The sequence below is a fragment of the Entelurus aequoreus genome, linkage group LG13 (assembly GCF_033978785.1).
Source record: "Entelurus aequoreus isolate RoL-2023_Sb linkage group LG13, RoL_Eaeq_v1.1, whole genome shotgun sequence".
NCBI lineage: Eukaryota > Metazoa > Chordata > Actinopteri > Syngnathiformes > Syngnathidae > Entelurus > Entelurus aequoreus.
Window position 1 is genome coordinate 51,642,668 of NC_084743.1, and position 120,319 is coordinate 51,762,986.

The 120,319-nt window shown below is 37.5% G+C and overlaps 1 protein-coding gene across 3 annotated transcripts; it reads left to right on the plus strand.

The window, feature by feature from the left end:
- Positions 1-13,242: 13,242 nt before the first annotated feature.
- meis3 (myeloid ecotropic viral integration site 3) lies at positions 13,243-105,004 on the plus strand. Of its 3 annotated transcripts, none has more exons than XM_062068622.1 (14): positions 13,243-13,318; positions 53,704-53,908; positions 54,039-54,128; positions 79,738-79,877; positions 80,125-80,302; positions 80,380-80,430; positions 82,451-82,501; positions 84,268-84,417; positions 84,493-84,601; positions 89,088-89,233; positions 93,445-93,521; positions 98,933-98,991; positions 99,153-99,239; positions 103,001-105,004. In XM_062068622.1, the coding sequence occupies exons 3-14, from the start codon at positions 54,117-54,119 to the stop codon at positions 103,198-103,200; spliced, it is 1,260 nt and encodes a 419-aa protein (XP_061924606.1). In that variant the 5' UTR covers positions 13,243-13,318; positions 53,704-53,908; positions 54,039-54,116; the 3' UTR covers positions 103,201-105,004. The 3 variants fall into 3 exon arrangements, with proteins under 3 accessions (XP_061924606.1, XP_061924607.1, XP_061924605.1); XM_062068623.1 differs by lacking the exon at positions 53,704-53,908 and adding an exon at positions 41,653-41,862 and having other exon boundaries at positions 13,256-13,318; XM_062068621.1 differs by lacking the exon at positions 13,243-13,318 and having other exon boundaries at positions 53,623-53,908.
- The last annotated feature ends 15,315 nt before the right edge of the window (positions 105,005-120,319 follow it).

A 120,319-nucleotide genomic window follows, 5' to 3' on the forward strand; every position in this document is an offset into this window, starting at 1 on the left:
TTTTTGCTGAAAGGATTTAGTAGAGAACATCGACGATAAAGTTTGCAACTTTTGGTCGCTGATAAAAAAAAGCCTTGCCTGTACCGGAAGTAGCGTGACGTCGCAGGTTGAAGGGCTCCTCACATTTCCCCATTGTTTACACCAGCAACCAGATTCGGACCGAGAAAGCGACGATTACCCATTAATTTAAGCGAGGATGAAAGATTTGTGGATGAGGAACATGAGAGTGAAGGACTAGAGTGCAGTGCAGGACTTTCTTTTTTCGCTCTGACCGTAACTTATAGGTACAAGGGCTCATTGGATTCTCCTTTTTCTATTGTGGATCACGGATTTGTATTTTAAACCACCTCGGATACTATATCCTCTGGAAAATGAGAGTTGAGAACGCGAAATGGACATTCACAGTGACTTTTATCTCCACGACAATACATCGGTGAAGCACTTTAGCTACGAAGCTAACGTGATAGCATTGGGCTTAATTGCAGATAGAAACAAAAGAAATAAGCCCCTGACTGGAAGGATAGACAGAAGATCAACAATACTATTAAACCATGGACCTGTAACTACACGGTTAATGCTGTACCGCCTGGCGAAGCTTAACAATGCTGTTGCTAACGACGCCATTGAAGCTAACTTAGCTACGGGACCTCACAGAGCTATGCTAAAAACATTAGCTATCCACCTACGCCAGCCCTCATCTGCTCAACACCCGTGCTCACCTGCGTTCCAGCGATCGACGACGCGACGAAGGACTTCACCCGATCATCGATGCGGTCGGCGGCTAGCGTCGGATAGCGCGTCTGCTATCCAACTCAAAGTCCTCCTGGTTGTGTTGCTGCAGCCAGCCGCTTATACACCGATCCCACCTACAGCTTTCTTCTTTGCAGTCTCCATTGTTCATTAAACAAATTGCAAAAGATTCACCAACACAGACGTCCAGAATACTGTAGAATTTTGCGATGAAAACAGAGCTGTTTGTATTGGTACTGGTTTCCCAGGACATTTTAAATTGCACTTTATAAGTTAACCAGGCCGTATTGGCATGTGTTGCAATGTTAAGATTTCATCATTGATATATAAACTATCAGACTGCGTGGTCGGTAGTAGTGGGTTTCAGTAGGCCTTTAAGTGGTCCGCAATTTTATTTGTAATGGTCCCCAACATCAATTTATGTGGCCTAACATATAACCACGTCTTTTAATTGACACGCCACATCCTTTTATGTGGTCCGCCACATCATGATGTGGCCTCTTACAGCATTTTATGTGGCCTGCCACATCATTGCGTATGGTCCGCCACTTTATTTTTAGTAGTCTGCCATTTTACTTTTAATGATCCGCTACCTCATTTATGTGGTCCGCCACCTCATTTAAGTGGCCCATCATGCCATTTATTGCGGTCCACTTCATCATTTTATGTGGCCCACCATGCCATTTAACATGTTGGCATTATTTTATGTGTTCCGCAACATCATTTCAGAGACGCGTCATGCTGTTTTATGTGGTCTGCCACGTCATTATATGTGGTGGACCGTATTATTTTATGTGGTCCGCCACATCATTTAAGTAGTCTACCATGCCTTTTTATGTGTCCTCCACATCATTTCATATGGTCCACCACATCATGGTATGTGACGCCGCATCATTTGAAGTGGTCCGCCACTTTATTTGAAGTGGTCCTCCACAGCATTTTAATTGGCCCACCGCATCATTTCAACTGGTACTTTACATAATTTTTTGTGGTTCGCCACATTATTCATGTGGCCTGCCATATAATTAATAGTGGCTCGCAAAAGGCTGTAAATGATAAAGCACTTTCTGATTGTGGAAGTCGCTTCCTTGCAGTCCCACTGTCAGACACGGCACAGGAGTCCAGCGTGCAGGGTTAACAAGCTATTTTGTATCTTTTTATGCAAAGTTTTCTCCAAACTTTTCAGTCTCACCAATCCTCCTCCTCCTTCTGTTCCCGACCGCTACTGTTAAAGACAACAGGTGATTAGACAACTCGTACCACCTGGGAAATCGAATCACCTGCCAGCTGTGTCTCGCCGTCAGCACAGCCACGCCCCGTCTGATGGCGCTCTGTCTTCAGCACCATGGACAGAGGCGGTGACCTTTGTTCCCGCAGGCGCGCTGATCACACTCTCCCCCCACAGTATTTGTTCATTAAAGTTTGACAAGAAAATGTATTCCAAAAGTTCTATACTTAGATATTATCTGATCATGCAACAACATGTTCCAAGCCTATTATTCCGGTGATCAAAATAAATACTTAAACATCTGCTCGTCACCTTGATTTACAATTTTAAAGCAAGTTCCCCATCAATCTGTTATTAAAACATATAATAATTGAAAACCGTTGCCTATCCATATTGTGTAGCAAAGCTATGATACATTTCTATTCATATACTGTACATATTGTTGCGTCTGACCAGATGTTCCTCCAAGGGGAATTTAAAACGCTGGTCACTCCCAAGTTCTTTTGATGACATAAACTGAGCTCAAACTTACCACCAGGACAGAATAGGTATTTTGTAATTTGTTTTCAAATATTTGAGAATAGAGACCAGCCTCGAACAACACATACAAATGCGTAGCCAAAGTTGATCTGAAAAACATCACGGAAAACACTCTCTTCTTCAATATCTCCCCCCGCCCTCCTCTCTCTCACCCCAAACACATGCTCATTGTGTCTCTTATCTAGAGTCGGCCCGGGAAAGGGAAACAAGGAGGATTCCTCCTCTCTGCCTTCTACCTCAAGGCCGGCCCCAGTGCAAGCACTTTGTCACTAGATGATTAGAAAAGCAAAAGAGTACAATATGGAACATTAGCTATTTGTAATATGACTATGAAAATAAAGAGGTAACACAAAAATATGGATATATGAAAATATATATATATCTCCGTCAATATTCACTGTTAAAAGTGGCTCTCTGAGGGCAGCCATCATTGTGACATGGCCCTCCTATAAAAATGAGGTCGACACCCCTGATTCAAATCATTTAAAAAAATGTTTTTTTGTTTTAACTCCTTAATTACCTGTACTTTTTTCCCCCCTCTGAATTTTGGTTTTCCGAAGAACTGTTGAAATTTTCCAAAAGGCACATGTTTCATAGGAAGTTGCATCATTCAGATCTTCTGCAGGGAATAGGAAAGCCAAAAGTAAGTTCACGTTTTTCTTCTGTACAGTATGTTTGATATTTCAAGTGTCATCATTAAATCAGTGTTTTGTGCAAAGTGTCAACATTAGCATACTTGCCATGTGACTATATTTGATGTATTCAGCAACAGTAAAACTATGTAGAATGTACTAATATTGGCATACATTCCATTATGACAAACCCTAATATTGCATGCATGTGTTCATTTTATTGCTTATCCAAACCAGGCCTTTACTAATATTTTTGATGTCATCACTCTTACCCAGGTCTTGCATCACATACTGTTCCATTCGCCTGTTTTCACATCTGTGTGTGTTTGTGTAAGTGGGGTTGGAAATGACAAGTGATGACACAAGTGCACATTGTTCCATGCACCTGTCTCACCCAAAAATAGGACTGCCTTTCACCAAATGTGTATGTGTACTAGTGTTGTCCCGATACCAATATTTTGGTACCGGTACCCAAATTATTTTGATACTTTTCTAAATAAAGGGGACCATTATTGGCTTTATTTTAACAAAAAATCTTAGGATACATTAAACATATGTTTCTTATTGCAAGTTTGTTCTTAAATAAAATAGTGAACATACTAGACAACTTGTCTTTTATTAGTAAGTAAGCGAACAAAGACTCTTAATTTAGTCTGCTGACATATGCAGTAACATATTGTGTCATTTATCATTCTGTTATTTTGTCAAAATTATTAAGGACAAGTGGTAGAAAATGAATTATTAATATACTTGTTCATTTACTGTTAATATCTGCTTACTTTCTCTTTTAACATGTTCTATCTACACTTCTGTTAAAATGTAATAATCACTTATTCTTCTGTTGTTTGGATACTTTACATTAGTTTTGGATGACACCACAAATTTGGGTATCAATCCGATACCAAGTCGTTACAGGATCATACATTGGTCATATTCAAAGTCCTCATGTGTCCAGGGACATATTTTCTGAGTTTATAAACATAATATAAATAAATAAAAAACAAAAGATGATGAAATGATTGAATGCACCACTCTACATAGCAACTGACGCTGTGGTCAAAGTTGGAATTTCCACAATACACATTTTAAGATATTCAACACCCTGCTGCTATCTGGCGGCTAAAGTGGATAGTGCACAGCCTGGCCAAGTGGTACTCCCCCCAAAATTCGTCCCGTTTCATGTGTCAGGTAAAACTTGACAAATGGGTCCATATGGATACCCTTCCTATAAAAAGTATATGAGGCAGTACAAGAAGTAACACCATTTTAAAATATGCATAATGAACCTGCGTGAAGTTGGCTCTCCACCCCTCGCAAAACTCTGTAAAAATAGTCTCATTGTTGAAATGGTTGTTTGTGCTCTTTTCGTTTCTGAGTTATTAAAGATTTTTCAATCAATCAATCAAACGTAATTTGTTTAGCACTTTTCATACATATAAAATTTAGCACAAAGTGCTTTACATTTAAAACTAGAGATGTCCGATAATGGCTTTTTTGCCGATATTCCGATATTGTCCAACTCTTAATTACCGATTCCGATATCAACCGATACCGATATATACAGTCGTGGAATTAACACATCATTATGCCTAATTTTGTTGTGATGCCCCGCTGGATGCCTTAAACAATGTAACAAGGTTTTCCAAAATAAATCAACTCAAGTTATGGAAAAAAATGCCAACATGGCACTGCCATATTTATTATTGAAGTCACAAAGTGCATTATTTTATTTAACATGCCTCAAAACAGCAGCTTGGAATTTGGGACATGCTCTCCCTGAGAGAGCATGAGAAGGTTGAGGTGGGCGGGTTTGGGTGGGTAGCGGGGGGTGTATATTGTAGCGTCCCGGAAGAGTTAGTGCTGCAAGGGGTTCTGGGTGTTTGTTCTGTTGTGTTTATGTTGTGTTACGGTGCGGATGTTCTCCCGAAATGTGTTTGTCATTCTTGTTTGGTGTGGGTTCACAGTGTGGCGCATATTTGTAACAGTGTTAAAGTTGTTTATACGGCCACCCTCAGTGTGACCTGTATGGCTGTTGACCAAGTATGCCTTGCATTCACTTGTGTGTGTGTGTGTGAAAAGCCGTAGATATCATGTGATTGGGCCGGCACGCAAAGGCAGTGCCTTTAAGGTTTATTGGCGCTCTGTACTTCTCCCTACGTCCGTGTACCACTCCGTACAGCGGCGTTTTAAAAAGTCATTTATTTTACTTTTTGAAACCGATACCGATAATTTCCGATATTACATTTTAAAGCATTTATCGGCTGATAATATTGGCAGTCCGATATTATCGGACATCTCTATTTAAAACCATTAAAAAAGTACTGTACCTTCCATTTTTATTGCATCATCGCAAGTAAAAACAGTCAATCCCCCCACCACCACCACCCTAGATCCTCCTCCCTTTTTCCCTCTCTCTCTCTCTCTCTCTCTCTCTCTACCACACACATTATAAAAGTCATGTAAAAACATATGTGGCTGAGCACGGAAGAACCATGTGATATAACACTATCTTAGGGAGCCAGGTGCCCCAGAGGCTGCATGATTAGGGGCCACGACCGGAGCGACCCTCCCCCAGGACACACACAGAGGGACCAGGGAGCCCTCTTGCCGAGGAACCCATGAGCCAGAGCCACAGCAGCCGCGGCACATCAGAGCCCACAGTGCAGACGCTGGAAATAGCTATACAAAATCTAAACTCTATTAAGAGGATAAAATAAATGAATAAAATATATTAATAAGACACAATATAGAAATGCATAAGAATTACATAAAAATGTAGTTAATAACAAAGATAAGATTACTTAAATTGGTATTTGGCAATTAAAAGCTAACAAATACTAGATAAACACAGAGCCAAAAAAGATAATACAAATCATAAGATGAATTAGAGCAGGGGTGTCAAACGTATGGCCCGAGGGCCGGATCAGGCCCGTGTACAGGTTTTATCTGTCCCGCGGGATGAGTTTGCTAAGTGTAAAAATGAACCTGAAATTTTTGAATAAAAGAAACCGCTGTTCTTAATCACATTAATGCCTTCAAAATACAGGGGAGTCTCAGACTTGTTTTGTTTAGTGGCCATGTTGGCAGGGCAGTCACGTGACAAGTTGTTTTTGGTGGCCGTGTTGGCAGGGAATCCACGTGACAGGGGAGTCACCTGAATACTGCACCTGCCATGGCTTTTACATCTATAGAGTGAGACGTAAGAATGTACAAAGTTTCCGATTTTCAGTATTTGGAAAGACCTCTTTAGCTTTCTGTCGTCCTACAGTCTTTAGTGGATCAGATATTGCTCATTTCTTGGTGGTGAGACAGCTGACATCAGATGTGTAAGTGGGACAGTATTGACAGTCAAAGTTGCATCAGATGTGAGAGATGACATCAGATGTGTAAGTGGGACAGTCAGAGTTGCTAAGAATTAAAGGTTCATAGAAGATTGCATCGGAACTGCTTGGGGTCAAAAATGACCCCAAAACTATAATTCCTCCAGACTGTAATTGATAGCTGTGATCTTATACAAATGATAAATGAACCCACACATCACAACGGTAATGAGATAGACCTAGTCCTTGTCCAGGATGTCAGCACCTCCAAAGTTATGGTACTCCTGTACACTAAAGTAATGTCAGATATTATAAAATTTGAAGTTCTGACTCATTGTCGACAAGCTAAGATTAACCACTGCTTTAGCAGCCGCAACATTATTGCTGCCACAACTACGACTCTTGCTGGCCCACTGTGCCATTCACCAACAACTTTAACGATGCCCTGCGCAACGCCATTGATAGTATAGCACCATTAAAGCTAAAAAAGGCCCCTAAAAGGCGTACCCTCTGGTTCAAAGAAGAAACCAGAGTTCTTAAACTAACATGTAGGAAGCTGGGACGCAAATGGCGTGCGACTGAACTTGAGGTTTTCCATCAAGCATTGAGTGATTGTTTGATAACTTATAAACACACCCTTACCTTAGCTAAAACGAATGACTTTAAATCTCATCCACCTCAATAAAAACGATCCTAAATATTTGTTCAATACAGTAGCATCACTAACCCAACAGGGGTTTTCTCCCAGGGAAATTGATCAAGGAGCTGTTTGTAATATTAGGACCCATGCATCCATCCTCTCGGTGCTGGGTCGGAAGGCGGGGTACACCCTGGGCAAGTCGCCACCTCGTCGCAGGGCCAACACAGATAAACAGACAACATTAACACTCACATTAGTGCTAAATATGATTATGTTATCACTTTCCTCTGGTTCTGTTCCCCTAGCATTCAAAAAAGCGGTTATTCATCCTCTGCTCAAAAGACCTAACCTCGATCCTGACCTCATAGTAAACTACCGGCCGGTGTCCCACTTTCCCTTTACCTTTAAAATCCTCCAAAAAATTGTTGCACAGCAGCTAAATGAAAACTAGGAGTCTAACAATCTCTGTGACCTTTTTCAGTCTGGTTTCAGGGCAAATCACTCTATGGAGACAGCCTTCGAAAAATTGACTAAGGATCTATTGGTAACTATCGATGCTGATGCGTCATCCATGTTGCTGCTACTTGATCTTTTTTGATATCGTCGATCATAACATTCTATTAGCATGTATCAAAATATGTATTGGTTTATCAGACTTAGCCTTTTCTTGGTTTAACTCCTATCTTAATTACAGGATGCAGTGCGTCTTCCACAACAATGTGACCTCGGAGTATGTTAAAGTAACATGCGGAGTTCCACAGGGTTCGGTTCTTGGCCCTGCACTCTTCGGCATCAACATGCTGCCCCTAGGTGACATCATATGCAAATACGGTGTTAGCTTTCACTGTTCTGCTGATGACACACAACTCTACATGCCCCTAAAGCTGACCAACACGCCGGATTGTAATAATCTGAAGGCGTGTATAAATTAAACTAAATAATGGATTTCCAGCAACTTTTTGCATCTCAACGCTAAGAAAACGGAAATGCTGATTATCGGTCCTGCTAGACACTGGCACTATTTTAATAATACCACCTTAACAACTGACACAAAACAATTACACAAAGCAACTCGGTGAAGAATCTGGGTTTTATTTTCGACCCAACTCTCTTGTGTGAGTCACACATTAAGAGTGTTACTAAAACGGCCTTCTTTCATCTCCGTAATATCGCTAAAATTTGTCCCATGTTGTCCACCAGCGACGCTGAGATCAATGTTCATGTGTTCATTACGTCTCGTCTCGATTACTGTGACGTATTATTTTCGGGTCTCCCTATGTCTCGCATTAAAAGATTACAGTTGCTACAAAATGCGACTGCCAGACTTTTGACAAGAACAGGAAAGTTTGATCCTATTACGCCTATACTGGCTCACCTGCACTGGCTTCCTGTGCACTTAAGATGTGACTTTAAGGTTTTACTACTTACGTATAAAATACTAAACGGTCTGGCTCCATCCTATCTTGCTGATTGTATTGTACCATATGTCCCGGCAAGAAATCTGTGTTCAAAGAACTCCGGCTTATTAGTGATTCCCAGAGCCCCCAAAAAATCTGCGGGATTTAGAGCGTTTTATATCTAGGCTCCTACCGTTAATAGTTAGAGATGCTACCTCCGTAGAAGTATTTAAGTTCCATCATAAAACTCATTTATACACCCTAGCCTATAAATAGACCCCTTTTTAGACCAGTTGATCTGCCGTCTCTCTTTTTTTGCTCTGCCCCCCTCTCCTGCGTAGAGAGTTAATCAGGTGGCCACAGATCAGTTTCCACGGAAGAACCGCTAGCTGTTCCAAGTCAGATGACCACTCCTCTGTGCATCAATTGGTGACGTCTCTGCGCTGTTGACTTGTCTCCATTCAAGATGATCCGCTGCTGGCCTCACTATGAACTGGACTCTCACATTCATAACTGTATCCACTCGGCATCCAAGGGGAGTGTCCCCACATCTGCGGTCCCTTCCAAGGTTTCTCGTTCCCATTGTGTTGAGTTTTTTCCTGCCCTGATGTGGGTTCTGAGCCGAGGATGTCGTTGTGGCTTGTGCAGCCCTTTGAGACATTTGTGATTAAGGGCTATATAAGTAATCTTTGATTGATTGATTGATTGATTGATTGATTGAAAGTTTTTGAATAATAACATCCCAGTTTATTGCAAAAACTAATTGATTTTAATTGGGGGTCATTCTTGACTCTGGGAAGAGTGTTAGTATTGGTAGACTGTGCATCCAAGGGTTAACAGAGTTTTGCGAGGGATAGGCGGTCAACTTCATTTAGGTGCATAACAGAAATCATGTCATGAAAAGACACAATTTGAAACAATGCATGCTAAACATAGTTTTTGTATAAATGATGATCCAAACTCAAGGCTATTTTTCTAACCACCGCTGGTAAAAAAAATACACTAATTCCCACCGTGGCGCAAACGTGTTATATCACCGATGGTGCTTTTATTTTGAAGGCCGTGTTGTGCGCGATACTGTGTTATGCCGATGTTTACGAAAAAATGCCGAGGGTACCGGAAATTGATTTTCTTCAGTGAAGTTCAAAGACAGCTATACATTATGTTTTAAAAGACAATTTAAAACCAACTTCCTTCATGAATGGAATAATGTTAATGGAGTTTCTTGAATCAACATTGCTCCTGACTTACTACTTTTTACTAATTGCTTCCGTATTTCCTCTTCCTGGGCGCGAAAGGCTAATCGAACGTTCTCGAAGTTATCCAGGAAAAATCTTCTGGGGTCAATTTGAGCGCAGACAATCTTCATAGGTTCAAGAGTGGGCTTTCCTTGTAGATAAAGCTTAAATTTATGGCTACCTCAGCCTTGTGTGGAACGGCACTGACATACTGACGCTGGTCGAGTTTAGAAGAGGTCCCCCATGATGATATGGCAACACCACTGTCTGTAACCACTAGATGTCACTGTTGAGCCATCCATCCTATATAAGTGAGAGGTACACTCAAACGGTGTGACATCCAATTTTTTATTTTTATTTATTTTTATAGTTTTTCTCGATTCAGGGTTAAGGTTAAGAACCCTAAGAAAAAACAATAATTGGGTGCACAAGTTAGAATTTTCCCTCTGTATGGCGTTTGTATGTTCATTTAGTATGTTCTGGGCCAGGGGGTCTTCAATTACATTTGTCCAAGAGCCAATATCGTTGGGGGAAAAAAGAAAATAGAATACATATATATATATATATATATATATATATATATATATATATATATATATATATATATATATATATATATATATATATATATATATATATATATATATATATATATATATATATATATATATTTATATATATATATATATATATATATATATATATCTCGATTCAAAAGCATTTTTTTCTCGATTCAAAAGCGATTTTTTTCCCGATTCAAAACGATTCTTTCAATACATAGGATTTCAGCAGGATCTACTCCAGTCTGCTGACATGCAAGCAGAGTAGTAGATTTTTGTAAAAAGCTTTTATAATTGTAAAGGACAATGTTTTATCAACTGATTGCAATAATGTCAATTTGTTTGAACTATTAAATGAACCAAAAATATGACTTATTTTATCTTTGTGAAAATATTGGACACAGTGTGTTGTCAAGCGTATGAGATGCGATGCAAGTGTAAGCCACTGTGACACTATTGTTCTTTTTTAATTTTTTTAAATAAATGTCTAATGATAATGTCAATGAGGGATTTTTAATCACTGCTATGTTGAAATTGTAACTAATATTGATACTGTTGTTGATAATATTAATTTTTGTTTCACTACTTTTGGTTTGTTCTGTGTCGTGTTTGTGTCTCCTCTCAATTGCTCTGTTTATTGCAGTTCTGAGTGTTGCTGGGTCGGGTTTGGTTTTGGAATTGGATTGCATTGTTATGGTATTGCTGTGTATTGTTTTGTTAGATTGATTAATTGAAAAAATAAATAATAATTTTTTTTTTAAATACATTTTTTTTTTAAATGGATTTTTTTTTAAATGAAAAACGATTCTGAATCGCACAACGTGAGAATCGCGATTCGAATTCGAATCGATTTTTTCCCCACACCCATATATATATATATTTTTTTAATTCTTTTTTTTTAAAGTTATCTGGGTTTATATTTTAACAAAAAAATGCATGCAACAGAAACATATTAGTTAACACCATCGATCTCATTCAACATTTGCCCTGTTAAATACCAAAAATAAGAACTTCAATGTCCCAGTAAAACTTAAATTAAACCTAAACTAAACGTTGAATTATCACACAGGTAGGTTGTCTTGCCATCAGAGGGCGCTGTCTTTCAAATTACATCTGATCTTAAGGTGAGAAGATTTTTTTTCACTTGTCATGTCAAATTCTGAATATTCAGCTTGTCAGTATTTGTTTTTTGCACTATGGGTAAATTAAGAAAACAAGTGTTACTCTTAAAACGTGTAAAGCGAAATTTGCTTAGATTGTCATTTGTTATAGCCAACTAATTTGACACAATTGGTAGCGTTGATGCTATCAATAAATTCCATTTGGAGTAGGTGGGGTTGTCACATTTACTTATATATTGATACATAGCACATATACAGTAGTTGAAAATTATAACAGAAGAAAAAAATAAATTGATGAAGTGTAAAATACCATTTGTAAATGTATCAGTGAGAGTGTATTTATAATTTGGAGGGAAACCATGTGGGGATGGACAGTTTGTAGGAAAAGGTGACGGTGTGCCTGTTGTCCTGAGGCCATCTGTTTTTTTTTTTGGTGTGTGTGTGTGTGTGTGTGTGTGTGTGCGTGTTTGTGTGTGTGTGTGTGTGTGTGTGTGTCTAACAGAGAAAGAGCCCATCTCAGTAGGGGGGTCAAAAGTGGTAGGTCGTGACCCCTCTGACCCTGTGGGAGTGCAGATCATCAATCAACTGGAGGCTGGACAGAGCAGTAGGAGGGGTTCAAACACATACACAAACACACACTGAGATACAGTAACGCACAATTGAAAAAATATACAATAACCCTACAATGTTAAGTCACAGTAACGTATACCTGTATATATTGTATGTTTGTTTAGGCTTTTGTACGGTTTGATATTTCCTATTTGTGGACACCTGACCAGCACCCGCCAGATACATCTGCAACACATTTTCATTGCACTGCTGTACATGCGTGTGCTTGTAAATAAGCACACACACACACACACACACACACACACACACACACACACACACACACACACACACGCTATCAGGGTTATCAGCCAGTACTTGCAGAGCGACAGGGCATGCTTTTTCTCTCCCCGCCCTTCCTCCCCCAGCCTGTCCTGTTGATCAATGAGGAAGTTCTTGGGCCTCAACTATTAATCAGAACCTATCGGTTATCTGTCTGCCGAGCCAACCAATCACGGCCCACCGACAGCTGGGCCATGAAAAATGTGCCCTGGCGGACACGGGGAGGTTATAGAAGTGTGGTGGTGGTGGGGGGCTACGGGGTCCTGGATGAGAGGAGGGAGGTGACCGAGCACTTTATCTGATCCCAGTCAGGTCACGGATGCACGGCTGCACTTCATCCACCTAACAGTGCATGTTTACCATCACAACGGCCCCTCCGTCGTATACGCAAACACACGCTAACTAGATGCAAAGTGTGCAACTTTGTTGGAAACATTCGACGAACAAAACAACTAAACAGAAGTGCAGTGTGTTGTTGTCATGGACTCTTCCTCTCATCCATAAACATTTTGAACAGGGCCGAAAAGTTGCGCACGGTGCTTTTCAACGTGAGCTATAAAAACACAAGACCCCCCAATGAGGGCTTGTCCTCACGCCTCCGAGCTTCATCAAGGCGCCGCCATCTCTCCTCTACATAATCACCGATCTCGCGCTCATCCATTCACATCTTATTGCCATGATTAGATTATATCTAATGCTATTACGCCGCTCCCCATCTCCTCTTTGTCTCCCTCTCGCCCACATCATGGATCTCCGGCAGATCTTATTAGTGTGGGATGCGGGCCAGGTCTCCCACTTTGGATTTATGAACCTTCAGACTTCTCTTCTTTAATCTTTCTGTCCTCCTCTGCTTCCTTCCTCCGTCCGTCCATCTATCATTCCCAGGGCTGGCTGGTGGGGACGGGGGAGGCGTAAAGGGGGAGAGTATTAAACCCGCCGTCCCATCTCTCACTCTTCTGGACAGATGACGCAGTGCGAGGGAGGGAGACGAGGACGCGAAGGTGGGGAGGAGATTAGTTTTCATAATGTTTCTGTAGTGTTGCGGCAATCGTTTGTTTGCAGATTTTCTCCGTCGTCCGTCACTGGTGGCGCTTTTCTTTGATGGCGCCAAACCGCACAGGTGCAAAGACTGCAGATGACTCAGTTCACAAGTGTCCAATTTTCGGCCCACAGCTCCATTTTTATTGGCCCTCGGCATTCTGTAAAAATAATTTTAATTCATTATTAATGACACGAGTGTCCAAAACAAACAGTCCCAAGTGTAGGTGACTCAATCTCTATGCTTTTTTATTCGGTAATAATCCACCAAAGGGCCAAAGAAACTTGCAAATGCCAGCAATTTGATTAAAAAAAGGTGAGGAACACTAAAGGCCTGGGGCCGTATTTATCAAGCTTCTTAGAATTACTCCTAAGAAGTCTGCTAAGAGTTGACTTAAGAGTAAATACATTCTTCGCTGGAAGCTGCACTTAAAAGTTAGTTATCAAGCGTCTTACTCACACTTTCAGCGAAGTGTAGGACTGAATCTTAAGTGTCACACTCAGAGCTGAATTACGACATTACTATGTGCCGTAAACGGAATTTTAGGTGACGTCATTTCTGTGTCCATAGAAATGACCAATCACGGAAGGGAATCCGTTGTCTAAGAATAAAGAAATATCTTGGAAGTATTTAAGTGGACAATGGGAGTGTATATTTTGACAATAAACTACAAAATAATACAAAACAAACTAGTCCCCGCCAGCACTCACGCTACCGCTCCCTCTCTTCTCTCGCCCACACACTCACTGACGTCACTCACCTCACGGCCACACACATACGCTACTCTCATAACATTTTCTTTCCAATTCATTAATTAGGCAACTAATTTGAAACTGGTGTGGGTGGCTCTATATATACTAGCCCACTGCAGACACATGCAGAAATCAACAAGGAATCGAAAAGTATTAAATCTGTGACAAAAATAATATCCGCTCTGTCTAAACGATACCGTTTGATCAGCTGCTCGTCATAAAAAAAAAAAAAAAACATCGTTCCGCTCCCTGAACGTTCGTGCACGTCTCTCTCGCCTCAGTGCCATCCCCTGCTGGCAACTCCTAACCACTTAAGACACCTCTGAAGGTCTCTTAAATATCGTGGAGAGTAGGAGTGATTCTTAGACTTAAGAAAGTTGATAAAAAGCTTTTATTCTTAAGTTTGAGAGTAGGACTAAATTTCGCAAATTCTCAGGACTTAAGTGTAAAATGGCACTCTAAGAAGCTTGATAAGTACGGCCCCTGCAATACAGTTGATATAACTCAGATAAATGTGACCGAAGATAGAACTTTTAGTACTATACTTATATTGTGAATGCATGTTGATGACGCACGCTAGCTGTGTCCCGCAAATTTGACAGTGACAAGATAGATAGATAGATTGATGGATAGATAGATAGTACTTCATTGATTCCTTCAGGAGAGTTCCCTCAGGAAAATAAAAATTCCAGCAGCAGTGTACAGAATTGAGATCAAATTTAAAAATTAAAAAGTAAATCATGGGGGTATAAATGGAAACAAAATAGAAAATATAACAATAAGAATAAAAATAAAAAGCAACAATAAGAATACAAATATAACAGTAAAAATAAGAATATAACAAGAGAAACTAGGCAGTAGTGACCATGCGAATAACAATGACAAGCGAATAAATGCATCCTCGATGTGATGCAGTATTCTCGCCAGCAGCTAACGTCCCTCCACAGTGCAAAGAAAGCAATTTTTTTCCTCCATGGTGGCAAATAAACTGTTTCTTACCAGTACCAATATCACTGGAGGACGAGGACTGGTTAAACATGTAACACTACAACGTCGGCGGATAAGCTAACAGCAAGCTAGCGCTCGTAAATGTAAACAAAGGTGGGCGGATCGATACAAATATTGACAGTAACGATACCAAGTATAGTATCAGTATATGGCCGATACTACAATGAGTATATCGATGTTTTTACGATCACAAAATGTGTTGTCGTTTTTGTTGTTGTTTACAAACTCTGGAAATAAGTCCTTTGACACAGGATGGCTTTATGGCAAAACATTTTTTATTTAAATCAGAGCCAATGGTAGGAAATTATTGAAATATTTAATTGATATTCTTACAGCGCCATCTTGTGTTTTTGTCTGGTTATAATTTTCATGTAATAATCACTCAATAATCTTGAACATTTTAAGTGTCAGTATTGGTATGACCGATACTGCCCCTGTAACTACTTGGTATTTATAGATACCCAAATTTGTATTATTGCCCAAAACTAATGTAAAGTATCTAAGCAACAGAAGAAGAAGTGTTTATTACATTTTGACAGCAGTGTAGATAGAACCATGTTACAACAGAAAGTAACGAGCCACGTTTTAAAGGCCTACTGAAAGCCACTACTACCGACCACGCAGTCTGATAGTTTATACATCAATGATGAAATCCTAACATTGCAACACATGCCAATACGGCCGGGTTAACTTATAAAGTGCAATTTTAAATTTCCCGGCAAACTTCCGGCTGAAAACGTTTCGATATGATGACGTTTGCGCGTGACGTCAATGGTTGAACCGGAAGTATTCAGACCCCATTGGATCCAATACAAAAAGCTCTGTTTTCATCCCAAAATTCCACAGTATTCTGGACATCTGTGTTGGTGAATCTTTTGCAATTTGTTTAATGAACAATGAAGACTGCAAAGAAGAAAGCTGTAGGTGGGATCGGTGTATTAGCGGCGGACTACAGCAACACAACCAGGAGGACTTTGAGATGGATAGCAGACGCGCTAGCCGCCGACCTCACCTTGACTTCCTCCGTCTCCGGACCGCCGACCGCATCTATGATCGGGTGAAGTCCTTCGTCGCTCCGTCGATCCCTGGAACGCAGGTGAGCACGGGTGTTGATGAGCAAATGAGGGCTGGCTGGCGTAGGTGGATAGCTAATGTTTTTAGCATAGCTCTGTGAGGTCCGGTTGCTAAGTTAGCTTCAATGGCGTCGTTAGCAACAGCATTGTTAAGCTTCGCCAGGCTGGAAAGCATTAACCGTGTAGTTACATGTACATGGTTTAATAGTATTGTTGATTTTCTGTCTATCCTTCCAGTCAGGGGTTTATTTCTTTTGTTTCTATCTGCATTTAAGCCCGATGCTATCACGTTAGCTCCGTAGCTAAAGAGCGTCGCCGATGTATTGTCGTGGAGATAAAAGTCACTGTGAATGTCCATTTCGCGTTCTCGACTCTCATTTTCAAGAGGATATAGTATCTGAGGTGGTTTAAAATACAAATCCGTGATCCACAATAGAAAAAGGAGAAAGTGTGGAATCCAATGAGCACTTGTACCTAAGTTACGGTCAGAGCGAAAAAAGATACGTCCTGCACTGCACTCTGGTCCTTCACTCTCACGTTCCTCATCCACAAATCTTTCATCCTCGCTCAAATTAATGGAAAAGCGACCAAAAGTTGCAAACTTTATCGTCGATGTTCTCTACTAAATCCTTTCAGCAAAAATATGGCAATATCGCAAAATGATCAAGTATGACACATAGAATGGATCTGCTATCCCCGTTTAAATAAAAAAAAATCCTTTCAGTAGGCCTTTAACTTGTATTGAAATGGGTCTATTATCATTTGCATTCCAAATAATATATTGTGATATATATCGTTATCGCAGGAGGTTGCATTATCTATCGCAATGTAGAATTTAGGCCATATTGCCATCCGTACTTAGTGTGTTCTGAAAAATATGCAAACTTGATAGCGCACGCAAAGCTGATCGACGAAGCGCGTGTGCAGAAGATTGCGTCTCCTAAATGCGCAAAATAGAGAGCACAATCCATTTAGCGTGTCTGTCTTCATGAATATGCATAATAAATATTGATTATCAGAACGCCCACAATACTGAGATGATGAGATGCAAATACAATCTCAATAAAAAATGTGATTTATCAAGACTGAAACTGTTCTGCGGCCGCCGTTTTGCGTCTACATTTAGCACAAACATTTGTTGCGAGAAGTAAGACGTGCTCCGCTAAGAAAACAGAAATCAATGCGCGTAAGAAATCAGTCCTGGAAATGATTTAAAATGACCAAAATACGGTAAACATTGTACGTATTACATATTGTTATGAACGTGTCTGTTACTACATTATATATAGATTTGTACTGTGTATATAAAACATTGATGGAGTGTTTTGAGGTTGTTTTAGAGGGTTTTGAAGGCTACACAGTGACACCCATTAGCTGCATCTTTCAAGCGTTTTTTCCATCCATCCACCCATTTTCTACCACTTATACCCTTCGGGGTCGCGGGGGGCGCTGGAGCCTATCTCAGCTACAATCGTTTTTTAAATCTTTAAAATCGTAAAAAAAAAAAATAGACGTGTGCTCTTGTCTCTCATAATGATTGTAAACAATAAGGAAAATTACAAAAAAATGTGCCGTTGCCCTTTAACTGTCAAAGTTATACACAAATGGTTGAGTGAAAGAAGGTGATCATGCTGCAAAGACAGACGACTAAGAGATAGAATATTCCATTTGTGTGTGTGTATATATATACTGACAGAAATACAAATATTAGACGTATTATCTATTCAGCTATATAATTTTATAATTGTATGGTGGATGACTTAATGGCCTGATTAAAGCAAACTCAATTGATTTGTTTTGGTGTAAGTACGTTAAAAACATTTTTTAATAAAGGGGATATACAGTATTGTTATAGTATCACTTACAAACCCAAAACCAGTGAAGTTGGCACTTTGTGTAAATCATAAATAAAAACAGAATACAATGATTTGCAAATCCTTTTCAACCTATATTCAGTTGAATACACCGCAAAGACAAGATACTTAGCGTTTGAGTTTGATGCCTGCAACATGTTTCAAAAAAGCTGGCACAAGTGGCAATAAATACTGATAAAGTTGAGGAATGCTCATCAAACACTTATTTGGAACATCCCACAGTTGAACAGGCTAATTGGGAACAGGTGGCTGCCATGATTGGGTATAAAATCAGCTTCCATGAAATGCTCAGTCATTCACAAACAAGGATGGGGCGAGGGTCACCACTTTGTCAACAAATGTGTGAGCAAATTGTCAAACAGTTTAAGAACAACATTTCTCAACCAGTTATTGCAAGGAATCTAGGGATTTCACCATCTACTGTCCGTAATATCATCAAAGGTTCAGATATTCTGGATTAATCACTGCACGTAAGGCCTGTAACCTCGATCCCTCAGGCGGTACTGCATCAAAAAGCGACATCAGTGTGTGAAGGATATCACCACATGGGCTCAGGAACACTTCAGAAAACCACTGTCAGTAACTACAGTTCCTCGCTACATCTGTAAGTGCAAGTTAAAACTCTACTATGCAAAGTGAAAGCCATCTATGTGTTGTTAAAAGGAAAGGCCATGTAACACAGTGGTAAAAATGCCCCTGTGCCAACTTTTTTGCAATGTGTTGCTGCCATTAAATTCTAAGGTAATGATTATTTGCAAAAAAAAATAAAGTTTCTCAGTTCGAACATTAAGTATCTTGTCTTTACAGTGTATTCAATTGAATATAAGGTTGAAAAGGATTTGCAAATCATTGTATTCTGTTTTAATTTACCAATTACACAACATGCCAACTTCACTGGTTTTGGGTTTTGTATATGCATAATGCAACATGCATTTCTTGCATCTGGAATGATCCATCACAACACCGCAGCACCCCATATAACCTAAAAATAGGTTCTGTTGTCTGGATCGCGCTTCAATACAGCGACAGGTTGGATCATAATGTGGAGGGAAATGAATGTCTCCATGGTGACAGCCGGCATACAACACAAAAACCTCATTTAAATTGGGAAGTCTGTACCACTTTTGCCGGTGATCTACAAAGACAATTGATAACACGCAGGACGGTCCAAAAGATGAAGTTATTCCTCTGGAAGAAGTACTCTGTCAGACGAGGGCCTTCAGTCCTCAGTAATGGCCCCTGCAACATCACCACATCGCCAGCTGACGTTTGACGCCCGAACACAACCTGAATCGCCATCGTTCCATTGAAGGAAAAAGCACCCCAGACCATGATGGTGCTGTGAAGAAAACATCCTCAGGTAGGATTTCCTTGTTATGCCAGTAACATAGGAAGCCATCAGGACCATACATTTTCGCTACAAAAAATAACATCTTCTTCCACCTTTCAATTTACCATTTTGGTGCTCTCATGCAAATTCAAAACAAGCCTTTTTGTGGCCTTTGAAGATGTTTTTTTTTGTTCTTAAATATTCAGAGGATCGTCCCATGTTTCGATGGACAGCCAATCAAATTGTTTTGGCTCTAACATGCGCTTTTTTGTTCCATAACCGTCAGGATCTCTGAAGTTAAAAACAACTTTCTTAAAGGCCTACTGAAACCCACTACTACCGACCACGCAGTCTGATAGTTTATATATCAATGATGAAATCTTAACATTATAACACATGCCAATACGGCCGGGTTAACTTATAAAGTGACATTTTAAATTTGCCGCTAAACTTCCGGTTCGAAACGCCTCTGAGGATGACGTATGCGCGTGACGTGGCCCGACGAACACGGCTATGCCTTCCACATTGAAGCCAATACGAAAAAGCTCTGTTTTCATTTAATAATTCCACAGTATTCTGGACATCTGTGTTCGTGAATCTGTTGCAATCATGTTCATTGCATTATGGAGAAGGAAGCTGAGCAAGCAAAGAAGAAAGTTGTCGGTGCGAAATGGACGTATTTTTCGAACGTAGTCAGCAACAACAGTACACAGCCGGCGCTTCTTTGTTTACATTCCTGAAAGATGCAGTCAAGATGGAAGAACTCGGATAACAGAGACTCTAACCAGGAGGACTTTTGACTTCGGTACACAGACGCCTGTAGAGAACTGGGACAACACAGACTCTTACCAGGATTACTTTGATTTGGATGACAAAGACGCAGACGTGCTACTGTGAGTATGCAGCTTTGGCTTCTAAACATTTGATCGCTTGACCGTATGTGCGCAACTTTTTTTTGCGTATGTACGTAACTTTTTTTAAATATATAAGCTTTATGAACCTTGGGTTAGGTGAACGGTCTTTTGGGCTGAGTGATTGTGTGTGTTGATCAGGTGTTTGAATTGTATTGGCGTGTTCTATGGAGCTAGGAGCTAGCATAGGAGCTAGGAGCTAGCATAACAAACACGCAGGTGTTTTTATGCAGGATTAATTTGTGGCATATTAAATATAAGCCTGGTTGTGTTGTGGCTAATACAGTATATATATGTCTTGTGTTTATTTACTGTTTTAGTCATTCCCAGCTGAATACCAGGTACCGTGAGTATGCAGCCTTGGCTGCTAAACATTTGATAGCTTGACCGTATGTGCGCGTCACGTACGTAACTTTTTAAAAATATATAAGCTTTATGAACCTTGGGTTAGGTGAACGGTCTTTTGGGCTGAGTGATTGTGTGTGTTGATCAGGTGTTTGAATTGTATTGGCGTGTTCTATGGAGCTAGGAGCTAGCAGAGGAGCTAGGAGCTAGCGTAACAAACACGTAGGTGTTTTTATGCAGGATTAATTTGTGGCATGTTAAATATAAGCCTGGTTGTGTTGTGGCTAATAGAGTATATATATGTCTTGTGTTTATTTACTGTTGTAGTCATTCCCAGCTGAATATCAGGTCACCCCCGGCTCTCACAGCATCTTCCCTATCTGAATAGCTTCAACTCCCCACTAGTCCTTCACTTGCACTTTACTCATCCACAAATCTTTCATCCTCGCTCAAATTAATGGGGAAATTGTCGCTTTCTCGGTCCGAATCTCTCTCACTTCATGCGGCCATCATTGTAAACAATAGGGAACTTTGCGTATATGTTCAACTGACTACGTCACGCTACTTCCGGTAGGGGCAAGCCTTTTTTTTTATCAGATACCAAAAGTTGCAATCTTTATCGTCGTTGTTCTATACTAAATCCTTTCAGTAAAAATATGGCAATATCGCGAAATGATCAAGTATGACACATAGAATAGATCTGCTATCCCCGTTTAAATAAAAAAAATTCATTTCAGTAGGCCTTTAATGCGTCCAACCCCAGCTGTGCCACATTTTTGCAAAGATTTTGGCTTTTAAAGGCTGTGGTCTTAAAGGTTTTGCTATTATGCAAAACCAACTTTTCTTACTTATAGGTACCCGTTTCTGTCTATTTGGGATCTGCATAAGTCCCAAAAATGTGGAATCAAACCATGGAGGCATTGCGGAGCTATTGATAAAACAATCTTGCCTTCCTTCTTACTGCCGCTAAACGAGTCATTTGGAATTTGCCCAATTTGTGACTGTTTTCCCAAGTTTGACGTCAGCGGTCTATATACATGTCAGTGGCCTAGTGGTTAGAGTGTCCGCCCTGAGATCGGTAGGTTGTGAGTTCAAACCCCGACCGAGTCATACCAAAGACTATAAAAATGGGACCCATTGCCTCCCTGCTTGGTACTCAGCATCAAGGGTTGGAATTGGGGGTTAAATCACCAAAAATGATTCCCGGGCGCGGCCACCGCTGCTGCCCACTGCTCCCCTCACCTCCCATGGGGTGATCAAGGGTGATGGGTCAAATGCAGAGAATCATTTCGCCACACCTCGTGTGTGTTTGACTATCATTGGTACTTTAACTTTAACTTTTTATACATTTTTACCCAAAGAGCTTTGCATGAATCCGGCATTGTAGTCCGCGCTCTAGTCAATAAGCGTCTTGTTTTTCGCTATCCTCTTGTTGTGGGTCAGACTGGCTCGTACATGCACATGCATCCTCAGCTGTTGCCATTTTTAATATAAAGTAGCGTATAGTGCAATCTTATGTCTGTCAGTGGATCGCTATGGAAGTGCTCGAAACTACAAGAAAGATGACAGGGAGAAGACACTGTTGAAGTGTAGGCACGTAAATAAGACTGCCCACAAAACCGCGCATGCTGAAGAGACAGTCAGAAAGTGGCTTGAAAACGGTCTGTAAAACATAATCTATGCAAAATGTTGACCAAAGAACTACCATTACTTATGTAAACCACGAGGAAGTGTTTTAAATGTAGGAAAAAAATCATAATAGGACCCCTTCAACTAGGGGTGTCCTGATACAACTTTTTCACCTCCGATACGATATTGATATCAGATCCTTGAGTATTGCTCGATACCGATATTAACCCCATACAATATCAGCAGGAATCAAAGCACATACTGTACTTTTATTATTTTGTACTGTGCAATGTTAGAAAAGGCAAGGAAGGAAAATTGTTCAGAGAACAACAAAACATGGACCTCCCGTATTTATTATTAACCATCTAAAATGGACCTATGCTGCCTTTTAGTTTGTTTTTAGTGAAACCCGGTGGTCAAACTAATTCATTAAGTTAAGCTCATGACGCATTAAGTTTAATGACATGTTTGTTACTGGATAATTTTGAATATGCTTCTGTCTTGGAGACTTGGTATGTGTAAGTAACATGCAAGTACTATTATTTGATAATTGTTTATAGCAACAAATGTGCTGAATAAGGCTCAAACATTGTCCATTTAAGGACACTTATTACAAGGGATGTAACGGTATTATAAATACCGCCGTATTTCGGTATCAAAATCATCACAATATTACCGTGACATGATACGGTGTACAATTAAAGCTTGGTCAGCGTAAGTTTTTGCTAGCCCTTTTGAATTGGGCAGTCTGTAAGGAAACTACATTTGCCAAAATTGCCTGCGTAGCGCGCGTGTGCGAGGTCTGTGTCTGGCAGGTCATAAAGGAGAGAGAAAGGATTGTTTTTTTCCAGACATTTCCTGAAGTTTTCATTCAAATCTATTCATAACTCTTTGAGCTATGTTACTAAGAGACACACAAACAAACCCTGGCAAAACTGGTTTGCATATACTGCAAGGCAAAGTTGCCCGCCGCCTTTGTCTGGAGTGTTTCCAAGACGACACATAAAGCCGGTCAGAAGTTGTGATGTTGTAAACCACCGTGTTGTTTTTAATAACATTTAATCAACTCATGGTTTAAATTGATTTGTTACCCATGTTTTAAGTAGGTAATGCACCAGGCGGCAGCGCGGACAAGTAAAAAGTTTGGTGACACTGCACTGCGGAAACACAAGTAATAGAGAAGCTACTTGATAGACCACCACCTAGAAAAGGAGGCCAAGCATTAATTTGTGAGGTATTTACATTATTAAACATAAAATTGTCAGCTAACTTTTCAGATAATCTGCATTTTCCAAAGTAATATAAGGTGTCCACTGGAGAAGACACTGGTTCTCTGAAGTTAAAAGTTAAAAGATACTAACGTAAACATTATTGTTTTACAAAACCCAAAACCAGGGAAGTTGTCACGTTGTGTAAATCTTAAATAAAAACAGAATACAATGATTTGCAAATCCTTTTCAAAGACAAGATACTTAATGTTTGAACTGGAAAACTTAGTTTTTTTTTGCAAATATTGGCTCATTTGGAATTTGATGCCTGCAACATGTTTCAAAAAAGCTGGCACAAGTGGCTAAAAGACTGAGAAAGTTGAGGAATGCTCATCAAACACTTATTTGGAACATCCCACAGGTGAACAGGCTAATTGGGAACAGGTGGGTGCCATGATTGGGTATAAAAGCAGCTTCCATGACATGCTCAGTCATTCACAAACAAGGATGGGGCGAGGGTCACCACTTTGTGAACAAATGCCTGACCAAATTGCTTAATAACGTTTCTCGACTAGCTTTTGCAAGGAATTTAGAAATTTCACCGTCTACGGTCCGTAATACCATCAAAAGGTTCAGAGAATCTGGAGAAATCACTGCACGTAAGCAGCAAGACTGAAAACCAACATTGAATGCCTGTGACCTTCGATCCCTCAGGAGGTACTGCATCAAAAAGCGACATCAGTGTGTAAAGGATATCACCACTTGGGCTCGGGAACACTTCAGAAAACCACTGTCAGAAACTACAGTTCGTCACTACATCTGTAAGTGCAAGTTAAAACTCTACTATGCAAAGCGAAAGCCATTTATCAACAACACCCAGAAACGTCGGCGGCTTTGCTGGGCCTGAGCTCATCCAAGATGGACAGATGCAAAGTGGATAAGTGTTCTATGGTCTGACGAGTCCACATTTCAAATTGTTTTTGGAAACTGTGGACGTTGTGTCCTCCGGAACAAAGAGGAAAAGAACCACCCGGATAGTTATAGGCGCAAAGTTGAAATGTCTGTGATGGTATGGGTATACTTGCCAACCCTCCTGATTTTTCCGGGAGACTCCCAAATTTCAGTGCCCCTCCCGAAAATCCCCCGGGGCTACCATTCTCCCGAATTTCTCCCGATTTTCACCCGAACAACAATATTTAGGCCGTGCCGTGATGGCACTGCCTTTAGCGTCCTCTACAACCTGTCGTCGCGTCCGCTTTTTCTCCATACAAACAGCGTGCCGGCCCAGTTGCATGTTGTATGCGGCTTCTACAGACACACGTAAGTGACTGCAAGACATACTTGGTCAACAGCCATACAGGTCACACTGAGGGTGGCCGTATAAACAACTTTAACACTGTTACAAATATGCGCTACACTGTGAACCCACACCAAACAAGAATGACAAACACATTTCGGGAGAACATCCGCACCGTAACACCACATAAGGTTGGCAAGTATGGGTATGGGGTGTATTAGTGCCCAAGGCATGGGTAACTTACACATCTGTGAAGGCACCATTAATGCTGAAAGGTACATACAGGTTTTGGAATGGGAAGAATTCCACCTGAAAAGCTTAAAAAAAAATGTAGTCTCTCAGTTCGAACATTAAATATTTTCTCTTTGTAAACCAATATAATCCAGAAAGATATCTGAATTGTGTCGGGGCACCCTTTTGACCAGCTGATGAACATTTAGTTTAATTGTTGGTTGCAATACATTGCGTAACTTATTTTGTCTCACTCCCACCATTGTGAAGCTCTACTTAGAACCTTCTTAAGATCCCACAGTGCAAAATGTAAATGTTTGCTTTTTTTTTTTTTTAACTCTTCTGAAAATGTATTTTCGGGAGACTGTGTTTATTAATGTAATTTGATGTGTTGATCAACTTTCCTGCATCATCCTGACATGTCCTAGCATAATAGTCAGGAAATGGTGGTGGTGGCGAACCCCAAGATGCAGAAATGGCAGGCTTGATACAGGAAAACATGGTTTTAATGTCCAAAAAATGCAGGGAAAACACGAACCAGAAACCAGGAAACAGGCACACTTGAGACAGCAAACAGGAACTAGGAAAGAGGAAAGAGGGAGAACTGGAGACAGAAAACAGTCCACAGCATACAGCTAGTAGCTTACAATACTGCAGCACTGACTGGAGGGCAAGGCAGGTCTAAATAGCAGCCGGCTGATTGACACCAGGTGTGGCCAGGTGCTAATCAGCTGCAGCTGAGGGGAAACAGCGCTCAGGTAGAGAAGCAGGAAACTGAACAAAAATAAGAGCGCTGACAGGAAATAAAACAAACACATAGGAAAAACTAAAACATAACCAAACTGTCAGTGACAAGCCTGACAATAATATTCTCCCCTCTTATGTAGCTTCATAATGTAACCAATACTGTAACCAGCTGTTGCACAGACTATCTGAGTCGTTCAGATGGTTGCACGGTGCAAGCATAGTGAGGTCTCTAAGGGGAAGAAAGCCTTCCCAATATCAATATTTTAATTACTGGATTTGCATCCAACACTAAATGCACTGCATTATGATAAATAATAATGCTGCAAACGTCCACTACTGCAGTGGACAATGGTTCTCAGGAGGATGTAAACAAAAAAAGCCCTGACTAACAGTCATCATTGAAGACTTTGGGGCGTTTAATGGGTTCAGTTCAGTTTAGACTTAAGTCTTCAGGAATGAGTTGGAACAAATAAAGTGTAAGAGGAAAAAGAATTAAAGCTCTGACCAGCAGCTGGGGTAAAGCCGACCCCCTCCATCCATGCCTGTGCACTGACAGGTAGATTAAGGGGCGTGATAGATGCCCCTCTCTCTATCAGCCTCTCTCCATCTCCTTCTCTTCCCTCCGCCCTTTCCCTCCCCTCCATCCATCATGGCGGCCGGTGTAATTGCGGCTGCGTGCGGCTGGCAGAAGGAGCCTCCATCCATCTCCTTAACAACAAACAGTCATGAGGACGGATGGTGCTGCGCTCCCCAGTTAATCTCCATCTATAAGAAGCACAGGGCAGGGGAGGCTTGATGGGGACCTAGCAGAAGTACTTTTGGTTTACTATAAACAAAAAAGAGATGCAGAGTGCGGTTGAGGGTCCATATAGACAAACAAGTAAACAGAATGTGGAAATAAAGAAAGAGGAGGAGAAAAAAGAGAACTATGTTGAAGGGATGGGTACTGAATTCTGTACTTTCTTACTGGAGGTACTACTGAGTACTCATTCATGTCAAATCAAGCGATACCACATTTTGATACCTTTGCACGTGACGTACCGTCCGGATGCAGACTCGCCATCGGCCTAAGCACTTGGCAGGCAAACACAGCAGACTGGCCCTTGATAAAGTCTCTGGTTTTCCATGCCAACAAAGCTTGTATGCCTGATAAAAAGCTCTCACAAATAAGGTTCCACTTCTTTTCAGGCTAGCTCAATGCTAGTTTACATTGATAAATGATAAATGGGTTATACTTGTATAGCGCTTTTCTACCTTCAAGCTACTCAAAGCGCTTTGACAGTATTTCCACATTCACTCATTCACACACACATTCACACACTGATGGCGGGAGCTGCCATGCAAGGCGCTAACCAGCAGCCATCAGGAGCAAGGGTGAAGTGTCTTGCCCAAGGACACAACAGACGTGACTAGGGATTGAACCCCAGTAACCAGCAACCCTCCGATTGCTGGCACGGCCACTCTACCAACTTCGCCACGCCGCCCCACATTGGATATGCCATTAAAATGCTACTGATTAGCATTACCAATTTAACAAGGCGACTTCAGATTTGGAAATAGTACTAAGATGCAGTTTACAATCAAACAGCTGGTGTGTAAAATGTACACTACTTACAGTATAAACACATTGTAGGGCTCAACATAAGACTAAACTAGAATATTCAACTTAATAGCAAAAGACTACTTCCTGGCTACGGCAACACACATGGGACAAATCAAAATGAATGCATACTTGAAAATTAGATTTAATTTAAATAAAATAAAAAATTATATATATATATATATATATATATATATATATATGTATATGTATATGTATATTTTTATTTTTTTAACTTCTAAAATCAAACTTGAATTTAATTTAATGCATTATTTGTTTTTAACGCAAATTCGTGGGAAATAAAAGGTCAAATATATATAAAACATTTTTTTGGTGCAAAATAACAATTTTAACATAATTTTAATATAAATGTATAAATAATTCAACTCTGACTGGGATTCAAACCTAGCACCACCACCTTTCTAGACAAGCATTACTGACCATGGGAAATTTTCCATTATTCAAGCGGCTTGGAATACGTTTGCGGTAAAATTTGATATGAAGCTTCCTGTCATTCGTTAATTGACATTTTCCCTGCACTTCTTCACGTTATATGGGGCCCCTATTGATCGCATGGTCCTTCGCACAGTGCGTGGTCTACATGTAGGGATGGACTTCCCTGCTCATAAGTGTAAGAAAACAAGATCTTAAAACTGGACAGCACAGTTATCATTATCATCTTAGTGTTCAAAGTTAAATAAATAAAACAATATTTTATCATTAAACAAATGACCATCACCACATTAACACACCGAAAATTACCATAAATTGGTTCTGATTTCCAGGTAACGGGACTTAGTACTAGGGATGATGTTTGATAAGGAATTATCGAGTTCGAGCCTATTATCGAATCCTCTTATCGAACCGATTCCTTATCGATTCTCTTATCGAGTCCAGATAGGTTGTTGTATATGGAAAAAAACACACAATATTTGGTTTAACAAAAGCTCACTTTTATTATATAATAAAAAAATAAAATCTAATAAATAAATAAATATTGACTGTTACCCACCTAAAAAAATAAAATAAAATAAATAAATATTGACTGTTGTTACCCAAAGTATATTAAGTGGGATTTTTCAGAGAAACAAATATATACAGTAACACAAAAACAACCTGTCTTTGTGATCACTATAGGTGTATAAATAATAATAGTGTTAAATAAAATCAGTCCCTTGGGCACAAAACTGAAAATAATACAGCTCTCCAAAAAGTGCACTTCTGCTGCTATTTGACATAACTGTTTGTTATGATGCTTTGACATTTTTGCACTTTATTTCTTTATTGAAAGAACATTCTATGAAGAGAAAAGTTCTTTGCAAATGTGGTTACAATGCTAATAAATGAAAAGTTAAAGCTAAAAAAAGAAATACACTTTATTGAGTTAACATTATTTCTTTATGGGGGAAAAATGTTATGAGCTAGAGAATATAACAACTACACTACCCAGCATGCAACGGGAGTTACGAGCATGCGCGGTAGCCCCGAAAAGTGTTGCATGTTGCCACGCTGTGAAAGTAAACGTCAATAACTCAGCCAACACGCCTCGTCTGCATTATTTATAATTAGACAGACAACACATCTACAGTGTGATTTTGTTTTGTTTACAAGGAAAGAAAAACAAAAGTTAAAAAAGGGAGATATGTTGTATATATATGTATGTGCTGCGGTTGTTTTAAGAACGTTGCGACAGCTGCCGTAAAGGAGGTGCGTTGCTATGTTTCCGGTTGGTCGTAAAAGTGTTCGTCATGTGTTTTACCCTGCTAAAATCTCTCAGTAAAGTTATTCGATGGATTATAGCTTTTGTTTTGAACTTTATTACACCTTGGAGCGCTTTTTCCCGTCCATTGTTTTCCTGCTTTCGCTATCTGCGCCTAATGACTGAGCTACGTGACGTCATTTATTGTGATGTCCCACAGAGTATTTCTGGTCGGGACGGGATTCGAATAAAGAATCAACTCTTTTCCTTTACTATAGTGGTCTCGATAACGGGTACCGGTTCTCAAAAAGGGATTCGAGTCCGAGGACTCGATTTTTTTCTTATCAAACAACCGGGAAAACCGGTTTCGAGTATCATCCCTACTTAGTACCGTATCAGTACAAATGTAAAAGGTACTCATACTCTAGTTGTAGTGGACGATACTGCAAATTTTACGATTGATCCGAGATTAAGTTACAGGACTAGTATTATCAATGACAATACTGTAGATTCCTTGCTGTTCATGGATGTGAAAAATCACAAATAATGGACGCACCTATAAAAATGGCAATTTTTCACGTTAGGCAATACCGGTCCGATACCGATACTTTGAGCAAATATACCTAATTTGTCTGCTACAATTTAAAACGTTGTGTATTTCAAAATATACAGGGTACCCGCGGGGTCTTAAAAAGTCTTAAATCCAACAATTTAATGTCTAAAATTCTCATAGTATCTCATAAAAGGTCTTAAAAATGATTTTGAAATATCTTAAAAATCGATTCCTGTTACTTTTATTTAAAACATGCATAAACTTCAGTCTTGCTTTTAAATATAACGTAATTACAAAATGAAACCAAAGTAGGCTACCTGTGCTGTAGGGTCAGAATTAATCGCAAGCCACCTAGTGTGCGGTGCGCGCGCATCTATGTGTTCTTGCAGCATACGATGGTTAAGTGCAAGTTCAACGATTTTGTGGCTCCAGAATGATCCATTTCATGCATGCTCAAAGCGGGTTAATGGAAACGTATAAAGAGTTTAGGACCCGGATGTAGAGCCATCAAGGAGAGAAGTGTTTGTAAACATTTCCGTGCAAGTAAATGGAATGATAATGTGAAAGTCAAAAATCTGGGACAAGTCCGTCTCAAAAGCTGCTGAAACGTCACAAACACATCAATACAGGATCAACTTAACCCCTCAAAGGAGTGTTATGTGGGTAAAGTGGCGCCGATTACCAAAGGAGATTATTATGAGATGTTTACTAGTGAAATTATACTATTACCTTCAGTAAGCACACGCTAAATTCTCTGTGGTAGTAGTGTACTCACAACAGTAAAACTTAAAAAAACAAACATATTTCTCTTATATTATTTATATTATTTATTCTAATAATTTCAGGTCAGCTTCTCATGCCCAATATTTTCTCCAGGGTTGATACAGCAAGTGACATTAAAAGCTATAGAGGTTGTCTGTTTAGTGTTTACACTCAGTTTGTGGTGGGGTGAGGAAAGAAGGGAAGATTTGCAAATGTCATCTTGTCATGCTTTTATAAAAACTAGTCCTTGTTTGTTAGCAATATGTTTTCAAAAAAGTTACAAAAACAGGTCAAATCTTTTCATACATACCAGATACAAAATGAGCTGAGCAAGTTAGAATGTTATCCACATTATTCACATTCAAATTCTGTTTGGGGCTTGCAAGCCAAATCGCCTTCTTTCTTTTTAGACAATGGCTCTGTCTGCACTCTCTGTTTTTCACAACTTTGTTCAGATACGTACTGTAGATGTTTTTTAAAAAAAAACACTGCAAAAGTGAAACATTTAGCTTTAGCATAGATGCTAACAGTCCCTTTCACAGACAATATATTGTTGTGCTTTCCTCTACCATTGCTGACATTCTGGTTGTTGTTACATGAAAACACTTGATATGAAGCCTACTGTTTGCAAGAAAACAGTTCTTTGGCAATTCTAAAAAATGGCTGTTATTATGTTTGCTAATATTATTTTTCAATCAGTAGTTTGTTTAACCATTTTGTTTTCCAATGTGAAAGGGCAGTGAATTAATTCATATACTTACAATTCTTCTGGCCCTCCGGTTTTCCTTTATGTCTTTGTACTTTTTTGTCAGTATTGATATTAAGTGGACTTAAAATATATTCATTATGGTCTTAAAAAAGTATTTAAAATGTTTTACATTTGACTTGTTGGAAACTGCACAGTCTCTATTATAGCATGCCGCATAGCATAAAGAATACAAGACAGAGTTATGTTTTTCAAACTCTGCAGTATATTGAGGTAGTGGCATGAATAACAATATAGTGAAGATAATATAACAGAAAAAAAACATGACAAAGTCCACGAAAATGGTGTTTCAAACCATAAAAAAGGAAATGACTACATTAATAAAAGCATTAAAAATTATTATTAAAAACTACAAATAAAATACAAACTAATTCACAATTAAGTTACATGAACATATTAATGTGAAAATACTGAAGATGTAAAGAACACTTTTATTATAATCCTTGAACAAAGTAACAGTGAAGCTAAATGTATTAATCACTGAATGGAGAACTGTGGGTGGGATTAAATAAGTTATCTTCTTCTCACTCCCTTTCAGGCAAAACTGGATCATCATGCGTACATACTGTACAAAACCCAAAACCAGTGAAGTTGGCCCGATGTGTAATTCGTAAATTAAAACTGAATACAATGATATGCAAATATTTTTCAACTTATATTCAACTGAATATTAAGCTTTTCAGGTGGAATTCTTTCCCATTCTTGCTTGATGTACAGCTTAAGTTGTTCAACAGTCCGGGGGTCTCCGTTGTGGTATTTTAGGCTTCATAATGCGCCACACATTTTCAATGGGAGACAGGTCTGGACTACAGGCAGGCCAGTCTAGTACCCGCACTCTTTTACTATGACTCCACACTGTTGTAACACTTGGCTTGGCATTGTCTTGCTGAAATAAGCAGGGACGTCCATGATAACGTTGCTTGGATGTTGCTCCAAAACCTGTATGTACCTTTCAGCATTAATGGTGCCTTCACAGATGTGTAAATTACCCATGTCTAGGGCACTAATACACCCCCATACCATCACAGATGCTGGCTTTTAAACTTTGCGCCTATAACAATCCGGATGGTTCTTTTCCTCTTTGGTATGGAGGACACGACGTCCACAGTGGTCAGACCACAGAACACTTTTCCACTTTGCATCAGTCCATCATAGATGAGCTCGGGCCCCGCAAAGCCGGCAGCATTCCTGGGTGTTGTTGATAAATGGCTTTGGCTTTGCATAGTAGAGTTTAAACTTGCACTTACAGATGTAGCGACAAACTGTAGTTACTGACAGTGGTTTTTGAAGTGTTCCTGAGCCCATGTGGTGATATCCTTTACACACTGATGTCGCTTTTTGATGCAATACCGCCTGAAGGATCCAAGGTCCGTAATATCATGGCTTACGTGCAGTGATTTCTCCAGATTCTCTAAACCTTTTCATGATATTAAGGACCGTGAATGGTTAACTCCCTAAATTCCTTGCAATAGCTCGTTGAGAAATGTTTTTCTTAAACTGTTCGACAATTTGCTCACACATTTTTTTCACTAAGTGGTGACCCTCGCCCCGTCCTTGTTTGTGAATGACTGAGCATTTCATGGAAGCTGCTTTTATACCCAATCATGGCACCCACCTGTTCCCAATAAGCCTGTTCACCTGTGGGATGTTCCAAATAAGTGTTTGATGAGCATTCCTCAACTGTCTCAGTCTTTTTTGCCACTTGTGCCAGCAATTTGCAAAAAATAACAAAGTTTACCAATTCAAACGTTAAGTATCTTGTCTTTGCAGTCTATTTAATTGAATATAGGTTGAAAAGGATTTGTAAATCATTGTATTCTGTTTTTATTTACGATTTACACAACGTGCCAACTTCACCAGTTTTGGGGTTTGTAAGTTACATTAACATCCATTCATCCATCCATTTTCTACCGCTTATTCCCTTCGGGGTCGCGGGGGGCGTTGGAGCCTATCTAGGCTACAATCGGGCGGAAGGCGGGGTACACCCTGGACAAGTCGCCACCTCATCGCAGGTTACATTAACATATTAACGTAAAAATACTGAACATGTAAATTACACTTGTATTATGCATTTGTATCATAATCCTTGAACAAAGTAACAGTGAAGCTAAATGTATTCATCACTTAATAGAGAACTGGGAATGGGATTAAATACATTATTTTCTTCTCACTCCCTTTCAGGCAAAACTGGATCATCATGCTTGCAGACTGTACGTTACCTTTTGCATTTTATTCCATCCATCCATCCATTTTCAATTAATATTATCATGTGTTGTTACCTTGTACTCCTTTTTGTGTCATTGTCTGAAATAATGAATTTTAAAAAAAAGAACACTCAAGAAAAGCATCCAACATTGACACGTTCCCTTATCCACAAGTTTAATTACTTTTTTACACTGTGTTCCTGTTCAGGATATATATGATCTCAAACAGCTAAAACATTTAAGTATCAATATTTTTATTGGAGAGTCGATGTTACAGAAAAAAATCTGCTATCGGCGCTAGCGATATTTCAGTATCGATCCGCACATCACTGACGGAATGGCCTTGTTGATTGTATCAGTATCAATGTGATACAGATACTATAACCTTGGTATCGATACTATGGATGTTTGGATGGATCCGCCCACCCAAACAGGGTTAGGCTGCAGGATTATTGGATAAATGTGGATTATTGGTGTAAAAGTATGGGAGGCCGAGCAAAGTAGGGTCTCAAAATGCAATTCCATGCGTCCAGATGACCCAGAAACTAGAGCGGCGCACGCTCATAAAACTACTCCCCCCACCCCCCACCCCTTAACTTTTAGCCCTCTCTGTTTCTTTCCCTCGTCTTTTCTTTCTCCATCACTCCGCTCCCACTCTGTCATGATGCGGGCAGTGGAGGGTCACACTTCTCTGATGTTTTGGGTGCTTGTGTAAGGTTTTCCAGAGGTCAAGGCAGCCATATTTTCTTAATGGCGGAGTCACTGGAGTCAACAAGGCTGGGTGGCCTTGCAGCCCACTACCTTCTCTAGCTGAACAAAGGATGTGTGCCCTCAAACAGCTGTTTGAACACATTAGTTGCTTCTTGTCAACGGGCAGCATCCTGTTGATGCTGAAATATTAGCATAACCTCCAGGATATACATACACATATACAGCAAAGCACTCATGAAGGTACACACACACTGAAAGAATACTTTTTTTTAAATCCGCTTTCCCGTTTTAGTTCATAATTTATATTATCTGGGTTTCCGGGGGTTATTAAATAGCATTAAAAGTCATTAAATGGATTTTGCAAAACTTAAGACCTTAAATGGCATTAAACATCATTACATTTAATGCCCAAAGGCATTTAAAAAAAAACAATACAATTGAAGGTCTGGGCCAAGGGTTGGCAACCCAAAATGTTGAAAGAGCCATATTGGACCAAAAAATAAAACATCTGTCTGGAGCCGCATAACTTAAAGGCCTACTGAAATGAATTTTTTTTATTTAAACGGGGATAGCAGATCTATTCTATGTGTCATACTTGATCATTTCGCAATATTGCCATATTTTTGCTGAAAGGATTTAGTATAGAACAATGACGATAAAGATTGCAACTTTTGGTATCTGATAAAAAAAGGCTTGCCCCTACCGGAAGTAGCGTGACGTAGTCAGTTGAACATATAAGCAAAGTTCCCTATTGTTTACAATGATGGCCGCATGAAGTGAGAGAGATTCGGACCGAGAAAGCGACAATTTCCCCATTAATTTGAGCGAGGATGAAAGATTTGTGGATGAGTAAAGTGCAAGTGAAGGACTAGTGGGGAGTTGAAGCTATTCAGATAGGGAAGATGCTGTGAGAGCCGGGGGTGACCTGATATTCAGCTGGGAATGACTACAACAGTAAATAAACACAAGACATATATATACTCTATTAGCCACAACACAACCAGGCTTATATTTAATATGCCACAAATTAATCCTGCATAAAAACACCTGCGTGTTTGTTATGCTAGCTCCTAGCTCCTCTGCTAGCTCCTAGCTCCATAGAACACGCCAATACAATTCAAACACCTGATCAACACACACAATCACTCAGCCCAAAAGACCGTTTACCTAACCCAAGGTTCATAAAGCTTATATACTTTTAAAAAGTTACGTACGTGACGCGCACATACGGTCAAGTTATCGAATGTTTAGCAGCCAAGGCTGCATACTCACGGTACCTGGTATTCAGCTGGGAATGACTACAACAGTAAATAAACACAAGAAATATATATACTCTATTAGCCACAACACAACCAGGCTTATATTTAATATGCCACAAATTAATCCTGCATAATAACACCTGCGTGTTTGTTATGCTAGCTCCTAGCTCCTCTGCTAGCTCCTAGCTCCATAGAACACGCCAATACAATTCAAACACCTGATCAACACACACAATCACTCAGCCCAAAAGACCGTTCACCTAACCCAAGGTTCATAAAGCTTATATATTTTTAAAAAGTTACGTACGTGACGCGCACGTACGGTACGGTACGTGTTATGCTAGCTCCTAGCTCCTCTGCTAGCTCCTAGCTCCATAGAACACGCCAATACAATTCAAACACATGATCAACACACACAATCACTCAGCCCAAAAGACCGTTCACCTAACCCAAGGTTCATAAAGCTTATATATTTTAAAAAAGTTACGTACATACGCAAAAAAAAAGCCAAAGCTGCATACTCACAGTAGCACGTCTGCGTCTTTGTCATCCAAATCAAAGTAATCCTGGTAAGAGTCTGTGTTGTCCCAGTTCTCTACAGGCGTCTGTGTATCCAAGTCAAAAGTCCTCCTGGTTAGAGTCTCTGTTATCCGAGTTCTTCCATCTTGACTGCATCTTTCGGGAATGTAAACAAAGAAGCGCCGGCTGTGTACTGTTGTGGCTGACTACGTTCGAAAAATACGTCCATTTCGCACCGACAACTTTCTTCTTTGCTTGCTCAGCTTCCTTCTTCATAATGCAATGAACATGATTGAAACAGATTCACGAACACAGATGTCCAGAATACTGTGGAATTATGAAATGAAAACAGAGCTTTTTCGTATTGGCTTCAATGTGGAAGGCATACCCGTGTTCGCCGGTCTACGTCACGCGCATACGTCATCCTCAGAGGCGTTTCGAACCGGAAGTTTAGCGGCAAATTGAAAATGTCACTTTATAAGTTAACCCGGCCGTATTGGCATGTGTTATAATGTTAAGATTTCATCATTGATATATAAACTATCAGACTGCGTGGTCGGTAGTAGTGGGTTTCAGTAGGCCTTTAAAAGCCTTATATAAGTGTTATAATGAAGGCAACACATGATGTAAGTGTCTATAATAGCTATATTAGCCTACTATCAAAGGTTGACACAAAACTTTGTTGACAGAAATGTTGTGTTTTAATTTTCATTCTACATATTTTTGCAACATTGCAAATCATTAGTAAAACGGAGGCTTTTCACAGGATGAGATAACTCCTGGAAATTACTGGCTCATAATGGCCAAAGGTTTAGATGTGTGTCCAAGTTTAAGGAAACGGCTGGCTGTCTTCTTCTAACGGCTTTATTACAATCTTTGTAAGCTGGGTAACATTTGCTGTGGTCTGGAACAACATGGCACACCAACAACTATGACAAATGCAGCCAATATTACATACAGATAACGTGTCATGAGACATGCACATATAAATTAAATACACATAGGACATAAGTAAAGAAAATTAAATTAACTCAATTATGCCTACAAACGAGGCATAAGGATGCAATATGAACATACATCTAGCCTAAATAGCATGTTAGCATCGATTAGCTCGCAGTCATGGGTTGACCAAATATGCCTGATAAGCACTCCAGCAAATCAATAAAATCCCCAAAGCTCACCTTTGTGCATTCACGCACAGCATGAAACGTTTGTTGGACAAAATTAGATGAAGAAGGAGTGGCATAAAACACGTCTTTCTGTGGCAGCATCGGAGAAAGTTGTACATGTAAACAAACTACGATGAGTTCAAGTATAGCTGAAATTAGTAGGACAAAACGGTGCTTGCCAAATACTCTCATCAATGAAGCATGTATAACATAAACAGTGGGATTTCTAACAAGTAGGAAGGTCTGTGTCATGTTTGTTCTCCTACAGAAAATATATTAAAACTAAAAATTTTTTTTTTTCTTCATATTTTTCCATTTTCACACATCTCTGAAAGAGGGCCAGGGAGCCACTAGGGTTGCTGACCCCCGGTCTGGGCTGACGGTCTATATGTCAATTACCGTATTTTCTGGACTATAGAGCGCACTGGTATATAAGCCGCACCCATTTAATCTTAGTAAAAAAATATTAAAAAATCCATATATTATACGTTGTGAAATTAGTTATTTACACAGAAACATTTTGTAAATATTTATTTACATACGTTAATTGTTTTCAAACAGTGTCTGTAACACGGCAGTAAAACAGCTGATCAAACAAAACAGAAGTCATCGTCATGGACCCACTAGCTGCAGAAGCTAGCTCTCCAATGAGCGAAACAGACCCAGTAACTCCACGGTGACGTTTTAGTGAATTTATTGAGGAATTTGTGAAACTGAAACAATACAAACAGAATGCCACTTGTAAAAGTGTTCGCATATTAGCTAATGTTAACGACGCTAGCTTCATTACATCACGATAGTGCGTACAAATATGCATGCAACACTCTACAGACATCACACACTGGACGGTTTAGTAATTAAGAATTGTTTTAGTTGTATTGTAAAACGTACAAAAATTGCTAGGAGTGATCCATGAAGAATCCATACGAGTAAAAAATGCTATGGATGATTAGAATTCACAACGGCACTTCTACTGCCGGTTCAAAGCTTTAAACAGCAGGAAATGTTTATAGGCATTCACCCAGCTGCACCTGCAGTGAGCAAACTCGTCCAAAAGATGGCGCCATAGCACAAACAATACCACACCATTTAAGTGTCTTTGCTTGTGTTTAATGAAACCTATTAACTTTATGGCCGTCAGCGAAGAAAAATCCATTAATTAGCTGCACTGTTTTATAAGCCACACCGTTCAAAGCCTATGAAAAAGTAGCGGTTTATTGTCCGGAAATTAATCTGACAAAACAATGAAAATTAACTCAATAAATTTGCCGTCATTGATAAATTACTACGTCTGTGTGGTTCTTTTCTTAGTCTCTAGCTTTCAAACTTGCTGCAAGAGGTCTCACTGTGTGCTAGTGTTGTCCCGGTACCAAAATTATTTTGATATTTTTTGGTGCTTTTCAATACTTTTCTAAATAAAGGGCACCACAAAAAATTGCAATATTGTCTTTATTTTAACAAAAAATCTTACGGTACATTAAACATATGTTTCTTATTGCAAGTTTTTCCTTAAATAAAATAGTGAACATACAAGACAACTTGTCTTTTATTGGTAAGTAAGCAAACAAAGGCTCCTAATTTAGCTGCTGACATATGCAGTAACATATTGTGTAATTTATCATTCTATTATTTTGTCAACATTATTAAGGACAAGTGGTAGAAAATGAATTATTAATCTACTTGTTCATTTACTGTTAATATCTGCTTACATTCTCTCTTAACTTGTTTTATCTACTCTTCTGTTAAAATGTAATAATCACTTATTCTTCTGTTATTTGATACTTTACATTAGTTTTGGATGATACCACGAATTTGGGTATCAATCCGATACCAAGTCGTTACAGGATCATACATTAGTCATATTCAAAGTCCTCATGTGTCCAGGGATCCAATTGTAAAGTGCAAGAGAGTAACAGGTTATGTAATATTTCAACCATCCAAGATTATCATTGTCTAATGCCGACAATTTTGTCTATGCAGGCAATTGTAAGATTTTGGCTATATATAATGTTTTATCTGCAGTAGGACATGGACATTAAATTAGTTTTAAGTGGCACTTACAAGGGCATTGGAAAGCATTAAATTAGACGTGCTGATACCTGCAGAAACCCTGATTAATGTACTCAAAAATAAGCAATACAGCATTCCCTCTTTTATTGTGGTTAATTGATTCCGGACATGATCACAATAAACACATTTCCACAAAGTAGGAATAATTAATTATGGAAGATTTTCATAGCGAGAGCATAAAAACGTGGTTACGACCTTCTAAAACCGTTTTTCAACATTACGAGAGCCCTCAAGGCATGAAATAAGACCCATATGGGTCACCATTACACTCTTTTAATCCAACATACTATTGCTGGCTGAGGCTGAGCCTATCAGTGGCCATGATACTGAACAGCGCACTCTGATTGGTTTGACTAATGCAACTGTAATATTGATATTTAAAATTTATTTTGCCATCGTTATGCTATAAAATGTTTGATTTAAGCTAAACATGCTTTAAAGAAACGTGATTAGGCAAAGACGCAATATTTCAAGCGCAATGTGACGAGGTATGACAGTTAAACATCAAAGATGAAGCAAACTTGAATGTATATTTTATTTTGCCAGTATTGATCTACAAACCCCATTTCCATATGAGTTGTGGAATTGTGTTAGATGTAAATATAAACGGAATACAATGATTTGCAAATCATTTTCAACCCATATTCAGTTGAATGCACTACAAAGACAACATATTTGATGTTCAAACTGATAAACATTTAATTTTTTTGCAAATAATCATTAACTTTAGAATTTGATGCCAGCAACACGTGACAAAGAAGTTGGGAAAGGTGGCAATAAATACTGATAAAGTTGAGGAATGCTCATCAAACACTTATTTGGAACATCCCACAGGTGAACAGGCAAATTGGGAACAGGTGGGTGCCATGATTGGGTATAAAAGTAGATTCCATGAAATGCTCAGTCATTCACAAACAATGATGGGGCAAGGGTCACCATTTTGTCAACAAATGCGTGAGCAAATTGTTGAACAGTTTAAGAAAAACCTTTCTCAACCACCTATTGCAAGGAATTTAGGGATTTCACCATCTACGATCCATAATATCATGAAAGGGTTCAGAGAATCTGGAGAAATCACTGCACGTAAGCAGCTAAGCCCGTGACCTTCGATCCCTCAGGCTGTACTGCATCAACAAGAGACATCAGTGTGTAAAGGATATCACCACGTGGGCTCAGGAAAACACTTCAGAAACCCACTGTCAGTAACTACAGTTGGTCGCTACATCTGTAAGTGCAAGTTAAAACTCTCCTATGCAAGGCGAAAACCGTTTATCAACAACACCCAGAAACGTCGGCTTCGCTGGGCCTGAGCTCATCTAAGATGGACTGATATAAAGTGGAAAAGTGTTCTGTGGTCTGACGAGTCCACATTTCAAATTGTTTTTGGAAACTGTGGATGTCGTGTCCTCCGGACCAAAGAAGAAAAGAACCATCCGGATTGTTATAGGTGCAAAGTTGAAAAGCCAGCATCTGTGATGGTATGGGGGTGTATTAGTGCCCAAGACATGGGTAACTTACACATCTGTGATGGTATGGGGGTGTATTAGTGTCCAAGACATGGGTAACTTACACATCTGTGATGGTATGGGGGTGTATTAGTGCCCAAGACATGGGTAACTTACACATCTGTGATGGCGCCATTAATGCTGAAAGGTACATACAGGTTTTGGAGCAACATACGTTGCCATCCAAGCAACGTTACCATGGATGCCCCTGCTTATTTCAGCAAGACAATGCCAAGCCACGTGTTACATCAACGTGGCTTCATAGTAAAAGAGTGCGGGTACTAGACTGGCCTGCCTGTAGTCCTGACCTGTCTCCCATTGAAAATGTGTGGCGCATTATGAAGCCTAAAATACCACAACGGAGACCCCCGGACTGTTGAACAACTTAAGCTGTACATCAAGCAAGAATGGGAAATAATTCCACCTGAGAAGCTTAAAAAATGTGTCTCCTCAGTTACCAAACGTTTACTGAGTGTTGTTAAAAGGAAAGGCCATGTAACACAGTGGTGAACATGCCCTTTCCCAACTACTTTGGCACGTGTTGCAGCCATGAAATTCTAAGTTAATTATTATTTGCAAAAAAAAATAAAGTTTATGAGTTTGAACATCAAATATCTTGTCTTTGTAGTGCATTCAATTGAATATGGGTTGAAAAGGATTTGCAAATCATTGTATTCCGTTTCCATTTACATCTAACACAATTTCCCAACTCATATGGAAACGGGGTTTGTATATTTTGGATGGAATCTGAAGTTTCATGGAACCTTTGAGTGTTTTAGCACAAACTAAACCCCACAAGTTAAACTGAATGTTTTTTTTTATGAATATGTAGAAATGACACCACAAACATTGGTGTGATTAATAAATTAATACATTTTCCTATTGAATGTTTGTGATGTAAATTCCTATCATGTCCATCAACAGCTGATGACATCACTTGGAAAAGCATCAAGATCTTGCTAGGAATTCCCCTGCAGACAAAGCCAGACTTGAGAAGTTAATCCTTTTGATTCATTGTCAACAAGTCAAAACAAGCAACTTTTTTTTTTTCTGTCCTGCTTGCAATGGATGTAGGAGGGGGTGGGTGGCTGTGATCACCCCCACTGGAACACCTGCACCCCGCGGAGTTGAAAGCCCCCTCAGGTCCTCGCAGCACCAGGCTCACTAGCGACCCCACACTCTCACTCCGTGCCGCCCATGGAGCCTCCTGTCCGGGCTGCTGTTCCCCGCCAGGCCGCCGGTGATTGAAGTGCGGCTGCCTGTTGGCCATCGCAGCGGGAGCCGGTAAAGAAGCGCATTTGGAATAATTATGATGTTACTGAGGTGTCATTTACAACACAACACTCTTGAATGTGGCTTTTCCAGCAGTGGGTGAGATGTTTTTTCCCCCCTCTCTTTTGAGTGAAAACGAAACCAAAAGCGAGGACCAATTGGTAACATTTGTGCTGCGTCAAAAGGCTGATCCATGTGGGATAGACGTGACAATAAAACACTTTAAAAGCTATTATCACACGTCATCAAGCACAATTTATGGCCGACAACGTGTGCCAACCTTTAAATTAGTCTCCTAATTAGCTGTGGGCGATACTGCAAAATGTGATATCGATGCAAACAAATACAGGGCCAGTTTGGTCAACACTGATACCGGAGATGATTGAAATATGCTATACTTTGCCTTAAATTTGTTAATTAATATCATAATCACAATGTAACACCGGGAAAATAAACAAGTTTATTTGTGAACAATTTTAACAATATGCAAAAACAACAATATACGATGCGGCGAGATCAAAGAGGTATCCTTTTATTTACTGCTGTTAGTGATCGGGTTGGACGATACTGCAAATATTCGTATCGATCCGATAACAAGTAACTGATGCTTTTTACTGATTTTTTTTTTAGACCCATAAATGATTATATGAATTATACTATAATTTGTTGAGCACATGATAACAATAAAAAATATATATTTGTTGAATATTTTTGTTGTTAATATTATTGTAAGCCAACAAAAATAACAATAGCAACAAAATGATACAATGATACCCATTTATTGGATTGAATTGTCAATAGAAAGTGCAAAAATAAGTAAAACTACCATTTGCCCTCCTGTGTCAACACAACAATACATAAATATACTGTAGAATAAAAATATATAAATATTCATGTAATAGAGTCTTGCTTTTCACTAATGTGAGTAAATTATGGCTGCACCCCTAAAAATAACTTTAGAAATGCATTTTGTTTTGATACTCTAAGCCCCAAAATATGCCTTTTACAGTTATTGAATGAATTTTTAATTGAGTTTTACACATTAAAAAACAAATACAGGCAAGCGGTATACAGTATTGTCAACACTGATGCTGAAGATGATTGAAATATGTTATACTTTGCCTTAAATTTGTTAATTAATATCATAATCACAATGTAACACCGGGAAAATAAACAAGTTTATTTGTGAACAATTTTAACAATATGCAAAAACAACAATATACAATGCGGCGAGATCAAAGAGGTATCCTTTTATTTACTGCTGTTAGTGATCGGGTTGGACGATACTGCAAATATTCGTATCGATCCGATAACAAGTAACTGATGCTTTTTATTGATTTTTTTTTTAGACCCATAAATGATTATATGAATTATACTATAATTTGTTCAGCACATGATAACAATAAAAATATATATTTGTTGAATATATTTGTGGTTGTTAATATTGTTGTAAGCCAACAAAAATAACAATAGCAACAAAATGATACAATGATACCCATTTATTGGATTGAATTGTCAATAGAAAGTGCAAAAATAAGTAAAACTACCTTTTGCCCTCCTGTGTCAACACAACAATACATAAATATACTGTAGAATAAAAATATATAAATATTCATGTAATAGAGTCTTGCTTTTCACTAATGTGAGTAAATTATGGCTGCACCCCTAAAAATAACTTTAGAAATGCATTTTGTTTTGATACTCTAAGCCCCAAAATACGCCTTTTACAGTTATTGAATGAATTTTTAATTGAGTTTTACACATTAAAAAACAAATACAGGCAAGCGGTATACAGTATTGTCAACACTGATGCTGAAGATGATTGAAATATGTTATACTTTGCCTTTAATTTGTTAATTAATATCATAATCAAAATATAACACCGGGCAAATAAACACGTTTATTTGTGAACAATTTTAACAATATGCAAAAACAACAATATATGATGCGGCGAGATCAGAGAGGTATCCTTTTATTTGCTGCTGTTAGTGATCGGGTTGGACGATACTGCAAATATTCGTATCGATCCGATAACAAGTAACTGATGCTTTTTACTGATTTTTTTTTTAGACCCAAAAATGATTATATGAATTATACTATAATTTGTTGAGCACATGATAACAATAAAAAATATATATTTGTTGAATATTTTTGTTGTTAATATTATTGTAAGCCAACAAAAATAACAATAGCAACAAAATGATACAATGATACCCATTTATTGGATTGAATTGTCAATAGAAAGTGCAAAAATAAGTAAAACTACCATTTGCCCTCCTGTGTCAACACAACAATACATAAATATACTGTAGAATAAAAATATATAAATATTCATGTAATAGAGTCTTGCTTTTCACTAATGTGAGTAAATTATGGCTGCACCCCTAAAAATAACTTTAGAAATGCATTTTGCATTTTGTTTTGATACTCTAAGCCCCAAAATATGCCTTTTACAGTTATTGAATGAATTTTTAATTGAGTTTTACACATTAAAAAACAAATACAGGCAAGCGGTATACAGTATTGTCAACACTGATGCTGAAGATGATTGACATATGTTATACTTTGCCTTTAATTTGTTAATTAATATCATAATCAAAATATAACACCGGGCAAATAAACACGTTTATTTGTGAACAATTTTAACAATATGCAAAAACGACAATATATGATGCGGCGAGATCTGAGAGGTATCCTTTTATTTGCTGCTGTTAGTGATCGGGTTGGACGATACTGCAAATATTCGTATCGATCCGATAACAAGTAACTGATGCTTTTGACTGAATTTTTTTTAGACCCATAAATGATTATATGAATTATAATATAATTTGTTGATCACATGATAACACAATGAAAATATAGTTTATTAATAAATTATCTAATTTATTTTCCATTTTTTTTGTTAATATTGTTGTAAGCCAACAAAAATAACAATAGCAACAAAATGATACAATTATACCCATTTATTGGATTGAATTGTCAATAGAAAGTGCAAAAATAAGTAAAACTACCATTTGCCCTCCTGTGTCAACACAACAATACATAAATATACTGTAGAATAAAAATATATAAATATTCATGTAATAGAGTCTTGCTTTTCACTAATGTGAGTAAATTATGGCTGCACCCCTAAAAAGAACTTTAGAAATGCATTTTGTTTTGATACTCTAAGCCCCAAAATATGCCTTTTACAGTTATTGAATGAATTTTTAATTGAGTTTTACACATTAAAAAACAAATACAGGCAAGCGGTATACAGTATTGTCAACACTGATGCTGAAGATGATTGAAATATGTTATACTTTGCCTTTAATTTGTTAATTAATATCATAATCAAAATATAACACCGGGCAAATAAACACGTTTATTTGTGAACAATTTTAACAATATGCAAAAACAACAATATACGATGCGGCAAGATCAAAGAGGTATCCTTTTATCTGCTGCAGTTAGTGATCGGGTTGGACGATACTGCAAATATTCGTATCGATCCGATAACAAGTAACTGATGCTTTTTACTGAATTTTTTTTTAGACCCATAAATGATTATATGAATTATAATATAATTTGTTGATCACATGATAACACAATGAAAATATAGTTTATTAATAAATTATCTAATTTATTTTCCATTTTTTTTGTTAATATTTTTGTAAGCCAACAAAAATAACAATAGCAACAACATGATACAATTATACCCATTTATTGGATTGAATTGTCAATAGAAAGTGCAAAAAATAAGTAAAACTACCATTTGCCCTCCTGTGTCAACACAACAATACATAAATATACTGTAGAATAAAAATATATAAATATTCATGTAATAGAGTCTTGCTTTTCACTAATGTGAGTAAATTATGGCTGCACCCCTAAAAAGAACTTTAGAAATGCATTTTGTTTTGATACTCTAAGCCCCAAAATATGCCTTTTACAGTTATTGAATGAATTTTTAATTGAGTTTTACACATTAAAAAACAAATACAGGCAAGCGGTATACAGTATTGTCAACACTGATACCGAAGATGATTGAAATATGTTATACTTTGCCTTTAATTTGTTAATTAATATCATAATCAAAATATGACACCGGGCAAATAAACACGTTTATTTGTGAACAATTTTAACAATATGCAAAAACAACAATATACGATGCGGCAAGATCAAAGAGGTATCCTTTTATCTGCTGCAGTTAGTGATCGGGTTGGACGATACTGCAAATATTCGTATCGATCCGATAACAAGTACTGATGCTTTTTACTTAAAAATTTTTAGACCCATAAATGATTATATGAATCATACTATAATTTTTTTTATCACATGATAACAATTAATATATGGTTTATTAATAAATTATCTAATTCATTTTCCGTTTTTGTTGTTAATATTGTTGTCAGCCAACAAAAATAACAATAGCAACAAAATGATACAATAATACCCATTTATTGGACTGAATTGTCAATATAAAGTGCAAAAATTAGTAAAACTACCATTTGCCCTCCTGTGTAAACACAATACATAAATAAACTGTAGATCCAAAAATATATAAATATTCATGTAATAGAGTCTTGCTTTTCACTAATGTGAGTAAATGATGGCTGCACCCCTAAAAAATAACTTTAGAAATGCATTTTGTTTATAATATTTGTATATAAAATGTTGTAATATTTATTCTACACACTTTTACAACATTGTAAAACATTAGTAAATCAGAATGTGAGATAACTCCTGGAAATGACTGGCTTTTAATGGCCAAAGGTATAGATGTGTGTGTCCAAGTTAAAGGAAACGGCAGACTGTCTTCTCATAATAGATTTATTACAATCTTTGGCAAGCTAGGTAATGTTTGCTGTGGTCTGGAACAACATGGCACACAAACAACTATCAGAAATGCAGCCAATATTACATACAGATAATGTGTCATGAGACATGCAAAAGTAAATTATTTACAAAGAGGATAAAAGTAAAAATGAGCTCAAATATACCTACACATGAGGCATAATGACGCAATATGAACATACGGCTAGCCTAAATATCATGTTAGCATTGATTAGCTCGCGGTCATGCACTGACCAAATATGCCTGATGAGCATTCCACACAAGTCAATAATATTAACAAAGCTCACCTTTGTGCCTTCACACACAGCATACAACTTTTGGTGGACAAAGTGAGACAAAGAAGGAGAGGAAGATTTTACATGTAAACAAACTGTTGCGTCACAGTCCACACTACGGTGAGTTCAAAAACCGCAGAAATTAGTAGGACAAAACGATGTTCACCAAATACTCTCATCAGTGAAGCATACACACAAATATATTAAACTGTGGAAACAATTGGAAAGGTGTGCGTCATGTTTCTCCTGAAACAAAAAACATACTAAAACAAACAAAAAAAATGTTCCCCCATCTTTTTCTATTTTCAATCCTTTTTTAAAAATGCTCCAGGGAGCCACTAGGGTGGCACTAAAGAGCCGTGGGTTGCTGACCCCTGGTCTAGGGGATCAAAGCCACTACTACTGCGGAACAACAGAGGACAGTTTCAAATATTTGGGAAATGTGCTATTATATTCTTATCAGTGACAGAGCAGGAAGGGGCTACATTTGCAATAACATTTCATATGAACTACCTTGTTATTCATGAAGTGACGTTTTACATGCACCTCTTTAGGCTCAGTATCCCCCCCCTCTTCCCCCCGCACCTGCAAATAACAATTCAGAAATATAACACTATCAACAATGTGAACAACACACACCAAAATATCAATAAACAACTAAACATTGACAAAAACGTAAAAATATTGATATCAGCACACTGATATCAATCCGATACTGAAACTATCCTTGATATTGATACGACTGACACTGCATCGATCCGCCAACCTTAAACATGGTGGACGCGACTAACAGGGTTGGGGTTTACTACAAATTTTAAGTGTTTGATACCAAGTCAATACAGAGCAGTTGCCAATACTGATATCAATCATTTTACTTCTAAAATGTTCAAAATCTTTGAATGAAACTAGAAGAGATCTATCCCGCTAGTATCGACCAGTTACAGTTACCAGTTACCGTTACAAGGGTACCCCCTTGATATCGATACGATATCAATATGATCGTATTGTATCATACCTACCCCTACTTCTTAGGAGGGTATAAAGCAAATGTTGGTAAGAATTCGATACTAAGTAAACATGGCCAGTATATCTGATACTAATACCACTTTTACTAAAAAAATATTAGTATCATGAAATGAAATATAGAGGAGCGGGTAGTGCCCAGATACTGATACTGTTTCTTGGTATTGATACAAATGTCATGTGTATCAATACCAAGAAACAGTACATAGATCATAAAATAATGCACAATTTGCACCACTACTAATTTGTAGGCTTGCACATTTTGGAACGGATACAAAACAAATAAATATATCACCAGTATCGCTGATACCGGTACTGATAATACCATGTTATTCATGAAGTGACGTTTTACATGCACCTCTTTAGGCTCAGTCTCTCCCCACACCCTCTTCCCCCCGCACCTGCAATTAACAATTCAGAAATATAACACTATCAACAATGTGAACAACACACACCAAAATATCAATAAATAACTAAACATTGACAAAAACGTAAAAATATCGATCTCAGCACACTGATATCAATCCGATACTGAAAATACCCTTGATATTGATACGATTGACACTGCATCGATCCGCCAACCTTAAACATGGTGGACGCGTCTAACAGGGTTGGGATTTACTACACATTTTAAGTGTTTGATACCAAGTCAATACAGAGCAGTTGCCAATACTGATATCAATCATTTTACTTTTAAAATGTTCAAACTCTTTGAATGAAACTAGAGGAGATCTATCCCGCTAGTATCGACCAGTTACAGTTACCAGTTACCGTTACAAGGGTACCCCCTTGATATCGATACTATATCAATATGATCGTATTGTATCATACTTACCCCTACTTCCTAGGAGGGCATAAAGCAAATGTTGGTAAGAATTCGATACTAATTAACATGGCCAGTATATCGGATACTAATACCACTTTTACTAAAAAAATATTAGTATCATGAAATGAAATATAGAGGAGCTGGTTGTGCCCAGATACTGATACTGTTTCTTGGTATTGATACAAATGTCATTTGTATCAATACCAAGAAACAGTACATAGATCATAAAATAATGCACAATTTGCACTACTACTAATTTGTAGGCTTGCACATTTTGGAACGGATACAAAACAAATAAATATATCACCAGTATCGCTGATACCGGTACTGATAATGGTACTTTTTACTCAAAAATATTCAAGATCATCGAATGAATGAATGAAAAATATCGATCTCATCGCGCTAATAATGCCAATATACTGATATTACCTCTGGGTATTGATCAACATTTGTATCGATCCTATTGCCCATTCCTCTTTGCAGCACCTCTCAAGCGCCATCAGATTGGATGGGAAGTAGAGCTGTGAATCTTTGGGTGTCCCACGATTCGATTCAAAAACGATTCTTGGGGTCACGATTCGATTCAAAATCAATTTTTTTTTTCAATTCAAAACGATTCTCGGTTCAAAAACGGAAAAAAAATTAAATAAAATAAAAAAATATTTTTTCCCAATTCAAAAGGATTCTCTATTCATTCAATACATAGGATTTCAGCAGGATCTACCCCAGTCTGCTGACATGCAAGCAGAGTAGAAGATTTTTGTAAAAAGCTTTTATAATTGTAAAGGACAATGTTTTATCAACTGATTGCAGTAATGTAAATTTGTTTTAACTATTAAATGAACCAAAAATATGACTTATTTTATCTTTGTGAAAATATTGGACACAGTGTGTTGTCAAGCTTATGAGATGTGATGCAAGTGTAAGCCACTGTGACACTATTGTTCATTTATTTTTATTTTTATAAATGTCTAATGATGGATGGATGATGAGGGATTTTTTATCACTGCTATGTTGAAGTTGTAACTAATATTGATACTGTTGTTGATAATATTCATTTTTGTTTCACTACTTTTGGTTTGTTCTGTGTCATGTTTGTGTCTCCTCTCAATTGCTCTGTTTATTGCAGTTCCGAGTGTTGCTGGGTTGGGTTTGGTTTTGGAATTGGATTACATTGTTATGGTATTGCTGTGTACTGTTTTGTTGAATTGATTAATTAAAAAATAAATTTTTTTTTTTTTTTTTAAATTATAAATAAATAAAAAAATAAAAAAGTAGATTTTTAAAAAATGAGAATCGATTCTAAATCGCACAACGTGAGAATTGCGATTCGAATTCGAATCGATTTTTTCCCACACCCCTAATGGGAAGCATTGGTTTTAATCCAGGATGTTTCTGTACATTGCTGCATTCTTTTTAGTCTAGTCAGGGAGGTGACCAGGAACCTGATGGTCACTCTGTCAGAGCTACAGCATTCCTCTGTGGAGAGAGGAGAACCTTCCAGAAGGACAACCATCTCTGCAGCAATCCACCAATCAGGCCAGTATGGTATAGTGGCCATACAGAAGCTATTTCTTAGTAAAAAGTTTTCCAAAATGCACCTGAAAGACTCTCAGACCATGACAAACAAAGCTGTCTCGTCTGATGAGACAAAGATTGAACTATTTGATGGAAACCAGGCACCGCTCATCACCAGGCTAATACCAGTGAAGCATGGTGGTGGCAGCATCATGCTGTGGGGATGGTTTTCAGCGGCAGGAACTGGGAGACTAGTCAGGATAGAGGTAAAGATGAATGCAGCAATGTACAGAGACATTCTGGATGAAAACCAACGCTTCCCATCCAACCTAAGGTAGCTTGAGAGGTGCTGCAAAGAGAGATGGGCCACATTTGTGGCATCGTACCAAAAAAAAAAATTGAGACTGTAATTGCTGCCAAAGGTGCATCAGAAAAGTGTTGAGCAAAGGCTGTGAATACTTGTGGTTTTTTTTTTTCAACTTTGCAAAAAAAACAAAACATTTTCACATTGTTATTATGGGGTATTGTCTATAGAATTTTGAGGACAAAAAAAAAAAATTGGAAAACGTGAAGCATTGTGAATACTTTCCAAACACACATTGTAGACGTGTGTTCGCCTCGCTTCACGTATTGCTTCCTGTTGGTTAAGTAGCTGTAAGTGTGTTATGTACATGGGATTTTGAGGACACACATACATTTCAAAATTCTATATATAAATCAAAATTCTCTCCATATGTACCCAGATATTTTCAAGCTCACTGACCCCGAACGGGACAAGCTGTAGGAAATGGATGGATGGATGAATGAATGAAACAAATGACAGAACGCACGCTTGTATCGACCCGATACGTGTACCGATATGATTGACGCGTGTATCGACCTTCCGGCCCACCCCTACTTGTAATTAAACTAGATTATCGGCCGATAAATGCTTTAAAATGTAATATCGGAAATTATCGGTAGCTTTTTTTTTTTATCTGTATGTTTTTTTTTATTTTTATTTTTTATTAAATCAACATAAAAAACACAAGATACACTTACAATTAGTGCACTAACCCAAAAAACCACCCTCCCCCATTTACACTCATTCACACTCATTCACACAAAAGGGTTGTTTCTTTCTGTTATTAATATTCTGGTTCCTACATCATATATCAATATATATCAATACAGTCTGCAAGGGATACAGTCCGTAAGCACACATGATTGTGCGTGCTGCTGGTCCACTAATAGTACTAACCTTTAACAGTTACTCATTTTCATTAAATACTAGTTTCTATGTAACTGTTTTTATATTGTTTTACTTTCTTTTTTATTCAAGCAAATGTTTTTAATTTATTTATCTTATTTTATTTTATTAATTTTTAAAAAAAGGACTTTATCTTCACCATACCTGGTTGTCCAAATTAGGCATAATAATGTGTTAATTCCACGACTGTATATATCGGTATCGGTTGATATCGGTATCGGTAATTAAGGGTTTGGTCCATATCGGAGTATCGGATATCGGCAGGCTGATATTATCGGCGATAAATGCTTTTAAATGTTATATCGGAAATTATCGGTATCGTTTTTTTTATCTGTATCGTTTTTATTTTTGTATTTTTATTTTTATTAAATCAACATAAAAAACACAAGATACACTTAAAATTAGTGCACCAACGCAAAAAACCTCCCTCCCCCATTTACACTCATTCACACAAAAGGGTTGTTTCTTTCTTTTATTAATATTCTGGTTCCTACATCATATATCAGTGTGCATGTTGTCTGTCTATCTGTGTTGGCCCTGCGATGAGGTGGCGACTTGTCCAGGGTGTACCCCGCCTTCCGCCCGATTGTAGCTGAGATAGGCTCCAGTGCCCCCCGCGACCCCGAAGGGAATAAGCGGTAGAAAATGGATGGATGGATGGATGGATATATATCAATACAATCTGCAAGGGATACAGTCCGTAAGCACACATGATTGTGCGTGCTGCTGGTCCACTAATAGTACTAACCTTTAACAGTTACTCATTTTCATTAAATACTAGTTTCTATGTAACTGTTTTTATATTGTTTTACTTTCTTTTTTATTCAAGCAAATGTTTTTAATTTATTTATCTTATTTTATTTTATTAATTTTTTAAAAAAGGACTTTATCTTCACCATACCTGGTTGTCCAAATTAGGCATAATAATGTGTTAATTCCACGACTGTATATATCGGTATCGGTTGATATCGGTATCTGTAATTAAGGGTTTGGTCCATATCGGAGTATCGGATATCGGCAGGCTGATATTATCGGCGATACATGCTTTTAAATGTAATATCGGAAATTATCGGTATCGTTTTTTTTATCTGTATCGTTTTTATTTTTGTATTTTTATTTTTATTAAATCAACATAAAAAACACAAGATACACTTAAAATTAGTGCACCAACCCAAAAAACCTCCCTCCCCCATTTACACTCATTCACACAAAAGGGTTGTTTCTTTCTTTTATTAATATTCTGGTTCCTACATTATATATCAGTGTGCATGTTGTCTGTCTATCTGTGTTGGCCCTGCGATGAGGTGGCGACTTGTCCAGGGTGTACCCCGCCTTCCGCCCGATTGTAGCTGAGATAGGCTCCAGTGCCCCCCGCGACCCCGAAGGGAATAAGCGGTAGAAAATGGATGGATGGATGGATGGATATATATCAATACAGTCTGCAAGGGATACAGTCCGTAAGCACACATGATTGTGCGTGCTGCTGGTCCACTAATAGTACTAACCTTTAACAGTTAATTTTACTCATTTTCATTAAATACTAGTTTCTATGGAACTGTTTTTATATTTTTTTACTTTCTTTTTTATTCAAGAAAATGTTTTTGATTATCTTATCTTATTTTATGAATTTAAAAAAAAAGGACCTTATCTTCACCATACCTGGTTGTCCAAATTAGGCATAATAATGTGTTAATTCCACGACTGTATATATCGATATTGGTTGATATCGGTATCGGTAATTAAAGAGTTGGACAATATCGGAATATTGGCAAAAAGCCATTATCGGACATCCCTAAATTAAACTAAAAGGGGCCCTCGAGCACAGAAAAACAAGATGACGTCATTTTAATGTGATAATAGCATTATATACAGTTTGTAGAATAAAGAGTTATCTTCGTGGAAATGCAGCAAATTAGTTGGGTTTTTTTTTTCCCAAAGAAGAAGAAGGTGGGGGTTTGTCTGCGTGATGAGGAGGAGGAGTAAAGCAGGCGGAGGGATGAAGGGTAGGGGGAGCAAGAAGAGACCCCGTCGCGTTTTGACCCTCGGAAACCTTCCTGCACGCCGCCACCATCGTCACTCCTCCTCCTCCTCCTCCTCCTCCTCTTCTTCTCCTTCTTCTTCTTCAGCCTGAAAAAAAACAAAAACACCAGCGGTGACATTTTGCACTTTGCACGCCTGGACACTCGCCTTCTCTCCCGACCGCGTGGACCGAGCATCCCCCCGACCGCTGGAGCAGCACACAGCCGCACGGAGAGGCGCTGCGGGCGGAAGCGAGCAGCTTGAGGAAGCCGCCGCTCTCTGGACTTAACACTGGAACATATTTACGTTTAGGTGCGACATTTTGTAGTGCAGTCGGCTAATTATGGTGTAATAATCACCAAGATGCCTTATATCTATTTCTCATACTGCATGGTTAAGAAATTATATCAGTCTTTTGAAAACAACGTTACATCTTTTCCAGAGCACCGAGGCTGAGCTTGCTGGACTATAGCCGGGCAGAGCATCATCATCTCCGGGGAAGAACCGCCTGGCGAGTCGCATGGAGAAGAGGGTAGGTCGATACTTTCTTTGTGTGCGTTTTTTATTTTATTTAATCACGTTTATGCTTTTTTTTTACACCAACACTTGACTGGGTTAAAAAAATAAATACTAGGCTAATTATTAGTAAGGAGTTCACTTTTGCACAAACCTGCAGGCCCAGAAGGGTGCTGACCCAAGCTATTTGGGTGTTAGAGCAATGTTCATAAGTTGCAAAAAAAAAAAAAAGAAGAGGCTTTTGAACTTTTAAGGGGGTATAGTTTAGCATTCGTGGAGGAGACTGTGGAGGCATTTATGTATTTGTTGGGTTTTTGGCACTGGAAATACATAATAGGGTTGTTGTGTCAATCTGAATGCACACAGGGGTTAGATAGTGCGGGTCATTAAGAGGAGGAGAGCAGAGGCGGCTCTTCAACTCAGTAAGTAGGTCAGTTTTTTTGCTACACTGATTCACAGGCATGGAGCAGGAGAAGTGAGGCTGCAGGCTGAGACCTCACAGTGCAATTAGAGAAACACACACACACACATTTATTTACACTGTGCACTTGCATCCGAATTTTAAGATAATCATTGCAAGAATTTTCAAATCCAAAATAATGGTCATGTACATTTGGGAAATTTTGTGGTTTCAAACACACTGCGCTTTTCTTATTTAATTAAAAACATTTTTGCACTTAAAATAATGTATGAAAACCAAGTCAATGACTTTTTACTATTTAATACATGTTATATATATTTGATTCTATACTTGTGCAATAGTTTTGGAAAAAACTCACCAAATGAGTTGGAAAATAACTTTTTCAATAATAGTACTTAATAGATGTATTACAACTAAAATAAAAACATAGATAATAAAATAATGCAAATAAATAGTTATGGTTGAGTAATTTCTAATGATAATTAAACATCTTAGAAGTCTCAAATAGAGTTAAATACACTTTTACATTTATTCAAGAACTTTGTTTTGATTGTACTATTAAAACGTGCATACAATATAGTCTTTTAATGTGGAATATAAAAGAAAGTTACTTAAAAATGGAATGACTGTATAGGCTTTTTTTTTTTAAATTAAAAAAAAAAGAAAATTACATGTTGTAACAAAGGGTGTTCTTGCCACTTGAAGCCTATTTACCAGCTCCGGGACTTAAAAAGGGGGAAAATCTGCGGAATTTGTCATCTCTCACAATGCGCTTTGATCGTCTTGACGCACAGAAACCTGATCCTGGTCCGTGCGTAAATAGAGACGCGCAATCCGATAGCAGCGATTGTGTTAATAGCCAGCCTCCAAAAAACTAGAAGGTGTCCCAGAGACCAGGGCCTCAGAGCAGGTGCTTTCTGTTCCCGGTGGCCTCATGGGACTATATGAAACGATTTGATAAGCCGTTTAGGACAGTGCATTGGTTTCTCCAAAGTGAGACCTCCAGGGGTCCTGCAGACCAACTTGAAGGGGCGGTGCAGAAATACAAAATAGGTATAATTCAATATAATGGACACCTGTGCAGGCTTCTGTAGTTTTTATATGAGTCATATTATGATCCTTGGGTCTTTTTTAATATGCACTGTCCCAAATAAACATTTATCTGTTTGTGTCAACTAAAGGTAACCAAAATGTTAGAAACATCCCTAATTTCCACACCTCTGCAATAACATAAACATGTTATGAACATGAGCATCCCTCTGTTAGTGTCAGTATTGCACAGGTGTCCAAAGTGTGGAATACTATTTTTATTTACATTCTAAAAAAAGACATTTGAGCAAAAACAAAAAAACAAACAAAATCAACAGCACAAATGGAAAAAAAGTGCAAAAAGGCATAATGTAACACAACATTTTTAAAACGTGATTACTAATACCTGCATGGGTTGGATTTAGCTTCTTTAAAACATCAAGAAATATACAAAATATCTAAATCTATTTATTTTTCTGTATCCTTGTTGCAAACAAGTTTGCACACCCGCGTTTTATTGGACCTTCTGTACACATATTAACACAAAACACCTTTTTTGCATCTGTTCTTATGTCACATCTGGGTTAGGTTGGATGATATTGTTTGCATATGTAAAACAGGATTATCCAAAGTGCGGCCCACTTGCAAATTTAGTTTTTTAATCCACAGCACATTGTAACAACACAATTAAACAAAACAAAACCGTAAAAAAGGATGAAGAAATTAGCAAAAAGTTCAAATGTTGATACTAATTACTGTCTTAACATATCTGCATGGGGTGGTTTTAGACCTTTTTGTAAAAACAGTAGCATTTTTTTAAAAAAACAGTTGGATGACCCATGACAGTTTGACCCATGACACATTCTAACAACACAATTGAACAACAACAACAAACTACAGCAAAAATGGGGAAAAAAAGAGGAAACAGTTCAAATGTTGACACCTATTATCTTCTTATTGTAACATCTTATCATATCAGCATGAGTTGGCTTTAGAGTTTCTAAAAACAATAAAGATAATCAAAAACATTATTGAATGTTGTGTTGTGGTACAAATATGAACACAAATCAACACAAAACATTCTCTTTTGCATCTATTCTTATGTTAGCTGGGTTAGGCTGGATTTTATTGCCGATATATGTAAAAGAGTGTGCGGCCCCACTTGTCATTTGTGGCCCACGGCCAACTATTTTTTTGACCCACGACTTACCCCCACAACACAATTAAACAATAACAACAACAAAAAACTGCAGCAAAAATGGGGAAAACGTCAAAAAGTTAAAATGTAAATACTAATTACCTACTTAATGTAACATCGTAGCATATCTGCATGGGTTGGTTTTTCGACTGTTTCAAAACAGTGAAGATAATAAAAAACTGAATTGGAGGTTGTCTTGTTGTACAAATATAAACATAAATCAACACAATAACACTCTTTTTTTTTGCATCCGTCCCTATGTTAGCTTGGTTAGGTTAGATGTTATTGTCATTATACGCAAAACAAGAGTGTCCAAAGTGTGGCCTGCTTGCCATTTGCGGACCACAGTTTATTATAATTTTTTTAGTATTTATCTAATAACACAATTAAACCAGAAAAAACTACAGCAAAAAAGATGGAAAAAAGAGTTAAAAAGTTCAAATGTTAATACTAATTAGCAGGGATGTCCGATAATGGCTTTTTGCCGATATCCGATATTCCGATATTGACCAAACCCTTAATTACCGATACCGATATCAACTAAAACCGATATCAACCGATACCGATATATACAGTCGTGGAATTAACATATTATTATGCCTAATTTAGACAACCAGGTATGGTGAAGATAAGGTCCTTTAAAAAATAAAAAAAATAAGATAAATAAATTAAAAACATTTTCTTGAATAAAAAAGAAAGTAAAACAATATAAAAACAGTTACATAGAAACTAGTAATTAATTAAATATAGTAAAATTGACTGTTAAAGGTTAGTACTATTAGTGGACCAGCAGCACGCACAATCATGTGTGCTTACGGACTGTATCCCTTGCAGACTGTATTGATATATATTGATATTAATGTAGGAACCAGAATATTAATAACAGAAAGAAACAACCCTTTTGTGTGAATGAGTGTAAATGGGGGAGGGAGGTTTTTTGGGTTGGTGTACTAATTGTAAGTGTATCTTCTGTTTTTTATGTTGATTTATAAAAAAAAAAACAAAAAAAAACGATACCGATAATAAAAAAACGATACGATAATTCCTGATATTACATTTTAAAGCATTTATCGGCCAGTAATATCGGCAGGCCGATATCATCGGACATCTCTACTAATTAGTAATTACCTAACGTCTTAGCATATCTGCATTGGTTGGTTCCAGACTGTTTTGAAACAGCAAATATAATAAAACACTTGTTGGATGTGTTATTGTACAAATATGAACACAAATCCACACAAAAAGACTTTTATTGCATCTGTCCCTATATTAGCTGGTTTAGGTTGGATGTTAGAATAGAATACAACAGAATAGAATATATATTTATTGTCATTGTACATTGTACAACGAAATTGTAAGCAAAACTAATTTAGTGCAAATTCATAATAACACATAAAAACATAGATAAATAGATACAAATACATAAACATACTCACATAATTAATAATAAATATTGTCAATATTTATAAAACAGGAGTGTCCAAAGTACGGCCCGCTTGCCATTTACAGCCCACAGTTAATTGTTTTTATTATTTATTTAACAACACATTTAAACCTAAAAGAAAATACAGCAAAAATGGGGGAAAAAAAGAGCGTAAAAGTTAAATTGTTAATACCAATTGTCTCACGTCTTAACATATCTGCGTGGGTTAGTTTTAGACTGTTTTAAAACATTATTGATCAGCAAAACCTGAAGTGGATGCTGTGTTGTTGTACAAATATGAACACAAATCAACACAAAAAGACTCTTTTTGCATCTATCCCTACGTAAGCTGGTTTAGGTTGGATGTTGTTGTCAATATATGTGCAACAGGAGTGTCCAAAGTGTGGCCCGCTTGCCATTTGCAGCCCACAGTTTTATTAGCACATAAAATGAAATAAAAAAATTAAAATAAAACAAAAGTAAAGGAAAAAAAAAAAAAAAAAAAAAAGGAAAGTATGCAAAATAGGGATGTCCATAGTACCTCCTTTGGACCATTTTTGGCTGGTTCATATGTTCTAAAAATACAGTTAAAGACTTTTTGTTCACATCAGAACGTTACAAAGAGGGTAAAAACAATTGGGAAGAAGTTAGCATACACGTATAGCATGCATATGCTAACCTAGATCGCCTAAACAATGTCAATCAATCAATCAATCAATGTTTATTTATATAGCCCTAAATCACAAGTGTCTCAAAGGGCTGCACAAGCCACAACGACATCCGCGGTACAGAGCCCACATAAGGGCAAGGAAAACTCACCCCAAGTGGGACGTCGGTGTGAATGACTATGAGAAACTTTGTAGAGTATACAAATGAGTTTTAAGATGGGACTTGAATGCTTCTACTGAGGTAGCATCTCTAACTTTTACCGGGAGGGCATTCCATAGTACTGGAGCCCGAATAGAAAACGCTCTATAGCCCGCAGACTTTTTTTGGGCTCTGGGAATCACTAATAAGCCGGAGTTCTTTGAACGCAGATTTCTTGCCGGGACATATGGTACAATACAATCAGCAAGATAAGATGGAGTTACACCGTGTAATATTTTATACGTAAGTAGTTAAACCTTAAAGTCATATCTTAAGTGCACAGGAAGCCAGTGCAGGTGAGCCAGTATAGGCGTAATATGATCAAACTTTCTTGTTCTTGTCAAAAGTCTAGCAGCCGCATTTTGTACCAACTGTAATCTTTTAATGCTAGACACAGGGAGACCCGAAATAATACGTACAGTAATCGAGACGAGAGGTAACGAACGCATGAATAATGATCTCAGCGTCTATTAGAACAACACCCATGAATTTTTACATTTACAACCGTCTTATGGAAAATAATAAAAAAATGAGTGTATGTAGTACTTCTTGATGTCAGATCGTAGTTATTTACTTGAATTATCGAAATTAAAAAGTATTCCAAACTGTTATATAGCTGTTAAATGATTTCATGACAACAGGACATTATTGTTAGCTAGCAGCTGAAGAGACTAAAGTTATCAATTCAATCAATCAATCAATTCATTTTATTGTCTTTGTCATAATAACACTTAAGTCATACATGTCAACGATATTTTAGTTAGCTTAAACTGTTGTGTACGTTCATAGAAGGATCGATGACAGTGACAGCAATGTCATGTTTGTATGAAAATACAGCAATAGCGATGTGAAATTTGAGTTTTAGAAACGTATTGTTATTAGCGCTAGTTGCTAGTTTGCGAACATACACTATGCCCTGTCTTAAGGTTAAAGTGTCATTTCAAAACAAATGTACGCTCCAGTATAATAATGATAACTGTTATGTAAACTGGCTGCAAAAACACAAGTGAAGGGCATTTATGTTCAAATGTGTGACAATGTTGATATTTGTGAAGTATTTCCTTCAGAATCACGTATTTAATGTTGCAAATTTGTAAACTCTTTCTACTAGTAACTCCAGTTTTATTTTTATTTTTTTACACCGTAAAATCTACATTTGTTTTTACAGTGCAATACTGTAAATGAAAAAAGGACACTAGTGATATTTTCATGGTAAAATTCTGGGTACTGAGCTGCCAGTTTTTTACTATAAAATCTACGATCATTGTTTTCACAGTACATTATTGTAAATGGAAAAACGTCACCACTGTAATTTTTATGGTGACATTTCGGCGACTAAGTTTTAATTTCCGTAAAATCTACCATTGTTGTTTTTACAGACTGCATTACGGAAAATGGAAAAACAGTACCACTTCTATTTTTATGGTAAAATTCCGGCGACTGAGCTGCCAGTTTTTTTATTGTAAAATCTGACTCTTTGTTTTCATAGTGTAGCTTGCTTACAGGAAGTTGCTCTTTGTTGTTGTGTGTATACTGTGTTATTGTGTGAATGCTCCAAAACATTCACACATATGGTTTTCTACACCAAAATTCATCTATTTATTATTATTGTTCGTCTCCAGATTTTGGCGTGCTCTACCTTCCACATTTTTAATCCGTTTTAAACCGTTCCAACTTCAAACTGTTCAGCCTATTCGGGAATCGTGGGCTTTCCCTTGACAAATTCAAAAACTTCTCAGATTTCCCAGAACTCCAGGTTTTACGGGACGTTTTTCCTATTGAAAATTAATTACCGGTAGCCATTTTTCACATATATTTCCACATTTTTCAACCGATTCAAACCATTCCACCTTCAACACATTCCACTCATCTTGGACATTTAAACTATCATTTTTCCAAGTAAAAAAAAATTCCAGGAATTCCCGTTTTTTCAAACCCTTTTTTGACCCTTTTTTCTGGCGACTACTCCTTCCACATTTATCAACCCACTTCAACCGTTCCACCGTCCAAACATTCCTCTTAATCAGGACAAAAAAGTTTGTTGTACAAAAGTTGTTTTTCGAACTGTAAAAATTCCCGGTTTTCCCCAAATTCCTTAATATCATTTCTCAATTAAAAATGTTACTACTTCAACATTTCTCGACCGATTTGAAAAATTCCAACACCAACCATTTCAACTCATTCACAACATTCAAATTTTTTACCATTTTAAAACAAAATTCCCGCTTTTCCCGAAATCCCCAAATTTTGGAGAAATTTTCCATTGAAAAGATTGGGACATTTTTCAAAGTTCCACAACTCGCACATTTTTCATCTGATTCAAACTGTTCCAACTTCAAAATAATCAGCCTGTTAAAGAATTATGTGCTCTACTTCAACAATTATAAAACAATTCCAGGATTTCAGTTCAATGTCAGCATTGGAGCATTCACACGCAATTCCTTCAGGAATTGCCTCATCTAGTTGTCGTTATTGTTCTTTATAGAGGGATTCATTAGTTTAAAACCCCTGGACTAGGTTGAATGGAAACGTGTCAGTCCCTTAGATCAGTGTTTTTCAACCTTTTTTGAGGCAAGGCACATTTTTTTCATAAAAAATCCAGCAGCACACCACCAGCAGAAAAGGTTAAAATATGAAACTCCACCAGTCGTCGTGCCATATTTTGAGTTTGTTGGTGTTTTCCTGTGTGTAGTGCTTTAGTTCTTGTTATTTTGGTGGCCCTTCCTGTTTTGTTGGTGTTTTCCTGTAGCAGTTTCATGTGTTCTGCTTTGTGTTAGCAAGCAAGGCTATTTACGTTGTTGCTATCCTTCTTTGTGTGGACATTGTTGATTGTCATGTCATGTACGGATGTACTTTGTGGACGCCGTAAGTTTTTGCTGTCGTCCAGCATTCTGTTTCTGTTTACTTTGTAGCCAGTTCAGTTTTACTTTCGTTTTGCATAGGCATTGCTTTTTCCTTTCGTTCATTTTTGGTTTAAGCATTACATACCTTTTAACCTGCACGCTGTCTCCCGCTGTGGTCTGCATATTGGGATCACAACAAACCATCCTCGTCTCACCCTACATATTCCGACTTTTACAAAGCAATTAACTACCTTCTTCCACCTACTGACATGGAGTATTACGTGGTTACCCTGCCGAGTTCTACACAGCACAGACACTAAGCAACGGCACATTATTTGCAGATTATAATTATTAATTTGCAAAGATTATTTTTTGGACCAATTAGGTTAAGGTGCATAATTTCCCACGGCACACCAGACAATATCTCACGGTACACTAGTGTGCCGCGGTACACACTGCCTTAGATATGTTCCCTCAAGGAAATGAAGGTTGTAGTAGCAGCAACACCATATGCAGTATGAGGATATTCATTAATAGCATAAATTGTTTGTTCACGCTGTTTATTGTATTGGTTTGAGTGGGGGGGGAGGGGTAGAGTTCGACAAAGCGTAGGTTGCGCTTGGCTTCAGTGTGACTACGGTGGGAGACGAGGAATGTTAATAAAGATACAATGTTATGCAGAGGTGTACTTATAACAATTTTATAGACAAACTATACTATTTATAGTCGCATTGGAGGGAGCGCAAAATATTTTCTTCCGTAACAGAAAGTAACTGAGAAGCACTTCAGTGTGAAAAGTCACACACCGGTGTGGTAAATCATAACCCTTGTGGCCGTCCATCACGGGCCTAAACTACACCGAGCGGATCATAACTTTTATGGCGTGTTTAAAATAACGCTGTCGTATAGAAGAATGCGTCCGCTGTAGCCGCCGCCTGTCGGTGTTGTTGTGATCCCGGTGGCCCTGCGGGACTGCGACAGGAGTCCCTTTTAATCCTGCAGAAAGGCAAGCAGGAGCAGATCTGCTGACCTGAGAAGCTGCAGTGGAGCGCCAATCAGCTCGCTAACACTAGCAGAGGTGGGCTGCCACATGTTTATTGATGATGCTTTGTGTGCAAGTGCTGCTAAGGGGAGGCTTGGCTCTGGAACCGTGTGTGTGTGTGTGTGTGTGTGTGTGTGTGTGTGTGTGTGTGTGTGTGTGTGTCCACCACGGGTGTCTGAATCATCACATTAAAGGGTGTGATAGCAGACCTCGGTGAGGCAGTTACAGCAGGTTTTGAAACCTGAGAGTTGTTTCCCGTTGGAACTAAACAACACACCAGGGTTTATTATTGATGCTGCGTGCACAAGCAGCACTAATATGTCCACGTGGGCTCAATTCACTGAGGCATAGATAAAAAGCAAACGCTAACAAGGTAATATAGCTGACTCAATAAGTCACCCCCCCCCCCCAGCATTTATTTGTTTTCTTTGTCTGTTACACCAAAAAAAGTGTTTTGACAAGAGTTTTTTAAAGTGGAGATTATGGAGGTCAATTTGTGCTTTTTTTTGGACACTGAATTTATGTAACGGAATTTCTTGCATTTGAATTTTGGGAACTGAATTTTTATTTGTAATTATGCTGACAATTTCATTCAAAACAAAGTGGCTGCGTCAAAAGGCAAGATCCACTTCCTGTAAGTTAAGACTGAAGCCATCGGTCTCGTTTTAGAACAGGGGTCTCAAACATGCAGCCCGTGGGCCAATTGCGGCCCGCGAGACGTTATTTTGCGGCCCCCAGCTTAATATGAACGTTTAATGTTAGTGCGGCCCGCATGTTTTATAAGAATGTCGCTTGGCAGCGCTGTGTGCGGAGCTGAAGCATTCTTGCCAACCCTCCCGATTGTTTCTACAATATTGAGGACTTTTGTCTACAATATTGAGGACAACAATATTGAGGGCACGAGGGCGTGCCGTGATGGCATTGCCTTTAACGTCCGCTTTTTCATACAAAGAATGTGCCTGCACAGTCACATGTTATATGCGGCTTCAACGGACACACGTTAGTGACTGCAAGGCATACTTAGTCAACAGCCACACATGTCACACTGAGGGTGGCCGTATAAAAAAACTTTATCAATGTTACAAATATGCGCCACAATGTGAACCCACACCAAAAAAGAATGACAAACACATTTTGGGAGTACTCGCGACTCCTGTCCGTCAGTAATAAAGTCCCCGATAACCTGGACCAATTCAAACCGTTATTTGTTTTTTTATTGTTTAATTTGCATTGCCTCACACGATGAACACTACATATATTTTTATATGACGCCATATAACACTCCGGGAGCCGTCACTTTTTCCCGGTACTTTCTTGTAATAATTTCATGTAAAAAATCAGTTAATAAAATTAGAACACCAAAAATTCAGTTACATAAATTCAGTGTAAAAAAAAAGCATTTTTAATAAAGACACAAATTAACCTCCATAGGAGATCATCATTTTTAAAAGTGAATTATTTTTTGCATTTTTAGGCCGCTGCAGCTTATTTGTCAGTCCAATTTCACATTGTTTTATCGTTTGACAAAAATCTTTATTTGGACCTCAAAGTGTGTATAACAGCCAAAAAGATGACACACGTAAACCAAGTGAACACTTGATTTTTGTTATGTCAGTGCAGATACTGACTCACACGCCTTGATTTTTGCTTTCATGCATTATTTAATGAGAAATTAAGACATCTCCCAATAACACATAAAAAACACACATTCTAGGTCAGCACTGACATGTAAATACAGTATTGAGCCAGCTCTTCTAAACCATTGCCTCTGCACTTTGGAGCTAACTCACAGCAATGAAATCATACAATTATATATTTGGAGGAGTTATCAATTTGTTGTTACTCCAAAACAATACACTGGTGTAGCAAAAAACTAAACAAACAGCAACTACTAAAATGATGGTCAACTTACAAACTTAATAACATTGAGTTGAAAGAATGATCTTTTCTCTTTTGCTTGCAATTAACACAGTGGTTATCAATTATTTTTCTGTCACACATTTTTTTTCACCCCCCTCCCCCCATTATAATGTCTTTTTTTCCTGTATGTTTCAAGATGGCTGTTTACTAAGACTAAATATGCTATTACTATATTGCCTCTCACGTCCCCTTTCCCCCGACACCTCACGCGTTTATTTATTTATCTGCATGTGTCAAGATATCTGAAGCCCCCCCAAACCCCACACACACACACATATATCACGGCACACCCCCGGGAGAGGGGTGGGGGGGCACTATTTGAGAAGAACTGATTCAACACATGAATATGTCTACAAAGGTTTTATCAATTTATGTATGCAGTTGAAAAAAAATAAAAAAATAAATATATATATATATATGTACATATATATATATATATATATATATATATATATATATATATATATATATATATATATATATATATATATATATATATATATATATATATATATATATATATATATATATATATATATACACTACCGTTCAAAAGTTTGGGGTCACATTGAAATGTCCTTATTTTGAAGGAAAAGCACTGTACTTTTCAATGAAGATAACTTTAAACTAGTCTTAACTTTAAAGAAATACACTCTATACATTGCTAATGTGATAAATGACTATTCTAGATGCAAATGTCTGGTTTTTGGTGCAATATCTACATAGGCGTATAGAGGCCCATTTCCAGCAACTATCACTCCAGTGTTCTAATGGTACAATGTGTTTGCTCATTGGCTCAGAAGGCTAATTGATGATTAGAAAACCCTTGTGCAATCATGTTCACACATCTGAAAACACTTTAGCTCGTTACAAAAGCTACAAAACTTACCTTCCTTTGAGCAGATTGAGTTTCTGGAGCATCACATTTGTGGGGTCAATTAAACGCTCAACATGGCCAGAAAAAGAGAACTTTCATCTGAAACTCGACAGTCTATTCTTGTTCTTAGAAATGAAGGCTATTCCACAAAATTGTTTGGGTGACCCCAAACTTTTGAACGGTAGTGTATATATATATATATATATATATATATATATATATATATATACAGTGTTTCCCATAAACTGCCAAGATACCTGTGGCGGTGGGGGCGTGGCTATGGGCGTGTTCACCATGACATCATCGAGTAATTTGCATAATTTACTACAATGATATGATTTTCTCTAAAAAGGCTCAAAAAATGTATACTTACTAATTAATAATAACAGTTTTGTTTTAAACGTCCATCCATCCATCCATCCATTTTACAATATAATTACAACACTTTATGTACATATTTTTTATTTTTTTTAATGTACATATTCATATACAGATTTGAACAATAAGTTATTCACTGAAATATATTTATTAATTGTGGTTCTTACAAAAAATATATCTTATAAAAATATAAAAGCTAAAATGTCTCTTAAAGCTCTGCCCCTTTAATTAGTGCATACTAAATAATTTAACTTTAGCCTACTACTACAACTAGGGTTGGGTATCGTTTGAATTCGAACAATTCCAATTCCGATTCCGATTCTTTGTTTCGATTCCAATTCCTTACGATTCTCGATTCCGATTCTTTTAAGAGGCAGGGTCAAAAAAAAGTTTAGGATATTTTAAATGAGCTAGCTCACCTACAGTCTTTCTGAATGAAATAGTCTGACATTCTCCATCAAATTTTAATTCTATTAACTTTTTATGAACTTTACTATAAATTCCTCACAGGGCTGTTTTCAACTAGAATATAAATATCAAATCTATGAACTTGAATATAAATATTATAAATTATGAATACATTTTCCTAGGGGTACACTTTCCTCAAGAGAGCTTTATTTTTGAAAACCTCATGAAAACACATTTACACACACAAGTGTATGATGCTGCAGGTACTTAAAAATGTTACCGTGCTCCCACTGATGGGCTAACCTGGTTCAGAAAAGCAAATAAACAATAAGAAACAACTTGCAAAACCCAGTCCAGATTAGCAGCAGGTACAGTATAAAATCAGAGACAGTTCTTGTTTAGGAAAATGACCATATCCGCCTTCTCAGGCAGGATGCGTGAGCGTTCTGGACAGATAGTGTCTCCTGCTGTGGAAAATACACATTCGCTGGGTGTGGAAGAAGCTTGAACGCATAAATAGGAGAAAGCGAGATATGACAGCAAAGGATAAGTCTTTTGTTGGTTCCACCACCATGCAGCAGGGTCGTCAGACATAAGTATCGGTGGAACGTCCTGGTACATCTGCAGCTCTCTCTCCACTCGTTTCTTGATGGACATGGAGCTCTGTTATTTCGCGGTTATTTAATTTTTTTTTGTAAAGTAAAGCCACACTTTCGACTGCCGACGCCCGCTATCCATGCTTGAGCTTGACTGACTCGCTCGGCTGTGCTAACACTTCCGGCGGTGGGCGCTTCTTCGTTGGTGTTCAGCGTCTTCTTCTTCCGGTTCGGCGGACATATTTTTTTCCGGTCGGCGGACTGGTATCGAAAATAGGAATCGAAATTTAAACTTTTGAACGATTCTGGGAGAATCGGAAAGTTAGTCCCGGTTCCAATCGATACTCGATACCCAACCCTAACTACAACCATATTATTTACCAGCAACATAAAGTGAAACAGAGGCAGAGGTATCCTGCCACAGTCAGTAACAAATAAACAGAAAACAGTAGTGGTGGTAGATAGACACAAAGCTTCATCAAACATCTGATCCACTGAACAAAGAGCTCCAAAAATCTTGATCCTACACTTCTCTTTTGTAAAGTAAATCTGAACAGCCAATATGGGCATCTACATCAACTATATGATTTGCCTGAGAAGCTGGACAGGACAAAAAAAATAAAAATAAAAATAAAAAAAATAATCTATTTGTGGCGGCCTTAATTCTTTCGTGGCGGGCCGCCACAAATAAATGAATGTGTGGGAAACTCTGGTATATATATATATATATATATATATATACTGTATATATATATATATATATATATATATATATATATATATATATATATATATATATATATATATATATATATATATATATATATATATATGTATGTTTTTATTTATTTATTTGGGTCGGAAACCTGAAAGAATGAAGCATGGTTGGTTGCATGAACAAAGGCACTCGCAGTCTGGTAACCTAGCAAAACTGGAATTGATCAGTGAGCAATTTTGCTAACAGGACAAGTATATTTTATTGTAAATATTTAACTTCAAGATTTAAAAGTTTACATTCCAATTACATTCTAAAGACATACCTCTGGGAATAAGCTGATTGGCAACACTAAATTGGCCCCAGTGTGTGAATGTGAGTGTGAATGTTGTCTGTCTATCTGTGTTGGCCCTGCGATGAGGTGGCGACTTGTCCAGGGTGTACCCCGCCTTCCGCCCGAATGCAGCTGAGATAGGCTCCAGCGCCCCCCGCGACCCCGAAAGGCACAAGCGGTAGAAAATGGATGGATGGATTCCAATTACAATGTTAAAATATACAAGAAAAGTTTATTGCATTTGAAAGGATAGACATGCATTAATAGTATGTAAGTAAAAACATCAACGGTAAATTGGTCCCATAAAAATAATGGCAATAATATCATTTATCGGCAATAATTTGTAGGTCAATATATCGTCGAGCAAAATTTGTTATCGATTCACAATTCAAAATTATTCTCGATTAAAAATCAATACTTTTGTAATAACATTGGGTGCCAGTTCTTTGATTAACTACATTTCTCCATAAAATAGATAACAGCTCTGATAATGTATATATTACTTAAAAGAAAACTGGTTTTGTTTAATAAAATTCTACCCAAACATTTAATAAAGTCAAATGCAAATAAGGCAACAAGAGAACTTCTCTTTTCTAAAGTAAATCTGTACAGCAGATATGGGCATCTACATCAACAATAGGATTTGCCTGAATGTCTGGATAGGACAGAGTAAAAAAAACAAAAAACATATATATTTAAAAAAGATATATATATATATATATACATATATATATATATATATATATGTATATATATATATATATATATATATATATATATATATATATATATATATATATATATATATATATATATATATATATATATATATATATATATATATATATATATATATATATATATATATATATATATATATATATTAAATCAATTAAGAATCGTTACAGGCAAGAATCGTGATTCATTTGAAAATCAAATTTTTTTGACACGCCAAATTATTGTTGTTACAGATTTTGAATCATGGCACAGGGGTTAGTGCGCGTGCCTCACTATATGAAGGTCCTGGGTTTGATCTCCAGGCTCAGGGTCTTTCTGTGTGGAGTTTGCATGTTCTCCCCGTGACTGCGTGGGTTCCCTCCGAGTACTCCGGCTTCCTCCCACCTCCAAAGACATGCACCAGGGGATAGGTTGATTGGCAACACTAAATTGGCTCTAGTGTGTGAATGTGAGTGTGAATGTTGTCTGTCTATCTGTGTTGGCCCTGCGATGAGGTGGCGACTTGTCCAGGGTGTACCCCGCCTTCCGACCGAGTGCAGCTGGGATAGGCTCCAGCACCCCCTGCAACTCCCGAGAGGGACAAGCGGTAGAAAATGGATGGATGGCTGGATTATGAATTGAGAATCGTTTTGAATCGAGAATCAGACACAGTTTGTAGACAGAAAAGGGAGAACGGACGCATTTTGGCTTAAAAAGTAACGATAAAGGTGAAGCTATAACACTGAAATGCCCACAGGAAGAGGTGCTTTAAAACAGGCAAACTAGTTAGTGGCTAATGCCCATTCGCAGTCTGCAGTGTTTTAGCTTCTTCTAAATCACTAATCCTCGCCTCCATGGCTACAAATAAAGTAAGTTTCTTATAAGTATCATCCCTGCAGGACAAAGAACAGCTAAACATGCTTCATTACACACCGTAGGAAGATACCATAGCTCACCGGCGTCACAATGTGAACAAATGCCATGGGTGGATCTACATCTTACATCCACTGTAAGGATACCAAGTACAAAAGCGTATCTAGTCGACACTACTATGATTACATCAATATTTTATCGTCACAAAATCTTTTTTCTTTAAAAAAAGAAAAATTCATATTACATTCATAAACTCAGGAAATATGTCACTGGACACATGAGAATTTAAATGACTAATGTATGATCCTGTAACTACTTTGTATCGGATCAATACCTAAATTTGTGGTATCATCCGAAACTAATGTAAAGTATTCAAACAACAGAATAAGTGGTTATTACATTTTAACAGAAGTGTAGATAGAACATATTAAAACAGAAAATAACCGGATATTAACAGTAAATGAACAAGTAGATTAATAATACATTTTTACAGCTTGTCCTTTATAATTTTGACAAAATAATAGAATGGAAAATGACACAATATGTTACTGCATAATGTCAGCAGCTAAATTAGGAGCCTTTGTTTGCTTACTTACTAATAAAAGACAAGTTGTCTTGTATGTTCACTATTTTATTTAAGGACAAAATTGTTCTTTGATGGCAATAAGAAACATATGTTTAATGTGCCCTCAGATTTTTTGTCAAAATAAAGCCAATAATGACATTTTTTGTGGTCCCTTTTATTTAGAAAAGTATTGAAAAGTATCGAAGTACATTTTGGTACCGGTACCAGAATATTGCTATCGAGACAACCCGAGTAGGAACTAAAGTGCAGGACTGTATAAATAAAATATATAACAAAATATAACAAATATGCTACTTTTCGGTAATAATTTAGAATAACAGACCAAATTAAATGTTACACAGACCACATAACTTCCTGTAAGTAAAGCTGCGAAAAAAACTTCTTCTCAGGTTTCTATGTTTGCATTTTTACACTTTGCACAATTTTCTTACACTTTGTTAAGCATTTCTTACATATCTCTTATTTTTGCACCTTAATCTAAAGAGGTAATTGTTAAGTGTTTAATGTGATTTTAAAATGTTGTTTACATTGATTTTTTGACTGTTTTCCATGGTTGTGTTGACATTTCCTTTCCTTTCGGCCTTGATAGCTGTCCCACCACTCTGGTCGCTTTGGTGTAGAACACATTAAAGCCTTCTACAGAAAGCTAGGAGTATCCAACGATGATTTCAAATTAGAAATGGTCACAGCTGATGAGGTGTTTAAAAAATTGAGCGTGCTCCACCCTAACAAGGCCACCGGCCTTGATAATATTCCCTCCAGATTCCTCAGGGACTCTGCCTCCATCATTGCCCCGATCATCACGCACATAATAAACCTATCAATTACACAAGGCCAAGTACCAAAAGATTTTAAGATAGCAAGAGTAACTCCCCTCTTTAAAAAAGGAAGCAAATTGGAACCTGGCAACTACCGACCTGTTTCTATTCTCAGCTCCATTTCGAAAGTAATGGAGAAAATAGTTTATGAACAGGTCGATAGTTACCTTGCCACTAATAAACTCATGTACAAATTCCAATCCGGCTTCAGAACTAACCACTCCACTGACACATGCCTTCTCTATCTGACCGACCACATCAAACATGAGGTGGACGCGGGCAAATACTGCGGCATGGTCATGCTGGACCTTCAGAAGGCCTTTGACACCGTTAACCACGCTATTCTGTTGGATAAGCTCAGAGCAATCGGATTTAACAAAACCTCTTGGAGCTGGATGCAGTCTTACTTGGAGGGGAGGGAGCAGGTGGTAGAGGTGAACGGCACCATGTCCCCCCCCCCCTCTCGGTGAGCTGTGGAGTCCCCCAAGGCAGTATATTGGGACCTTTACTGTTCCTAATATACATAAACGACATGTCATCGGCATGCGACTGTGAATTGTTTTTGTTTGCGGATGACTCTGCCTTGCTGGTATCAGACAAGGACAAGTCACAGGTGGAGAAAATCCTCAGTGCTGAGCTCTGTAGAACTTGCACCTGGCTCGCTGACAACAAGCTATCCATCCACTTGGGTAAAACAGAATCCATCCTGTTTGGGTCCCACATCAAACTTAAGAGAGTCAATGACTTCAACATAAAAGTAGGTGACAGTGTCATCACCAGGAAAGATGAGGTCACCTACCTAGGTTCCATTCTAGAGGCTAACCTTTCCTGTGACAAAATGGCAACCAAGGTAATCAAAAAGGTTAACCAACGAACGAGATTTCTCTACAGAATTTCCTCTCTGGTCAACAAAAGCACCTTGAGGATTCTGGCGGGAACTCTCGTTCAACCCTTTTTCGATTATGCATGCACCTCCTGGTACCCTAGCACCTCCAAAACCCTCAAATCTAAACTCCAAACATCTCAGAACAAGCTAGTCAGGTTACTTCTAGACCTCCACCCCAGATCCCACCTCACTCCTACCCACTTCTCTAAAGTGGGCTGGCTCAAGGTGGAGGACAGAGTTAAACAACTTGCACTGAGCCTAGTCTATAAAATCCGCTACACCTCCCTGATACCGAAGTACATGTCAAACTACTTCCTTAACGTAAATGACCGCCATAACCACAACACCAGGGGGTGCTCCACTAACCACGTTAAACCCAGATTCCGAACTAACAAAGGTCTTAACTCATTCTCTTTCTATGCCACATCAATGTGGAATGCGCTCCCAACAGGTATAAAAGAAAGGGCATCTCTATCCTCCTTCAAAACCGCAATAAATGTTCACCTCCAGGCAGCTACAACCCTAAACTAACACCCTCCCCGGATTGCTAATAATCAAATGTAAACAATCAAATGCAGATACTTTTTCTTTTTCTTATGCCTTCTGATCTCTCTCTCTCTCTCTCTCTCTCTCTCTCTCTCTCTCTCTCTCTCTCTCTCTCTCTCTCTCTCTCTCTCTCTCTCTCTCTCTCTCTCTCTATGTCCACTACTTGATGTCCATACCCCCCCCCCCACCCCACCCCCCCTCCACACCCCTGATTGTAAATAATGTAAATAATTCAATGTGATTATCTTGTGTGATGACTGTATTATGATGATAGTATATATGATAGTATATATCTGTATCATGAATCAATTTAAGTGGACCCCGACTTAAACAAGTTGAAAAACTTATTCGGGTGTTACCATTTAGTGGTCAATTGTACGGAATATGTACTTCACTGTGCAACCTACTAATAAAAGTCTCAATCAATCAAAAATTCTAATCATATAAGGTTACATCTGAAATAAAAACATTTAATATATTTTTCTCCTGGTCCATATTTTCCATAGGTCATAAAAAATATCAATAATTATCGATATCGACCAATATAAAAAACGTATATTGTGATACAGTTTTCAGCCATGTTGCCCAGAACTAGTTGGGATGTAACGATTAACAGTATTAATGATAAACCGCGGTAAAATCCCTGACAGTTTGTATTACCGCTTTAAATTCTAATTGTTGTAAACCGTGATTTATTACCCCACTTTGATCAACTCAAAGTTATACTGCCCATTTCCTGGAGGAGCTAATTGCTAACATGAATACAAGACACATTAAAGTCTTACCCCATTCCAAACGACTTAAACTGTACAATCTAAACGTATACATACACATTGCAGGCTGTGCAACTGAGCTATTCAATTGTGTACATTGAACATATAGTCTAAACAGAGTGACAAATAGGAAGATTTATACATAAACATGTTTGCAGGAAGTTAAGCGGCAACCCCTGTTTAACCTTTATCATTCGGAAACACTCTCAAACATTTACCTTTTAAATTAAAATGGCTCAAATAGCAATAATTTTAACATTTTATGTTTCTATTTTTATGTTATGTGTGTCTGTTGTTTATTTGTTTATAAAACAAAACGTTGTTAAAAATGTGCGTATAATTATTTTTGAGCAGCACATTCAACAATACCGTGATAACCGTAATACATTTGATCACAATAGCCATGGTAGGAAATTGTCATATCTAACAACAAAATAACAATAAATGAACATCATATGTACATATACAGTACAGGCCAAAAGTTTGGACACACCTTCTCATTCAATGCGTTTTATTTATTTTCATGACTATTTACATTGTAGATTGTCACTGAAGGCATCAAAACTATGAATGAACACATGTGGAGTTACGTACTTAACAAAAAAACATGAAACAACTGAAAACATGTTTTATATTCTAGTTTCTTCAAAATTGCCACCCTTTGCTTTGATTACTGCTTTGCACACTCTTGGCATTCTCTCGATGAGCTTCAAGAGGTAGTCACCTGAAATGGTTTTCATTTCACAGGTGTCATAGTTTTGATGCCTTCAATCTACAAGGTAAATAATCGTGACAATAAAGAAAACACATTGAAATGAGAAGGTGTGTCCAAACTTTTGGCCTGTACTGTATACATATATGTATATATATATATATATACACTACCGTTCAAAAGTTTGGGGTCACATTGAAATGTCCTTATTTTTGAAGGAAAAGCACTGTACTTTTCAATGAAGATAACTTTAAACTAGTCTTAACTTTAAAGAAATACACTCTATACATTGCTAATGTGGTAAATGACTATTCTAGTTGCAAATGTCTGGTTTTTGGTGCAATATCTACATAGGTGTATAGAGGTCCATTTCCAGCAACTATCACTCCAGTGTTCTAATGGTACAATGTGTTTGCTCATTGGCTCAGAAGGCTAATTGATGATTAGAAAACCCTTGTGCAATCATGTTCACACATCTGAAAACAGTTTAGCTCGTTACAGAAGCTACAAAACTGACCTTCCTTTGAACAGATCGAGTTTCTGGAGCATCACATTTGTGGGGTCAATTAAACGCTCAAAATGGCCAGAAAAAGAGAACTTTCATCTGAAACTCGACAGTCTATTCTTGTTCTTAGAAATGAAGGCTATTCCACAAAATTGTTTGGGTGACCCCAAACTTTTGAATGGTAGTATATATATATATATATATATATATATATATATATATATATATATATATATATATATATATATATATATATATACACATACATACATATATTAGGCCTGTCAAGTGATTAATTTTATTTTTTTAATTAATTGATTTTTTCAGATTAGTCCAGTCTCAATCTGTAATAATCATGGTTAATCACAGGTTATTATTTGCTTGCATTAATTAAATTGTTTTTTTTGTAGTCAGAATGTCACACGAGAACGTTTTCTGAATGTTTTACTGAACTGCAAGTCATTGATTTGCTCAAAACTTGGTGACAGTAAGCATAGAAAGAATTAAGTGCACTTTTGTTTGTCTTAAATAGAAATATTTCCTGCTTAACTCAACAGAATACAAATAAACATATTTATTTAACAGGAGTCTGTCCTGCTTAACTTAAAAAAATAAAATAAAATAAAAAATAAATAAATTCAGTGTGCAGCTTTTTGATAGGGCAGGTCTCCAACTTTCATCACTATGAAAACTACTGTGACAAAAAGAGGGGTGAGATATTTGTTTAGCTGATATGACTGGCAATTGGGCTGTATTTATGAAGGAGATGTCCTCTCAGTGAGGATATTGTCTTTATGCTATATTGTGTAGTTTGTCATTAAATAAAAACGTCACACACACACTTATAGCTCATTAAAGTGGAATAAGTGACACGCCACTAATAGTTTTAACTTGCCACATACCTCTCTTCCCCTACCGAAGGGTGCAAACTGGATGTGTAATGTCTTCATTGAATGGCGACGTGTGCTGGACCACCTGCACTCAGTGACGAAACAAACACACTCACATAAATATTGCGTTTATTGCAACCACAGACAGCAGAACACTAATATTTTAACGTTTATACACTTACCTTAGTTATCTGCTGCATTGACAAGATGACTGCTCGGTGCGTGTTGGCAATGGTAGCGAAACTGCTGTGTCAAAACTGGCGTGTGACATAACATTAACATGAAAACATAATGGGCTCTGTTGGCCACTTATTTAATAAAAAAATATGTTCCTTGACAGCTCAATACAGAACACGTACTTTTGTTTCTAAATACGGGATGATTTCGTTTTTCAAGGAACGTTTGGCAACCCTTTGATTGATTGGTTGAAACTTTTATTAGTAGATTGCACAGTGAAGTACATATTTCGTACAACTGACCACTAGATGGTAACACCCGATTAAGTTTTTCAACTTGTTTAAGTCGGGGTCCACTTAAACTGATTCATGATACAGATATATACTATCATCATAATACAGTCATCACACAAGATAATCATCAGAGTATATACATTGAATTATTTACATTATTTACAATCCTGGGTGTGGGATATGGAGGGAGGAGGGTGGGGGGGGGGGGTTATGTTTGGTTGGTATCAACAACACTTCAGTCATCAACAATTGCATCATCTGAGAAATGGACATTGGAACAGTGTAGGACTGACTTGGTAGGATATGTACAGCAAGTAGTGGACACAGAGAGAGAGATCAGAAAGTATAAGAAAAAGTGTCTACATTTGATTATATACATTTGATTATTTACAATCCGAAGAGGTACGATGTGGAAGGGAGGGTGTTAGTTTAGGGTTGAAGTTGTCTGGAGGTGTTCTTTTAGTGCGGTTTTGAAGGAGGACAGAGATGCCCTTTCTTTTACACATGTTGGGAGTGCATTCCATATTGATGTGGCATAGAAAGAGAATGAGTTAAGACCTTTGTTAGATCGGAATCTGGGTTTAACGTGGTTAGTGGAGCTCCCTCTGGTGTTGTGGTTATGGCGGTTAAGGAAGTAGATTGACATGTACTTCGGTATCAGGGAGGTGTAGCGGATTTTATAGACTAGGCTCAGTGCAAGTTGTTTTACTCTGTCCTCCACCCTGAGCCAGCCCACTTTGGAGAAGTGGGTAGGAGTGAGGTGTGATCTGGGGTGGAGGTCTAGAAGTAGTCTGACTAGCTTGTTCTAAAACCCTTAAGTAGCATTCATGCTAGCGGCGTAATTTATATATATATATATATATATATATATATATATATACATATACATATATATATATACATACTATATATGCGTACTGTATATATATATATATATATATATATATATATATATATATATATATATATATATATATATATATATATATATATATATATATATATATATATATATATATATATATATATATATATATATATATATATATATATATATATATATATATATACACAACAGTGGAAAACATTAGTAAAACGAAGGCTTCTCAGAAATTACTGGCTTAGAGTGGTTGAAGGTAGAGACGTGTGTGTCCAAGTTAAAGGAAACAGCAGTCCATCCTCTTGTAATGGATTTTTTATCATCTTTGCAAGCTGGGTAACGTTTTCTGTGGTCTGGAACAACATGGCACACACACAACTATCAGAAAAGCAGCCAATATTACATACAGATAATGTGTCATGAGACATGCAAATATAAATTAAAGGACATTATTAAAGGAAATTACTTGAGCTCAAATATACCTACAAACAACGCATAATGATGCAATATATACATACAGCTAGCCTAAATAGCATATTAGTATTGATTAGTTTGCAGCCATGCACTGACCAAATATATCTGTATAGCACTCCACAAAAGTAAAAAACATCAACAAAGCTCACCTTTGTGCATTCACGCACAGCATAAAATGTTTGGTGGACCAAATGATACAAAGAAGGTGTGGCATAAAACACGTCTCTCTGTGGCAGGGGAAAGTTATGCATGAAAACAAACTGTTCCGTCACAGTCCACCCAACTACGGTGCATTCAAGGGCTGCGGAAATTAGTTGGACAAAATGGCACTTGCAAAATACTCTTATCAGTGAAGCATAAACACAAACATTAAAAAGTGGGCTTTCTAACAATTAGGAAGGTTTATGTGACATTTGTTCTCCTACAAAAAACATATTAAAACACAATAAATATTTTTCCCCATCTTTTTCCATTTTCATACATTTTTAAAAAAGCTCCAGGAAGCCACTAGGGTGCCGCCAAAGAGCTGCATGCAGCTCTAGAGCCACGGGTTACCTACCCCTGCACTATTGCTACGCGGGCTCCATCCAGTGGTACGCCAAAAAAATCACTTTATTTTATTTTCCTATATGTAGACAGTGTTACTGTTCAAACGGTGTGCAATGTGGCCAAATATGTTAAATATACTTGTTAAATAAAACCTCTGCCTTGTTTTAATGAATACTTAGGCCTACTGGGCTGCTGTATTTTAATGCTGGTCATTATGGTGGTACTTGAAAAGCTAAGTTTTTCTAAGAAAACAAGTCTTAGAATCATTGTTTTGGGTTATCTGAAACGTAAAAAATATATACATAATACATTTTCCTATGGATGGAAACTCATGGCCCACCCTGTATAATAGTACATCTGTGACTGCGGCACTACTGGGACACCATCACAACAAAAACATTTACACAACTAGCAAACACAAACACACACAAACACAAAGCATGCTGGGAAGCTCATGTGCACATCCGTCCCCAGCACGCAAGGATATCAACTTGTCGTTCTAATTGTATCGGCCTTTACTTCAACTTTATTTTAACTAACAAATGCAGAACATCTGTTTCCAACTACACACAATTTTAAGTTCACATAATTACGAACATTATAATGTCAGAATGACTGAGAAAAAAATGGTGTCAACTAAATCAATACAGTACAGTGTTTCCCACACATTCATTTATTTGTGGCGCCCCGCCAGGAAAGAATTACGTCCGCCACAAATAAAAAAATAAAAAAAATATATATATATATATATTTTTGTCCTCTCCAGCTTCTCAGGCAAATCATATAGTTGATGTAGATGCCCATATCAGCTGTTCAGATTTACTTTACAAAAGAGAAGTGTAGGATACTTCTCTTGTTGCCTTATTTGTATTTGACTTTATTAAATGTATTTATATTAGAAACACAACATGTGTATTTAACAAAGGGTGCAAAGTCTGCAGGCAGTAGGAAACACATGGTTTAGTGTAGGGAGTAAAACTGATGGCAGTCTAATGTTCAATATTTTTGGAGCTCTTTGTTCAGTGAATCAGATGTTTGATGAAGCTCTGTTTCTATCTACCACCACTACTGTTTTCTGTTTATTTGTTACTGACTGTGGCAGGACACCTCTGCCTCTGTTTCACTTTATGTTGCTGGTAAATAATATGGTTGTAGTAGTAGGCTAAAGTTAAATTATTTAGTACGCACTAATTAAAGGGGCAGAGCTTTATGAGACATTTTAGCATTTTATAAGATATATTTTTTGTAAGAACCACAATTAATAAATATATTTCAGTGAATAACTTATTGTTCAAATCTGTATATAAATATGTACATAAAGTGTTGTAATTATATTGTAAAATGGATGGATGAATGGATGGATGGACGTTTAAAACAAAACTGTTATTATTAATTAGTAAGTATACATTTTTTGAGCTTTTAGAGAAAATCATATAATTGTCGTAAATTATGCAAATTACTTGATGATGTAATGGTGACCACGCCCATAGCCACGCCCCGACCGCCACAGGTATCTTGGCAGTTTATGGGAAACACTGCAGTATATTCAATATATTTGGCTACAGTGTTTTTGTACAAGTGGTGATAATAGATGCCTGTGTGTTCTTTTAGCAATGCAAGGACATCATTTGCATTTGTTGGATACATATATTGACTTTGGCTATACTGCAAATTTTGGTATTGATCCGATAGAGAGCCGAGGCTGATATTTTAGTTGAACATTTTTTCAAGATCCTTAAAATTTTTTGCAGGTTTTTTTTCCTCTATAATTAAACCCTTGGTATCGATATGATCAATAGTTGGATCGATCACTAATACATGTGGTAGTGATATACTTATAAATGTACTAAACAGTTCGTGCATAAAAAGCAAACAATCTGTAACTGTTGTTTCAGTATGAAGAGCTGGTGCACTACTCAGGGTCGGAGGGCATGTCGCTGGGGGTGTACGGAGAGGACGTCAGGCCACTCCCGCCCCCGCAGTACGGAGCCGCCATCCCCGACTCCCTTAAACACCACAAGGACCAGATCTATGGGTATGTCCGTGTGTTTGAATCCTTATATAGAAGCGTAGCGTGCTGTGACTCATTTCAAAGACTGCGGGAGCACTTGAAGCACATTAACATTCCGTTTCCAGCTGTCACTTTCATAAATATCTGCTATAAAATGACTTCTCACACCTCCCGTGAATGTCGGGTGTATCAACTGTTACTGCGTTTATGTTAGGTATGTTAACTGTTTGTGTGTGGGTGTGTATGTGTGTGTATGTGTGTGTGTGTGCAGTCACCCACTGTTCCCACTATTGGCCTTAGTTTTTGAGAAGTGTGAGCTCGCCACCTGCTCCCCTCGAGACTCCTCCTCCTCTCTGTCAGCCTCCTCCCACCTCCAAGGCATGACCAACCACAGCGACGTGTGCTCCTCCGAATCATTCAACGATGACATCGCCGCATTCGCGAAACAGGTGAGCGACAGCCAACCGCGGCGCAGACTTCAAATCCAGGCTTTTTTTCTAATGCGATTCTGATGCTGGTGTTGTAGATTCGTTCGGAGAAACCCATATTTTCCTCCAACCCTGAGCTGGACAACTTGGTAAGATGCACTTTGCACTGGACATTGTCCATCCATCCATACGTCCATCTTCTATAGTGCTTGTTAGGGGTGTAACGGTATTATAGTTACCTCAGTATTTCCATTTCAAAGTCTTCATAATAATCTTGTGACGTGTGACGGTATCAAACAAAATCTTGGTGAGTGTATTTTTTTTTTCTGGCGCTTTAGCGTTGGCCGGGTCTGTAAATAAACGATATCTCTCAGAACCCTCTGCGCGGCGCGGGGGCGTGGAACGCCGTAAGCAGGAAGTGAAGTGTGTTCGTACTCGTCGTAGAATAAAGGAATAGTTTTTTTGGGAGATTAAATCTGTCCATAACTGGTTGAGTTATGTTGCTAACAAACAGACAAACAGACCCAGGCCAAAACATGCTTTCTTTGGTGGAGGTAAGAAAGTCTGCGTTCCACTTTCGTTTCGAGCCAGAGCCAGCTGGTCTCGTCGCATCGCACGGACGGAAATCACCCCCCAAAAAAAGTGTTCACCGCGGGAAATATGAGCAAAACAAAAATGTACTTGATAAATCCTCAATCCATCCATCTATTTTTCTGCACTCTGGCGGAAGGCAGGGATGGACAAGTCGCCACCTCATAAACCGTGACACTGAAAATATATTTGAAGCCAGTGAACATCAATTTCAGACATATTTACATCATTAAAAGTTTATTTCTTAGTTAACTTTTCTAAGTAGCAGCATTTTACAGACTGGTATAAGCATGTCCACTGTAGAGGACACTGCTTCTCATAATGTAGAAGTTGAAAGACACTAAAGTCTACATTATTGTTTGAAACTTGGATGTTTACATTGTCACTTTAAAGACATCAACTCAAAGTTATTTTTCTAAATATTTGCTTGAAACAGTGGATGTTCCTGCACAATTATATGCACTTAGAAATGAATGTTTGTAGTATTAAATATGATTAGAACATATGATTATAGAAATATGATTGAGCATTATGTTAGTGTTCAATTACAGTAAGCGTGTTTGTTCTAAACATGCCTGCCACTTCATTTGACACACTATGGCATTTTTACCAATTTTTCTTTGGCTGTATATCACAATAATATCGTACCGTGCCCTTAATACTGTGATATTATCGGACCGTGAGATTTTGATATTGTTACATCCTTACTGCTTATCCTCATTGTTCTTGTAACCATACTTGCCAACCCTCCCATTTTTAGCGGGAGACTCCCGGTATTCAGCGCCTCTCCCGATAACATCCCGGCAGAAATATTCTCCAGACAAACTCCCGGTATTCAGCCGGAGCTGGAGGCCACGCCCCCTCCAGCTCAATGCGGACCTGAGTGGGGACAGCCTGTTCTCACGTCCGCTTTCCCACAATATAAACAGCTTGCCTGCCCAATGACGTCATAACTGTAGAATGATCGAGGGCGAGTTCTTGGTTTCTTATGTGGGTTTATTGTTAGGCAGTTTCATTAACGTCCTCCCAGCGCGGTAACAACACACAACAACAGCAGTCACGTTTAGTCTACAGTAAAGCAGTTCGTCTACCGTAAACAGCAATGTTGTTACACTCTTAAACAGGACAATACTGCCATCTACTGGATAGCCTCCAGGACACTGAAATTCAAGTATTTCTTTTATTTATATGTATAATAAAATAAATATATATATATATATATATATAGCTAGAATTCACTGAAAGTCAAGTATTTCATACATATATATATATATATATATATATATATATATATATATATATATATATATATATATATATATATATATATATATATATATATATATATATATATATATATATATATATATATATATATATATATATATGAAATACTTGAGTTGGTGAATTCTAGCTTAAATATATTCCCCTCTTAACCACGCCCCAACCACGCCCCTGCCCCACCCCCGACCACGCCCACCCCACCCCCCACCTCCCGGTACCGGAGGTCTCAAGGTTGGCAAGTATGCTTGTAACAAATTCAACAACGTCACTCATGCACTTTCTTTCTTCACTCAGATGATCCAGGCTATTCAGGTTCTTCGCTTTCATTTACTGGAGTTGGAAAAGGTTGGTTGATTTTTAATTCAAAATAAGTTTGGAAAACCTTGGCCTGAAAGTCGATACAAACAAAATTAGTTAACGAAAGTTCCTTTAACGGCACTACAGTCGAACCTCGATTTACGAACTTAATTTGTTTAATTTCTGGGCTTGTAAATTTAAAAAAATTGTATATTTAAGCAAAACTTACCATAAGAAGCAATGTAAACATGAAAAATGATTTCTAGCCTCGACAAAAGTCCGTATTTTAGTAAAAGTTTACACACTTAGAACATAATATAAGGTGCTTTACAGTGCTGTAATTCAAACAAACATAACAAAGGGCTGATGGATCAGCTTTCCATTTAAAAACAAAGTCAAAACAACAGCCTCCCTGCCAACACACACACACACACACAAGCTACAATGGTTATTAAGAAATGATAAAATCCACTTTACCTTGGTGCACAGTGGAAGGGGGGAATTGGGTAGGAGGCAGTGTCGACAACGCTGTGGATACTTCCTGAATGCTTCAAAACACAAATCGCTTGTCCATTGCTTTCTTGGGGACTGAGCAAGAACAATTTAAAATACAAATACAAAATAGATCTATTGATTGCTCTGCTGACGGAGATCGATTAGCCCACCCACAATGGATGTGCTGCCAGGCACAAAATGGCTGGCCTGCAAGGCACACAATGGTTGAATAAAATGTCCGTAGACTGAGTCAAGGTTTGTACAATAAAGCATATTTCTAGTCTGTGGTTGGTAAATGGAAAAGTTTGTATAATGAGGGATTTGTATATGGAGGTTCCACTATATTTTTTGACGCGCCATTACGTGTGACCATCAGTTCATACCGTAGCGGTGGAAAAAGAGCAGCGTACCAGCTGATTCAGTCATAGGAGTGATTAAAGAGCAGAAATGGGCAAAGAAAAATTTAATTTGCATGGCAAGTTTATCCCCGAAGCCCTGGCAGGTTGCTCTCGCCACAAAACCAAAGTTATTTCCATCCACCGCCGCTGTGAGTTGAGTTATCATCAGAGTTCCTAGCTGCTAGCAACCGCAGCGTTGCCAAGTCTGTGTATTACAAGTGACTTTTTTCCCTTCAGTTGCTGGCAAGGTTTGTTAGCAGCTAGGAACTATCACCAAGTTTTGAGCAAATATGATGTTCATCCAAATAAAATATAATGAAACTGCATTTGTGTCCAAATATTAGTGTATTTTTTACTTAATGTGAATTAAGCAAGCAGGTATTAACCTGTAATTTATAATTATGACTAAATTCACAATTATGAATAATCAAAATTTTTTTCAATTATCAGCACTGGTGTACTATATATTTTGTGTGAAAAAAAACAATAATTATTAAACATTTAGATACATTTGTCCAGTCCCATGTTGGGTGTATATTTTAGGTAGGTACACTAAAGATTATATAAAAAATATATATATTGATAAATCGCAATTAATAATGAGTTAACTGTGGACAAACGTGTTTGTGAGCATGCTTGGAAGGAATAAGTTAGCAATTTTACAAAATAGCACCAGGTGAGGAAATCCATTATTTTTTATGTACAAACGTACAAAATTAGCTAAATACACCAAGTAACAAAATCCATGGATTTATCCCGATTAAATATTTATTTTTAAATATCAGGTAAATATATAAAATACAAATATAATATAACAATAATACATATATAAAATAAAACATCTATATAAAATAAAAATATATAAAATAAAAAAATCTGATGTGGCATTTATTCGTTATTTTGTTGTTTTCTTTCTCTAAGGTTCACGACCTCTGTGATAACTTCTGCCACCGTTACATAACCTGTCTGAAGGGCAAGATGCCCACAGACCTGGTCCTGGATGAAAGGGAGGGAGGCTCCAAGTCTGACATGGAGGACTTTAATGGATCCTGCACCAGCTTGTCCGAACAGGTGAGCCCAAACACCAAGTGAGTTTCATGAGTCATCCTTTGTACCTTATTGGGAATCTGTCTCTCTATGATGCAGAATGCTTCATGGTTACGAGAGCCGGATGAATGTGCTACCACTCCTTTGGGAACACCTGGCACCTGTGGGCTGCCTTCACTCCACACAGCAGACAACTGTAGCGATACAGGTACCACGCTACGTACATTACTTTATTATACTTTATTACTGATAGAAGTTGGAATAGGGGCCCAAAACGAAGCTTTTTAAAATAACCAATGTATTAATTATAATAAACTCTGATGTTGTCGTGCATACAGTAACTATAGGTGACACACACACACACACACACACACACAAACTCTCACACATGCACGCACACACAAAAACACAATATAGTCACATTTTTGTTGCTATACTATAACATCCAACCAGTCCTTTATTGTAAACTAAAATGCCACAACTAAACCACATCCCATATGCACCTAATTTTATATTCCTTACTACAATATTCTTTGAAATTAATTATTCCATTTTTATTGAATTGTCGTATGCGTGCGCTTTCCTTTTTATGAGTTTCTGCCAATAACATTAACTATTAAACTGCCTTTTTTCATTTTAACAATAGGCAATATAGTTTTATACTTTCCTACTTAACATGCAGTGTATCTTCTCGAGACATTAAGAACTGCATTGTGTGTACAGTTATATAATGTATATCATATATACAGTATATGCTGTACATACATTTGTACACATATACATATACATACTGTATATACACAAACAAATTGTATATACAGTTATGTATTATAATATATATACTGTATATATAATATAGTACATATATTAAGTTGTGTACTGTAATATAAAATATGTGTATTAAATATTGTATATATACAGACATATATATTTTCATAGTACACACACATACACATGTTCATATATACAGTACATACATACTAGGGTTGTCTCAATACCAATATTTTGATATTGGTACCGGTACCAAAATTTCGATACTTTGATACTTTTCGATACTTTTCTAAATAAAGGGGACCACAAAAAAATTGCATTATTGGCTTTATTTCAACCAAAAATCTTAGGGTAAATTGTGTCCTGGAGTAAAATAGTGAACATACGAGACAACTTGTCTTTTAGTAGTTAGTAAGCAAACAAAGACTCCTAATTTAGCTGCTAACATATGCAGTAACATATTGTGTCATTCCCCATTCTATTGTTTTGTCAAAATGATAAAGGACAAGCTGTAAAAATGTATTATTAATCTACTTGTTCATTTACTGTTAATATCTGGTTATTTTCTGTTTTAACATGTTCTATCTACATTTCTGTTAAAATGTAATAAACACTTATTCTTCTGTTGTTTGATACTTTCCATTAGTTTTTGATAATACCACAAATTTAGGTATGGATCCGATACCAAGTATTTACAGGGTCATACATTGGTCATAATTTAAGTTCTCATGTGTCTAGGGACGTATTTCCTGAGTTTATGAATATAATATGAATTTAATAAATAAAGAAAAAAGAATTTGTGACGATTAAAAATATTGATCTAATCATAGCGGTATCGACTAAATACACTCTTGTACTTGGTATCATTACAGTGGATGTCAGGTGTAGATCCACCCATGACATTTGTTTACATTGAGACGCCAGTGAGCTATCGTATCCTCCTATGGTGTGTAGTGAAGCATGTTTAGCTATTCCTCATCCTGCAGGGATGATACTTGTAAAAAAAACTAACTTTGTTTGTCGCCATGGAAGCGAGGATTCGAGATTTAGAAGAAGCTAAAACACTGCCGATTGCGGATGGACATTATCCGCTAGCTAGCTAGCCATGTTTTAAAGCACCTCTTTCTGAGGGCATTTCAGTGTTATAACTTCACCTTTATCTTTAGTTTTTAAGCCAAAATGTGTCCGTTCTCCCTTTTCTGTCTACACACTGTGTCTGCTTGTAAGTACTCCATGATTATGCGCTGCCGAACATGCTCCTCTGCTCCTAAAACCAACAATGTCACGACGTGCCGACGACGCGCTGTCATGCTTGTAAAAAAATAAATATGGCGTACCAATACTTTTCAAACAGAGTATATGTAGTATACCGTTTTTGATTCTTTAGTACCGCGATACTATACTAGTACCGGTATACTGTACAACCTTAATACATACACATTCACATACACATATATATATATATATATATATATATATATATATATATATATATATATATATATATATATATATATATATATATATATATATATATACACTACCGTTCAAAAGTTTGGGGTCACCCAAACAATTTTGTGGAATAGCCTTCATTTCAGTCTACCCTAGGGCAGCTGTGGCTACAAATGTAGCTTACCACCACCAGGTGTGAATGAATGATGGGTTCCCACTTCTCTGTGAGCGCTTTGAGTATCTAACAATAGAAAAGCGCGATATAAAATCTAATCCATTATTATTATTATTATTTCTAAGAACAAGAATAGACTGTCGAGTTTCAGATGAAAGTTCTCTTTTTCTGGCCATTTTGAGCGTTTAATTGACCCCACAAATGTGATGCTCCAGAAACTCAATCTGCTCAAAGGAAGGTCAGTTTTGTAGCTTTTGTAACGAGCTAAACTGTTTTCAGATGTGTGAACATGATTGCACAAGGGTTTTCTAATCATCAATTAGCCTTCTGAGCCAATGAGCAAACACATTGTACCATTAGAACACTGGAGTGATAGTTGCTGGAAATGGGCCTCTATACACCTATGTAGATATTGCACCAAAAACCAGACATTTGCAGCTAGAATAGTCATTTACCACATTAGCAATGTATAGAGTGTATTTCTTTAAAGTTAAGACTAGTTTAAAGTTATCTTCATTGAAAAGCACAGTGCTTTTCCTTCAAAAATAAGGACATTTCAATGTGACCCCAAACTTTTGAACGGTAGTGTATATATATATATATATATATATATATATATATATATATATATATATATATATATATATATATATATATATATATATATATATATATATATATACCGTAATTTCCGGACTATAAGCCGCACCTGACTATAAGCCGCACCAGCTAAATTTAGGGGAAAATACAGATTGCTCCATATATAAGCCGCACCCGACTATAAGCCGCAGGGTTTTGATGTGTAATTACCGTAGTATATAGGGGTTCCTGCTACCACGGAGGGGATTGTCGGGACAGAGATGACTGTTTGGGAACGCAAAGCGTCCCATTTATTAACAATAAATCTTTCAATCATTCAATCAAACTTTCACATCTTTGACATGGCGAACAGCATTCGTGCAGAGTACAAATAATACAACAGTGCAAAGTAATACAAAGTGCTCGCCTGTACGTTATCAAAATAACCAGCCTACCGGTGTATGAAAAGTCAGTCTTTAATCATTGTGTCATCGTCTTTCTCCTGCGTACTAAAACCACCGAAATCCTCTTCGTCTGTGTCGGAGAAGAACAGGCCGTAAATAAGCCGCACCCTTGTATAAGCCGCAGGGACCAGAACGAGGGGAAAAAGTAGCGGCTTATAGTCCGGAAATTACGGTATATATATTTAGATACACAAACATGTAAATTCATATACATATATACATACATAAATACAGCACATACAAACACACACACACACACACACACACACACACACACACTTGTATCACGTTTCTACACTGGAAAGGGATTATAGTAAAAAGGGCCTATTGTTTTCCAAAATGTCGAAGTCTGACTGTTGCGACCAAATTTTCCTTCTGGTCGCTGAGTGGTGGAAATGAATTATTGGAGCTTTGTATGACGCGCTCACTGTAAAAAGACGCCGAGGCGCGGGCTGCGTTTTGTGTATTTATTACAACACTCCATAGTGCAGTAGGGAAAATGTGACGTGTGCACAGCATATATTAAAACATGAATTATAGCGGTCAACAAAAGCATGGCAATATATCCTTCCTCTCTCCTATTTCCTGTTCCTTATTTCCTCGCCGCACAGATGAATACTAGTCTTTTAAATTCTTCCTGTTTGCATACGACACACCCATGCCCATACCCACGTGACCAACACCTCCCTTCTACCTATTCAGGTCTGCTTTTAACCAGTGATTAGTGTTCTGTGTCCTGTAATATCCCGTCTTGTAATTGTCCTGTATTATTATGTATTTTACAATGTACTGCTTTTATATTTCCTGTATTTTATATTACTACTTTGAACTGTTTTATATATATATTTTTTTATCCTGTAAAGCGTCTTTGAGTACTCTGAAAAGCGCTTTTCCAAATAAAATGTATTATTATTATTATTATTATTATTATTACCTTGCAGACACACCTCCACACACTCTGTTACCAAAAACCTTCATTCTGTCTCCTACACTGACAAAAGAAATCTACCTAAAACAACTTCCACTGCAGGGGACACTGGTTCTCAGAAATGTATGGGCAATGTGAATTAAACTGTTGCAGCAACTTTAGCATTACACAACACTCCAACTCCACCATCACAATATTCAGCTTTTCTAGAAGTGGTCTCGTATTTTGTCACATGTCATAAGCTCAAATGTGTCGCAACTGCAATTCCTTCGAAGCCAAACCATGACTGTGGTGCAGCCTGACAGTCATTTTACTGTCCCTGCAGGAGACGGTCTGGATGCAGGAGTGGCCTCCCCAAGCACTGGAGATGACGATGAGTCTGACAGGGAGAGGAGGAACAACAAGAAGAGAGGAATATTCCCTAAAGTAGCTACAAACATAATGCGGGCGTGGCTCTTTCAGCATTTGTCGGTAAGATGTTGCACTCGTCTTTTCCATACTCCTATTACCATAACTAATACATCATATAATGGCAATAGATTCACGAAGAACTGTGAATAATAATGGCCCCACTCAAAAAATGCCTACTTTTGAAACACTAATATGTCTCACACACGTATTAAGGGCATAACATTATCAGGACTGGAGCAATTAACTTGATTAATTAACTTTGATTGGGTGTAATAATTAAAATTTGGACATACAGGCCGCATGGAGTGCCCGAAACATTAAATACGCCAACATAGTTTCCGCACGGCCTCTGCAATAGAGTGTACATGAGAGCGGTGGCGCGTGAGTGTTGTGATCTGTGTGGCGGCGAAAAGCAGAGATTTTTAAAAGAACAACATATTATGCAGGGGTTCTTAACCTTTTTGACCTCGGGGCCCAACTTTACCACGAAAAAGGGGCCCACTCAAATATTAACACTGTATTAATATTCTTTCTCTTGATTTTAAAAGTATACAACAGGGGTGCCCATTAGTTTAAAAAAAAAAATAGACCCAAAAATTACCGATCATCAATCTTCACTATGACGTCACTTGACTGACATTCATAGCCCCTGAAGATCTTGTGAGATGACGCTGGCTGCTGCGAGCTTTGTATGAAGGGGGGAAAAAAAACGGCTGGAACGCGAAAAGCACTTTTTGTCCGAACCGGCCGTCAAAAGTGTAAAGACCGACAGCATAGTTCCTGTCTTCACAATAAAAGTGCTGCTCCATCCTGCCTGCGCTAACAAAATAGGAGTCTCAGAAAACTAGCGCATACAAGCTGGCGAGCTACGAAGTTAATGCCAATGTATTTCTTGTAAGAGTGTAAAAACGAGTATGGAAGCATGACAAATGAGAAGCTAAAAACCAACCACTTTCATGTGGTATTGGAAAGAGAGGATTTGTTTCCCTCCCCAATGTAAATTTGAAGTTGAGAAACTTCTCAGCACTACTGTGAATCCTGTCTGATTATAATGAGTGCAAGTTATCAGAATAAGCTAATACCGTATTTTTCGGAGTATCAGTCGCTCCGGAGTATAAGTCGCACCGGCCGAAAATGCATAATAAAGAAGGAAAAAAGCATATATAAGTCGCATTTTTTGGGGAAATGTATTTGATAAAACCCAACACCAAGAATAGACATTTGAAAGGCAATTTAAAATAAATAAAGAATAGTGAACAACAGGCTGAATAAGTGTACGTTATGTGACGCACAAATAACCAACTGAGAACGTGCCTGGTATGTTAACGTAACATATTATGGTAAGAGTCATTCAAATAACTATAACATGTAGAACATGCTATACGTTTACCAAACAATCTGTCACTCCTTATCGCTAAATCCCATGAAATCTTATACGTTTAGTCTCTTACGTGAATGAGCTAAATAATATTATTTGATATTTTACGGTAATGTGTTAATAATTTCACACATAAGTCGCTCCTGAGTATAAGTCGCACCCCCGGCCAAACTATGAAAAAAACTGCGACTTATAGTCCGAAAAATACGGTACACCAATTTATATTCTTGTTTTCTTGAAAGAAGGGAATCTTTATGCGCTACACGTGCTTGTATTTTTATTAAACACCTTCAACATGTTAACAAAAGCATCAAACATCGATTGGAATCGTGCTTTACATTCCGATTCTTGCAGAACGGTCCACATTTTTAAATGTTGATTCATATTTTCAGGTCTCAGTCCGCAGATCGGAAGAAAAGGCCGCCACAATTAATTGTGTATGTCCATACACCGTGTGGAGCCGCTTCCCTAAGTCAGTAATCCTCCATTGCGGCAAATAAGAACAGTTCTTACAAGTCAATGGAGGACTGTAGGAAGAGAAAGAAGGACAAGGCAAGCTAACCGCTAAGCTCACCGCTAAACGAGCTTGAAACAATGGAAGAAATAAGTGATTAGTGAAGTTTAAGAAGTGTTGATGGAAGTGTGTTACAGCAGAAATTACACAGTTATTAATAGGGAATTAACAAGTACATTGAAAGCATCTAGAGCGAGGATAATATAATAATAATAATATGACAACAATTGTTGGGCTGCTCTGTTGCTGTTTAACAGCCACTGCAGAGCATACACATCGATCGATCCATGAATTGGTAGTGTCGATACCAAGGGTAGTATCCGTACATGATGGATACTATAGCGATTCGATCAATATTTCTATTCTGCTTGTTTTACTTTTCGAATACAAATTTGGGTAAAATTCTATGGAAACAGGAGGATTTTGAGGGTAAAAACAAAAGTTTTTGCATTTGTTTAATTATAGTGTACTAATAACTTTCTTTTGCTCCAACAACATAATTTAAATATTGTATTGGTATTGTTTTACTGTTAATAGCACTCACCATAAATACATTTGAAAAATTACAGTTGATACAGTATCGACCGATTTTACTTACAGATGATTGGAATTGTTAAGATAAAAAAAACCCTGATCAAAACATCATTATATCTAATGGTCCGTGGGCTCCATCTAATGGTATGCAAAATAACCACTCAAATATCCAAACACAGTGTTACTGTTCAAACAGTGTTTGAAATATGAAATATTCTTGTTAATTAACCTCTGCCTTGTTTTTAATGAATATTTAGGCCTACTATGCTACTGTTTTTTTTACTGTAGGTCATTATAGTGGCACTTGGAAAGCCAAGTGTTTCCTGAGGTAGCACTTGGTGAAAAAACCATGAGAACCATTGCTTCAAATACAATAACAATAGGATAGGTGTAAATGTTTTTTTTATGAGGTTTAAAAAAGTGAATTGCTGTGAAAAGAAACTTCATAAATTGATATTCAAGTTCAAAAGATTTATGTTAATAAACTGGTTGAAAAATATCCCTGTGCTAAATTCGTAGTACATTTTTACCCTGCCTTTCGAGACTGGAATTATTATCCTGTACATTTTAGACTTTATTATAATGTATGAATGATTGTAGACTTTCTGTAAAAAAAAATAGACATATTTCTGGAGCGAAAAAGCCAGACTGGGCAACTTTTTATACATGCAGGGGATAGGCCAGGATCCACTGTGACAACTGATCATGAACAATTGAGAGGATACTGGCAAGAATGGATATCAGTGGGTGTATCGTGGAGGTCAATTAAATTACACCAAGACCTGGGAATTAAGTGCTTTTATGAAAATGCTTGCCACTGAATAATTGTGGAAGTGAAATAAATGGAGGGAATAATTGTCACTGAGGTTGTTATATTGGTAATTAGAGACTAAATGAGCCAGATTAATTGTCGCTTCTCTCTGATTGTCCCAGTGTGTGTGTGTGCGTGTGTGTGTGTGTGTGTAAGGGTGTGTGTGTGTGTGTGTGTGTATGTGTGCGTGTGCGCGTGCTCATAATATACACACAAAGATTTGGGGCTTTTCTGAAGTTGAAAATGGGAGCAGATGTGAATTGTCAGGTTATTGGTATTCACCCTGCTGGGCTTCACTGGATTTGAACTAAAGCCTGCAGTGGGCTCACAGATGCTACTGAAATTCACTCATATTGATCATATATGTATAAATATATATATATATATATATATATATATATATATATATATATATATATATATATATATATATATATATATATATATATATATATATATATATATATATATATATATATATATATATATATATATATATATATATATATATATATATATATATATATACATATATATATAAATAAATAACGCCCGCGACCCTGAGAGGGACACGCGGTTGAAAATGGATGGATGTGTATGTATAAAAATATATATATGTATATATATATATATATATATATATATATATATATATATATATATATATATATATATATATATATACATATATATATATATATATATATATATATATATATATATATATATATATATATATATATATATATATATATATATATATATATATTTATATATACATATATATATATATTTATATATACATATATATATATATATAAATATAATCCCCGCGGGTAGGGACAAGCGGTAGTAAATAGATGGATGTGTATTTATATGTATATATACATATATATATAATCCCCGCGGGTAGGAACAAGCGGTAGAAAATGGATGGATGGATGTGTGTGTATATATATATATATACAGTATGTACATACGTATAAAGGCTTCTTGGTCTTTAACTGTTTTTTTTACTGTGTGTCGCCCCGCAGCACCCGTACCCCTCGGAGGAGCAGAAAAAGCAGCTGTCGCAGGACACGGGTCTGACCATCTTACAAGTCAACAACTGGTCAGTGTTCTGCCAATCAATACTCTCATTGGAGCTCCGTGCACTTTATCAATAATCACTTGGCCTTGGTCAAATATATCAAGTGTCATTTGTCGAGCGGCGCATGTCTCACATCAATGGCTTAAACTGTGAAGCCAGTTTGGAGCTCCTCTACCCTATTTTCATATATATATATTTTAGTGGAGGGGATTTAGTTGGATATAAATGTGGAATTAAATACAAGGCAGCACTTTTATGAGACTGCAATGAATTCTACAAATAAATAAATAAATAAATGAAGCAGCTTTTAACAGGAGAAGAAATGTCCTACTAAGCATTTTGTTGCAGGAGCGATGGGAGCAGTAAAATCGACAAGCTCCAAGTTCATAAAACCAAATAGCAAATCAATATCCAATAATCCAATTATTTACAACGACCAAATTTCCTGTTAACTTTTTTATAGGCCTCTCATTGAAATACTTGGCAATTTAAAAATGTTAAGTCTAAAAGACTACAACTACTAAACCTTTATTTTACTCTAATGCACAGTAGTACCTAGGGATCGGCATTTTTGACATTTGAAACGATACGGTACTAATTCTTTGTACCTGAGAATTGATACCGGTACGCACTGATATCAATTTGATGTATTTTTGTGTGTGTTCATGTGTTAATAAACGTTATTTGTTTAATGATATATATATATTTTTTTCATTTAAAGGGGCCCTATTATGCAAAAAAACTTTTTTTTACTTATTGTTACCTGTTTTTGTGTATTTGGGCTCATAAGTCCCGAAAATCGGAAATCAAACCGTGGAGGCAATGCAGGGATATTTATAAAACAATCTTGCCTTTTTTCTTACTTCTTCCAAACGAGCCCTTTTGAATTTGACATTGATGTCTGGTGTGACATCAGCGGATTTTCCATATATGATAGAGTTTTGCGAGAGTCCGCCATTTTAGTCAATAAGCTTCTTCTTTTCACTATCCTCTTGTTGTGGGTCAGACTGGCTCGTACATGCACATGCATCCTCCGCCGTTGCCATTTCTAACATAAAGTAGTGTATAGTTCGAACTTATATCTGTCAGTAGACTCGCTATGGAAGCACTAAAAACCATAACATGGCTGACGGGGAGAAGAAGCAGTCAAAGTGAAGGCACGTAAATAAGACCGCCCACAAAACGGCGCATTCTGAAGAGATATTAAGAAAGCGGTCTGTAAAACATAATCTATGCAACATTTCAACCAAAAAAAACACCATTACATGTTATGTAGACCACAAGGAAGTGTTTTAAATGTAGACAAAAAATCATTATACAACCCCTTTAATGTTTAACAGTGAGGTGATAATTATAACTGCTGTTTCGTTTTTATATCTGGTTTTCTTACACTTCTGAGTCTCATTAGCAAGTATTACGATATTGAGCTGGTGTCGAATTCAGCTGCACTCATCCAGCAAGCCACCACAGTCAAGAATAAGGATATCAGGAAGTTCTTGGATGGTATTTACGTATCCGAGAAGGGCACAGTTTTGGAAGCAGATCAGTGAAATTTGCATCTGCACTTCAGTGGCCTTGTTGAAGTTGCCATGACGACAAACACCCGAAACTTCCTCATTTCATCCATGTCGGCAAGAAAACCACCAAATGCTGAAGAATTGATCATGTTCTGTTTTGACCAATATAGTAGACTTTGCATGCAGTTGCAATTCCAAGACATTAGATGGCAGTAGTTTAGAGTATATGGTAGGGTTGCAACGATTCATTTGATTTATATTCTGTTTATTTTCGATTAGTTATTTAATAAGTGTAACTAACACAAATGTACAAATTTTTTTAAGAAAAAAAGTTTATGAAAAAAGTAGCCTTTTTTCTCCCTAAAATAGGCAAAGTAAAGTGTGTTTATATGATTAATCAAATAACTAATAAATTACTAAAATAATTGATAGCTGGAGCCATACTGTAGACTACGGTGTGTAAGTAGTCTTTGCTATTAAGTCGAATGTGCCAGTATTTTCTTTTGAGCCGTACAAAATGTCTACGCTTTAAGTATTGTATTTATCACACACCAGCTGTGGGATTGTAACGTGCATCTTAGTTGTAGTTTTCATTGAAAAATTGGAGGTGTTGAAATAGCCATGTAAAATCGCTAATGCTAATCGGTAGCAGGTCTACGGCATATCCAATGTAAATTAGCATTGAGCCAGCGCATTTTTAAAACTAGAGCCTTACTGTACTTTTGAGCACCTTTTCTTTCTTTGTTGATGTGAAAAAATTGTAACATTACGGCTGAGTCCACTATGTGCGCTCGACTGCTTGTTTTCCCGCCAAGTGTTTGAGTCTGCAAGTGTACGTTTGATTTTACGTGACTTGGTACTTAGTAGTACAATCAAGCTTCGATCTGTAGCTATAAAAGTACCAAATTCGGTAGTCATCCCTAGTACTACCTCGGTTTTCATTCCAAAAAGTCTATCAAATCAATGCTTTCCTTAAGAAATAATGTAAAACAATTACTCGTCCCTCGCGCTTCAAATATTGCTGCTTTCCCACATTGCATATTTAATTTTTTTAAAGGATAATTTCCCCAAATTTCACATTTTTAAGTATAAAATGGCTTAATTAACTAAAAATACTATTATTACAGTAGTATCGGACACAAGAGGAGACCAACCCAATCAGTATCGTAGCCACTGATTGGCCAAGCCTCATGCAGCATTACTATATTGCAGTGATTCTCAAACTGTGGTACGTGTACCACTAGCTGTAGGCTCCATCTAGTGGTACACCAAATAATTACTTGATTAAAGTACAGTGTTTTATTTTCCTATATTCAAACACAGTGTCACTGTTCACACTGTGTGTAATGTTGCAGTGGTCAAACATATTAAATATACTCGTTGAATAAAACCTCTGCCTTGTTTTTAATGGATACTTCAACCTATTACGCTACTGTATTATAATGTTGGTCATTATGGTGGTACATGGAGAACCAAGTTTTTTCTGAGGTAGTAATTGGTGAAAAAAGTTTGAGAACCACTGTTATATTGGATTAAAACAGTGTAAAAATGGCTAAAGGGTGTTATTTCATGTCTCGCAGGGCTCTCATTAGGTTGAAAAACTAATTTAAAAGGTTGTAAAAAGTTGTTTTATGCTATAGTTATGAAAGTATTAGATGTATAATTAATGACTGCTACTTGACATGACTTGACTGCGATAAGCAAATTACCGCGGTCATGTCCGGAACCGATCAACAGCGATAAACAGGGACAACTGTAATTTGTTCCAGACACCCAAATATATTAACACAAAACACCTCTTATAGATGATAATCATGCTTTTACATGTAGAAAACCCAAAACCTGTGAAGTTGGCACGTTGTGTAAATTGTAAATAAAAACAGAATCCAATGATTTGCAAATCTTTTTCAACCTATATTCAATTGAATAGACTGCAAAGACAAGATACTTAACGTTTGAACTGGAAAACATTGTAAACAAATATTAGGTCATTTGGAATTTGATGCCTGCAACATGTTTCAAAAAAGCTGGGACAAGTGGCAAAAAAGACAGAGAAAGTTGAGGAATGCTCATCAAACACTTATTTGGAACATCCACAGGTGAACAGGCTAATTGGGAACAGGTGGGTGCCATGATTGGGTATAAAAGCAGCTTTCATGAAATGCTCAGTCATTCACAAACAAGGATGGGGCAAGGGTCACCACGTTGTGAACAAATGCGTGAGCAAATTGTTGAACAGTTTAAGAACAACATTTCTCAACCAGCTATTGCAAGGAATTTAGGGATTTCACCATCTACGGTCCGTAATATCATCAAAGGGTTCAGAGAATCTGGAGAAATCACTGCACGTAAGTGATGATATTACAGACCTTCGTTCCCTCAGGCGGTACTGCATCAAAAACCGACATCAGTGTGTAAAGGATATCACCACATGGGCTCAGGAACATTTCAGAAAACCACTGTCAGTAACTACAATTTGTCGCTACATCTGTAAGTGCAAGTTAAAACTCTACTATGCAAAGCAAAAGCCCTTTATCAACAACACCCAGAAACGTATGTAAAATGTAAAAGTGTTCTGTGGTCTGACGAGTCCACATTTCAAATTGTTTTTGGAAACTGTGGACGTCGTGTCCTCCGGAACAAAGAGGAAAAGAACCATCCGGATTGTTATAGGCACAAAGTTCAAAAGCCAGCCTCTGTGATGGGATGGGGGTGTATTAGTGCACCATTAATGCTGAAATGTACATACAGGTTTTGGAGCAACATATGTCGCCATCCAAGCAACGTTATCATGGACGCCCCTGCTTATTTCAGCAAGACAATGCCAAGCCACGTGTTATAACAGTGTGTCTTCATAGTAAAAGAGTGTGGGTACTAGACTGGCCTGCCTGTAGTCCAGACCTGTCTCCCATTGAAAATGTGTGGCGCAATATGAAGCCTAAAATACGACATCGGAGACCCTGGACTGTTGAACAACTTAAGCTGTATATCAAGCAAGAATGGGAAAGAATTCCACCTGAAAAACTTCAAAAATTGGTCTCCTCAAGCGTTTACTGAGTGTAGTTAAAAGGAAAGGCCATGTAACACAGTGGTAAAAATGCCCCGTGCCAACTTTTTTGCAATGTGTTGCTGCCAAAAAATTCTAAGTTAATGATTATTTGCAAGAAAAAAATTAAGTTTCTCAGTTTGAACATTAAATATATTGTCTTTGCAGTCTATTTGATTGAATATAGGTTTAAAAGGATTCGCAAATCATTGTATTCTGTTTTTATTTACTAGTTACACAACGTGCCAACTTCACTGGTTTTGGGTTTTGTAAAAAAAAAAAGTGAAATACATATAAGTGATGATTGAAATGACACGTTTACTCACTTTTACCTTTATTGAGGCTATTTTTGGCGGAAACGGCGATGAGCGGAGAGGGAGCTGGGGAGACGAGAGTCACGCGGACGCCGCTGTCGTACTTTGCAACGAGCGCTTCTCACCTTCTTTATCAAAATGCGAGCTAAACTGTATCCTGTGAAAAGTACATACTATACCGCACTATACCGCCATATAAACTTTTGTCCCCGATTGGCTGAGAGACATCACATTGAAGTATGTTTCCGTGTTTTTTCCATCCAAATGTTCCCGTTTAATTTCATGCAGTTGAATTTCTGCTAACAAGCCGTGTAATCAGCCTCGCATGTTTAAACATGTTTCCCACAATCCCATCGATGCAGATCAATCAATTATCACAGGGTGATCAATAAGCGCCCGGTCCTCACGTTGATTTACTCCGCCCCCTGAAAGGGTTAAGTGGTTGTAAAAGGGAAAAGGTTAACAGTCTCTCGGTCAGCCTTTTTTCCATTAACTGGGCCCTACTCCCATTTTCTACGCCGCTCGCTTGACATTTTTCCCTCTCGCTCCTTTCAGGTTCATCAACGCGAGGAGGAGAATCGTTCAGCCCATGATCGACCAGTCCAATCGCTCAGGTTAGTCCTTCGCTAAACGCACACATGCCCTGAGGAGCTAATAAATAAGATTTTTCCCCCTCATTCTCGGGGCGCCCCCCCTAGAAAAATGGCGCCTTGTGGCCCACAGCGCCATTGACTAAAGCTCTTTGTTGTGTTTCTTTTTGGCGTTATCGTGGCAGGTCAGGGTGGTCCCTACAGCCCGGAGGGAGCAGCGCTGGGGGGCTACGGGCTCGACGGACAAGCCCACCTGGGGCTTCGAACTGCAGGTATTGACAAAGCAGCTTCTTTATTGATTAAAATAAATAACCAGATTACAGATAAATAAATACATGCTGGAGTAAAAAAAACATTGTATTGTGAAAATGTGTACTTTAGTACACATTTTTTTTGCAATAACTGTTGACCAAGCAATACGGTCTTCTTACATTTGTGATACACATTTTTGATTGATTGACAATTACCATGGTTAAAACACCTGGTTGGTTTTCAAACACTTTAAGCATCAGGCTGTATTTAGTCAAAATAGGTACAGCTGCAAAATATCCTAGCAGTTGAAACAATGTTGAAAACCGTTTAATATTACTGACGTTAACTGTCAGCATGCTAACGTTAGCATGTTAGCTTTTATAGCTAATGTTGCAGGTAAACACCTCAGAGTCATATATTTAGTTTCTTGACACATGCTAAAGTTAGCAATTTAGCATTGGGCCAATGAGGTTTTTTTTTTAGCTAATTTTACCGGTATACACTTCTGAGTCACATATTTTGACACTAAATGCATGCTAACTGTAAAATTATATCATTTTTACCTAATTTTGCATGTATACACCTCAAAGTCATATAGTTTAGTACTTGATGCATGCTAACATTAACATGGTAGCATTTTTTAGCACATTTTGTCGGTAAACACCTCAGAGTCATATATTTTGGCATTAAATGCATGCTAACGGTAACATGATATCATTTTTAGAAAATTATTGCATGTGTACACCTCAGAGTCATATATTTTCTTCCTTGACACATGCTAAAGTTAGCATTTTAGCATTTAGCATTGGGCAAATTAGCTTTTTTTATAGCTATTTTTACCAATATACACCTCAGAGTCACATATTTTGGCACTAAATGCCTGCTAACGGTAACATGATATAATTGTTACCAAATTTTGCATGTATACACCTCAAAGTCATATAGTTTAGTACTTGATGCATACTAATGTTAACATGGTAGCATTTTTTAGTAAATTTTGTCGGTAAACACCTCAGAGTCACATATTTTGGCACTAAATGCATGCTAATGGTATCATGATATAATTTTTAGTTAAGTTTGCATGTATACACCTCAGAGTCATACAGTTTAGTACTTGATGCATACTAACGTTAACATGGTAGCATTTTTTTTAGCAAATTTTGTTGGTAAACACCTCAGAGTCATATATTTTCTTCCTTGACACATGCTAAAGTTAGCATTTTAGCATTTAGCATTGGGAAAATTAGCTTTTTTTTTAGCTATTTTTACCTATATACACCTCAGAGTCACATATTTTGGCACTAAATGCATGCTAACGGTAACATGATATAATTTTTAGCAAACTTTGCATGTATACACCTCAGAGTTATATAGTTTAGCACTTGATGCATACTAACGTTAACATGGTAGCATTTTTTAGCTAATTTTGTCGGTAAACACCTCAGAGTCATATGTTTTGGTCCTTGATGCATACTAAAGTTTTAACATTAGCATGCTAGTTTTTTTTTAGTTAATTTCGAAGGTACAGTATACACCTTAGAGTCATATTCTTTTGTACTTGATGCATGCTAAAGCAGAATCCGCTGTATTTAACACATAAGGAATTTGACATTGTACAAAAGTGACATTGTAGAATGCTACCTTTTTTTTACCTAATTTTGCAGGTGTGCACATTCAAGTCAAGTCAAGTCCTGTCAAACTTTATTGTTTAATCAGACCAGGCAACACAGCAGACTGAAATTGCCTTCCTCCCATACTCCGATGTGCAATATTAAAACAAGATTTGACACACACTAAGCATAAACTAAACATTAGACTAAACATAGGACATATATATTTAACAGATAAACAAATGACAGACATTGAGCTTATCATACAGTTCAAGAATATAGTCAGGTTGAGGTATTTTGGCGAAGTTGGTAGAGTGGCTGTGTCAGCAATCGGAGTGTTGCTGGTTACTGGGGTTCAATCCCCACCTTCTACCATCCTAGTCACGTCCGTTGTGTCCTTGGGCAAGACACTTCACCCTTGCTCCTGATGGCTGCTGGTTAGCGCCTTGCATGGCAGCTCCCTCCATCAGTGTGTGAATGTGTGTGGGTGAATGTGGAAATACTGTCAAAGCGCTTTGAGTACCTTGAAGGTAGAAAAGCGCTATACAAGTATAACCCATTTATCATTTATTTATTTACTGTAGTGGTACTACATGCATGCTAACGGTGACATGATGTCATTTTTACGTAATTTAGCAGGTATACACCTCTGAGTCATATATTTTGGTACTTCACTAATGCTAACTGTAAACATGCCATTTTTTGCATGTTAGCATGCTACTGTTAGCAGGCTTATGTTAGCATGCCAACCTTTTGAGCAATTTTTTGCAGGCAAACGCCTCAGTCATATATATATATAATACTTTATTTAGTTTATCTAGAGCAGACCTGGGCAAATTAAGGCCCGGGGGCCGCATGCCGTTAAGCTTTGCAATCTGGCCCACCGGACATTCCCAAATATTTTTTTTAGATCTTTGAGATGGAAACTGTAGCTGCCTTTATGATGTGCAGTGATGTTTTCAAATGACCGTAAGTCTTGAACTATACAACGTATTTCAATGGTTGGAAACTGTGCTTTTGCATTTTGTACTAGTTACTAGGGGTGTGGGAAAAAATTGATTCGAATTCGAATCGCGAATCTCACGTTGTGCGATTCAGAATCGATTGTCATTTATTTTTTTATTTTTGTATTTTCTTTTCTTTTTTTCTTTTCTTTTCTTTTTTTTTCTTTTTTTTAAATTAATCAATCCAACAGAACAATACACAGCAATACCATAACAATGCAATCCAATTCCAAAACCAAACCCAACCCAGCAACACTCAGAACTGCAATAAACAGAGCAATTGAGAGGAGACACAAACACGACACAGAACAAACCAAAAGTAGTGAAACAAAAATTAATATTATCAACAACAGTATCAATATTAGTTACAATTTCAACATAGCAGTGATCAAAAATCCCTCATTGACATTATCATTAGACATTTATAAAAATAAAAATAAAAGAACAATAGTGTCACAGTGGCTTACACTTGCATCACATCTCATAAGCTTGACAACACACTGTGTCCAATATTTTCACAAAGATAAAATAAGTAATATTTTTGGTTCATTTAATAGTTAAAAATTGGCGTTATTGTAATCAGTTGATAAAACATTGTCCTTTACAATTATAAAAGCTTTTTACAAAAATCTACTACTCTGCTTGCATGTCAGCAGACTGGGGTAGATCCTGCTGAAATCCTATGTATTGAATGAATAGAGAATCCTTTTGAATCGGGAAAATATCGTTTTTGAATCGAGAATCGCGTTGAATCTGAAAAAAATCGATTTTGAATCGAATCGTGACCCCAAGAATCGATATTGAATCGAATCGTGGGACACCCAAAGATTCGCAGCCCTACTAGTTACAGTATGGGGAACATATTCTAAGTAACAAATACTTAATTTAGAGTTATTTGGACACTAGGAGAACATATAAGGGTTAGGGTTACTAATAAGCAATAATTCGGAGGTTATTGAGGGAAGACTCTTAGTTAATGGCTTACTGGTTGTATAATAAGGCCATGCAGAATAAGACATTAATAAGTACTTAATAATGACTAATTAAGAGCCAATATGTTACTAATTTTCATGTTAATGAACAACTAATAGTGAATATGTGTTCCCCATACTAAAGTGTTACCAACCTTCCATACAACGTCCTCACACTCCCACTCTGTCCCAACAGGTCTACAGGGGATGCCATCTCTACAGGGAGACTACCCCGGCGCTCTGCTGTCCCAAGCGGCCTACCCTCCCCACCCTGGACCTTCTCTCCACCCCTACCCGGGGCCGCACCCGCACGCCGCCATGCTCCTCCACCCGCCGCCCCACGCGCACCCCGCAGAGCCCCTCCTCGCACAAGGACTGGACATACATGCGCACTAGCCGCGAGGGGCCCGGGGGACTGGGGTTTGGGGGGTTGTGTGACTGCGGTGCATGGCCCAAGTGTGATGACATAATATTTAAAGAAAAAACAGGACAAATTGCTCCAAAGTTTACATTCCCTGTACCCTAAAGACAACGACCTCAATGTAGCACACACACACACATTCACACACACACACATTCACACACACACACACACACACTCTGGTTTAAGCCATAGCTCTCTCAGAGTAGAAGTGCTTCCTCCACTGTGTCCCATGGACAAGACCAATGCTTTAAACGTCATCGTCGGACCACAGGAAAGAGACACAAACTAATCCTGTGACCATGCCTTCTTCTTCTTCTTCTTCTTCTTCTTCTTCTTCTTCCAGCTCTGTCTTCCTGCACACCCGCCCCCCCCCCTCTCCTCACACACTTTATTTAAGGCTGATTCTATTTTTGTATTTATGTGCGCCACTCCTGGCGGATGCAGCTCGTTTGAAATGTTAGCGCTCTTCCTTAGCATGAAGCTAAACACCATGAATGACTTCCAGTCTGCCTCGCTCTCACATCACTAACCTCCTTAATACGCCAGCCGGTGTCCGTCTCACACACACACACACACACACACACACGCTCATAGAGTAGGGAAGGGATTCATTTGGCCCCATTCCTGGGTAGAGGTCTGCTGAAAATGATGGAAAGCGCCACTCTACAAGCAACTGACGTTGGAATCGCCACAAAACATATTTTAAGATATTCAACACTCCACTGCCATCTGGCGGCTAAAGTGGATACGGCACCACCCTAATTCGTCACGTTTCATGTGTCAGGTAAAACCGTGACGAACGGGGCCCTATGAATCCCCTTCCCGCTGTAGACAGACACAAGACAGGCTCTTCAAGCATTTGAGTACATTGTGTGTGTCACAGCAGTGCGAGAGGGAGCTGCAGCCAAAGGAATCTTGAAACTTTCTGCTCCCGCTCTTCTCTGCTTGGACTGAATGATCTGCTTATTGAATTAAAATGTTTTTTTTTTTTTATTACGTGTTGCATGTGCTTTGATATATGTAGACATAGCTCATCTGTGTGGAGACCAACACCAGCAGACGCTTGGGATACTGACAATTTTGGTATCAATCTGATACAGAGTAAACCAATACTGATACTTTTGACATGACATTTTTTGAAGATCATTGAATTTTTGGGGGATTTTGTCTTTAACCCCTTTAGGGGACTTTTTTTGTCCATTCAGTATTTTGCCCATAATTTTTGTTGAGTTACTAAATTATACATGATGTTAAATTATTCTTTGACAATTATTTCTTTCACTGGCAGTTATCCGACAATATCTCAAGCCATGTAATTCATAAATTTTTCAAAAGGCATAAAACTGTTATGGATTAATATTTCTTTTACCGTATTTTCTAGACTGTAAGCCGCTACTTTTTTCCTAAGCTTTGTACCCTGCGGCTTATACACAGGTGCTGCTAGTCTATGGATTTTTCTTTGCTATCGGCTAAATTATGGAATGGATTAAGCCAGGGGTCCTCAAACTTTTTGACTCGGGGGCCGCATTGAGTTAAAAAAAATTGGCTTGGGGCTGGGCTGTGTGCGTGTATATTAGGGCTGTGTCACGCCAAATTTCTTCCCCCTACAAAAACATTCCCCCCCATTTACTTCCGTGGTCATGTTTCCTCTTACGTCATTGACAGCGATCGATAGCACTTCGACTTTGACTGCCCGTCGCTGGAAGGATACTTCGTCTTTGACAGCTGCTGGAATCTGAAGAAATCGATTATTGTTTTTTTTTTGTACAGGCGCGAAACAGGACAGTCGCGTGCCGGTTAAGGACCCCCGGCAACTTTGTGACTTTATTGGACGCAGCCCCGGAAGTAAATGGGGGGGGGGGTTTGTAGGGTGAAGAAATTTGGCGTGACAACTGCAACAACTAATCGATTAAAATTGATTATAAAAATAGTTGGCGATTAATTTAGTCATCGATTTGTTGGATCTATGCTATGCGCATGTGCAGAGGCAATTTAATTTTTTTATTTTATTTTATTTATTTATTTATTTATTTTCAATAAACCTTTATTTATTAACTGCAACATGTACAAACAGCTGAGAAACAATAATCAAAATAAGTATGGTGCCAGTATGCTGGTTTTTTTCCAATAAAATACTGGAAAGGATAGAAATTTAGTTTGTCTCTTTTATCCGATTATTAATCGAATTAATAATCGACAGATTAATCGATTATCAAATTAATCGTTAGTTGCAGCCCTAGTGTATATACTGTGCATATATATATATATATATATATATATATATATATATATATATATATATATATATATATATATATATATATATATATATATATATATATATATATATATTCCTCACGCACTAATTGACTAAAAGAGTGCGCACTCGCCGCACGCTCGCCCGACACTGCGGCGCGAGCTCGATGATGTCACATTATCTATAGAAAATGCATTTTTAGACATTATGATTTGCCTGAGTGGCTAGGAGACCACGTGAGTAACAATCGGTAGAAAATAGATTAGAAAGGACAAATTACAAAAAAAACTCGAGACTTCCCACAGGCCGGACTTTGGACGCTGGCGGGCCGTATTCGGCCAGCAGGCTGTAGTTTGGGGACCACTGATCTAAACTTTACCGCTGCTGGGTATTTTTTTCTATACTTTTATCGTCATATTTTCAGAATGTGTTTGCTCTATTTTTGGCCAAATTAAGACAAAGAAAACAATCTGAAGTTGTCTTTATTTTTTAAAGTTTGAATGCCATGATTTTAATAGTCCGGCCCGCGTGTGCACAGTTTTATCCCTCCATGCGGCCACTCAGCTAAAATGAGTTGGACGCCCCTGATGTACAGAATTACAGTATATGTAACAGCTGCAGCAAAAAAAAGGGCAGCATAAAACAGAGAGTATACAGCAGAAAATGGACATTATAAACAAAGAGTTGTAGCTAACATTGAAGCGGTCGGACAAATTTTAAAAAAAAACTTGAGACTTCCCGCGGGCCGTAAATTGTATTTTGGGGACCCCTGGATTAAGCAAAGAAATCAAACAATGTACTAAAATGATCCACTTGAAGAAAATTTTCAAACTCAAAAAGTGTTTACAAAGTACAAGGAAGAAGAATCCTGACAAATATCTTGAACCTTATTAAAAAAGGAGAAAATCGTTTTCATCTCATAAAGGATGAATAAAGACAACAATGACTTTTTTGTTTTGTTTGATCAGCGGTTTCACAGCCGTGTTACAGGCCCCGTTTGGAAACAATTAAGTTATGTAAAGAAACATTTACAAAATATTTCTATGTAAATGTCTAATTTCACAACGTACCAGTATATACACTATATTGCCAAAAGTATTTGGCCACCTGCCTTGACTGACATATGAACTTGAAGTGCCATCCCATTCCTAACCCATAGGGTTCAATATGATGTCGGTCCACCTTTTGCAGCTATTACAGCTTCAACTCTTCTGGGAAGGCTGTCCACAAGGTTGCAGAGTGTGTTTATAGGAATTTTCGACCATTCTTCCAAAAGCGCATTGGTGAGGTCACACACTGATGTTGGTCGAGAAGGCCTGGCTCTCAGTCTCCGTTCTAATTCATCCCAAAGGTGTTCTATCGGGTTCAGGTCAGGACTCTGTGCAGGCCAGTGAAGTTCATCCACACCAGACTCTGTCATCCATGTCTTTATGGACTTTGCTTTGTGCACTGGTGCACAGTCATGTTGGAAGAGGAAGGGGCCCACTCCAAACTGTTCCCACAAGGTTGGGAGCATTGAATTGTCCAAAATGTTTTGGGAGCATGGAGCCTTCAAAGTTCCTTTCACTGTAACTAAGGGGCCGAGTCAAACTCCTGAAAAACAACCCCAAACCATAATTCCTCCTCCACCAAATTTCACACTCGGCACAATGCAGTCCGAAATGTACCGTTCTCCTGGCAACCTTCAAACCCAGACTCGTCCATCAGATTGCCAGATGGAAAAGCGTGATTCATCAGTCCAGAGAACGCGTTGCCACTGCTCTAGAGTCCAGTGGCGACGTGCTTTACACCACTGCATCCCACGCTTTGCATTGGACTTGGTGATGTATGGCTTAGATGCAGCTGCTCGGGCCTTTTGATCAAAGGATGTCACCGTTTTTAATTAGTATACATTTGCATAACATGAGTTATTAGTTATTTCACTCATTTAAACATGTGACATGATCTGATCAAAAGGCCTTCAAAAGGGTTCCAAAAAACCCCATTATTGTGCATGTTTGATATTTTTGTTTAGGACTGAATTTCATTGGACAACTTTAGCAAAAAAAAAGTAAAACAACACTTGAAGGAATTTTATGTTTGGCCTTCAAGAGAATTAAAACCAAACGTCCCCAGAGCGTTAATTATTGTATCATGATTATTGAGGTGGCACGCAGCAACATCCAAACAAATGCAAGAGGAGAATGCTACATATTGAAATCCATAAACACTGCAGGATCACACAAAATGCTGCAAATGCCAAAAACACACACAACTACAACAATTTTTGCCCATCATCCACAATCCTTATGTGGGAAAAGAACATACGTCTCTTACTTTTCTGTGTGTTCTAAATATTTAAAAACCTGCTAGTAAGAGGCAGATAACTATGCAGGTAATGGGGACTCAATCCATTCCTCTAAAAAAAAAAACAACAACACAGCTTTATATACATGCTGTAAGTATTTATATCATGTAGTAACAGGCTAACATGTAATATTGGTAGTATTTCAGTCATTTTAAGCATTACCAAACTCAGGGGTTCTTAACCTTTTTGACCTTGGGGCCCAATTTTTACACAACAGAGTTGATATTAACAAATATTAACACTGAATTAGCATTCTTACTCTTAATCGTATTTAATACTTATATATAATCTACTTACCGTTTACAACCTTGTTAAATGATGTGATACCATGTGTTAATCACAAATATTATTATTTATCTAACACAAACTTTAGGCTTAGGTCAGGATGATGAGAAAAATAAATACTAACCAAATATACTGCATAAGAAAAAACGGCTATAATTGGTGACGCAAAATAAATATAAATGCAATCACAGTCAATTGTGCCAAAATAAACTAAATTAATAATGCATGTGTTTCCTAAACTGTCAATAAAATCAAAGTGCACACAAAATTACAGCTTCACCACTTTAGTCAAAATGTTTGCGCTCAAGAAACTTCTGTCTTCTGTTTTATATTGTCATTACCGCCACAAGTGGTGGCAGTAATGATAATCAACCATCAAACTGTCGTTACTTGACTTCAAATAATCAGCTTTCCTTCCAAACTGTTATAAGGCTTTGTGGTCGGGAACTGATCATGACTAGACCTTGATATCAACACCAATATTTCCTCTTCGTGGTGGAAAATTATAATAGTCATAACTTCTTCCCACATTTTCCGAACTTCCTGAATTTTTTGATGGTGGGTCTAGGTCTTGAGAAGGCTGTGACGTAAAATCGACTGGCGAGGGCCCGTTGGACTGCAAAAGACCCACTGGCTGAGACTCGCAGTAATCCCGCCTCCTGGTGGTAGAGAATGCACCCCCGCCGTAAAATGCACCCCCTGACGGGAGTGTTATATCAACTAAAGCCCACACTTATACTTTCCACATGCAAGATTGAATCTATTTAAAAAAGTTATTTAATAAGAAGCCAAAACGTGCAAAAACAATAATGTTCTTGTTGGAGGAGTTGTGAATGACTGCAGGGCCACAACATTAGGTACACCTGCAGACTGCAGCACGGATTTCATATTTCATTCATTCACAACTTCTCCAACACGAACATTATTGTTTTTGCACTTTTTGGCTTCTTATTAAATAACTTTTTAAAATAGATTCAATCTTGCACGTGGAAAGTTTAAGTGTGGGCTTTAGTTGATATAACACTCCCGTCAGGGGGTGCATTCTACGGCGGGGTTGCATTAATCCAGCACAACAGCGGCGCATAGACTTCATTTATAAGTAAAGGTAAGACCATAATAACGTTTTTTTTATTAAATGTGCTTTTTTGTGTGCTACAGTTTTTTATTTTTATTTTTTATTTTTATTTTTTATAATGTCCAGCTTCTCAGGCAAATCATATAGTAGATGTAGATGCCCATATCGGGTGTTCAGATTTACTTTACAAAAGAGAAGTGTAGGATACTTCTCTTGTTGCCTTATTTGTATTTTGACTTTATTAAATGTATTTATATTATCATTTGGTGCAGGTGGGCCGGGGCAGGAGGGGATAGAAAGAGAAAAAAAAGGAAGACAGACGGGGGAATTGTGGGGACAAGAGGGGGATTAGACAGAGAGACAAAAACAACAACAGCAAACACAACAACAACAACAGAGCAACATCAGCAAATACGACATGTACAAATATGATGGTAAAAGTAATAGCAAATAAGCAGTTAGCGAAAATAAAGAATAATACAGAAATGACAATGAGCATTATTACACTAAAAATGGAGCAATATGAATACCAATAGAAATAGTGCTATTGATAATAAACAATACCAATACTTTACCTTTATTATCAACAATACAATTGTTCAAATGCAACAATACATATACGTAATGATAACTTGAGATACGAAAGAATGCAGAAAAATGGAGGGGAAGAAAGAGAAGCAACCTACATTAACCTTGTAGATTGTTATAGTAACAATAGATTAAGCTTTGTCAGTGTGCCATGTGTTATACCCAGTTTACCCTAGGGCAACAACGTTAATATATGTTTGATGAAACGTGATTATGTGCATAAGTGTATGTGTGCATATGTACTTGTATATGTACAGTATGTGTATATGTGTGTTTGTACAGTGAATGTATATGTATAGAATGTGTATGTGTGTGTTTGTACAGTGAATGTATATGTACAGTATGTGTATACAGTATGTGTGTTTGTACAGTGAATGTATATGTACAGTATGTGTATATGTGTGTTTGTACAGTGAATGTATATGTACAGTATGTGTTAATGTGTGTTTGTACAGTGAATGTATATGTACAGTATATGTATGTGTGTGTTTGTAAAGTGAATGTATATGTACAGTGTGTGTATGTGTGTGTTTGTACAGTGAGTGTATATGTACAGTATGTGTATACAGTATGTTTGTATAATGAATGTGCGTGTGGATGTACGAACTTTGAGTGTGTAAATATGTACTGTATTTGTATATGTATGTGGGAGCGTAGGTACCTATGTATGTGTGTATGTATGTATGTGAGTATATGTGAATTTGCATGTACAATACATTTGACTCCCAGTGTGTGCGGGAGCCAGAGTACGGCCCCAGCCTCCCCGAGAGCCCATCCCACAAACAGTAGGTGTGGTGCCCAGGGAACCAGGGACCACCGCCCCCACGCAGCCAAGCCGGACAGCAACAGGAACCCCAGAACCTGGCCCACCGCGCCGCCCACAAGGGCCAGCAGCAGGCTGCAGACAGACGCACCCGGCAGAGGACAAGGCACGAGAAAAGCAGGGGGCAGCCAGACCCCAAGCCAGCGAGAGACCACACCCCACACGGACAGAAAGGCAGGACGCCCCGCCCGAGGGGCCCGGAGACCCCCCGCAACCGGACGGGAAGACCGCCCCCGCCCCACCAGCAACCGGGCCCACACGAGCCCACCCCCACCCCCGGAGAGCGCGGCGAGGCCAGCCCACGGCCACCCGGCCGCCACAGGACCACCCAGCACGGGGCCACGGGAACCACCCACCCCACCCGCAGGGACCCCAACGATGGAGATGGAACAACCAGCAACCGCCCCGCCGAGTCCCCCCCCCCGAGGTAGGGGAAAATAAATAAAATAAATAAATAAATAAATAATAATAATAATATTCATAAAATATATTAAAAATTAAGAATAAATAAATAATTAAATCTATTAAAAAAAAAAAGATTTAAAAGAAGATCACAGACATGCTGACACACAAGGTCGCTACCCCAACAACTGGCCGACTCCCAGCACCTCGGAATTAAACTGTGTGCTACAGTTTGTATGTGTAAAGTTAAAGTTAAGTTAAAGTACCAATCATTGTCACACACACATTGTGTAATGAAATTTGTCCTCTGCATTTGACCCATCCCCTTGTTCACCCTCTGGGAGGTGAGGGGAGCAGTGGGCAGCAGCGGCGCCGCGCCCGGGAATAATTTTTGGTGATTTAACCCCCAATTCCAACCCTTGATGCTGAGTGCCAAGCAGGGAAGAATGCTGGTATGAGCTTTTAAACATAATCCGTTAACTGCTGCCAATCAAATGGTGAATAAGATACTCTTTAGGGTTCATATGTTTGTAAATCTGACTGTGATGAAGTCAGTGCCTCACCAGCCATGAACCTCACCGCACGTCACTGGTTAACGTAACATATTATGGTAAGAGTCATTCAAATAACTATAACATATAGAACATGCTATACGTTTACCAAACAATCTGTCACTCCTAATCGCTAAATCCCATGAAATCTTATACGTCTAGTCTCTTACGTGAATGAGCTAAATAATGTTATTTGATATTTTACGGTAATGTGTGAATAATTTCACACATAAGTCGCTCCTGAGTATAAGTCGTACCCCCGGCCAAAGTATGAAAAAAACTGCGACTTATAGTCCGAAAAATACTGTAGCTTTTTCCCTGTTAGATTTTTTTTGGGGGGGGGACTTTATGTCGCTTTCAAAAATTGCACTGTACGGTAAATGTGAAAAACAGACATAAGTCATTTTAATCCTTTGACGGTCAGTATTTTGCAGGGGCTGGAGGCTGATTTTCAAGTCAGAAGAGTCACAATGCCTTTCTTAATTTCTACATTCACCAACTCATTCAAACCTGAATACCCCACTAAGACCTCACCCTGGCCCCCAGCGGGGCCTGGGGCAGCAACAGGGGGTCATGGGCCACAGTTCAAACCGAGGTCAACAGGAAATGGCTGTTCTCTCTGGTACTGAGGTCCTGACCTCAGCGCCCCTCCACTTTTCATTTCTCACTCGTTCTTTCACCGGCGTACCCTCTAAAAAGTAATGACTTAACCCAACGAGAAAAACTGAGGCAACCCTCTCCATTAGTCTTTTTACAATGTATCAACTGAAGTGAAATTGTCTTCAACTGATTGATTCTTTTAATTTTAGGCAACTTAATTTTCTCAACAGTAAAACCTTTTATTAACTGAAGACATACTCAAAAATATATGTGCTTTGATCAACATTTTTGAGTTGATTGCTTACTTATTTGAGTTGCTTCCATTGGTATTGTGTAACAAGTTTAACCCATTTTAAATGTCTTTGTTCTATATACATTTTTAAGTTAGCTTAACATAACTTTATCTTGCATTCTAACATTTTTAGTTACAAATAATTTACAAAGAAATGATCACAAAGAAATTATGTATTTATTGTGTACTTCAATGTGTACATTAACATTTTAGACAGTTCAAATTGAACTACGTTGCCTGGCAACTTATAAAAACATTTATAAAACCACTGTATTACTGGTAAAGCTGCTTAAATCAGTTAATAAGGATCTTTGCAAATGTGGTAAATTTGTAGTGAAGTATGCTGCTAGTCTAACAGTGTAGTTACAACCGCGTTCGCTAGCTGTTTTAAAATTTAAATTAAATGTAGAACTTGACTATTAGAGATTCTGAAAGTAAATTAGCTGTCTAAACATTCATGAAATGTAGTCAATTTTAGTGAAGTCCATTTGCTGCTTGTCTGACATCGGTTTAGTTACTACCCAGCTACAGCTGTGTTAGCTATCTTGTTATGACAAGCGTTTTCAAAGTTAAAAACAACATTTTAAACATGGCTAATGTAAATTTTCATTGTACAGTTGTCGTCTAATCTTTCATAAAATACGTTAAATTTGTGGTGTAGTATGCTGCAAGTCTAACAGCGAAGTTACAGCCGCGTTAGTTAGCTCGTATGAAAAACTGTTTTAAAATTAAAATACATTTTAGAACTTGGTTATTAGAGATTCTGAAAGTAGATTAGCTGTCTAAACATTCAAGAAATGTAGCAAATTGTAGTGAAGTTTGTTTGCTGCTCGTCTGATATTGTTCTAGTTACTAGCAAGCTACAGCTGCGTTGGCTAGCTTGTTATGACAAGCGATTTTAAAGTTAAAAACAACATTTTAAACATGGCTCATGTAAATTTTTATTGTACAGTTGTCATCTAATCTTTCATAAAATGCGGTAAATTTGTGTTGAAGTATGCTGCAAGTCTAACAGCGAAGTTACAGCCGCATTAATTAGCTCGTATGAAGAACTGTTTTAAAATACAAATACAATTTAGAACTCGACTATTAGAGATTCTGAAAGTAGATTAGCTGTGTAAACATTCATGAAATGTAGCAAATTGTAGTGAAGTTTGTTTGCAGCCCGTCTGACATTGTTCTAGTTACTAGCAAGCTACAGCTGCGTTGGCTAGCTTGTTATGACAAGCGTTTTTAAAGTTAAAAACAACATTTTAAACATGGCTAATGTACATTTTTATTGTACATTTGTCGTCTAATCTTTCATAAAATGCGGTAAATTTGTGGTGAAGTATGCTGCGAGTCTAACAGCGAAGTTACAGCCGCGTTAGTTAGCTCGTATGAAGAACTGTTTTAAAATACAAATACAATTTAGAACTTGACTATTAGAGATTCTGAAAGTAGATTAGCTGTGTAAACATTCATGAAATGTAGCAAATTGTAGTGAAGTTTGTTTGCAGCTCGTCTAACATTGTTCTAGTTACTAGCAAGCTACAGCTGCGTTGGCTAGCTTGTTATGACAAGCGTTTTCAAAGTTAAAAACAACATTTTAAACATGGCTAATATAAATTTTTATTGTGGAGTTGTCGTCTAATCTTTCATAAAATGCGGTAAATTTGTAGTGAAATATGCTGCTAGTCTAACAGCCAAGTTACAGCCGCGTTAGTTAGCTCATATGAAGAACTGTTTTAAAATACAAATACAATTTAGAACTTGACTATTAGAGATTCTGAAAGTAGATTAGCTGTGTAAACATTCATGAAATGTAGCAAATTGTAGTGAAGTTTGTTTGCAGCTCGTCTGACATTGTTCTAGTTACTAGCAAGCTACAGCTGCGTTGGCTAGCTTGTTATGACAAGCGTTTTCAAAGTTAAAAACAACATTTTAAACATGGCTAATGTAAATTTTCATTGTAGAGTTGTCGTCTAATCTTTCATGAAATGTGGTAAATTTGTAGTGAAATATGCTGCTAGTCTAACAGCCAAGTTACAGCCGCGTTAGTTAGCTCATATGAAGAACTGTTTTGAAATACAAATACAATTTAGAGCTTGACTATTAGAGATTCTGAAAGTAGATTAGATGTGTAAACATTCATGAAATGTAGCAAATTGTAGTAAAGTTTGTTTGGAGCACGTCTGACATTGATATAGTTACTAGCAAGCTACAGCTGCGTTAGCTAACTTGTTATGGGAAGTGATTTTAAAGTTAAAAACAACATTTTAAACATTACTAATGTAAATTTTCATTGTAGAGTTCTCCTCTAATCTTTCATGAAATGTGTTAAATTTGTAATGAAGTATGCTGCTAGTCTAACAGCCAAGTTACAGCCGCATTAGTTAGCTCGTATGAAGAACTGTTTTAAAATTAAAATACATTTTAGAACTTGGTTATTAGAGATTCTGAAAGTAGATTAGCTGTCTAAACATTCATGAAATGTAGCAAATTGTAGTGAAGTTTGTTTGCTGTTCGTCTCACATTGATCTAGTTACTAGCTAGCTACAGCTGTGTTAGCTAGCTTGTTATGACAAGCTTTTTCGAAGTTAAAAACAACATTTTAAACATGGCTAATGTAAATTTTTATTGTACAGTTGTCATCTAATCTTTCATAAAATGTGGTAAATTTGTGTTGAAGTATGCTGCAAGTCTAACAGCGAAGTTACAGCCGCGTTAATTAGCTCGTATGAAGAACTGTTTTAAAATACAAATACAATTTAGAACTCGACTATTAGAGATTCTGAAAGTAGATTAGCTGTGTAAACATTCATGAAATGTAGCAAATTGTAGTGAAGTTTGTTTGCAGCTCGTCTGACATTGTTCTAGTTACTAGCAAGCTACAGCTGCGTTGGCTAGCTTGTTATGACAAGCGTTTTTAAAGTTAAAAACAACATTTTAAACATGGCTAATGTACATTTTTATTGTACATTTGTCGTCTAATCTTTCATAAAATGCGGTAAATTTGTGGTGAAGTATGCTGCAAGTCTAACAGCGAAGTTACAGCCGCGTTAGTTAGCTCGTATGAAGAACTGTTTTAAAATACAAATACAATTTAGAACTTGACTATTAGAGATTCTGAAAGTAGATTAGCTGTGTAAACATTCATGAAATGTAGCAAATTGTAGTGAAGTTTGTTTGCAGCTCGTCTAACATTGTTCTAGTTACTAGCAAGCTACAGCTGCGTTGGCTAGCTTGTTATGACAAGCGTTTTCAAAGTTAAAAACAACATTTTAAACATGGCTAATATAAATTTTCATTGTAGAGTTGTCGTCTAATCTTTCATGAAATGTGGTAAATTTGTAGTGAAATATGCTGCTAGTCTAACAGCCAAGTTACAGCCGCGTTAGTTAGCTCATATGAATAACTGTTTTAAAATACAAATACAATTTAGAACTTGACTATTAGAGATTCTGAAAGTAGATTAGCTGTGTAAACATTCATGAAATGTAGCAAATTGTAGTAAAGTTTGTTTGGAGCTCGTCTGACATTGATATAGTTACTAGCAAGCTACAGCTGCGTTAGCTAACTTGTTATGGCAAGTGATTTTAAAGTTAAAAACAACATTTTAAACATTACTAATGTAAATTTTCATTGTAGAGTTCTCCTCTAATCTTTCATGAAATGTGTTAAATTTGTAATGAAGTATGCTGCTAGTCTAACAGCCAAGTTACAGCCGCATTAGTTAGCTCGTATGAAAAACTGTTTTAAAATTAAAATACATTTTAGAACTTGGTTATTAGAGATTCTGAAAGTAGATTAGCTGTCTAAACATTCATGAAATGTAGCAAATTGTAGTGAAGTTTGTTTGCTGCTCGTCTGACATTGATCTAGTTACTAGCTAGCTACAGCTGTGTTAGCTACCTTGTTATGACAAGCGTTTTCAAAGTTAAAAACAACATTTTAAACATGCCTAATGTAAATTTTCATTGTGGAGTTGTCGTCTACTCTTTCATAAAATGCAGTAAATTTGTGGTGTAGTATGCTGCAATTCTAACAGCCAAGTTACAGCTGTGTTAGTTAGCTCATATGAAGAACTGTTTTAAAATTAAAATTAAATTTAGAACTTAATTATTAGAGATTCTGAAAGTAGATTAGCTGTCTAAACATTCATGAAATGTAGTAAATTTGAGTGAAGTCCACTTGCTGCTCGTCTGACATCGGTTTAGTTACTAGCTAGCTACAGCTGCGTTAGCTAGCTCGTTACGACAGGCGATTTTAAAGTTAAAAACAACATTTTAAACATGGCTATTGTAAATTTTCATTGTAGAGTTGTTGTCTAATCTTTCATGAAATGTGGTAAATTTGTAGTGAAATATGCTGCTAACAGCGAAGTTACAGCCGCATTAGTTAGCTTGTATGAAAAACTGTTTTAAAATAAAAATACATTTTAGTACTTGATTATTAGAGATTCTGAAAGTAGATTAGCTGTGTAAACATTCATGAAATGTAGCAAATTGTAGTGAAGTTTGTTTGCTGTTCGTCTGACGTTGATATAGTTACTAGCTAGCTACAGCTGTGTTAGCTAGCTTATTATGACAAGCATTTTCAAAGTAAAAAACAACATTTTAAACATGGCTAATGTACATTTTTATTGTACAGTTGTCGTCTAATCTTTCATAAAATGTGTTAAATTTGTAGGCATGTATGCTGCAAGTCTAACAGCAAAGTTACAGCTGCGCTAGTTAGCTTGTATGAAGAACTGTTTTAAAATTAAAATACAATTTACAACTTGACTATTAGAGATTCTGAAAGTAGATTAGCTGTCTAAACATTAATGAAATGTAGTACATTTTAGTGAAGTCCACTTGCTGCTCGTCTGACATCGGTTTAGTTACTAGCTAGCTACAGCTGCGTTAGCTAGCTCGTTACGACAGGCGATTTTAAAGATAAAAACAACATTTTAAACATGGCTAATGTAAATTTGTAGAGTTGTTGTCTACTCTTTCATGAAATGCAGTAAATAGTGAAGAATGCTGCGTTAGCTAGCTTGTATAATGAGCTATTTAAAAATAAAAACAACATTGAAAACATGGCGATATTTACACGGAGTAGCAAAGGGTTAAACACCTGATAAAATACAAGTGTCTTTACTGTGGAAATCAATAATGCTTATAATGACTTACATGTATGTGTTTTCTGCTCAGCCATCATGCAAGTATGGTGGGGACCACAGTTCGTTTCAAGTGCTAAACACCCCTTGGCATTTAGCCCTCCGTTAACCTTAAAAGAGAATTGGGACACATTAACGCGCAAAACCGAGGCCGAAGGGCACTTGAAACATGAGCAAATATCAATATCCTAACCTATATTTACTGCGTGTGCAGAAACAGTCTTTACAATATTTCCATCACTGCTTTAAATGTATATTGGCCATGTAATGTGTGTGCGTGTGTGTGTGCGTGTGTGTGTGTGTGTGTGTGTGTGTGTGTGTGTGTGTGTGTGTGTGTGTGTGTGTGTGTGTGTGTGTGTGTGCGTGCGTGCGTGTGTGTGTGTGTGTGTAAGGAGGGGCGACTCTATTGGTCATTAATCATTCAATTACACACCTGTCAGAGTTCAGTGTGAGAGAGGGGTGAGGGAGGAGGGTGTAAATAAGTAAGTGGGAGGTGGAGGGAAAGACAAAAGGAAGAGTGGAATGCAGCTGGGGAAAGAGGAAGAGAGCAGAAAAGGACTGAAAAAAGGGAGAGGGGCATGAAAAAAGCACTGGGAGGTTTGTAAGTGTGTGTGTGTGTGTGTGTGTGTGTGTGTGTGTGTGTGTGTGTGTGTGTGTGTGTGTGTGTGTGTGTGTGTGTGTGTGTGTTCTTGTATTTCTACCCTTCTTGAGACATCAACAAGGAAAAGTACCTTCCATAAGAGGACGGGTGAAGAAGTTAGGACATAAATCATGGTCTCAATACGGAAAACCATTGCATCTAATAGAGAATGTCTCATTTGCACCCCTGGTGGGGAAATCTATCAAAATTAGGGTGGTCCCAAAAAGGAGGGATTTTTCAAATTGAGTGTGGTGGCGACTTGTCCAGGGTGTACCCCGCCTTCCGCCCGAATGCAGCTGGGATAGGCTCCAGCACCCCCCGCCACCCCAAAAGGGACAAGCGGCAGAAAATGGATGGATGGATGGAGTGTGTGTCGGTTTTAAAAGTGCTGCCCCTCTGGTCAACGTATGAAATAACAAGTGTGTGTAAAAAATGGAAATGTGCCCCCTTTGGTCAAAATGTATTAAAAAAATAAAATAAATATGTATATAGAGACATACTGTAATAACATGAAATAAATAATGAAGATTAAAAACCAATTACAAACAATTTTTTTTTTTTTTTCTCACAATGTGTCGACTTTTTGTCACAACGTGGACTGTGACGCAGTTTCCTGCGAGGCTTGCTTTCCCAAGATGCAAACGAACTGGACTGGACATCGGATGAAGGTAGATACATGATTTAATTATGACTATAAAAAGGTACAAAAGAAAAGCGTGCACAAGGCGGAGAACAAACTTGGCTAAGAAACAAAAAACTAGCACAAAGGCAAAACTATGGACATGAAACATAAGCACTTACTGTGACAAGAACTGTGGCATGGACTATGATATCAACGAGTGGCATGGGTAGCGGAGGTAATGTCGCTAGGCCGACTGCCTGGCAACTACAAGGTTAAATACTACAGACCTGATTAGCACAGGTGCATGTGTCCAAATGAGCAACAGGTGAAACTAATGGGTAACCATGGAAACAAAACAAGGGAGTGGAAAAGCAGGAACTAAGTGACCAAAAACCAAACAGGACATAACTAAAACAAAACACGATCAAAAGACATGACACTTTTTTCTTACAAAATTGGCAACAATTTATCATATTCTTTCTGTTTCTGTAATATTGCAACATTTTCTCGTAAAATTATTACTTTATGTAAAATTATTACTTTTTAATGCAAAATGGTGATATTTGTCATTTTCTGACTGTAGGAGCCTAACTGCTGTTTAAGTTAATTTACATTTTATGGAAGGTGCTTTATGTTTATTCAGTCAAAATGGGACTATTTACTTTACTTGAATAATATGACAATGTACTGTATATATTACATGCTCAAAGTAATTATAAGGCTCACTTTATTTGTAATTATTACATTTGTGTGAATAATTTGACAATGCACTATTTATACTGCTTTAATGCAGTGAAGAATATGTAACTGTTTAATTGCATATATGGTGGAAGGATCTGTGTGGTAATAAGGTTTGGACACAATGTATTATGGGTTATGGCAGTCAGGTATGGTGGAATCGAGCCACACAGTTTTTTGACCTTACTCTTACTTTTTCTTACTCTTTGTTACTGTAACACACTGGCTTTATTTTGACATTCATTTTCTCCCACATCGTTATTGTTTGACGTTTTGAATGATTAAGTTCACAAGTAAACGATACAAAACGAAGAGGAGCGTCTGGACTTTTGTTTGTTGTTGCCGCAGCAAGCGGAGCAGGAGAAAGCAGAGGAGCGTCAAGCTCAGGCTTCATTAGGAAATTACACAGACTTTTATCACAATATTGCCAATTTTTTTGTTGTTCTTGTAAATTTGTGGCATTTTTTGAGTAAAAAGATGATTTCTGTCATAATTTTGCCAAGTAAAATTCTGATTATTTTTATAATATTGCCAAAATGGCAAAGTTTTCTTATAAAATTGTGACTTTTGTCGAGTAAAATTACTACTCTTTTCATAAAATTGCCAAAATGTTAAGCTTTTCTTGTAAAATTGCGACTCTTATTGAGTAAAATTCCAACTTTTATCATCAAATTGCACAAATGTTCAGTTTTTCTTGTAAAATTTTGACTTGCGTTGAGGAAAAGTAG

Excerpts from the sequence above, each read along its gene's own strand:
- meis3 (XM_062068622.1), top strand. Across the intron at positions 80,303-80,379 it reads TCGCCGCATTCGCGAAACAG|ATTCGTTCGGAGAAACCCAT; the intron begins GTGAGCGACAGC and ends CTGGTGTTGTAG. Across the intron at positions 93,522-98,932 it reads ATCTTACAAGTCAACAACTG|GTTCATCAACGCGAGGAGGA; the intron begins GTCAGTGTTCTG and ends CGCTCCTTTCAG.